Source organism: Dipodomys merriami, unplaced genomic scaffold (assembly GCF_024711535.1).
Source record: "Dipodomys merriami isolate MVZ:Mamm:240054 unplaced genomic scaffold, mDipMer1.0.p SCAF_912, whole genome shotgun sequence".
NCBI lineage: Eukaryota > Metazoa > Chordata > Mammalia > Rodentia > Heteromyidae > Dipodomys > Dipodomys merriami.
This window is the reverse complement of record NW_027206527.1, coordinates 59240-203418: the sequence shown is the minus strand read 5'-3', so window position 1 is coordinate 203418 and position 144179 is coordinate 59240. Positions and strand designations below refer to the sequence as shown.

General features: G+C 39.1%; 2 long non-coding RNA genes and 1 other non-coding gene across 4 annotated transcripts; all 3 read left to right on the top strand.

Moving 5' to 3' along the window:
- The first annotated feature begins 65303 nt into the window (after positions 1-65303).
- Positions 65304-70297, top strand: LOC138821410 (uncharacterized). Of its 2 annotated transcripts, none has more exons than XR_011370146.1 (3): positions 65304-65687; positions 69797-70097; positions 70205-70297. It is a non-coding gene; the product is annotated as an uncharacterized lncRNA (long non-coding RNA). The 2 variants fall into 2 exon arrangements; XR_011370147.1 differs by lacking the exon at positions 65304-65687 and adding an exon at positions 66744-66777.
- A 123-nt stretch (positions 70298-70420) lies between these two features.
- LOC138821411 (uncharacterized) lies at positions 70421-101803 on the top strand. The gene is made up of 3 exons (XR_011370148.1): positions 70421-70650; positions 96515-96602; positions 101351-101803. It is a non-coding gene; the product is annotated as an uncharacterized lncRNA (long non-coding RNA).
- Positions 101804-123335: 21532 nt separating this feature from the next.
- LOC138821414 (U6 spliceosomal RNA) lies at positions 123336-123442 on the top strand. The gene has a single exon (XR_011370153.1). It is a non-coding gene; the product is annotated as a U6 spliceosomal RNA (small nuclear RNA).
- The last annotated feature ends 20737 nt before the right edge of the window (positions 123443-144179 follow it).

Genomic DNA, 144179 nt, shown 5'->3' with positions numbered 1-144179 from the left:
AGACCTGAGCTGCTCCCAGGCCTGGAGTTCTCACCGTACACCTGGCCTCTCCCTCTCTCTGCCAGGCCCACCTGAGCTTCCCACCTACCTCACTTCCTGCCCCAGATCTTCCTGCTACCTGCTTATGGACAGGTGCCATGTGCTCCCTCTTGAGGGAAATATGACTTCTCTAATAAACCTTGTAATAACCTTTCTCCTGTGCCTGCTTGCCTCCACGTGGTCCCCTGGGATGTATGTGAAGCTCTTTCATTGATGGCCTTTCAATAGTGAAAGGTGCTGTGGCACCTTAAAAGTCAAGAGGAACAAAGTCTAGGTGAACAGATGAGGTGTGGTGTTAAAAGCTGCTCAGATTCAAGGTATATTTGAAGGTAGAAGTTAAAGGGCAGAGGTTAAAATGTGGAATCTAGGGCAACTCCAAAGCACCCAGAGTACGATGGTATCATTTGTTGTATTAGAGATGATTTGATGATATTTATTCATTCAAACATTTATTGTGATTATTTTGTGTCAGACACTATATTCAACCTGTAGTCAGAGATAACCCTCCAAAGAATTCTGAAGGCTGGCATTAGGCAGAGGAAGAACAATGTAGAGGAAATGACAAATTTAAGAAGTATGTGGGAGTCGGAGTTGGCAGGGTGTGGTGCCTCATGTTGAGAGTAAGAAGGATTCTAGGAGCACTTTAAAATTTCTGATGCAAGTGATAGATGGAATTGCTATTAACAAAGACATGGAATGTGTAACAGGAAATTAGTTTGTGGAGAGATGTTAATATAGACCTGTAGATTTGCGTGATGTCAGTGCCATCGATTTACCAACTTTAAAGTTTCCTCATAAACCTCTCTCTTAATGGCACATGCAAATCTCAAAGACAGTGACTAGAGACATTATTTCATTTGGAGTTAATAAATGGTGACTTTCAAATTCTTAAAAAGAAAGAAAGAAATTGGTTTGTGAAGAAAGTTATCATAACATCAGCAATGGCAGATCCTGAGTGAGTACTTACTGCTTCCGGTGTAATAGGCACTCCTCTTACTACTTAACATAAACAACCTCATTTCATAATTAAGACATTTATATTGATGGCACTATTATTGTCCCTGTTCTTGCATAAGCATTGCCTGGAACTTGGAGAAGTAACTTACTCAATGTCAACATCTTCAGGGATTAGGAGTGCTAGGCCTTGAATGTTTTCCTTATGCCAATGTTTGTAGCAGTTGGGTTTCAGAAGATTTGTGAATTTGGACTCTGAAGTTGAGATACAAGCTGGAGACAAATATTTGGAAATCATCAGCATAAAAATGATGCTCTGACTGCATACCATCAATGGATGCCTTCTTCCTATCTCACTGTTGTGCCTCTCCTATTGTATGATCCAGGATCATTTTCCATGTAAGCTATTTGCATTTGAATCCATGTCCCAAAGTCTGCTTCTAAGGAGCTAGACCTCAGAGAGAAACTGATGAAAAGGTAATAGAGGATGAGGAATAAAGGACACTAAAAGTTTTCTTAGGACTTAGTTAAGAAAGTAGGGAAATAAACAGGAAAATAATATCACAAGAGAATTCAGGACTACTTTTTAAGAAGGGAAAGAATTAGCAGGAAGGGAAACACTGAAGAGGTCCTGGAAAAGAATTTTCTCAAGAGTTTAGCAAACCAAAGGCAGCAGTAGACAACAAAAATAGAACTAACATAGAGGGGGAAAATCCAAGAGTCTAGGGAAGGAAAATAGTGGCCAGAAAGGCATGAACAGGTCAGACAGTCTTAATTCATCTAAGGTTTTGCTGACTTGATTAAAGATCACTTGAATAAGATTAGACCTCCTATCTCTGATTTACCTTTTCAAATTCTCTACACTTAATTTGATATACCACTGCTTTAATCTTGAGACTTCACCAATAAACTTTCTGTCTTCCTTTTCATTAAAATTAAGGAAATTATGAAGTTACTCACTTGAAGAATCTTTACAACTAGAAATATATTTTATACAAAGAAACTGAGTCCCTGATCCTCAGCACCACATAAGCAAAAAGAAAAAAGCCGGAAGTGTCTTTGTGGCTCAAGTGGTAGAGCGCTAGCCTTGAGAATAGGAGCAGAGGGACAGTGCCCAGGCTCAGAGTTCAAGCACCTCGACTGGACCCCCCCCCAAAAAAAAGAACCTGATTCCCTGAGGAGATCTCACTTTTCATGTTTGTGAAATCATGGTAGGAAACCGAGACAGTCTTCTCTACATTTAGGAACAAGCAAAAGCAAAGAGATTATCTGTAAAAAGGAAGTGTGTGGGTTGATATCAGAAACCCATTTTGAACTCATAAGCATTGTGACATCATAATCACTTTGTGACATCACATTGTCATTGTGATATTACTAAACTATTGTGGCATCAAAAACCTGTCCTGTACTCATAAATTTTGCAACATGCATCTGTTTTGGCATCTTAGGCCCTTTATGAGCTAATATTCTGGTATTAGCCTCATAATATTTCAAATATGACATGTGATATCAAAAATCCGCTGTGACATCTTGAACATTATGACATCAGAGTGCCAGATATCATGACCATTGTGTTACATTATGAAAATAAAAACCAGTTAGGACTTGAGAACATTTGAGACAACACATGCCTTTGGAGACACCATGGTACCTTAGTGAACACATATAATTGTGAATTAAAGAAAATTGAGACCCATCATGCCATTGTGACAGTACCAACCCTTTGTGACATTACAAATCCATTATGACCAGTATGGCCTCACCAATTAATTGTGACATCAAATCATTATCATGACATGATATTTTGACATCACACTGCCATTGTGATATCACTGTTCAATTGTGTTTTTACATAGTTTGACCTCATCATATATATACAATGGAATTCTATACCTCCATCAAAAAGAATGACTCGGCCCCATTTGTTATGAAATGGAAAGGCTTGGAATAATTTATATTAAGGGAAGTAAGACAGGCCCAAATAAACAGAGATCCCATGGTTTCCCTTATTTGCAATTACTAGTATTTGTCTAGAATAAGCAGAAAAGGTAAAAAAAAAAACTATGTACATATGACCATATAAGATGAAACTAGCGAAGTGAACCCCAAGATAAGGACACAAGTGGTTTTATCTTCCTTGCTGTTGTTTTTAATGTATTTATAATGTGCTGATAGTTTCTTATGAATATTTTATCCCATGGAATCTGCTGTTTTCAATGTTTCTGGTGCCCTGCATCTTGTATATACATTTTTCTAATTTAGGGAGGGAAAGGGAAATAACATAATGCTTAAATAAGGATACAAGTTGACCCATTGTAACAATGATATGTACAAGACACTATGTAGAAAAGGAACTTAGGGGAGATGGAAGAGTTGAGGAGGTGGGGAGGGAAGGGATGGTAGGGTAAAAACAAAGGAGGGGGTAACAATGTTCAATAAGAAATGTATTCATTACCTTACTCATGTAATTATAACCCCTCTATAGAGTATCTTTACAATAAAAATATATACAATAAAAGAAAATACAAAACAACAATTTATATAATTTCTTACTCTATTAAAATGATATAAAAATCCCGCAACGTGATCTCTCAGGGAAAGGGGGTAGGGGCTGATCGTTGCTGCCTTTAATACATGGGATTAGTAAAAGGTCACCTGAGACAATAGCCAGCACTTCTCACTTCCTCTTACCTGGTAAGATGGGGACTTGCCTGTCCCCTTACTGGCAGTAAACTTTTCCCTTGTTCTTCCAAAAAAAATGAGATTCCACCTCACCCCTGTTAGAATGGCTACAATCAAGAAATCTGGTGGCTGGGAAGGTGGCTCAGTGGTAGAGTGTTTGCCTTGCATGCATGAGACCCTGAGTTTGCCTTGCATGCATGAGACCCTGAGTTCAATTCCTCAGCACCACATAAGCAGAAAAAGTTGGAAGTGGTTCTGTGGCTCAAACGGTAGAGCGCTAGCCTTCAGCTGAAGACCTGAGGGACAGCACCCAGTCCAATGGTGCAGGCCACATGACCAACAAAATAAAAAAAAAATCTAATAATAACAGATGCTGTTGGGACTGTGTCCAAAAGGGAACTGTACTGCATTGTTGCTGGGAGTGGAAACTTCATATTGGAAAGCAGTATGAAGATCCCTCCACAGATCCACATAGAGCTCCCCTTTGACCCAGCATCCCACTTTTGAGCATTTACCCAAAGAATCAGAAACAAGGGCATAAGAAATCTACCAACACAACTATGTTTTATCACAGCATTATTCACAATAGTTAATATAAACAACCCAGCTGCCCCTCTGTAGATGGTTAAATAAAATGTCACAAAACTACAATTATATCTGTATTTTGACATCACATTGTCATTGTGACATCCTAGAAACATTGTGAATGCCTATTCTGTGATTCCATTCTCTCTCAAATGTGGCATGTTGGTTGATGTCAGAAACCCATTATGACTCCATTAGCTTTGTGACATCACAATCCCTTTGTCATATCACATTGTTATTGTGATATCAATAACCCACTCTGACATAACAAATCTGTCCTATCCTCATAATTTTTGTGTCATGCATTCATTGTGGTATCAGGAATTTTGTGTACTCATAATCTGTGTTTGAACTCATGATACTTCAAGTATGAAATGTGATATCCGAAATCAACAGTGACCTCAGACCACGGAGACATCACCCTACCAGATGTCAAGAACTCATTATCTATGTTTGACCTCATGACACTTCAAGTATGAAATGTGATATCAGAAATCAACAGTGCCCTCAGACCACGGAAACATCACACTGCCAGAGGTCCTGACCATTGTATCACATTGTGACATCACAAAACTTTTAGGACGTCACATTTGTCATAACATATGCCTTTGGAGATATCACAGTCCCTTTGTGAACTCATATACTCATTGTGAGTTAAAGACAATTGAGATCCAGAATGTAATTGTGACATTGCCAGAAAATTGTGATATACACCTATTTTAACCTCATCAATATGGCACCACCAACTAAATGTGACATGAAAACATTATTATGTCTTGATATAGTGACATCACATTGTATTGTGATACTACTGTCCTATCTTTTTTCAAAAACGTATAATAGGACCTCATAACATTTTAGTAAATTCATGACCCTTGGGACCTGAAGCAAATACAGTGTATAATCATTGTGAACTAGCAGCAATTGAATTTTGACATGTGAGTGTGATATTACAATCGTTGTGACATCACAAACCAAAAGTAACCTCATCACCATTGTGACATAACCAATTGGGACATGACATTGCCATTGTGACATCAAGATCACATTGTGAAATGACAAATCTATTATGACTTGTTAGAATCTTTAAAAAAATAAACACATGATCTTTGTGATATCCCACTTCCTTTGTGTACCCATATCCTCATTGTGAACTAACAGTTAAGATGTGCACATGAAAATGTAACATCACACACCCCTTGGGACATCAGGTCGATTGTCATCCCATTGTCTTTATGACACAAACTCATTGTGACATCACCAATCTACTGTAGGGAGCCGAGGCGAGACTCCGCCCACTCCCTGGCAGCTTTGAGGTAACCACCCCAGACGGTGCTTGGCGGGACGCCTGGGCTGTGCGCGTGCATGAGCCAGGTAGAGTCCCCAGCCAATCCCATGACACCTGGTGATGGTGAAAGGCAGGCGACCAACAATAGAAAGACCCGCATTCCGATTCTCCTATATAAGCGGCTGTGTTTCGGGTGCACGCTCTCTCGCGCCCAAGGTCTCCTACAACTAAAAGGCTCTCCAATAAAGCGTGATCTGAGAAGACTCCTGGTGTGGTGGTCGTTTTTCCTCGCTGGTCGAGTAGACGGTCGCTACAATCTACAATGACGATCATAGCCATTTGACATCACTTTGTCATGGTGATGTCCTAGACACATTGTGAATTCCTATTCTGTGACTTCAATCTATTTCAAAAGTGGCATGAATTTTGACATCAGAAACCCATTGTCACTTCATATCCAGTGTGACATCACATTGCCATTGTGATATCACTAACCCACTGTGACATCACAAATCTATCCTGTCCTCATATACTTTTGACCTGCTGCCATTGTTATATCTTAAACCTTTGTGAGCTCATAATCTGTTTTGTGACCTCATTATATACCAAGTATGACATGATATCAGAAACTGTGACCTCATGACCATTGTAACATCACACTGCTAGGTGTCATGAGTATAGTGTCAAATTGTGACATCCCACACCTGTAAGGACTTCATCACTTTTATGATAACACATGCCATTGGAGACTTCAAAGTCTCTTTTTGAACTCATATACTCATTGTGAATTAATGTAAATGAGGTCTGCCATTCCATTGTGACATTACCAACTGATTGTGATTTCACAAACATATTGTTACACCACCAGTATGACATAACCAATTGTGATATCAAAACATTATTATGGCATGATATTGTGACATCACATTGCCATTGTGATATCGCTGTCCCATTGGGTTTTCACAAATCAGTTGTGACTTCACAATAATTTAGAAAATGTATTGCCTTTGGGATTTCAAGCTTTAGCTGTGTACTCCTATCCTCATTGTGAGCTACTAGCATTTGAATTTGGGTGTGATTGGGATATTATGAACCCATTGTGACATCAATAATCCATTGTGACTTCATAACCACTGTGAAATCACAAACCCATTGTGATATCACGTTGCCATTGTTATATCACTAAAGTATTTTGACATCACAAACCTGTTAGGACTGAAGAACATTTGTAACAACACATGCCTTTGGAGATATCACAGTCCCCTTGTGATTTCATATACTCATTAAAAAAATGAAAATTGAGATCCGGCATGCTATTGTGACATCACCAACCCATTGTGACATCTCAAAACCATTGTGTCCTCATCACCAGTATGGCATCACCACCCAATTGTGACATCAAAACATTGTTAAGACATGATATTTTTACATCACATTGCCATTGTGATATCATTGTCCCATTGAGTTTTCATAATCTGATTAAGACTTCATAACATTTTAGAAAATTCATGACCTTTGGGATTTCAAGTTCCTCCTTAACTCATATCCTCATAGTGAAATAGTAGCAATTGATATTGGACATATTCTGATATTAAAAACTCTTTTTGATGTCACAAACCCAAGTTACCTCATTACCTCTGTGACATCACATTGCTATTGTGACATCATGATTACATTGTGACATCCCAAACTTATTTTGACCTCTTAACACCTTTGAAAAAACACATGGCATTTGTAACATCACAATTGCTTTGTGTACCCATATCATCATGAACTCAGGACAATTAAGAACAGACATGCCATTGTAACATCACAAACCCTCCATGACATTATCACCAGATATGACACTGTCATTATGACACCATCAGCTCATTGTGATATCACCAAACTACAATTACATCGTAGCATTATGACATCAGATTGACATTGTGATGCCATAGATACATTGGCAGTGCCTATTCTGTGATTTCATTCTAATTCAAATGCGGCATGTGTGTTGATAGCAGAAACCTATTGTGAACTCATAACCCTTGTCACAACACAATCCCCTTATGACATCACATTGCCATGGTGATATCACTAACCCACTTTGAGATCACCAACCTGTCCTGCCTCTGAAATTTTTTGGCATGCAGCCATTGTTATATCTGTGGCTCTTTGTGAGCTCATAATCTCTTTTTGATTTCAAAATATTTCAGGTGTGATGTGATATTACAAATCCACTGTGACATCATGACCACTGTGATATGATACTGCCAGACATGACTATTGTGCACATTGTGAAATCTAATATCGCTTAGGAATTCAGAACATTTGTGACACATGCTGTTGTAGATAACATAGTCCTTTTGTGATCTCATATATTCATTGTGAGTTAACGGCAATTGTGATTTGGCATGCCATTTTGACATTACCAACCCATTGTGACATCACAAAACTATTATTACCTCATTACTATTATTGAATCACAAAATAACTGTGACAAAAACATTATTATGATATGATAGTGTGACATCACATTGCCATTGTGATATAGTTGTCCCATTGTGTTTTAAAAAACCTCGTATGAACTCATAACATTTTACAAAACTCAATGGATTTGGAGCTTCAAGCTCCTTTGTGAACTCCTATTCTCATTTTGTACTAGAAGCAATTGAAATTGCAATTTTATTGTGATACTAGAAACTAGTTGTGACATCACAATCCCATTCTGACTTCATCAACACTCTGACAGTCCAAAACTATTATGACATCTGAGCACCTTTAAAAAAATGGCCTTTGTGACATCACAGTTCTTTTCAATACACATATCCTCATTGTGAACTCATGACAATTGAGATCAGAGATGCAATTGTAACACCACATACCCTTTGAGAAATCATCACCAGTGGTTCATCCCCTCATTGTGGTTTCAGAAAATATAATGACATCATAGCACTAAGACATCACATTGTCATTGTGACATCATCGTTATGTCATGATCATTGATGTCACAATTAGTTGGTGATGCCATACTGGTCATCAGGTCACAATAGGTTTGTGATGTCACAATGGTTTGGTGAGTCATAATGGCATTCTACATCCCAAATTGTTTTGTGATGTCACAGTGGTGATGATGTCACAATGGGTTTCTGATGTCACAATGAGTTTGTAATATCACAATATTTCCAATTTTAATTGATAGTAGTTTACAGTAAAAATAGACATTCACAGAAGGAGCTTGAAGTCCCAAATAGCAAGAATTTTCTAAAATGTTATGAGCTCATACTAGATTTTTGAAAACACAATGGGACAGTGATATCATGATGGCATAGTGATGTCACAATATCATTTCAAATAATGTTTGATGTCACAATTAGTTCAGAATGCCATACTAGTGTTAATGTCACAATACTTTTGTGTTGTCTCAGTGGGTTGATGATGTCAAAATGGAATGCTGGAACTCAATTCTCATTTGTTCAAAATGAGTATATGAGTTCACACAGGGACTGTGATGTCTCCAAAGTTATTTGTTGTCACAACATTGATGAAGTACTAAGAGGTTGGTGGTGTCACAATGTGATATTACGGTCATGACGTCTGGCAATATAATGACACAATGGTCATGTCACAGTGGATTTCTGATATCACATGTCATACCTTAAAAATTATGAGGTCGAAAACAATTTATGTGCTCACAAAGTGCCTCAGATATCAAAATGGTAACATGGTACAAAATTTATGAGGACAAAACATTTTTGTGAAGTCACAGTATGTTAGTAATATCATAATGGCAATGTGATGTGACAAATGGATTGTGATCTCACAATGGCTATGAGGTCACAATGGGTTTCTGATATCAACCCATATGACATATTTGAAATAGAAATCAATCCCAGAATAGGCATTCACAGTTTGTATATGATGCCACAGTGACAATGTAATGTCATAATGCTATGATGTCATTGTCATATTGTGATGTCAAATTGAGCTTATAGTGTCATAATGACAATGATATGTCACACTGGAGAGTTTATGATGTCACAATGGAATGTCTGGTCTAAACTGTCTTCAGCATCCAACATTCTTTCTTTGGCCTCCTCCATTCTTCTTTGAAGACATTTTACTTCACTTTCTATCACGCTTCTTATTGCTGTTCTTTCTTAATGGTGGCCAACTCCTTATTAAGGTTTTCTTTTAAGTCTTGAATAGATTGCCTTACCTTCTGGCATTGGTTGCCAGACTTTTCTTTCCACTCCTTAATCTGGGTCCTTATCTTTTCATTAGCTTCTTTCTCCCTCTGCTAGAGTTCCTTTATCTTTTTATTTCTGGAGGCCATGAAGTCATCTATTAGCTTCTGTATGGCTTCATCACACTCTCAGATAACCCTATTCAGGGTATTTAATTTTTCATTCAGCAGGTTTACCAGCCTTGCAGTTAATCTATCATGAACATTATCCTCTAGGTTATTCTGGGACTGTTCTGTAGCTTGTTTGTGTGGAGATAGTTTTGAGGTTTTTGATTGGCTATATTCCTTGTGTTTCTGCAGTTGGTTCTACCCATTTGGAGACAAGAATCACATTGGTATGACAGGAGGACAGTCTTTTTTTGGGGGAGGGGCGACCGGAGCCAACCCAGTGTCGTGTACATGTATAGATCTTAGGGTTTCAAAGTAATGTGTAAGTGTTTTCCTATTTAGCTCTCTTTTTATTTGCTTGGAGAGGGATATTGTGGTTTCAGGGTCAAGATTATGTATAGTTGTAACTTGTGACAACCTGGGTTTGGGTGATAAGTAGTCTGCTCCTTAGAGTTAACAAGATGGTCCCCTTGTACTCAAAATAGTCAATTGGAACCAATTTTTTGGTCAAATATAGAACCAACTGTAAGTTGGTTCATATATTAACTGTTAGGAATCAATGGGGTGGAGCAGATGGAGAATTGAAGGGTTAGGATTGGAGAGATATGATTTCAAGTTCAGAAGAGAACTTGGGTATAATGATAGTAGAGGGATAAGAGTAGCTTGGGGGAGGGGTATATGTATGTAGTACGATGAGAATAAAGACCTTGTCACCAAGTGTCAGAAGTGGAAAAGAATTTGAAGAAAGGTTATGTAGTGAGTAGCTTAGAGATCGAGATGAAGGTAAGAAAAAGAAGTGTATTTGGAAACTTGCTGAGATTAGAGAAAGATTTTTCAAATATTATTAGAGAGTCGCTTAATCTAAGTTAACTCCTGTAATTATTGTTTACACACGTAGAAGGAGGTCTTACTTTGTGTATAGAACTAGGCAGGGTAGCTCTGATGGAGTAGTAGTATAATGTGGAGAGAGAGGAAAAAGGGAGAGTTAGAAGAAAATAAAGAATAAAAATCTGACAAATTAGGAGATCAGAAAGTGGAAGAAGAAACCAAATAATAATGAAAAATAGAAGCTTTAAGAGAAATAGCAAATCCTAAATCACAATACACTTAAATAGTACACTTAAATAGCATGTAGAAATAAAAGCAAACAACAAAAGATCAGACATAAAACCTAACAAAACAGCAAAAACAAGAATAAAAACTAAAGAATTGTTTTTTGGGGAGTTCTTTAGGGGAGCTTTAGTCTCCCCATAGTTCTCAGAGCAGATTCCTGATAGCACCTTGTATGTCTTGCTGTAGTCAACTTTCCTTGTGGCTTGGTTGGGAGTAGATGGCCTTTTGATGGGAGAGGGTGCCTGTTATCTAGAGTCACACTCTCAGGTCTGGTGGCAGGGAGTTTTGGGGGTTTCAGGTTTGTAGACTGCTATCATAGGCCTGCAGCTGTGTCCCAGGCTTTTCAAGGTAGCCACACCAGCCTGATCCCTTCTTTTGGAAGTGGATTTGGGTCAGAGGGCTTTGGGATTCCACATGGAATTGCCACCCTCAGAGATTAGACCCAGTTGGGATACTCACGAGGTCTGTAGCTGGTGGTGTGCTGTGGCAGGAAAGACTTGGAAAAAATTATATTAAGTGAAGAAAGCCAGGCCCCAAAAAACATAGGGCTCATGATTTCCCTTGTTTGCAATAACTAGTATATGTCTGAGACAAGCAGGAAAGGTCAGATAAATTGATGTTATGTGAAAGGAACTCCAAGATAAGGATTCAAATATTTTTGCTTTCATGCAATTGTTTCTAACATATTTATAAGGTGATTTGTTTGTTGCTTGGTATGGCCTTCCCTCACGGTATAACGCCTGGTTTCACTGTATTTGATGGTTTAATTTGTGAAGGAGAAAGGAGAAAATTGTATTTAATGGTGAAAAAATAAAGCCATTCCCTCTTAACTTGTAGTGACCGCCTACTCGACCAGCGAGGAAAAACGACCACCACTCCAGGAGTCTTCTCAGATCACGCTTTATTGGAGAGCCTTTTAGTTGTAGGAGAGCTTGGGCGCGAGAGAGCGTGCACCCGAAATACAGCCGCTTATATAGGGAATTCGAACACGGGTCTTTTCTATTGTTGGTCGCCTGCCTTTTACCGTCACCAGGTGTCATGGGATTGGCTGGGGACACTACCTTGCTCGCGCACGCGCACAGCCCAGGCGTCCCGCCAAGCACCGTCTGGAGTGGTAATCCTCAAAACTGCAAGGGAGTGGGCGGAGTCTCGCCTCGGCTCCCTACAGTTCCCCCTTCTTTGTTTTATGGCAACAGGTAAGAGTAGAGGTTGGGCCTCTGTCTAAGACATTAATGAGAGGACCTTGCACTGGCCTTCGCCTGAGGGGCGCCTTCCCCAGTGATGACCAGGCCCGTCCGATGCCTTTTTTGCAGAGGTGGGATCTTGGGCATCAACCCACTTGCAACCCAGCATGCTCTTCTTGAGGAGATGAGAACCATCTCCTCAAGTGCAGTGCACTTGCCTTGCACCCTGTCCCAAATTGCAAACTGCATACCTGTCCCGGTGCAATGGGATCCCCTGATCCCTCGGGGTGCTAAGGCTATGCAGAATGGTAAGGCTTAACTGCCTCTTAGGGCCGACAGCCAAATCTGGGGTGAGGATCCACTCTCCAAAGCGGCTAATGCTTGCAAGATAACAACCTTGTCCCTTCTGGTTTGGGCTCGAAGGCGACAGACCAACCATAGGCAGACCACGCATCCTCCCAAGCAGCAGGCTAAAAACATTCCGACTCCCACCCGCTCTTTGACAAAGGACACCGCAGAGGCAATCCAGTCAGTAAATTGTGACAGCCCACAGCATCATCGGTTTAGCTATCACAGGGATTGCTATTAGCACTGTTGCTAACAGCAGGAAGATCAGCTGTATCAGGAGACGAGTGGATGGCATCTTCAAGATGGGGTTCTTCTGCAGTCTCCACTGGCCTGGTCAGTCTCGTTGGCACCCAGTGAGGTACTTCTTGACTCTGTGGAAAAACACAAACAGCTCCCCTGGATCTCGTTATTACCGGATCCGGTCCATACCATTTATTATTAATAATATCCTTCCACATAACCATGTCTTTAGTATCCATGGAGTCTCTTGTCATATGCCGATCTGCGGCAGACTGATCGTTGTCATTTAGAATTAAAAAATTAAGGGTAAAGAGCGCAAGAGAAAGTCTTTCCCTGGGGGACGCGGACTCAGCAACTCCCCCTTTTTGTTTTTGAAGCATTTCTTTTATGTTTTTATTAGCTCTTTTCACTATACCTTGTCCTTGAGGATTGTAGGGCAATCCAGTGGTGTGGGCAACCTGCATTTGTGCGCAAAAGGCACGAAAACCATGGGAAGTATAAGCAGGGCCATTATCCGTCTTGAGTCTAAGGGGCTTTCCCCAAGCTGCCCAAGCTTCTAAGCAGTGTATTCTGACGTGAGACACCTTTTCTCCTGCCAGAGGTGTGGCATGAATGACACCGGAAAAGGTGTCCACAGACACATGTAAATATTTTAACTTACCAAATTCCGTCAGATGAGTAACATCCATTTGTCATAGGGCATTTGGTCTCAACCCCCTGGGGTTTACCCCCACATGGGGAGGATGAAGAAAGGTAACACAAGATTTACAGGCTTTAACAATATCTCTTGCCACATGCCTGGACAAATTATATCTTTTCCTAAGGGTATTAGCAGGTACATGATACAATCTATGAAAGTCTTTTGCCAATTCTACAGGATCAGCAGCAACCAGAGCCATAGCCCGAGTTGCCTGGTCCACCAAATTATTACACCTTGCCATTGGGCCCGGTAACATAGAGTGGGCACGAATATGTCCAATATAAAAAGGATGTTTTCTGTTTAAGATAAGGGATTGAATCTGTAACAAAACATTAGAAATTGTACTGGCCTGCTTAATTGAAGCAGCAACTTCAAGAGAAGCAACGGCATTTACAACATATAATGAATCAGAAAATAAGTTAAAAGGTTGATCAAATCTTTTAAAAACTTCAAGCACAATTAAACATTCAACAGCCTGTGGGACATTCGGCCGAAAATTAAAGACTACCGGCTGTTTGTGTCCTTGAACAAAAAAGGCACCTTGTCCAGATTTTGATCCATCCGTAAAGATGGTCAGAGCATCAGCCAAGGGCTCCTTTGAAGTGACAACAGGAAAATACACTAAATTTTTGTTAACTATGGCAAGCAGAGGATGCTTAGGATAATGATTATCAATTACATTTGGAAATGAGCAAACAAGAATTGCCCACATATCCATTGTGGCTGCTAAAATTTCAACTTGCTCGCCATCCAGGAGCGGACCTTACATTCCAGCCTTTTAATAATCATGAAATAGGGCGAGGATTCTCTCTGGCTACTTCCTGCTGACAAGGGGCGTCGACAATAGGGGTAAAAGGCTGGAATTTGGTCTCCTCCCAGAGAAGGCAGTGAACAGCAGCTGTCCCTTGGTTGCGTGAGTCCTTAGATGAAATCTGGAGAAGTCTCATGAGCATTGAGGGGCTGGAAAAAAAAAAAAATACTAGAGAGCAAATAAATGGCAAGAGGAAGGACTTGGGGCTGAAAATGTTGGTAGAAATGTCCCTAGTTACTTCTGACATCTGGCGACTAGGTAGAGAATTCAGGTGACAAAGGCAAGAATATAAATCCCTGTTCAGTTAATAGGTAGACAGGTATAGACATTGGATGGGCAGGCTTCTTACTTCTACTGACCTCCCGGCTCAGGTTAATTTTGAAAGGGCAGGCACAAAGTAGCTGATGTGACATCATCTCCTCTTACTCCTTTCCACGTTCCCTTGTTCCCTAGACTGGCTGAGTCTAGGTGCTCGTTGCTGGGATGGCTTGTCCCAGTTGGTATTCAAGATTTGAACTCAAGGCCTGGGCACTGTCCCTGAGCGCTTCCGCTCAAGGCTAGCACTCTACCACACTGAGTTATAGTACCACTTGCAGAGTTTAGCTGGGAGATGGAGTCTTAGGGATTTTTTAGCCCGAGCTGGCTTTGAACTGAAATCTTTGCCACAAAAGCCCTTTATTATTTTCAATTAAAGCAACATGGAGATCAAGTAGAATAAGTAGAGCTTACCTGGTTCTTATCAAGAATTGACCAACAAATATTCTGAAATGACAAAACTCATTAGATGTGATGAAAATTTTAGCATAGATATGCCCAGTATTTTAGAACCATTTAGTCAGTAGTAGAATACACAACACAAAACAAAAAAGGAAAAACTTAAAACCTAAAATTTCAACTTGCTCACGGGTATATGGAATAATTAATTTATCTGGAATTTTTGCAAAATGCATTAAACAATACTTTATACCCAAAATTGCCTGTTTTTTTAATTTTTTTTTTTTTTTAATTTTTATTTTTTTTAATTTAATTTTATTTTATTTTTCTCAGATCAAAATTGCCTGTTTAGCCACTAATTCAGGAAAATATTGAACAGTTTTTGCTCCCACAGAATCATAGCATTAATAGTTAGCCTTTGAAGCAAGGCAGTGGTATAATTGGCCATCACCCCATAAGTCCTGACTGCCTCAACTAAATCCTTAAGCTGGAAGTAGGAAACCGGCTCAAGAATTCTCTCATTAGTAATGGGACTTTCAAAAACTGGAAAAGCGGCCGCTAACGGCGACCAGGTGCTGCCTTTTATAAAGTGACTCTTCCCTGCCGGCGGGCACGGCGGGGGGGCCGACGGGTGAGGGGCAGCTCCGTTTCCTCTCCCTGGCTGCTGCGGTACTCCCACCCCTAGGGGGCGCCACCCTCCATATTTGTCTGCCACGTGCTCCGCCGCAGCCTCTTCTAACTCTTCACTATCAGCTGGATCGAGCTGCTCTCCCTCCTCCTCTAACATTTCTTCCTCTGAGTCACTCACAAGATTACTATATTCTTGGTCCCGCCCTTCCACGTGTAGGGCTGAGAACCGGTTTGCTTTTAAAGAAGGGCACGGAGGTTTCCTTGAGACCCCCTCCCTAAAACCCTTCTCCTTTTGTGAGGGCTGCAGCCCCTCTCGCTTCAATTCTTTAGGATCCTTCTGTCTTTTTTCCCTTTTTCTTTTAGGCCTCTTTTCCTCCCCATTACTGTATACTGACTCTGATAGACTATCCTGATGCTGCGTTAGTACTTTGCGTCCTTCCTGGATTAAATCAAACCCTCCCTCCTCGAGGCAAGTGCGCACCATCAAAAAGACAAGCCACAAGGGAAGAAGCAATGCAAGCAACCAATAAATATCTAAATCTACAGTGAACAGCATACCGGGGGATGTTTACCAACGTCTCCTCTCCGCGTGTTGAGTTCTGGCTCCAATTCGGCCTCTCGCGCGGGTCCCGTCCCAGGTTCGTTCCCGGGTTTCAGCACCAGTTGTAGTGACCGCCTACTCGACCAGCGAGGAAAAACGACCACCACTCCAGGAGTCTTCTCAGATCACGCTTTATTGGAGAGCCTTTTAGTTGTAGGAGAGCTTGGGCGCGAGAGAGCGTGCACCCGAAATACAGCCGCTTATATAGGGAATTCGAACACGGGTCTTTTCTATTGTTGGTCGCCTGCCTTTTACCGTCACCAGGTGTCATGGGATTGGCTGGGGACACTACCTTGCTCGCGCACGCGCACAGCCCAGGCGTCCCGCCAAGCACCATCTGGAGTGGTAATCCTCAAAACTGCAAGGGAGTGGGCGGAGTCTCGCCTCGGCTCCCTACATTAACTCAGGAACAAGACAAGGATGTCCACTCTCTCCACTTCTCTTCAATCTAGTATTAGAATGCCTAGCTACAGCAATAAGACAAGATGCAAACATAAAGGAGTTCCAAATAGGAAAAGAAGAAATAAAAGTATCTCTCTTTGTAGATGACATAATCTTGTACTTAAAGAATCCCATAGACTCCACTCCCAAATTACTCAAGCTGATTCAAAACTTTAGCAAAGTAGCAGGGTATAAAATTAACCCCCCAAAATCAATGGCTTTTCTGCATGCCAACAATAAGAAAAGTGTGGCTGAAATTAGGAAAGCAACTCAATTTGTAATAGCCCCACAAAAAATAAAATGCCTAGGAATTAACTTAACCAAACAAGTGAAAGACCTCTATGATGAAAACTTTAAAAACTTGAAAAAGGAAATCAAAACAGAACTTAAAAAAATGGGAAAAACTCCCATGCTCCTGGATTGGAAAGATTAACATCGTGACAATGGCAATACTTCCCAAGGGTATCTACAAATTCAATGTGATACCTATCAAAATTCCAACCTCATTCTTCAAGGAAATAGAAGAGGCAATCCAAAAATTCATATGGAACAATAAAAGACCCCGAATAGCAAAAACACTCCTCAACAGAAAGAACACTGCTGGAGGAATATCAATACCAAATTTCAAACTCTACTATAAAGCCATAGTAATCAAAACAGCTTGGTACTGGCACAAGAACAGACCTCAGGACCAATGGAATAGAATTGAAAACCCAGAAATGAACTTACAGACCTATAGCCATCTAATCTTTGATAAGGGAGCTAAAAAAATAGAATGGAAGAAAGACAGCCTCTTCAGTAATTGGTGCTGGCAAAATTGGTTAACTACTTGTACAAAGTTAAGCTAGATCCTTATATATCACCCTGCACCAGAATCAACTCCAAATGGATCAAAGACCTTGAAGACAAAGCAGACACTCTGAAAACATTACAGGATGGAATAGCAGAAACCCTAGGTTTCCTTGGCGCAGGCCGAAATTTTCTTAATAGAGACCCGGAAACGAAGTGAATCAAAGAAAAGTTGGACCAATGGGATTGCATGAAGTTGCAGAGCTTCTGCATGGCAAAGGACATAGCTAGCAAGATCAATAGAAAGCCTAAGGATTGGGAGAAGATCTTCACTAGCCATACAAGGGACAAGGGTCTCATATCTAAAATATACATGGGACTCAAAAAATTAAATCCCCCTACAACAAATCCTCAAAGAAACAACTGCCCAATAAATAAGTGGGCTAAAGACTTAAAGAGAAACTTCTCTGAGGAAGAAAGAAGGATGGCCAATAGACACATGAAGAAATGCTCAACCTCCCTAGCCATAAAAGAAATGCAAATCAAAACCACATTAAGATACCACCTCACTCCAGTTAGAACAGCAAAAATCAAGAATTCTAACAACAACAGATGCTGGAGGGGATGTGGACAGAAAGGAACCTTACTTCATTGCTGGTGGGAATGTAAACTTGTTCAACCACTTTGGAAAGCAGTATGGAGGTTCCTCAAAAGACTTCACATAGATCTCCCCTATGATCCAGCAATCCCACTTTTGGGCATTTACCCAAATGTTTACAAACAAGACCACACTAAAGCTACCAGCACAACTATGTTTATTGCAGCATTATTTACCATAGCTAAGATATGGAACCAACCCAGATACCCCTCAGTAGATGAATGGATCAAGAAAATGTGGTATATATACACAATGGAATTCTATGCCTCCATCAGAAAGAATGGCATTGCCCCATTTTTTAGGAAATGGAAAGACTTGGAAAAAATTATATTAAGTGAAGTAAGCCAAGACCAAAGAAACAGGTCCCATGGTTTCCCTTATTTGCAATATCTCGTATATGTATGAATCAAGCAGAAAAGTTCAGATAAGGTGATGTTAGGAAAATGAACCCTAAGATATGTATTTAAAGTTTTTTTCATGCATTTGTTTCTAACGCATTTATGAGATTATTTCTTTGTTGCTTTGTATGTCCCTCCCCCACAGTATAACCCCTGCTTTCACTATTTGTTGTCGATATAATTTGTGCAATGGAAGGGGAAAAACAACTCCCTTAAATAAGGATACAGGTGGACCCATTGCAACAATGAGAAGTACAAGTTGTCATGTCGAAAACGAACTTTACAACTTCGGTGGGGGGTGAGGATTGGGTGGGGGAGATGCTGAGAAGGGATGGGGAAGGGACACACAAGACTATCTGCTAGTAGCAGATGGTGTGTACCCAGTCCCAGAGATAGACAAGTGCTTGAGGGGCAAAGGCAGAATTTCCTTCCATGGCCTATAGTCACATCACCTCCTTGTGTTAGGATCAAGATTAAGGAATGAATATTATGTTGTCCCTTTCCTATTTACATTTCCTTCTGGGCTACTCTGGTGCTGGTTGCACTCTGTAATGGAAATAGTTTTGACCATGGAGGCTCGATCAGAGGTGACAAAAGAGTTTTTATTGGAATGCTAGTGTTGTACAGGTGGCTAATTTCAAAGACCTGCAGCCAGCAAATACACAACACAGGAAACAGACAAGAGAGGAAACAAAGGACAAAAACAATATAACAATCCAATTCAGCTCCAATGGATTGCTGAATGAATTTGGATGCCATGTTGACCAGAGAACAGCCAGGAGACAGGAGACAGGACATGAACATGGAGACATATGACATGGTGTAATGGCACCTGAGCTGGTCCACACATGAATCGGGTCAGTACATGGGGAGAGTCAAGGAAACTCCTAGTCCCAGGCACTGAAATGACAGGCTTAAAAACCTACCAGCCAGATGTCCACCCAGAATTTAAAATTCTGCCTTTACCAGTCTACTGTCTTATTAGAAACTTTTATACGTTCTTTGTATTTTTCTTGTTCGATAATGTTTGTATTTTTTGGACTAAAAGATTTCAGTAGTTTTGTTGGATATGTATGGTGGAGGTTTATTCTTTTAATTGTACCATTCTGGAAGTATTTTCGTGCATTTGTCCTTTATCATTCACTTGTGAAAAATACCTTATCAAGGTACAGTAATCTTGGTGTATAAAATGCATTTTTTCAGTACTGTAAGGACTTCTTAAGGACTTCTACCATGCCCTGCTGGTATGTATGTATTATATTTAGGAGTCAACTGTTAGAGGAACAGGGGCACACCTAAGTGTTATGGGTTCCATTTCTCTCCTAATCTAGAGAATCTTCCATACAAAATTCACTTTTGACAGCTTGATCATTCAATAGCTTGCTATAGATGTGTAGATGTCATTGACAAAAATTTGATTAGTATTTTATGTTTTTGTATCTTGGTATATATTTTTATACTTGTGTACATAGAATTTTAAATACTGTCATTACTTATTAGAACAAGCATTTTAACTTGTTGGCATCCTCAACCATTTATTGAATCCACAAAACACTAATATTGACTATTTATATACTGTTGTCAACTTTTGACAAAACTTCTTTCACATGTCCTTATCCTTGCTTTCAGTTTAGTCAACCATATTTACATGTTTGATTAGACTTCCTTCAAGGTAACTATTTTCTTCTGTATAGAAGATATCACTAACCTAACTGCAATAAGTTGAGAAATTTTAAATGTACATATATATTTATATACATATAAGTATATATACATATAAGTATATATAAGTATATATGTTGAAAAAGTTCATATTCTCATTTGAATTTTGATGTTCCCAATATTGTTTCTTTCTTTGAACAATTCATCTTTACTTCCTTATATTAATTTCCTTAAATTGTGCACACATACATACATAGGAATGAATGCACAAACATGACAGAATAGAAACAAATGTACTTTAATACTTTTTAGTCCTCTGTTTTCTTTTCTAACCACTATCTCAATCTAAAAATATTGTGAAGGTAATAGTTATTACTGCCTTTTATCATAGTGGCCTTGGAACTGGGATTAAATGTAGAGTTTACTCACAATTCTTTCCTCATCCCCCAGGTTGGATGTCGCTCTGTTAAGAATGAATTCCTTAGAGTTGAATGTATCCCTTTGTCTGATTTACATGAATGAAAATACATTTCCCCCACCTAATATTTGAACTCTTGTTCTGGTTGATATTTCAGGAAGTGTTGTTCACTATTTTGGGTGTGTGAGCAGAGCTTGCTATAGAATCATATCTAAATGACACTTTGCTCCTGAAAGATGTTCTTAAATTGAAAATTTGTTAGCCTGACCTCCCATACAACCACATACCCTAAACAGATTGACACAAACCCAAGTTTTAATTTTATTTTTTTTAATTCCCTGGCTTGAACACAGGACTTGAGTGTTGTCCTTGAGCCTCTTTGTACTCAAAGCTAGCATTCTACTACTTGAAACAAGGCATCTCTTCTGGCTTTGAGTGGTTAATTGGAGGTTAATATCCCAAGGGGACTTTCCTACTTGTGCTGACTTTGAACCATGATAGATAGATCTCAGACTTCTGAGTAGTTAGGATTACAAGCGTGAGACACTGGTGCCCAGCAAAAAAAAAGTTTTTTCACACACATGGAAATTGTTACTCTGAGATAAAGACAACTGAATACTTGATGTCTCATGAAAGTCTATTCCATATTTAAGGGACAGGTTTGTACTGTGGTGCATGTGGAAGTGGGGATAAATCAAGCTCTCTCATGGCTTAAGTAAGTTTCTGAATCTCATTGTTAACAAATTCCCTTCATGTCCTTACCTATTCCTATTTACAAACATAAGTACAATATTTGCATTCCATACTGATTAGGGTAATATTTTAACATATTCATTGGCAGAGAAATAAGCATTCAGTCCATCAAAATCTTAAGATTTTAAAAACTCCTCAAAATTCTTTGCTTATTATGTAGGCTTAATTTCAAGAACTACAATTTGTTTTGGGCTTGGATTTTACTATTGAGATTTTTTTAAAAGCATGTTCTTTTACATAACTTGATTCTGGGATTTGATATATATGAGGTTCAATATGGAAGTTGGACCGCATTTACATATCCCTTCATTTGCCTCTTTAGGAAGTTCGAGATCCCAAACTACTCTTGTATGAAAGACTAAGTCTATAGCATTTACAGATTCATCAGGATTAAAATCTTCCCAGACTTGGACACTACTGGACTTCTACAAGATTCCATAGGTGAAAGTAGGACAAGTGAGGAGATACTTTAAAATGTCTAACTTGGTGCCCTTTCAGGTATTAGAAAGAATGAAAGGAGGCTGAGAAAACGCCATCGCCACTAAGATGCAGCCTGCACCAACAGCAGTTAAGCTGGGAAAGTTTGGCTTAGAACATTTATCAGACCTGAGCCTTGGCTCCTGTTCCCCAGTTTGCCTGACAGCTAATCATACACGTGTGCACGATGCCTCAGGTTGACCACCTCCACAGCCCTTGCAGGCTGGAAGCTGGCCTACAGCCAGGATTACAAGGAAAGCTAGCTGAACAGACGTTCAAGGAATTATTCTTTTTTCTGCAGTAGTTGAATTTATCTATGTGTACATGGCTGACAGTTTAGATGGACTATATAACTATAAACTATATAGTTATGGCCAGATTGGCTTTTCTGTGTTTGCTGACATTTCCTCCATGGCCCATCTACCAATGACATCCCCTCACAACTAAGGAACAGAAGACAAGAAAAATGGGATAGAAAAATTAAGAGGCATGCTAAAATAATTGATTGGTGTTTTCATGAGAACACATACTTTTGTTTTCTCTGAGGTGATCTAAATTGATATCATAACCAAATTATGAGATTAAAACTTCCTATGCTCATAAACAAAGTTGCATGTAGATATAGTTTTCTTTATATTTCAAAGACTGTTAGAAATAACTCAGTTGTGTTTGACTAATACATATTTTAAACCAAGTCTTCATTATCTTGTTATGAAATGGAAAACTAAACACAAGTATACAATGTTTCTTCCAGGTATAAATAATAAATGCCTCATAAATGACAGCAAAAAAAAAAAAAAGAAAAAAGATGAAAGGGAAAGGTATTTAGGAACATGTCAAATTTTGTGATATCAAAGAGTGCATTCAGCCAAGCTCTGGTGGCTCACTCTTGTAATCCTAGCTACTCAGGATGCTGAGACCTGAGGATCACAGTTAAATGCCAGCCCGGGGAAGACAGACCATGAGACTCTTAGCTCCAATAAATCACAAGAAAAACAAAAGTGGCACTGTGGCTCAAGCAGGAGAGTGCTAGCATGGAGCTAAAAAGCACAGGGACAGCCCAGTGTTCAAGCCCCACAACTGACAAAAAAGTATTCATTCAAAGATAATGGGATATCTATAATCTAATTAGCTTGGAAAAGGGAAAGGAAAAGTTACTGCAGATTTCAGGTTTATTTGGAGTTTTAAGCCTTATCAATAATTTCCTTTAAGAACTGGGAAGTTGAAAATGACTTTAGAATATGAAAATATGTTAAGCTGGGTGGTTCACATGTGTTAATCCTAGCTACTCAGCAAAATTTTCTATAATTAACAATGAAAATGCAGGAAATAATTTGTATTTCAAGTAGTAAATGCTAGCCTTGAAGCAAAAAAAAAATGAATGAAGCTCTCAGGTTGTGAAACTGAACTAGCGCACGCACATGCACACACACACTCACACACACACACACACAAACATGCATGCTCATGTGCAAGGTATGTTGAAGTAAATCAGTCTCAGAAAGAGAAATGGGGTCTGTGTCCCCAAAAGAAAAAAGTAAAACACACATATCCATTGTCATGTATATCTGATCAAGCTGCCTAAGTAGAGTACACATAGAAGTAAAATTTTATGGTGTAACCTCTTTGACCAACTAACAGTATCAAATGTGAACAGTACAAAGATGAATCATATATTGTCTCAGTGGGGTAGGTGTTAAAGAAGAATTGAAAAGAGGCAAAGGAATAGGGAGTAGATGGTTGAGAAAATACAATGTTAAGATTCAATGTACATATGTGAAAATGGAACTAGGAAAGAAAGGGGATGGGTGGGGTTTTTATAGATTGGAGGAGTTGACAGATACTGTAACAAAGACCAAGAAGCATTGTCCAAACCAGTTGATACATTGTACAACTGTTTAAGAAATTTATCCATGGGGCCTATAATCCTAATTATTCGGGAGTCTAAGAACTGAGGATTGTGCTTTGAAGGCAGTCATGGCAGAAAAGATCATGAGACTCATCTCCAACAAACTACTGAGAATAGTCTAGAAATGGTGCTGTGGATTAAGTTTTACAGGACTAACCTTCATCACAGAGAGATTCTGAAACAGCACTCAGATCTTGAATTAAAGTGATAGGACAAGCACAAAAAAAGAAAAAATAAACAAACAAAAAACAAAAAAATCTTAATTTTTATATTTTTGAAAATTACAAGAAAAATCTATGTTCCACCTACTTCAAGTAGTTATATAATATACATTATTACAGCGATTATGGTGGATAGAAATTTTCTCATTTATGTAGCATCCAGTGTTCATTCCCTTTAGCTTATTTTGGAGCTTTTGATTACGCCCTGAACAACAATAAGTTTCCTGTTTTCTATCGGATTGCTTGAGAGGACACACCAATAGCCACTGCTCTGGTATCGTTATTGTTTCACTTCAGCTGATTGGGACTGTTAATAATACAAGATGAGAATGGTTTGAGGATTCTTCATGAATTGAAAGAAGAGATGACTAAGAAATGAATTTGTGTAGCCTTTGCAATAAAAAGAACTCCTAAACAATGCCATTTCATAAATATTCAAAATTATGGAACGTTATATCCAGATTAATACATCTTCAGCAAATATCCTCATTATATATGGGAATAATGAATCCCTGTTTGACTAAACAGTGTGTTTTGAGCAATTTTTAATAAAAGGCAAAATTTGCATTGTGAACTCACATTGGGATTTAATGATGAGACGGAAGTATTTCATGCTAGATTGATTTCATGTACCTCATTTTTTGCACCATCACCCAGATATTTCTGGATTCAGAGATTTTCTTAAGATAGTTATTCCTTCCAAATACCCAGAAATTGTTTTTCCTTCCTGGGCTACGGTTTCTCTTTTTTGATTGTTCAGATTCTAAGTCTGACTAATGTTTGAGAAATGTCCTCCTGATTACTCCTTGGACTGGTTACCTAGGCATATTTTTGACATGACTATGTGTGGACACAGTTACAATATATACAATGCTGTTCATGCTGTGGCATAGGGTCTCCATGAGATGATTATTTATCGAACAATACAAACAATGGGAAACAGAAAAGGGAGAGTTCCTTTCCCTGCAAATATAAGGCCTTCTTTTTTGGATGGTACACACTTACAGAAAAGTCACTTCCTAGAGAGGTTTCTTAGTGTGTAAAATTAAAAACTTAAGGTATTTTTCCAAAACCTAACAAATTATAATTATTTAAATTTCTGTGAGGTACCCTAGATAGGGTTTCACGTGCTTAAAAACAGAACAGTTACAAGGACAAAATGTATTCGACCTTTCCATAATTCCTTTTAGTTACAAATAAGCTCAACATGCCCATAGGTTATATTTTGAAAAGTAAAAATTCACCCTTTTCCTATGAGTTTCATAAGTATAAACCAAGCACAACCTGCTAAAACTAATTGTCTATACTTTTCAAAAGTGATCTAGATTTGTTCTATGTATTAAAATTTTTACAAATCTCACACTGTAGGCATTAGTTATTGTAGAAAATACAGCTGTGAATGGTCTCATTCATGATTCTTTACATGGAATTGGCTTTTCTTGAAGAGAACCTTTTTTATTTCTTTGCTGAGTGACCAGGAATTCAAAAGTTTATTTAGATTATTCTCCCTAGAATTTCTTCTTTTTTTATTAATATGTCTTTTTGATTGTGAAAATACCATACAGAGGGGTTACAACTACATGAGCAAAGAAATGAATACATTTCTTATCAAGTATTGTTGACTCCTGCTTAGTTTCCCCTTACCATCCCTGCCCCCCATTTCCCCCCACCTCCCCGCTAAAGTTGTAAAGATTTTTTCCCACAGAACATCTTGTACATCTCATTGTTGCAATAGGTCCACCTCTATCCCTATCTAAACAATTTGTTTTTTCACTTCCCATCCACAAATTATACTTACATCAAATACAATAAAAACAGGGGTTGTACCATGAGGGAGGGACATAAAAAGCAACAAAGAAATCATATTATAAATACATTAGAAATAATAGCAAGAAAGAAAAACTGACTGAGATGCCCCTCAGTAGATGAATGGATCAAGAAAATATTACACACACACACACACACACACACACACACACACACACACACACACACACACAATGGATTTCTATGCCTCCATCAGAAAGATGACATTGCCCTATTTGTTAGGAAATGGAAAGACTTGGAAAAAAATATTTTAAGTGTATTAAGCCAGGCCCAAAGAAACATAAGTCCCATGGTTTCCCTTATTTACAATAACTAGTATATGTCTGAGAATAGCTGAAACAGTCAGACAGGTTGATGTTAGGTAAAATGAACCCCAAGATAAGGACTCCTAGAATTTCTTACATAACAATTCATCACTGGTCTGTGCTATTTTCAAATTATGAATCTGAAATTAAACACAATCAGATTTTCTGTTTTAACTCTGGGATGTACTTCAACATAAGATGGTGTAATTCTTTTAGCAGCACCCTTTCTGATGAACATACAATTTGACAATCCTGCTGGAGATCAAGTGATTTTGCATGAGAGAAGTAAGTTAGAGGCAGAGTGTGCCATTGTGAACCTTTGGAATTTTCCAGGTCTTCAACTTCAGGTGAAAGTAGGAAAGTTTTCTCTGTACACACTCCGTGGCATTAAGTGTCTTTATCTGAAGATATGATATAGTGGGCCATTGGAACTAGAAAATGTGTTGGATCTGACTCTAATGATGCAAAATTCACCCTTAGAAGTTATACTTGGTTTGTTTCTAGTAAATTACTCCTGTAATACAAGCAATTTAGATCACTGAGATAGTGATATGACTTAAAATCATTCCTAGCAGGGAAGCCTGTGAGATTCTTATTGCCAATTAATCACCAGAATCATGGAAATGGAGCTGTAGATCAAGTAAAACTCAATTACAAAGCCCAGTTCAAGCCTTAGTTTTGGCACACACACACACACACACACACACACACACACACACACACACACACACACACACACACACACACACACACATACACACACACAACCTTTATGTCCTATGTGCTTAGAAACAACCTAGTATTGCACATTTAAGTATTTTTAACTTAAGAAAATGTATTAATTGACTACTAGATAGAAGATGAAGTAAATAAATTAACAGGGGTAGACACTGGTGGGTCATGTTAGTTTAAAGCCCAACTGCACAGAAAGTTCTGTGAAACTCTTATCTCTATTAACTACCCCAAAGCTCAAGTAAGATTGGAGCTCAAGTGGTAGAGTGCTAACCTTGAGCAAAAAAAAGCTCAAGGAGAGGGTCCAGACACTGATATTAAGCCCGAGGATCACTAACCAACACCCTCCAATACAAAGGTAGTTTGTTTCTGAATGTTTGTTTAGAATGTTATCATAAAATATAAACTGCTTTTTCCCTAGCAGGTTTCTATGCTGTAACAAAGCATCAGAGGATCACTTTATGTATATTAAATATTTATTTTGCTGGCTTCTGTATAAGTTCCATTCACTGCTATTTGGGCATATTTGGTGAGAAGAATCAGTGAAGAACACTGTATGAGAATATTATCACAGCATGGCCACTGCATAAATACGAACAAAATGAGATTAGACTGGGGCTTCATGTAATTGTCTAAAAACAGAGACATGTGATTTACCCTACACTCTACTTTTAAAGCTTCAAATAGAATTCTTCCTTGGTCCTCATCATGTCTCTGATGAGTAGGATACTGTGAATAATGACATGAATTCAGGAAAATTGCATAGGGCTGGAGACTAGGATTTGTTTTCTCAGCACTAATCTCTACCATTTAAAAGTCTCTCACTTGTCAATAGTTCTTGGGTCTGGTTAGAGATCAAGGTTGTTATATGATGTGGAATCTATAACAGCATTGATGTAACTGTCTAGATTTATGCTTATAGAAATACTATGCTTATGGGAATGTGACTCAGTGGTAGAGTGCTTGCCTGGCATGCATGAGGCCCTGGGTTCACTCCTCAGTGCCACATAAACAAAAAAAATTAAAAACATTAAAAAAATAAATACTATGCTTAATAATGCTATTCTTTGAAACATTGGAATTTTTGGGTAAAATGCTGAATATTAACTGGCACATTCCAGATTTTTCTAAGCTTCCTCATTTTGTCTGCAGTGCAAGTTTTGATCCTGTATTTGGGGAATCACATCAGGAGGGAAAGGCTGCCTGTTGATTTGATTGTACCCCTTGCTGAGAGTATAGGATGGCTAGTCTGACAGGTAATTCCATGATTTAGGTAGAAATACATTCTCTCTCCCCAAAAATCCCTGCTCCTTTCAATGCAAAAGTTATGTATTAGAATTGTAGCATCAGTATTTCTTTCCTCACTTATTAATTTAATTGTAACTATAGATGATACTGCTCCATGAAAAAGAATCACAGAGTTTGAATTACTTGTAGGGTTATTTTTTCTACTCTGTTTTCTGTATGTTTATTCAACTACTCAGTAATGTAAGTACCTTTGATTGTATTAAATTCAAGTCCTTTTTATGAACAAGGTCTCCATCTTCTTCAAAATTACCATTAGACTATAAAGAAAACAGACATCTTTCACATGTCAATTTCCTAGTGCTTAGAAATGTTCTTGAACAGAGCAAGTGCTTTGTGTTGGTTTTAGCATAAGGAGCAGTCAAAAGTGTTGTGTATAGCATGACTTTAGAGCCTCAGAGCGTGATTTGATTCTCTGTCCCAATGCATTACAGGTGACTAGGAGTGACAAATTCAACAACTGAAAGCATGGGCTACATAACTAATTAATATTGAACAGAAGCATACGGGAATTTAAATTTCAGCTGCATAATTTTGGATGAATGATTTGAATAATACACACAACGCTGAGAATTATTATGGCAGTGCTTTGCATTCAGAAAAATTTTGTCAGGATATTACAAACGGCAAGACTTATGTGTGATAGTCACTGCCAGTAAAAATGTTACAATCCAACTGACAAAAGGAAAATGTAGGAATGAGTGTGGGAACAAGATGAAGACAAAGAAATAATACTGAGCATGTCAAGTAATACTTAGTATTATATGCTTTTATGCAAGTAAGCATTGACATGTTAGAATTATCTTTATTAAGGGACTTCATAATATCATTTTAAGTACTGAAATGGGAATAATGGTTCTGGCTTCTTAATCAGATATGGAATAGTGTGTGAAGTACCCAGATGACCAGTATTCCAACATAGTGAGAAACCAGTACCTTCTAAGAGCTACAAGTTTCCTGATTTATGGAGAGCCCTTCAGGATGGGCTTGGCCTGCATGGCTCTTTGTTTACATAAACTCACAGCAGTTGTCTTGGAGTCTTTGTGAAACATCAGAACAACCTCTCCCTGCAACATCCGGCTCATCTCCCTCATCTTCTTTTTTTCTCTGTCCCTTGCTCTTTATTGTTCATTGCAACACAATCACCTACATTCTCTTACAAACCATATTTGGAGTTGCATTCAGAGTAGCTGTTTCTGTTGTCTTAGCCAAAACAGTAACTGGGGTTCTGGCCTTCAAGATCAGTTATCTAATGAGAAGGATGAGATGGCTGCTGGTAACAGGGGCTCCTAACGGCATCATTCACATCTGCATTCTGATCCAGGTGATGACTTTCTGTGTACTCTAACTAGGGAATTCTCCCTTCATTGGCAGAGATGCACATTCAGCACAGGGACACATCATCCTCTTGTTTAACAAGGGCTTCCTTGTTGCTTTCTATTCTGTCTTGGGATACCTGGTTTTCCTGGCCCTGGCCAGCTTCACTGTGGCTTTCTTGGCCAGGAACCTTCCTGACAAGTCCAGTGAAGCCAAGTCCCTGACCATCAGCATGCTGGTCTTCTGCAGTCTCTGGATCACTTTCCTGCCTGTTTACCAAAATGCCAAAGAGAAAGTTATGGTGGCTACAGAGGTCTTCTCCATTTTGGTTTCCAGTGCAGGACTCTTAGGCTACGTCTTTGCCCTCAAGTGTTACATCATCTTGTAAAGGCCAGATAGAAATTTTCTGGCTGGCTTCTGGGGTAAAGGACAAACAGGGTGGAATATTTCCTCCATAATTAATAATTAACTTACACTAGAAGGTCTAGGATAAATCTACATTCCTTTTTTCATCTGATATTAGTTTATATATTTGGAATCACCTCAATGTGTGACTCTTCGTCCTTTCTCTAGTGATGGTCAATTACAAGTTTTAGCCAAAGCCATCTAAATTTGAAATTTATTTCATATAAATTTTAGTTCTTTTAAGTTAGTCTGCAATTATTCCAGCTTACCCACTAGTGTATTTTGTATGTTGACTTGTGTTCTAATTTTGCTTTCTTAATCATTTGCCTAAAATTTCCTTTTTGTGCCAGTCTTTAGGGTTTTAACTTTAAGCCTGTTATTATCCCTGAATCTTTTATGCTAATTTTAACACTTTATCTTTTGATCCACAACTTGACTTTTTGCTATATGGTGGTTAGCTGCAGGTAAGATTCTCATGGATTTTTGTGCTCATATTGGCCTCAAAATCTGACCCACAGTTCACACCTTCCTGCATAGCTAGGATTATGGATACTTTTGTATATTCATTTATTTTGTCATTCTTATACATCACTATGCTTCTTAATATTCAAATATATTTCATTAATATTTTCTACTTAACAACGTTCCATATTTCATACACTTATTAGTGTGTTTTCTATAATAGTTGTAGAGTTCTATTCATATATCTGCTTTTTGCCACATCTGTAAGTTTGTTTTGTTGGATCAATCTCTCCCCATCCTCTCTGTTTCCTTTCCTCCTTCATTCTCTTTTTTTAATTAATAAGCTTTTGTTATTTTGAAAATACTGTACAGAGGGTTTACAATTACATGAGCAAGGTAATGAGTACATTTCTTATCAAGCATTGTTGCCTCCTCCTTAATTTCCCCTTACCATCCCTGCCCTCCCAGCTCCTCCCTGACCCCAACTCCCGCCAAAGTTGCAAAGTTCGTTTTTTGACATAACGTCTTGTACATCTCATTGTTGCAGTGGGTCCACCTGTATCACTATTTAAACAATTTGTTTTTTCCCTTCCCCTCCCCAAATTATACCAACATCAAATACAGTGAAAACAGGGGTTATACCGTGGGGGAGGGAAATGCAAAGCAACAAAAAGGGGAGGGACATGCAAAGCAACAAAAAAATCTTATAAATATGTTAGAAACAATTGCAAGAAAGAAAAACAATTTGAGTCCTTAGCTTGGGTTCATTTCACCTAGCATCAACTCTTTTTCCTCTACTTTCTCTAAATTGCTTTAGAATTTCAAGAATGGATTTATATCATAAAAATACACTTTAAATGTGTATCATGATGCACTGGATGTGTGGAGTTCTGTTTCAGGAAAATATAGATTTACAATTGTTTGCTTATCCATGGCTGTATATATTTTAAACATATTCTTGTTTAATACCTTTAAAATATTATACATACAAAATTATATATGTATACTTTGTATGATACCAATAGATTCTACATCTCTTGATATTAAGTAAATATTCAATGTCCAATATTTTAATTGTATAAGAAATGCATTGTTCATTATTAAATGGACTAAATTTTCGGATTCTCTTCCAGATTTGACTATTTAAAACACATGGTCACCTAATGGCAGGTCTTCCTACCATCATCTATTGCTCATTGTGCATTTCCTCTGACAGTATTATTTATAATAAGTGAGTGATTGTGGACTAACAATGGACTTCTATTGCTTTACTATTTTGTCGGTTGTGGGACTGGAACTCTGGGCCTGGGTACTCTCCATGAACTTTTCAGATCATGGCTAGCATTCTACTACTTGAGCCACAGTGCCACTTTGGTTTTTTGGTGGTTTATTGGAGATTAGATTTTCAGGAATTTTTCTGTGTATGCTGGCTTTGAACCGCAATTCTCAGATCTTAGCCTCCTGACGAGCCAGTTTTGCCAGCAGCACCTGGCTGTTTTGAATTGGAATTGGCAATTGAATTGAAAATATAACTATGTATTGAATTGGAAATATAACTATATTGGCAAAAATCTTTATATTTCTTTTCCTTTGAAATGGAATACAACCTAGCAAATATTTCTATATCATTAGTAATTGTATAAAAAGATGGTTAAAATACTTCAGTTTCTATTGAAGTTCAGGTTTGTCTTCTCTGGATTTTAATAATTGCATCAATAGATTGGATTAATGTTGCTATGTAAAACATTAATTACTCATTCAGTAGCAAGCAATTAACTCTCATCCAAAAATGAGTTCCCCACATGAATTCCACTATGCAAACTTCAGAGTACATTTTGTCAATCAGGAAAAGAGCAGATTATCAAATCTGAGTTAGAAAAAAGAGACTAGCGATGATGATAAAGACATCCTGTCAATATTGTGCAAATATTATAGTCAATTGTAGAGAAGACACTGGTCTTGACATTGGTGATAGCAAGGCAATGAAAGAAGATATTCAAATGCTTACTACCCACTTAAATGAGGGGTAATGAGATGAACAGGGCATTCAAATTGGTAGCAAGTATCCCAGGGAAGTACATATTAAATATACACATAATATTTTATGCATGTATAGTGAGTATTCACTAGTGGGGCAGAGGTTTGGGTGGCATGAGTTCCTAAGAGCTCCACAGAATGATGTCTTCAGGCATTTGCTCTATTTAACTTCAGGTTAGGCACAAAAAGAGTGTATGCTGTTACTATCATAGTACAATGGTGTCAACTAGTTTGACTATTCAGTTCCTCCAGAAAAGATACAGAAATCCATCCTTTCATGGACACACACACACACACACACACACACACACACACACACACACACACTAATAGGAACACACATGTGCACACTCACATACACACAAATGTAAAGGAACTAAAAACTAGTCATTTTTTAGAGGCAGAGAATTAAGATCAAATGCTATATATATACAATTCAGGCTGATAATAGAACTAGAATTTTTCATGTGCACTAGTGGCTCACATGTAATCCTAGCTGTTCAGGAAGCTGAGATCTAAGAATCATGGTTCAAAGCCAGCCCTGGCAGGATATCCATGAGACACTTACCTACAATAGACCAATAGAGAATCAGAAGTGGAGCTGTTTCTGAAAGTGGTAGAGTGCTAGCCTTGACCAAAAAAGAGCACGGGACAGTGTATATGTCCTGAGTTAAAGACTCACCACAGAGAAGCAGTGTGTTTCTTCAGCTTAAATCTCTTAAAGTAATCATAGATAAATCTAATGTGTCTTGAACTGCTGAATGAAGAGAGAAAACAAATTTGAAAATACCCAGAAGGTTTGGTAGTATATTTATTAGACACTAAAAACAACAAGATATATACCAAAGGATAGTGATGCTGGAGGTTTGCCCTGGCTTTGAGCTGCACAACTTCTGATATTATTGCTTATAGATCCTTAATCTACTTGCTTGTTATTAGTTGATGTCAAAGAAAAAACTCTGTTAGGACCACTGAATAACTACAACTCTGTTAGCCAAGGTGTGTTATCACATTGGTTGCTTCTCATCCATTATTTTAGATTATGACCTCAATTCAAAGTATTTCCTATCAGATCAGTATCACATACTTCAGAACCAGGAATTTTAAGCCAGACACACAGTTGTTAAGAGAACTTGTACCTCTGTACAAAATCTGCTGTTCAAATGAAGACTACAACACATAAATATGTTTCATAGAGGATGGTTGGTGAAAGTGAATGGTACCATTATGGATTAGCCATTTATTCTTCAAGCAAAGAGATCAATGAAGTCTACATTTAAGTTGTGTTACCCAAATTTGAAGAAAACACAACAGAAGTTCTACTGACAAAATAAAAATACCAAGAAGCCATGAAAAATTGAATTAATGCCACAGCAGATAATTCATGAGGACTGAAAGTAAAAAGTGACACAGGATAGGACATCTTTCCTGGCATAAATCATTAATGCCTTAAAATGGAAGAACACCTCTGGGCACCAGTATATCATGCCTACTACTTATTAGGTTGAGATCTGAGGATCATAGCTCAAAGTTAGCTTGGGCAAGAAATTCCATGAGATTCTGCCCTCCAGTTAACCCACACACACAAAAAAAGAGCCAGAAGTGCTGTTGTGGCTCAAGTGTTAAAACACTAGACTTGAGCACAAAAGCTAAGGACAATGCCCAGGCCCTAAATTCAAGGCCTGTAACCTACACACATACACACACATACACACACACACACACACAAATTAGTAAAAGTGAAACCCACTCCCACAATCAGCAGGAAGGGGCTAATTTTTCCCTTAGTCTTCCCTTTTGATTAATGTAATAAGCCTTGTTTCCCATTAGGTTGCTAGTTATTTTTTCTGGCCTTCTTTTGATTAATAAAAGTGACACATATGGATGATTTTCTGCTTGAAAAGATACAAAACTCTTTGAAACAAGTAGCCAAGAAAAAGATCTTTACCCATCATACTTACAATCTAGAAGTAAATACGGTATGCTTACTTCTATTTGAGGACCATGGCACACTCTACTGGTGTTTCTTAATCAAGCTGTTTTGTGTAACACCTGAAAAATGTAGTTTCACCTCTTCTGCCTCAGTCCTTCTCCTTTAGTTGAAGGAAAAAGATAGAGTGGATTTTCTCTTCTTTCTCCAATGTGATAATCTGCCCCTCTAAAAGTATAACTGTAACACTGTCTTCTCAGATGCATGAGGTGAAAAGGCTTTGTAAAATGCAAAGAACTTTGGGAAGAAATTTGTTATACTGCACTGATAGGTACCATCTTGAAAATACATCGCACTTCCTTATCTCCCACATTTTAGTTATGGTCAATTTTCAGAAAGACTTTTCTAAGAACATTGCTTTTAGAGGTACTAATACCGTGGAATGTAAGAAAGAGTTGCATCACATTTGTACTAGAAAAAACAGTTTATTGACCAAGATCACTTCATTTGCTTGACTTTCTAATATATACTCTTTCAATTGTATATTCTCAAAGGTTGCAACACAGAGACTTAAACAACCCTATTTTTAAATAAAAAGCTGTACCATGTACTCACACTGATATACAGAGAAAATTCCTTGACTTCTGACACTGTGGAAAAGACAGTAAAGAGACCAGATTGAAACTGTAGAGTTTTGCCTATGTTCTGCTATAAAACAAACAGATTTCCCAAATGCCTAACCAACTCAGAAATTTCTGAAACAAAAGATTACTACACTTGAAAATAGTGAATCTGATATCTAAACTTTTGCCATTTTGTTATCCAAAACTCTATTCTAAAATGAAAATGATAGAATAAAATATGAAAATGCAATGTAAAGATAATTTCAGACACAACACTGATTAGACAACCCTTTTTCTCAACTGTCGCAAGTGTAATGAAAGGGATTATATGAACCATACCACTCAAATAATCCTTAAAACCAAGGGTAAAGAATGTAAGTATTTACATATCAACAAATAATTAGAGATCATCAAAAAGACCACAGAGAAATTATGTCTGTATAAAAATCACTTAATGAAGTCATTACTATAGTTGCTCAATGGGGCACTAGAGAAAGAGGCAATAAAAACACTCATGCAGATTGAAAAACAACTATAAAAAGTTCTTTCACATAAAAAGGGTGGAATTAAACAGTTTAGAGAAAAACATAAAATGATTAGACTATATTTCCAGATGTCACATTATAAGAATGGTTAAAGGGAATTATCTAGAGAATAGGACAAAACATGTTAAGAACTCTGATTACACAAATATGCAGTGTTAAGAATAATTACACAAATTTGGAACAAAAATTCAACTTTCTATGTTCAAATTAGGTCTCACAGAAAATGTTTTTGACATTATGGATATATCAACAATGAAGTTAAGAGTTTATAGATAATGCTACTATAAAGTGAGTGATTTCAATTGTTTATATTATGGATACCTTGGGTTGGGAACATGCTAAGATATGTACACTGCTAATGAACAGTAAAATGTAATCGGAAGACTATTTAGATGAGTTTAAATATATTTCAGTAAGTGGGAAATCACAAAAATGCACAAAAATATACTTTATTTCCTAAGGGGCAGAGAAAACCTATAAAGCAACAAATTAAATGAGTAGACAAAAAGCTTAAGAAGTTTATTTGCAAGGACCACACAAATAGAAAACTTACAGATATGCATACATTTATCAGTAGATAAATGATCAGTTTCAATAGCAATTATCAAATGCAATAATTAAAACAGCCACAGTGAATTGGATGACCAGGACCAACTTTTGTGGCTATACAAGAAAGTACATTTGAATAAAAAGTTACAAGATTTGGAATAGAAAATAATTTCTACAACGCCTAGAATCTTAGCTATTCATGAATAGCTCAGGGTCACAATTAAAATACAAATGGGACAAATATGTCCATGAGACTTTCTAGGATTCTTTAGCTAGGGTTGTGACTAAATAGAACAATGGCTTTGACAAAAAGCAGCTCATTTATGGAGCCCAGGCCTTGAGTTCAAGTCCAGGAACAGCACAAAATGAAAAAGAAAGGTATGGAGGAAGGGAGGGAGGAAGAAAATAGAAGGAAGAAAGGAATGAAGGAAGGAAGAAAGGAAGCAGGGAGGGAAGAAAAGATAGATCATTTCCAGATATCTATGTGGATGTTCAAAATTTGGGCTGGCTGTTATTCTTGGATGCTTTGCAGGCTCAGGGAATGGGATATCTGTGGGAATGACTTGCAGAATTACGGTAAAAAGGTGGGGAATCCATTGAGTTGTTTGCCAACCATTTGAATGAGGAACAGGGCTGTGGGAATCAGGCCTATGATCCTAGCACCTTCGAGTTTCTTCAGAAGGTGCCATGGGTGCTGGGTGTGGCTCAGTAATCCCAGCAGAAGCTCTGTCTGATTGAAAGGTATGTGTTGGAGAGTGGGGTCAGGTTAAATTCATGCCAAGGGACCAGAAATTAGTACCAGAATCTTGAAGCCTGCAGTCAGTGCCTGGCCCTGATGAGATTCAGAGATTCCTGCACACAAGGTCCATGTCTGGTGCACAAGGATGAGCATCAGGACCCCATCCATGCTCTAGCATCTAACCTTGCAAAGCCTTCTGAACAACCACTCCTTTGTCTTCTCAGCCCTGGAGAATCTACCAGTGCTATTATTCCCTACTCTTTATGGAGGGCTGTGCCCAGGGCCACTCAGAGGTGCTGAAGGCCATGGTGTAGGCCTGGCCCTTACTCTTCCTTCCCTTGAGGGATCTGGCAGAATCACCAAACCTGGAGACCTTCAAAGAGCTTGATCTACTACTGTCCTCAATGGGTTCGATCTCCTACTTGTCAAGAAGGAGCACCCCATTGGGTGGAAACAGCAAGTGCTGTTTGTGGCAATTTGTGGCAATTGTAACTTGAGATCAGGATTTAGAATTATCATTCCATGGTATGAATATCTTCTCTGGAAGTCCTGACTGAAAGGTCAACAGAGAGTTACCTTTCAGCTAGGACTGAAGAGCAACCTTTGATCCTCTCCATTGACCTGACTATCGAAGATGGCACCCAGGATGAATTCCAAACCTATCTCTGCTAGTGGGCCAGGAAGTGGAAAGAAGGCGTCCAACTGTGCTCGACCAAGCTTCAGATTCTGTCTGGCTCCTCTACAAAATCCGGAAGGCTCTGCATGAGGTGGGCCTTGACTCCATCACGGAGCTTGTGTTGAACAATTTCTGGTGTCCAGAAACCATGAGGAAATTTTCTCCTTCCCGGGGTCAGACAAAGAACCTTTGCCTATTCTTCTCCAAGATAAGTGGCAACTTCTACACTTCCAGCTTCAGTAATCTCTCATATTTCTGCAAATACATGGTGCATCTGGGGCAGCCTCAGCATCTCCAGGAGTTTCCTGTGCAGGACATCTTTGTCCTGTATGGATGGCTACCCTCCATCCTCAGGAACCCGACGACTTTGAACACCTTTACTTTGAGTTCATGTTCACTGAAGGAAGCCAATGTGAGGTCCTTGTGCCAGTGTCCCTGTGCCAGGCAGCTCAAGCACCTGTATCTGAGGAGTTTGTGCATGGGCTGTTTCAATCCTGAGTCCCAGCGAGCCCTGTTGGAGCAAGTGACCGGCACCATGGAGATCCTGGCCTTGGAGCACTGTGACATCACTGAACCCCAGCTCTTGAAAATCATGCTCTCCCTGAGCCAATGCTCCCAGCTGCATTTCCTCAGCTTCTATGGAAATTGCATCTCCACAGCCACCCTGAACAACCTACTGTACCACACAGCCAGGCGAGGCCATTTAAGTGAGGGCCCCACCTTGCCCCACTGGAGAGCTACTGCCCTCAACATTGGGGCCTAGGGAACCTTCACCCCTACAGATTTGCCCAGGTTCAGGCTCAGTTGGCACAGGTCTTGAGAGAGAGGGGGCCAAACCAGAAGGTCCAGATCTGTACCAATTTCTGTCATCACTGGCCAAAGGGCCAATTCTATAGCCTGGAGCCCCATGGCTACTAGCAGCTCACCCCCGAGGGTCTTCCTTTCCTTCTGCTCTGCTTATGTAGTCACATGCCTCTTCTGGAATCTCTTGTCGGCATCACAGAGGAACCCCAAGACACAAGTTCATTTTCCATGGAGCACACCCTGCATTCTTCAGTGCGGGTGGAAGAGACTGGGTGTCTTTTCCTGAACTTCCTAGCTATCAAACCCCTGGACTTCTCAGCCCAGTAGGCATCTACGTGTCCTGTGTACACAATATTAGGAAGCTGGAGTGGTCTCTGCCTGGTAAGAACTGGAACATGATCCTGTTCCTAAATGTTTGTAAGCAAACCTACAAGTGCTGGGGCAATCCCTCAAGATCTTTCATTTACTGTATCACTCCCTTAATAAAACAAAAGTAAAGGAAAAGCATGAATAGAATGGTGTCATTTCTAAGCACCAATGAATGAAACTATTTTTGGTGCTGAGAATCCTAGCTACTCTACTAGTCTGAGATCTGAGCATCATAGTTCAAAGCTAGCCTGGGCAAGAAAGTGTCTGAGATTCTCATTTCTAGTGAATCACCAAAAAATGCTGAAGTGGAGCTGTGGTTTAAGTAGTGGCATGCTGGTATTGTGCATTAATTCTCAAGGACAACTCCCAGGAAGTCAGTTCAAGACCCAGAATTGGTACAACCCAACTACCATCAAATATACCCATGATCAAGATATGGATCCAATTTTGGAGAAAATGGAGTGGATGGGGAAATTCAATATCAAATACCAAACGACATCCATGAAAACAATAGAACTTTTTTCCAAAGTGTTTTGTGATGAGCGTCCTAGTTACTCAGCTTGTCTAGGGTCTGAGGATCACAATTGAAATCCAGGCTGGGAAGGAAGGTCTGTGAGACTCTCTTCTCTATTCAATCAACAGATACACTCTTAGTTGTCCCATAGCTTAAATGTTCGAGTGCTTGCTTTGTACATAAAAGCTCATGGACACAATAATGGAATATAAAGTGTATGAACCCTACAAACATGTTTGTGAGATTAAGTATCAGTATCCCACAGTGATGTAAAACGTTTGAAATTTATGTATTCACTTAATCTGTATAAAGAAAAAAAAAAGGTAAAGGGTATCACTACAGACCCTGAATTTAAGCCCCAATGTTGACACAAAAACAAAAGCAAAATAATGCCATGATCACACTCAAATATAAATAGATCCAATCTTAGAGAAATTTATAAGTAATTTTCAAAGTCAAATGTTATAAGACATTACATGTAACAAAGTATTTCTGCTTCTACAGCATATTTTTGGATGATAATTTTCAGTATGTAAATGTGGTTTGTGGTTGATCAGACATGTCTTAAAACTTAAGGCTCACTTCAATTTGTTTTTCTATAAGGAGTATTAACTCTGTGTCCACCCAGGCATGCCAAAAATAAAGAGTGAAAATATATGACCTTCGGTATCCTTCCATGAAGAACTATAAAGTAAAGTATGTGACATCACCTTCCTCTGATGGTAACAGAGTTTCACTGGGTTTTTTTTGCTTCAAATCAAAATAAACTAATCAAAGCGTGGGGACATCTTCCTATGGAGCTACGAGGGAACTGAGAACACCCACACTTTGACCCATCATTGAATACCCATTATATGTACATAAAGTATTATATGTGTATATTTAATATGTACTACTCTGGGATATTTACTATCAGTTATGTGTGACCTGCTTATCTCATGACTCCTTATTGAAGTGGGTATTTATCCATTGAATGTCATTTTTTTTTTTTGGGTCCGGTCGTGAGGCCTGAACTCTGGGCCTGGGCGCTGTCCCTCAGCTCTTCAGCTCAAGGATAGGGCACTACCACTTGAGCCAAAGCGCCTCTTCCGGCTTTTTCTCTTATGTGGTGCTGAGGAATCGAACCCAGGGCCTCATACATTCAAGGCAAGCGCTCTACCACTGAGCCACCTTCCCAGCCCCTGAATGTCATATTTTTATTATTACTAATGTCAATACCAGAACTTCATCTCTACAATTGGCCGTACTATTTGCATAACCTTGACAGTTTGTGTAAAGAATCATCTCTTCTCTTTTTTTTTCTCAGATTTATAACTTTTTTTTTCCTTCCTGATGGCCTAAATGCACTTAGTTCTGCATAATGGATAGTTGGGGACCTCATATGTTGCGACGAGTGTTAATGTGCAATCAGTGTTTAATTCACCAATAATAATCCAATTGTATTGAAGAAATTATTAAAATAAAGAAGAAAGATAAAATGTGAACTTTCTAGAAACTACTGTATTTTGACCATCTCTTGATAAAATACTAATAATTTAGAAATATTTGCAAAGTAGTATGCCTTATGAAAGGATAATAAAGAGTAATATGGATTTTTGCCAATACTTCCAATTCAAAACTAAAGTCCATTGTTAGTATATAATCATTCTCTTAGTAGAAATTAAATATCATTGGACTCATTAATTGCATGTTGAAGGAAAACATTTATAGTACTCAGGTATACTAAAAAATAGATTTTCACATAAAGCAATACAAATGTCAGAAGAAAGAAAGGTACAATAAACCAAAGGACAGGGAAGAAAGGCATGCCATTATGTGACCAGAAATAGTCATGTCTTTCTTTAAACCCAATAGTTCAATCTGTTTCGAATAATGCATTTCTTATAAAATTAAAATAATAGAAATGTAACGATTAATTGTTATCACATCAATTGGAAACATAAAAAGAAAAAGTATTTATAGACAGATAAAATGTATATAATTTTAAGTCAGGTGACAGTTGCTCACCCATGTAATCCTAGCTACTCAGGAGACTGAGATCTGAAGATCACTTTCAAAGCCAGCCCAGGCAGGAAAGTCTGTGACTCTTATCTCCAATAAACCACTAGAAAACCAGAAGTGGTGCTCTGGCTTAAGTAGTAGAGTGCTTGCCTTGAGCTGAAGAGTGCAGGGACAGCATTCAGGCCCAGAGTTCAAGCCCAACAGACCGACAATAAAAACATATAATTTTGTATATATAATATTTTAAAGGCTATAAAAAAAGAATTACTTGAAAAATACATCCAGCCATGGGTAAACAACCTACTATGAATCTTTACTTTTTAGCTATTACTTCATAAAGCCAATACATTATGATATACAATTGAAGTGTATTCTTGTAGCTTATAAAATCCATTTTTGAAATTCTGAAACAACACAGAGAAAGCAGAGACAGAAGAGGATGAAGAAAAAGAATGAAAGGAAAGACAGTGGGAATGAAATTGGAGATGGGGAAGATGGATCTGACAAAATAGATTGAGGAATATGGAAAAAGGCAGATGTGTGAATGGAAATATATAATAATGAAGCAAAATACATTCAACTGAGTATATGAAAGCATGCACTTTTAAAAATGCATAATATGAATGAATTGTGACTAAGAAGAATAGTGATATAAAGGCAGGCAGAAACTATATTTTAAAAATTAGGAAAATATGTATAAACTAAGGTACATAGAAAGTTTTGATCTGGTGGTCAAGGTTAAAAGCTAAATTGGACAGGAAATCAAAAAGAATATTAATTCCAGTTAACTATCACAGAGCAAAAAGTAGAGTTCAATTGGTGAAACATTATCCTTATGCAATAAATAAATAAATAAATAAATAAATGGACTGTACCAGGCTTTAAGTTCAATTCCCAGACAGACTAGCAGCAAAAAAACAAATTTAGGCAAATGCTTAACAAAGCATAATTTGTAAACTAGAATCAATGAAAATACACTAGTGGAGATGATTAGATAAGTACTCAGTAAATAGAAATAACAAAAAAAAAAAATAGAATGATATTCAAATTTACCTGGCTTTGGTTACAACTTGTGACTCAACCATCACTAGAAAAATGAGTGCGAATCACTTATTCATGGAATTCATTACAACAATATAAACTAATATCTGATGGAAAAAAGAATGTAGACCATCTGCACATTTGGTCATCCATGTAAGTTCAATCTTAAGAGGACTTATTTTTCATAATATGTGTTTTGTCCCAGAAGCCATGCAGAAAATTTCTATCTGGCCTTAACAAAATGATGTAGCAGTTGGGGGCAAAGATGCCACCCAGCAACTCTTACTGGAATCCAAGATGGAGAAAACCTCTGTAGCCACCGTGACTTTCCTTTTGTCACTGAGGTAGACAGGCAGGAATGTGAACCGGATACTACAGAACACCAGCATGCTGAAGGTTAGGAACTTGGCTTCATTGAAGGTGCCAGACCAGAAAAAACATAATGAAGCTGGCCAGGGACAGGGGAGCCCAAGATCCCAAGCCACAGTAAAAAGTGGTGAGGGAACCCTTGTTACACAGGATGAGCACATGGCCACATTTAGAGTGTATATCTGTGTAAAAGTAGGAAGGTGAAGTCCCCAGTCAGAGTACACAGAGAGGTACCTAGATCAGAGTACAGATAGGAATGGTGACGTTAGGAGCCCCTGATAGCAGCAGCCACCTCATGTTTCTCCCTAGAGAAGTGACCTTGAAGGCCAGATCCACATTTACAGTTTTGGCCAAGACAGCAGAAATAGATACTGTGAATGCAACTCCAAACGTGGTTTGCTGTGGAATGCAGGTGATTGTGTTGGGACAGCCATTAAAGAGCAAAGGAAAGTGAGAACAGAAGATGAGGGAGATGAGCAGGATGTACCTGAGAGCCTGGTTACTAGCTTTTTTTTTAATTGTGAAAATACTGTACAGAGGGGTTGCAATTACATGGGCAAGATAATGAGAGATTACTAGCTTTGACAGTGGAGGTGTTCTGATGTTCACAAAGACTCCAAGGACAATTCCCTGTTAGTGTACATAAACAAATGGCCATGCAGGTCAAGGCCATTCCCAAGAGCTCTCCATAAGCCAGGAAACTTTCATCTCTTTAAGTCACTGGTTACTCTCTGCATTGGCATACTGGTGATCAGGACACTTTACACATTGCTCCATATCTAGTGAGGAAGTCAAATAACCAATAGTCACTTTTCACTACTTAAAAGAATATTGGGAATCCCTACATAGGGATAATACTAACATGTCAACACTTACTAGCAACAAAAGAAAATATTATCAATTATTCCTTGATACGTTCAGTACTATTTCTATTTCTTCTTCATGTTCCCACACTCTTGCCTACATTTTCCTTTTTCAGTTGAATCTTTTTTTTTTTTACATACTGTGACTATCACTCATAATATTTATTTCCATTTGTAAAAGCCTATGAAAAAATTTTTGCACATACTGGAGCATGTGGCTAATTATATCTGAAGAGTATGGTTCAAAGCCATCCCAGGCAGGAAAGTCCATGAGACGCTTATTTTTTTTTTTTTGGGGGGGGGGGCGGTCATGGGGCCTATACTCTGGGCCTGGGCGCTGTCCCTCAGCTCTTCAGCTCAAGGCTAGTGCTCTACCACTTGAGCCACAGCACCACTTCTGGCTTTTTTCTTTTTGCTTATGTGGTGCTGAGGAATAGAACCCAGGGCTTCATGCATGCAAGGCAAGCACTCTACCATTGAGCTACTTTCCTAGCCCATGAGATTCTTATTTCCAGTTAACCACCAGAAAACCAGAAGTGGTGTTTTAGCTCAAGTTGTAGAGTGTTTGCCATTAGCTGAAGCTTAGAGACAGCAGCCAAGCTCAGAGTTCAAGCCCCTTGACAGACCAAAATAAAAAGAATGTTTCTGCATGTTAAATGCTGCCATACTAATTCTCAGTCTTTTCTGTACTACTCAAACCACTAATCCAAAATTCTGGACAGAAATGTTTGGAATTCCTTGAATGTCTCTATGCAATATAAATAAGAACCCATTAGCTATTCCTTGCCGACATTATATTTGTCCATCTGACTCATCAATAAAGTGGTGGAGAACAAAAGCTGTACAATCATCCTCTGCAAAACACTGTTGCCTGCTTCTTCGACCAAACCCAACACAGAGTGCACACTCTGTTGAAAGAACATTTCTGGGCACTAGGAAATAAAGGTGTACAAGATGTCTGTTTTCTTTGCACCCTAAAGTGAACTTGAAGAAGATGGAGACCATGTACTTAAAAAGGCTTCGCACTTCATATGATAGACATTAAACTTACATTGCTAAGGAGTGGAATAATCATGTGTAAAATGAGTAGAAAAAAATAATCTTACAAGTAATTCAGAGCCTGTATTTTTTTATTTCAAGGAGCAGTGTCATCCAGTGTCACAATTAATTTACAAGGTGAAAGAAGGAAGTCTTTGAGTATGCAATTATTATACAACATTTGTGTTTCAGGGATTGGGTAACACAAGGGAGTAATCATAAATTTGTCCCTAAGTCATGCACTTACCTATTATTTATCTCTTTCTCTGAGCAAAGGGTACAATCAAAGCAACAGGTAATCTTTCCTTCCTGAGGGGATTTCCTGAATCCAGGACATATCTCACTGCAGACAGAGTGAGGAGGCTGAGAACAATAAGATATTTGTCAGTAAATGTATAGAATTTTACATAACACTAAAAAGTCCATTGATTTAAAGAATAGGATTATTAAGGATATAATTGTATGAACATAACTCTAATAATGCAGTTATAGATTCCACATCATATATCAAAAGTGTTATGTAGTATATACTTAGTCTCTATCTAGCCTGAACTACTGAGAAGTGTCTGACCTTTAAAAGACAGAGGATAATGATGGGAAAGTAGGTCCTGGTTGACAGCCTTCTAGAATTTCCTTGAATTCATAATATACTATGTAGTCTCCTTCTCATCTGTGACATGTTGAGTAACAAGGAGAAAGAATCCTCTTGATGCTTTAAAAGTATGCTATAAGATAAATCACAGGCCTCATCTTTATAGGGTTATATGAAGCCCAGGCCCTTCCAATATTCTTTTCATCTATCCAGTGCCATGCATTGAAAATCTGTTCATACAAGCTCTTTCACTGATTGCTCTCTCCACAGATCATTAAGTAGCAAGACAACAAACCATTGAATGGATTCTCCACAGAAGGGAGCAAAATAACTCTTTAAAAGAATTAAATGTTTCCTCTGATACTTTCTCTTAGCATAGAAACCAGCTAAGCAAAATACAATTTACATTTTATGATAACATTCTAAATAAACATTGAACAACACGCTTTTAACTTTTTATTTTTTGGGTGCTTAACCTAGAGATAAAAATCTGTATCTGGCCACTGTCCTTGAGGCTGTTTTGCTCAAGGTTACCACTCTACCACTGGAGCCATAGCTCCACTTGATCTTCTTGGTAGTTAATCAAGATAAGAGTCTCACAAAATTTTCTTCCCATTTTAGCTTTAAACTGATATGTAATCTTAGATCTGGGAGGATAGGATTACAATCATGAGTCCCCAGTGCTCAGCCCCATTAATTTATTCTGTTTCTTTTCTATCCAAGAGTCAATCAATAAAATTTCTTAAGTTTGAAATACTTAAATGTTAGTAAGCACAGACAGTATAAAGTCTGTGTGGTTTTTTTTTTTTTTTTCTGTGTGTGAGTGTATATGTGTGAGCCAGAACTATTGTTGAATTCAGTGCCTGGGCTTTGTATCTAAGCTTTGCTGCTTAAGGTTAGCACTGTATCACTTGATCCACTGCTCCACTTCCAGTTTTTTGGGTTTTTAAATAAAGATAACAGTCTCACAGACTTTCCTGCTAGGACTGATTTGAAACCATGATACTAAAATCTCTGACTTCTAAACATCTAGTATTATAGGAGTGACTTTTCTGGCCCCAACCAGGAATACATTTTAAGGGTGAAATCTGCTTATTTATATGAAATTATAATTAGATCCCACCCACCTTTGTAGTTCCTATGGCCCACTCTACCATATTTTATTATTCAAACAGGTGATGAACATGTAGTTTATGGGGAGAAAAATTGCCTACTTCCACTTGAGGTCAGAGCTTCTGGAAAATTCCAAATGTTCACAATGTCACACTCTTTTTCTAATTTCCTTTTCTCAATCAAAATCTCTTGTCCTCAAATAGATTCTGAAATTGTATTTTATTCACAAAATAGGTACACCTAAAAAAAGATACATCATCTTATGATGAAGTACATCCCAGACTTAAAACAAAAAATCTGAAATGAGAAAAGCTCCTGATTAAAATTTCAGATTCAGCATTCCAAAAAAGCAGAAAAACCTAATGAAGAAATAAAAAATTCTATGGGACAAAAAATCATCAAAATAATCTTTGGACATCCTGGTCACTCAGCAAAGAAATAGAAGGCTTTGTTTCAAGAGAAACCAGTTCCATTCAAATACTCAGAAATGAGACAATTCCCAATTTCCTCACTACAGTTTCACATAACTAAGTTTGTAAAAATCTATAGTTTCAGAATGGTAAAATTTTCATGCATAAAGTTGAATGAATTTAATTTACTTATAAAAATATGGATAATTCTGTTTAGCAGATTATCTTTACTAGTATTAAGAAACACATTAGGAAAAGGTGAATTTTTAATTTTCAAAACATTAGCTATGAGCATGTTGAGGTTATTTCAAACTAAAAGAATTTATGGAAAAATGGAATATATTTTGCACTTGTTACTGACCTGCTTTAAATCAACAGCACAAGCACACATGTGTAAGAGACCTCAATTACAAACAGTTATACAGTAAGAGACCTGTCTAGGAAATGACGTTCCTCACTGTACCATCCAAAACTTTAAGTCCTTATCTGTGCAGGTGAAGGCACTGAACCTTTTCTTTTTTCCGTTGTTTATAATACTGCTTGATGAAGAAGCGTGTCATGGAGGGCCTGGGCCACAGAATATACAGCATTCTATATACTGTAACTGTCTCCAGACATAGTCATGTCAAAAATGTGCCTAGGCAACCAAGCCAAAGAGGCATCATGAGGATAGTTCTCCCCATTACCAAATCAGAATCAGAACCTGAGCAAGTAAAGGAGAAACCACAGCCCACCAAGGAAAATGTCTCCTGGGTATTTGGAACGGTTAACTACTTTGACAAAATTTGTGAATCCAAAAACATCTGGGTGATGATGTAAAAAAAAATGACAGGTACATGTAATGAACTAAGCAGGAAATATTTTTCTTATGGTTAAATGCCATTCTACAACTTTTCCTTTTATTAAAATTTACTCAACACACACCATTAAATATATTAGGAATTCATCATGAACATATAGGATGAGGACATACGCTGATGATTTACTTATATGGTTATAAGGTGCCATGATTTTTAAATTATACATCACAGGTTTGTTATTGCCAGATCAAATTATTCTTGGCCATCTCTTCTTTCAATGCAGGAAGAATCCGCAAACCATTTTCATCTTGTAAGGTTAACAATCCTACCCAATTCCAGCTGAAGTGAAGTAGTAATAAGACCATGGCAGTTGCTACTGATGTGTTCTTTGGGGACATCTAATAGAGAGAAGGAAACTTTTTATGGTCACTCAGTACATGATCAAAAGGCCCAAAGGTAAACTAAAGTGAAGGAATAGAAGATGCTCCATGAATGAGAACATTTCTATCTATGACAATCCCAGTCATTATATATTTTATATAACCATGTGAAGAAAATGGAAGGCATGTTTTTCTTTTTTCTTTTTTTTTTGCTTCTTCTTTTTTTCTTTTTTTCTTGCCCATGAAATTGTAACCCCTCTTTATGGTATTTTCAAAATAAAAAAATAATAAAAAAAAACAACATTGAGATATCACCTCTTTTTATTATTTTTTTTTATTTTGAAAATACCATACAGAGGGGTTACAATTACATGGGTAAGATAGTGAGTACATTTCCTATGAAAAATTGCTGCCTCCTCCTTAGTTTCCCCATACCATCCCTTCTCCTCCCCACCCACTCACCCCCACACCCCCATACCACAACCACCCTACCCCCTCCCCACCCCCTCACCCCGCCAAAGTTGTAAAGTTCGTTTTTTGACATAACGTCTTGTACATCTCGTTGTTGTAATGGGTCTAGCTCTAACCCTGTTTAAACAATTTGTTTTTTCCCTTCCTCTCCACAAATTATATCAACATCAAATACAGTGAAAGCAGCGCTTATAAAGCATTGTTGCCTCCTCCTTTGTTTCCCCTTCCCATCCCTTCCCCTCTCCACCTCCCCATCCCCCCCCAATCCCACCACCACCACCACCACCACCACCACCTCCATTTGATAGGAAATTAAAAGAATTGGAAAAAATTATATTAAGTGAAGTAAGCCAGGCCCAACGAAACATAGGTCCTATGTTTTTCTTATTTGCAGTAACTAGTATATGTCTGAGACAAACAGAAACTCTTTAACAAATTGATGTTAGGCAAAATAAACCCCAACATAAGGATTCATTTGGGTTTTTTTTTTCTTTCTTATGATTGTTTCCATCATATTTATAAGATGCTTTCTTTGTTGCTGTGTATGTACCTCCCCCATGGTATAACCCCTGCTTTCACTGTATTTTACTTAGACATGTTTTTCCTTTAGTTTTTGAAAAGAAAAAATCAAACTTTTTAATTAAGTATAAAACAAATCAATTTGTACAATGTCTTTTGGTCTTTGTCACTGTCTTTGTCTTTGTCATATCAACTCTTCTGGTCTTTGTCACATCAACTCCTCTCATTTGTATCTACCACAGGTATTCCCTGACTTTAATAGTTCCATTTTCACATATGTACATTGAATATTAGGTTGTATTTGCCCAACCATATTCTTCTTTTTCCTTTGCACCTTTCCACATCCCCTTAAAACGCCCCAAGAAGATATGCTTCTGGTGCTCATTTTTTATATAGTCTGTTAATATTTCAGAAAGGTTAGATTGATATGTACTATAATTTATTCAGATTGATCATGTATATATGTAAGTGAATATATGTGGGCTCCATAACTTTATAATATTTCATGAGCATAATTTTTATCTAATATTACATATGAGAGAACACATACCTACTTTTACTTTCTTTTTTCCTGACAATTGTGGGGCCTGAACTTTGGGCCTGGGCACTGTCTCTCAGCTCTTCAGCTCAAGTCTACCACTCTACCACTTGAGCCATGGCACCATTTCCAGATCTTTCTGCTGAGCAATGGAATCCAGGGTCGCATGCTTGCAAAGCAAGCACTCTACCACTGAGCCACCTTTCCAGCCCCCTACTTTCACTTTCTGAGCCTGACTTTCTTCATTCAATATATCTTACACAGGAGCATATGTATATGTGTAGTAATACAGGGCTATAAACTCAGGGACTCATGTACTACTCCTTTCAAAGCTACCAATCAACAACTTGAACCACACATTAATTCCTGTTTAATTCTTGTTGATTCAGAATGTTTTCTGATTACTTGCACACTCTGCTGAACATATCTTTACACTTTCAAGTCATTTCCTGATTTTTTAAAGAAAATTAGTAAGGGTAAAACTTTTAAAAAATCCCTCTTGTCATATCTAACTTTTCTCTTTTCAAACCAAAGGGACTATCCTATTCCATTATATTTGAGTACTTACTCTTTGATATCACAAAATTTGATAGGTTCATAAATCCAATCTCCTCCTATCATACTCTCCTAACAGCTGAAATGGCCCTAAATTTGATATTTTTACTATCGCCTACCCTTCCTATTCTTATCTGTGAACCTGTAAAGGTTCAGAAATGTAACAATCTGGGCAGATATTCTTCCTGATGGTCCTGTAAGTGCTGCTATGGACTTTTTTCCCTCATATGATTGTGGTTTGGAATATTATAATTTCCCAAGAAGCAAATGAAGGGATCTTTAAATGCTGTTGAAATTCCATATTGAACATTATATATATATATATATATATATATATATATATATATATATATATATATATATATAATCCCAGAGTCAAGTTATGTAAAAGATTAGGATATTTGTTGTTCTCTTTAATAGCAACTACCACAAAAAACACACTAGTAGTTCATGAATGTCAACCTGAATAATGAACATAGAATTTCAAGACGAGTATTTCAAACTTAGGATGTTGAAGTATAAAATGCTTAATTTCTTGCCCATATATATGTTAAAATCTTACCCTAAATTGGGATCTAATGTGAATATAGTTTCATGTGTGAAAGACATGAAGGAAATTTGTCATGAATGAAATTTAAAAAGTTAGTTAAGGCCCAAGATAGTTTGCTTTATCTCTACTACCACATAAACCACAGCAATCATTTTCCATTAAATGTGGGGCTGGCTTTCATGAGACAACAAATATTCTATTGTTTTCATCTTTGGTAACTATCTCCACATATGAGAAAAGTTTTATTTCAGCCCACCTAGTTTGTGTAATGTGGTTATATTGCAGGTCAGAGTAACTAACAAATCTTCCATGTAAGAATGTTTTTCAGAAGCTAAGTGTCATTTAAGGAAGATTCTATAGCAAGTTATGTTCACAGACCCAACAGAGTAAAAAAAAACACTTGATGCAATATCAAGCAAAACAAGACCTTAACCATCAGGTGATGGAATTTTATTTCTTATTCATATAACAATAGTAAAGGGAGTCATCCAACTCCAAGATGCTTATTATGGAGAGAGTAACCTCCAACATGGGGATGAGAATGTCAGCAAGCTTTACATTGAAATCCAATTTCCAAGGCCACCGTGGCACAATGCAGTAATCACTTCCCAATATATTTAGGTTGAGATATTGGAAAGAATGACTATAAAAAAGTAAAGAGGATCAAAGTACTTTTCATTCTCTTTTGTCATGTTTATGTGTATAAAGTTATTCGTGTGTGCACATTCTAAAGAAATTAATGCAATGAAACCTTTCAAGTTAACAATTGAGGCAATATTAAAATATAAGTAATTCAAGAATTACTTACAGAATCCATAGAAGTTCAGGAAAATGGCAATTAAAGTTTCATACACAGTATAACCAAGCAATAGGGCAGATAATCAAGATACAGAAGAAAGGTGAGTAACATGTTAAGAGTTACTAAATAATTCTCAGTCTTAAATATCAATTTTATTGGACTTGACCCTACAATTAAATGACATAGATTGAGAAATTGGATCAAAATATAAAACACATCCACCTGCTGTCCCAACCAAAAAAATTATCAAATAGAAAGCAAACCCACAAAATATAGGGTGGAGTAGCAATCCTAATATCAGATGAAATAGACATCAAATTAAATTAATGAGAATAAACACAGCAGGACATTACATACTAATAAAGGGAACTCTTTCTCAGAGTGATATACCAATTCTAAATATCTATGTACCAAATGCTGGAGTACCCAATTTTATTAAACAATGCATCTTAATCTAACAATGCATATAGATCTAAACACATTGATAATTGGTAACATCAACACAACATTGTCATCTCTGGATCATCCAGGAAAAGCTCTGCAAAGAAAACTCATAAATATATGATTGTATGGACCACCTAGTTTTTCCAGATATCTAGTGAATATTTAAACAGGAGCATCAGAATATAAATTCCTCTCAACAACTCAATGAACACTCTAGCAAGTAGATCATATTTTAAGTCGCAAAACAAATCTTGCAAATTAAAAAAATATGATATTATTCCCCTGCATCCTGACATATCAAAATGGAATAAAATTACAGCTCAACACATAATGCTATGACAGAAAATTCTGTAAAGTGTGGATAATGAATAATATATCACAGAATGAAGAGATTAGAATGGGAATTCAAATATTTATTAAACAACATACATGAACCCATAAAATACATATCCTCTAGGACTCAATGAAGACAGTACTCAGAGGAATATTTATAACTCTGTGCTTACAAAAACAAGTTGGGGAAATCTCAAATCAGTAGTTTAATGATGAAAATCAAGGTTCTTGAAGAACAGGAATAAACCAAAAGCCAAAGTAAAAGGTTGAAACACTAAAAATTAAATCAAATAAAGTAGAGAAAAAAATACCATAAAACATTAACAAATATTGGTTCTTTTAAGAAAATTAATAAAACTGGCATACTCTTAGCAAATCTGATCCCCAAAAGAAGAGTATGTACACACATAAAGAAAATTAGAGGCAAAAATGGGAAAATCAAGAGAGATACAATCAAGCTTTAGAACATTAGAAGGGAATAATTTGTAAACATTTATCATGACAAATTGGAGAATCGGGAGGAATGGTGAAATTTCCAGAGAATGTTGATATATTCCAACTAACAAAATAGATTGGAACCAAGACAATAGACCCATAACAAGTAATGAAATTGAACTGGCAATAAAAGACCTCCCATCCAAGGAATGCCCAGAACCTGATGAATATATAGCTGAATTCTATAAGGCCTTCAAAGAGAACTCACTCCATTATTTCTTAAAAATCTTCAATGAAACAGAAAGGGAAAGATCACTACCAAAGTTCTTTTTTGAAACCAGCAAAACACTCATCCAAAAACCACATACACTCATCATGAAAGAGATCTGTAGACCCATTTCTTGGAGTAACATCAATGCAAAACTTCTAAATAAAATTCCAGCCAACCTAATTTAACAACTATCCAAAGAAGTTGTATTCTATGATCGAATTAGATTCAACACATCAACAGAAACAAGGACAGCAACTACAAAATCATATAAACAAAGTATTTGACAAGATTCAACACCTCTTTATGACAAATGCTCTGGGAGAAGCTTAGAAGCCATGGACCATTCCGAAATATAACCAATGCCACATATAACAAAATTATAGACCTCATTGTATTTTATGTAAAGTTAAAAACAATTCCTCTAAAATTAAGAACAAGCAAAAATGCCCACTCTCTCCATTCCTCTTCAATAGGGTAGTGGAATTCTTAGCAAGATCAAAAAAGACAGAGAAACTAGAAAGGGGACACAAATAGGGAAAGGAGAAGTAAAGCTATCCTTCTTTGCAGATGACATGATCCTGTATTTAAAGATGGCTATAAATTCTTACCACAAATTATTTGAACTGATGAAGAACTTTGGAAGAGTAGCAGGATTTAAATCAACCCACAAAAATGAATACTTTTGTGCTGTATGAACAATGTGAAACTCAAGACTGAAATCGGGAATTCAAATCGATTTACTATAGCCACAAAAGAATTTAAGATACCTAGGAATTAAATTAACAAAAGATGTACACAATATTTAAAGAAAAATTTAAAAATATGAAAAACTGCAGCAACTATAAGGTAATTGAATAACCTTCCATGGTCTTGATTGGGAAGGATTATCATCGTGAAAATGGTAGTAGTGCCTCAAGCTATCTACAAATTCAATGCAATACTAAGAAAAATCTTAAAAAACATTCTTCAATGATATAGAAGAAGCAATCTGAAAATTCTTGTAGAATAGTCAAAGACCAGAACAACAAAAACAGTCCTCAGCATGAAGACTGGTACTAGAAAAATATCAATACCCAACTTCAAACTCTGTGATAAAGTCATAGTAATAAACAGTTTGATAATAGTACAAGAATAGGGCAGAAAGCAGGGCAACAGCAGCTCATGCCTGTAATCCTAGCTACAGAGGAGGCTGAGATCTGAGGATCACGGTTCAAATCCAGCCCAGTCAGGAAAGTATGTGAGACTCTTATCTCCAGTAAACCACTAGAATACTGGAAGTGGCACTGTGGCTCAAGGGGTAGAGTGCTCGCCTTGAGCTGAAGAGCACTGGAACAGCACCCAGGCAAAGAGTTCAAGCCCCACAACTGCCAAAAAAAAGTACAGAGGTGAGGACCAATGGAATAGAAGACCATGAAATGAACCCACATACTTATAGCCACATAATATATCAGGAGAGAAAAAAAATAGGATAGAAGGAAGGCAGTATCTTCAACAAGTTGTTGAGAGAGAATTGTGTAAACATGTGCTGAAAACTTCAAAGAGATTAGAACAGAAATTATAGAGCCTTATATATCACCCTTCACCTAAATCAATTACACAAGAAACTAAGACCTGAGTGTAAGACCTGATACCCTGAAGAGGTGGGGAAACACCAAAGATCCTTGAAACAATTCAAAATGTCTGAAGTCAATATGCAGAATCACAACAAATCAAAGAAAGTCTGGATGCATGGGATTGCCTCAAAATGAAGAGTTTCTGCAATGCAAATGGCATAGCTAGCAAGATAAATTGAAAGCCCACAGATTGGGGGAAGATCTTTATTAAGTATGCATCAGATAAAGGCCTCATATCTAAAATATACTACTGGCGTATAAGATAAGGACTATATATATATATATATATATATATATATATATATATATATATACACATATATGTGTGTGTGTGTGTGTGTGTGTGTGTGTGTGTGTGTGTGTGTGTGTATAATAGGAGGTAAGGGAGTATCTGAAGCCTTTTAGTACAGAATTGGTGACACTGACTCAAATTGTTTGAAATAGCAGCCATCCCATCATAATCTGAAGTGACTTCTGGGATTAAGAAGATAGTTGAGTAAAGTGTAGTGCTTATAGCCCTAGAAAGAGAAGCTATATATGGAAGGAAACCAAATTCATTTCCTACTAGTAGATAGAAATGTACTGAACCATAGATGAAAGTACAAGTATGAAACTGAGCTTTTTACTGGTGCATAAGGATGGGTTGTCATGGTAGAGAATAAAAAGAACACTCATCTGTGCACCTAAACTTCCCTCAGGCATTGCCTATCCTGAGAACAAAACAGCAAATGGAAATAGATTAATGAGTTACTTAGGGCTTGTTCTCTTCACGCCTTGGAAACATCGCCTGTTACTGCGATCTTTGTCTAAAGTGTAGAGGGCCAAAACACCAGCAACATCCATGTGTGCTCAGTACTTCATTGTAGAAAAGCACATAATGCCAGCCAAGGACTAACAAAGAGTGGAACCTGGAGGAAAAGGAATGTGAAAGTCGAAAGGTACATCCCTGAAGTATCTGCTAAGCTGAAATCCTGGTTCAAACTGAGGCCCACAGTTTTAGGTATACACACACACACACACACACACACACACACACACATATATATGTGTGTATATATAGATATCTTTGCACATGTGCACATGAGTCCTTTTATTCACAAACATGTATAGTATAGTCCATCTTTCATGGGAAACTCTTGTGAATCCCCAGGAAGAATGTATTAAATTCTTCCCTGGAGCTCTGCGTCTGTGGCCTTGCATCCAGAAGAAAAACATAGGTTGGAAAGCACACTTGCAGGTTCTCCTTATTCATCTCGGGTGCTACAGTTTCTTCCAAGACCACAGACAGTGAGTCCCTAGTGTTGAAGTTAACTTTGATATGTTTACTCCAATATCTGTGTCTATTTGCCGAAAAGTCATTCAGAATGATGCAATTGAATTGCATCAGAGGATCCCATGTCAGGTGCATGGTGAAATGGACAGAAAAAAAATGTATTGTAGTGGGATATCAACCAAAGTTATTAGGGCATCAGACCCAATGGGTCAGTTCATAAATTCAATGTCCACAGAACATTGCTGATTGATCTAGGCAGGGTTCCATAAAATTTCCATTTGCACAGGCTTCCAAAAATGTACCTGCTTACTTCTCCCTGGAAGCAATGATGATGCTGAAACCAACAAAATGTTACTAAGGGCTCTAGAATTTATATCTAATATATTCTGATAAATTCACAGATTAGTACATCATAAAAATATCAGTAAGTTAGTCTCAATAAATCAAGATTGATGCCAAATTGAATGTCACATTTGCATTCTGAACTTTCACCTTTACACAGGTAATTTTTACTCAACCTGCTTTCACAATCTAGTTTTGTTTTTCAGGACATGTTTTTGAGAACATATGGTAATAGAAGACATCCTTCTCTACCATGAGCCTAAATCAATATCGGTACCGACTCTATGTTTTCTACTTGTCATAATATATTAGACACAAATACCATACAGAGACCTCAATGGCCCTTGAGAGCAGAGCTACTTCAGAGATGTGTACACACTCTGCAAATGTAGAAACCTTCCATGCACATGATGATGTACTTGCCCATAATCACATACTACGTATCAGAAAATGTGCATTGCTGTTTAAACAAATCAGCAAATGTACTATAGATTGTAGAAGGAAAAACTTTTATTTATTGTGAAAATATCATACAAAGGGGTTACAATTACATAATTTGCAATAACTAGTATATGTCTGAGACAAGCAGAAATGGTCAGATAAGTTGATTTTAGGAGAAATGAACCTCTAGATCAGGATTCAAATGGTTTTTCTTTCATGCTATTGTTTCTAACATATTCATAAGATGATTTCTTTGTTGCTTTGTATGTCCCTCTCCCAAAGTATAACCCATTTTCACTGTATTTGATGTAGGAAAAATTTTTAATGAGGTTTCCACTGGCCCTTTAATCTTGTATACTCCTTATATTATATAATTGTAAAACTTACTTTTTCATTCTTAGCAGCATATGTTAATTCTATAGAGGGTTTATTTATACACATACATGTACATATGCAATGAACCTCAATCTCATAAGGTAGTGGTATTGATTCATATCTTCAATCTATTTATCGTTTTTGTGGGTTTTTTGTCAGTTATGGGGCTTGAACTCTGAGTTTGGGTGCTGTCCCTGGACTCTTCAGCTCAAGAAGAGTGCTCTACAGATTGAGCCACAGTGCCACTTCTGATTTTCTAGTGGATTTTTGGAGATAAGTATCTCACAGGGGCTGGGAAGGTAGCTCAATGGTAGAGGGCTTGCCTTGCATGCATGAGGCCCTGGGTTCGATTCCTCAGCACCACATAAGCAAAAAGAAAAAAGCCAGAAGTGGAGCTGTGGCTCAAGTGGTAGAGCTCTAGCCTTGAGCTGAAGAGCTGAGGGACAGCGCCCAGGCCCAGAGTTCAGGTCCCACGACAGGACCCCCCCCCCCAAAAAAAAATAGAGTCTCACAGATTTTCCTGCTCAGGCTGGCTTTGAACCGCATTCCTCAGATCTCAGCCTCCTGAGTAGCTAAGATTACAGGCGTGAGCCACAAGCATCCAGCTATTTATAATTTGTGAGAAACTACATATATTTCCATAGTATGAAATGATATTCCTATGAATTGTGTATAAGTGATCACTTTACTTCATTTTGCCAGCATTTTTATTTGTGTTCTTGGTGATAGACATTGTCATTGAAGTGTGAAAAATTCAATGTCTTTGGCTTTGCATTTCCTTTATGCCAAGGATGTTGAGCATCTATTTTTGTATTTTAATTGGCCCCATATACTTCCAGATGTCAGGAATATCTTTAAATTTGCTTGCCAATGTGTTCATTAACATTACTTAAGAGTTTAGATTTCTAACCTTCCTTCATATTCTGATAATTAAGTTCTTGGCTGATGTTAAGCTAATCTATAAGCCATCTATTCACCCTAGTTACTGTTTATTGTGTTGTGCCACATTTTTAATTCAGTGTAACCCCATTTGTCAAATTTTGCTCTTATTTACTGATTTATTTGAAGTTTTAATCAGTAGCTTACTGTCTAAATAAGATGTTTCTTCTTTTATGTTGTCTGTAATGTAGTGTTTTATTTTACATTTTAGCTCTTCAATTTTTATGGGCTAGAAAAACAAGGACCATTCACAACTTAGGGCATACTGGAATACCTGGAGACAGTGTCCAGGAGAAGATGACTGGAATTGTGGTCAGAGAGAGAGAAGCTCTGTGAGTGGAAATATTTACTCACCACAAGTGCTGCCCTTGTGTACACATGTGGGGCCTTTGGAGCCAGAGCGATCCTGCTTGTCTCATCGACTAGAAGTCTCCCTGAAGCCAGCAGTTGTTTCAAGTACTCAGAAAGTAATCTTGTGAAATGATTCAAATATCCATTTGATGTTTTTAAGAATCAACGATATAGGGTTGGGAAGGTAGCTCAGTGGTAGAGCGCTTGCCTTGCATGCATGAGGCCCTGGGTTCGATTCCTCAGCACCACATAAAAAAGAAGACAAAACCCGGAAGTGGCACTGTGGCTCAAGTGGTAGAGCGCTAGCCTTGAGCTGAAGAGCTGAGGGACAGTGCCCAGGCCCAGAGCTCAGGCCCCACAACCGGACCAAAAAAAAAAAAAAAAAGAATCAATGATATATTAAATAAAGCTACAATTTACAAATTGTCCACATACACTAATAGGAATCATTATGCATTTCTGATCACAATAAGTAATGGAGGAAAGATTTTACCTGTTATAGGAATAACAGATATCTCCCTAGAGTAATTTTACATATCCCTAATGCCATAAGGGTATCATGGAGTAAATATAGACATTGTGACTTGGGTACAGATGAGTCTTTTACAAGGTATCCTACACTTAGACTTGTTGGAGTTGGTGAATTCTTCAAAATATGCAGCCTAACTCTGCCGACCATCTACTGGATGTTTGCCAACATCCACCTGGCACTGAACTATCTGTTCAAAATATGAGTGCCAATTCTAATAATGTGAAACTCTTGACCTGCAGGAAAAGCATTGGAAATAGAGCCTGAAAATGGAGTGCTCAGATCAGAGAAGCACCCTCACTGGTTACTTTCAGCACCACATTTTATGTGCCATGAAGATGCTGGCTTAGGCTGGCCCTTTAGTGTGTGCTGTTTACAGCTGTGGTATCTTCGGAATCTTTTTTTGTGCCTCTACTTTTGAATGAAAAAAATATTCTCTTAATCCAACTTCAACTATTTGCTGCATGAGAAAAAGAATTAATATTTATGAAGGGGGCACCTGATTCTATCTGAAAGGAGTTTCCCTAACCTATATATAGACAGAGCAAGGATAGCTTATAGCAGATTGTGAGACTTTAATCAAACAGGATTATTTGGAAAAGAGCTCGTTGTTCTAATACATTGCATAGATATGAACCACGTACAGTGTAACAGCATTCCCCCAGGCACTGGAAAACCCAAGCTCTGCTGCTCTCCAGGGAATGGACAGTTGGTCATTAACACTAGAAATCCTAAACAGGTTCAGTAGGTGTGAAGTCCTCATGGGCTCTAGACACAATGAAATTCTTCCCAACTCCAGTTTGAACTTCATACCTTAGGACCAACTCACAAAGTAAGTTTTTGTGTGATTGTTAGGCACTTTGAGACTTTTAGAATGTTTTTGACTCTTTTTGGAGCCCACTCTAGTGGCAACACTAACATTAGTTTAAGATCTAAAGCCAGAGCCAGCTGTAGCACCTTGTGTTGGCCTACAGACTGAAACTGTGCAATCAATATATTGTACTAATCATCCACAGTACCTGTTTGATTGGCAAAGCTGATTTTCGAATTTTTTGTATTATCTGAGACAAATCCAACATCAGTTCTGTCAGGAGAAGCTTACGAGATGAGTAAGGAGAGGCCTCACAACTTGTCTTGCTTTCTTTTTTTTTTAATTGTGAAAATACCATACAGAGGGGTTACAATTACATGGGCAAGGTAATGAGTATATTTCTTATCAAGCATTGTAGCCTCCTCCTTTGTTTCCCCTTTCCATTCCTTCCCATCCTCCACCTGCCCCCCCAATCCTCCCACCCGCCTACCCCCACCCCTGAGATGTATAAGTCGTTATGTCTTGCATGACAAATTCCCTTCATGTCCTTACTTATTCCTATTTACAAACATAAGTACAATATTTGCAATTTATCCTGATTGGAGATAATGTTTTAACATATTCATTGGCAGGGAAGTAAGCATTCAAACAATCAAAATCTTACGTTTTGAAAAACTCCCTAAATTTCTATGCTCATTATGCAGCTTGATTTTCAAGAACTATAATTCGTTTTGGGATTGGCTTTTTCTGTTGAAGAAATGAAAAAAAAAAACTATAACTTGACCTTGGGATTTGATATTTATGTGGTTCAATATGGAAGTTGGATAGCATTTAAAAATCCCTTCATTTGCCTCTTTAGGAAGTACGAGATCCTTAACCAGTCTTGTATGAGAAACTGTAAAACTGTGGCAGCATTTACAAGACCACCAGGATTAAAATCTGCCCAGATTGGGACACTACTGGACCTCTACAAGATTGCATAGGTGAAAGTGGGATGAGTGAAGTAATATCTTAAAATGTCTAAATTGGTGCCATTTCAGGTGTTAGAAAAGAATGAAAAGAGGCTGATAAAATGCCGTCGCCATGGAGACGCAGCCAGTATGGGCAGCCGCAGCCATTAACCCTCAAAAGCAAGGCTTAGAGCAATTTACCAGATCCCAATCTTGGCTCCTTGCCTCCAGTTACCCTGAAAGCGAACCATTCAGGAGTATGCAATACTCCTTGACTCAACCACTTCCACAGCCCTCATGGGCTGGACGCCGGGTTACAACCAGGTTTACAAGGGGAAGAAGCTAGCTGAACAGATGTTTCAAGGACTTATTCTTTTTTCTGCAAAAGTTGGATTTATCTATGCATAAATGGCCGAACAGTTTGGATGGACACTCTATATAGGTATGGCCGGATTTGCTTTTCCATGTTTGCTGATGCTTCCTCCATACTCATCTATCCACGACATCCCCTCAAATGGTTATCTGTTCAAGAATCAAGAACAGAAGACAAGAAAATTGGGGATAGAAAAATTAAGAGGTATGTTAAAAATAATTCATTGGGTTTTTACATTTGTTTTCTCTGAGATGAGCTAAGTTGACATCATACCCAAATCATGAGCCTAAAACTCCCTATGCTCTTAAACACAGATTTCTTTATATTTTAGTTTTCTTTATATTTCTTTTTTGTTATTGTTTTGTTTTCTACCCCTAGCTAATTGAGTGTTGATTAGTTACAAAATAGTCTCCTGTTGTTCACTTCTCATTTTGAAGAAGAAGCCAAAGCCAAGCCTGTCATAGTACCACTAGCCTGGCCCTTCTCCTAGCCATCTGTGAGCATTCATGAGTGACAGCCAGGTTCAGCACATTCTTGGCTTTGCTTCTGTCTTTTTTTGTACTTTTTTAATTCTAAAAATGCGGTATAGAGGGGTTACAGTTCATGAGCAAGGTAATGAGTACATTTCAGCTCCCCTATGAACCAGAAATCCCACTTTGGGGCATTTACCAAAGGATCACAAACAAGGCCATACTCAGGCTACCAGCACAACTATGATTATAACAGCAATATTTAATATAGCTAAGATATTGATCCAAACCATATGTCCTTCAATAGATGAATGGATCAAAAAATGTGATATATATATATATATATACACATATACCTGCATACGTACCATATATACATATATAAACATACATACAATGAAATTTTCTTTATATTCCAAAGGCAGTTAGAAATAACTCAGTTGTATTTGACTTACAAATATTTTAGACAAATATTTTAGACTTTTGGAAAACAAAAGTACAAGTATGCAATGTTTCTTCCAGGTACAAATAATAATAAATGCCACATAAATGACAGCCAAAAAGGAAAAAGTATGATAGGAAAAAGGTGTATTTAGGAACATAATTTTTGTGATATCAAAGACTATGCATTCAAAGATAATAGGCTATCTATAATCTAATTGGCATGAAAAAGGGAATGCAAAAGTTACAGTAGATTACTGGTTTATTTGGAGTTTTAAGCCCTATCAATAATTTCCTTTAAAAATTGGGAAGTTGAAAATGACTTTAGAGTGTGATAATATGTTGAACTGGGTGGTTCATACATAATAATACCAGTTACTAAGGAAAATTATCTCTAAGTACCCATCAAAATGCAGGAAGTAATTTGTAGTTTAAGTGGTAAAGTACTAGCCTTGAGGAAAAAAGCAAAAAGTGAATAAGGCTCTGCATTTGTCAACCTGAACTAGCATGTGTGTGTGTGTGTGCGCACACACACACACACACACACACACATACACATACACACACATGCATGGTCATGTGCAAGGGATGTTGAAAGACTCAGAAAGAGAAATTGAGTGTAAAACCTTTCATATGTAATATTAGATCTAAAATATGAACATGAAATTTGAAAAAAGTAAAACACATGACCATTAATTATATATGAGTTCAGACTATATAGTACAGAAAGCAGTAAAATTTTATGTTGTATTAATTTTTTTTGTGAAAGTATTGTACAGAGGGGTTACAATTACATGGGCAAGATAATGAGTACATTTCTTATCAAGCATTTTAGGCTCCTTCTTTTTGTCCCCTTCCCATCCCTTCCCATCCTCCCCCACCCCCCCTAATCCTCCCCTGCGAGCCCCCTCTGCACCAAAGTTTTAAAGTTCATTTTCGACATAATGACTCAATTGTATGTTGTAACCTCTCTGATGTAACAATATCATATGCGAACAGTAAAAAGATGAAGCTTATCTTGTCCTTGGGTAGGTGTTAAAGGAGACATGGAAAGAGGCAAAGGAATAGGGAGTAGATGGCTTGGAAAATACAACATAAGATTCAATGCACATATGTCTAAATGGAACTAGGAAAGAAAGGGGATGGGTGGGGTTTTTATAGATTAGAAGAGTCGATGGAAACTATGACAAAGTCTAAGAGGCATTGTAAAAACCAATTGATACATTGTACAACTGTTTTAAAAAACTATCCATGAGGCCTGTAATTCTAATTAGTGAGGAGGCTGTGAAATGAGGATTGTGGTTTGAAGCCAGCCATGGCAGAAAAGTTCATGAGACTCTTATCTCCAACAAACTACTCAGAGAAGGCTGGAAATACTGCTGTGGCTCAAGTTGTACAGGGCTAACCTTCAGCACAAAGAGGTTTTGGAACAGCACTTTGATCTTGATTTGAAGTGCCAAGACAGGCACAAAAACAAAACAAAACAAGATAAAACAAAAGAAAAAAAGAAACAAACCAAAAACAAAAAAGATCTTAATTTTTATATTTTTGAAAATTACAAGAAAAACCCATGTTCCACCTACTTCAAATAGTTAGATAATATACATTATATGGCTGTGATTATGATGGATGGAAATTTTCTCATTCATGTAGCATCTAATGTTCATTCGAGGCATGGTTTTTCATGCCTCCCAGGCTATGACTTGTGTAGGCTGAGGTTATGGGCTTGGAGCTGCAGATGCTGATACCCTTCTCAACCAGTGTTTCACCTCTTAACAGGGCAGTCATACCCAAGGGCTCCTTCAACTTCAGCTTCATGATCTCTTCGTGGTCCTGTGGGCCCAGTTGGGGGTGCCATCCTGGATACATGTGATTTGAAGTAAGTTCATCCTACTCATCCTCTATGCCAAAAGAGTCAAGTGTGAGAGGGTTTGCAGACATTTGAAGTAATGTACATACACGGTGCTCCAGTGGCCCCACATACCTACCCAGCATATGCCTGTGTATCCTAGGATTATTGGTCTGGAGCAGGGGATGCTTCCAACATATTCCCTAACTAGTGCTTCACCTGCTAAAGTGAATACATGATTGAGAGCCTCTTGTTTACCTTAAGGAAATCTAAATTCCTGATCTGTGCCAGGCCACAACAGATGCCATCCCACATGCCCCCCATTTCATTTTATGTTAGACCTCTCCTGCCACACTGTGGGAACCAAATCACTGGTGAGCAGTTGTGCATGTATGTACACACATTCTCACTAAGGCATGTACATAGTGTCAGATTTGACTGGTTGTGTACTATATATTATAGTACCCAAGTGAAAGAAGACTTGGAGATTCCTTGACTACAAGTTGTCCTGTTTTGCTATTTAGCTGTGTCCTGTATAGCCCAGGGTTGTGGGATTCGAAGTGGGCATGCGTCCACCCTCCACAACCAGTGCTCCTCCTCCTACAGGGAGAGCATGCCCAAATCCCTGTTCTTTCCCTCTTGGACTAACATCTTGCAGGTCCTTCTCTGAAGGCCCAGGTGACAGTGCCATTCCAGATGCCCTAGTTTCTATGCAAATAGGACCACTCTCCCTTTGTGGTAACTGAATATTTGTGTGGGGTTGAGTGAGTATATCATTGTGCTTGTGTATACACCAGTTTGTGGAACACAAGGACCTGTGGCAAGATTTTCCCACTTGGGTGCTGATGCCAGCCCAAGGGAAGAAAGGCTTAGAGAGTAGATCTTTCATGTCTCCCTTGCAGAGTATGGCCTGTGCTGCTTGGGATTACAGGGCTGGAGTTTGGCATGGTGCTGCACTTTCTAACCAGGGCTTATCCGGTTACAGGGAAGCCATACAAGGCGGCCAGTTTTTCTTCACTTTGGGACCTCTGGCTTCCTGGTATGAGTCAGCCCAGGTGCAGCTATATGTGCCTATGTCCTTCTCAGTAAGTGGTTCCACTCCCGGTTGGAACTGTGGGAATCCAGTTGTGATATGTGTTGTGCATGTGTGTATACACATTCACAGGAGGGCACAAATGTGGTGCCAGAGTGGCCTTGTTGTGCAATATATTGCATCCAGAAGAAGGGAAGCCATAGCTTGTCCTTTTTCCTTAGCTGGTTAATTTCAGTGTAGCCTTGGGAGGCCTTCAATTCAAAGTGATTCCATTCCCTCCTCTGTCCTGTGAAAATGAAATCATGGGTCAGGGATTTTGTGCATGTGTATACACATTTTCCCATGAAAGCACTTAACCTATTTTTAAATTGGATAGGTCCTAGGTGTTTTTGGACCCAAGAGAAAAAGGCTGGGGTTGGAGACTATAAAACATCCCTTTCACAGGCCTGTGGAGTCGGGCTTATACGCCTGGAACTTGGGGTGCTGCCTACCTTCCTAAATAGTGCTTACTACTGCTAAAGAGAGGTCATGCCTGGTAGCTTGCTCTTCACCATGTGGACAACTGTCTTGCTGGTCCCTTCTGATAGGCCTATGCCCCAGTACACACTTTCATAAGAGGGCACATACATGATGCCAGATAGGCCTGATTGTGGGCATATTGGGCCAGGCCCTGTGTCCATACCCCTGTAATGCCTTTGTAGCCTGGGGTTATTAACTTGGATCTGGGTATGTTGCTACCTCCCTAACTAGTCGTTTACCTTGTACAGTGACTTCATAGTGAGGACCTCTTCTTGATCATGTAAAGGAACTCTTTATTCATGATTTGTCAGCCTCAGAGACAGTACCATCTGAGATATATCCATTTTCATGTAAAGATTGCTCCCACCCTGCCATTCTATGGGAACCCATTCATGGAATGTGGACACATGATTGTGCCTATGTGGTGCCAGTTGGACTAAGGGTGGGCTCTAGAGGGCAGAAGAGATGGCACATTGGAGCTTGGAGTATGTCCACCACCCTTCCCAACTATAGCCTATATACTGGGATTATGAGTCCTGAGCAGGGGATACTGTTGCTCACCCCATCCAGTGCTTCCCCTTCCACAAAGAGGTCATGGCCATTAGCCTGTTTTTCTTAATCTTGCAAACCTCTAGCTTCATGATTTGTGTTGTCCTAGATGCAGGTACCATTTGCAGATGACCCCAATTCAAAGGAAGCTGTTCCTCTCCTGCCCTTGCCCTGTGGGAACTGAATTGCAAAACAAAAAAGAAAACATTACGAACTAGTAAGTAGTGGGGTACTTGAAGTTATTTCACAAATGAGGGTCCTTATTAAGGCTTCTTACCCCCTTTTTTCTTCCTTGAAAAATTTTCCAGTGTACTAAAAATCATCACAAATACTTATGACAGTGCATATTAAATGTGATGTCCTTCATATTATGTATGAACATTTTCTTCATGAATTTTAGTCAGTAGTGTTTGATAACTTTTACTCCTCTATATGCAGTTTGCATAATGATAAAGTTTGTATCCATATCCACATATATTCTTATATAATCCTTCTCCAATCATTTGGTATTGTCCAGTATATTTTTAACTTTTCCCTAGTCTGACAAGTGTGGTATCTCTTTATTGTTCCTGACAGAATATTTTTCATAAATCTTGCCACATCACATATGCCTTTTCTTGTGAATTGCATGCTCAGATATTTTATTCAATATCATGTATCCTATCTGTCATCTTCTTGATTGAAATGTTCCTTTGTTGAATACATACTATTTAAATGTCTTCAGTCTTAAGAGAGGATGTTTATATTTTTTTTGATGTTACTTACTCAACCAAGGTGTTGCTGTAATGTAAACTTATTGATATTTTCCTACCTTTGTATTCATTTCCTTGGGGAAAATCTCCATTCTTAAAATGCACTCTTATTTCATTCTTAAAGCTTTTAAGTGTTGCTTTCTACCTTTGTTTTTAGGAATTGTTTGCTATGGCTTTAAGTTAAGGTCTATTTTGTATCTTATTCCATATAAATAGCTAGCTATTCCAAATAGCTATTTATTGAATAGTCTAATGTCAAATCTCAGGATTCTACATAGGCTTGTTCTCAGTTCTCTACCCTATGTAATACTTTTTCTTCAGCTGTAATACCAGATTGTCTTGATTACTAGGCTTTAGTATAACAAATCCTCATTTTGAGTTATGGTGTGTCCCCAAAATTGTTCTTTCATATTCTTTGTGTCTTTTGATCTTTAGAAATCCTTCCTCTCCTCTGTTAGTGGGGACCAAACACCGAGTCTCTTGCATTTAAGGCAAGCACTCTACCACTCAGCAACTCAACTCATAACTTTGAGGAACAACAGTCACTGGGTCCAGGTGAGGTTTGGGGAAGTTTCCCTCTATAAGTAGGAACTCTTGACTTAGGGTCCTTGGTCACAGAATAAAAATTTGCAGAGTAGTCACCATGGTAAGAAAACTTGGCAATGTTTTATTGAGTTAGCAAGCAAACAAACAGATAAGCAGATAAACAGAAAGACAGAGGCACACTCAGAGTGTGAGTGCTCTTAACGGTAGACGCAAAGAGCTCTTTGACATCAGGGGCATTTATATAATAAAAGCAAGTCCTGTCATAAAGCCATATATATAGGTGTTTATCTTTGCTCTTAATCACTCTGGGGTTACACCATCTGAGTTCTTGGTTATTTGGTGATTCAGTCTTTAGTGTATTTCTTTTTATCGGGGGGAGGGTCCAGTCATGGGGCCTGAACTCTGGGCCTGGCCGCGGTCCCTCAGATCTTCAGCTCAAGGCTAGTGTTCTACCACTTGAGCCCCAGCGCCACTTCTGGCTTTTTTCTTTTTTCTTATGTGGTGTTGAGTAATCGAACCCATGGCCTCATGCATGCAAGGCAAGCACTCTAACACTGAGCCACCTTCGCAGCCCCTTTAGTGTATTTCTTACAGGAAAGAATGCATATATTTTTGCCATAGAACAGATGCTTATCCTTAAGATGATGAACGCACCCTGAGTTAGAAGCAAAGAAGATAGTGCATGTATGTTTCTAAATGTATTGTTTCTATCAGAGTTCCTAGATGTCATTTTCCAGGTCTCATTTTTCCTAAGCTATCCAGCCTGAAACTATAAAAAGTCCTGATAAGACTTCTCAGAAAATTGCATTCAATTTATAGATTGATTTGATAGAAAACAATACATTCTTTAGATATTGAGTATTCCCATGAATGATTTTTTTTTGGGTCCGGTCATGGGGCCTGAACTCTGGGCCTGGGCACTGTCCCTCAGCTCTTCAGCTCAAGGCTAGTGCTCTGCCACTTGAGCCACAGAGCTACTTCTGGCTTTTTTCTTTTTGTTTATGTGGTGCTGGGCAATCGAACCCAGGGCCTCAAGCATGCAAGACAAGCGCTCTACCACTGAGCCACCTTCTCAGCCCCCCATGCATGATTTTGACATAGCTGTATTTAGCTGTTTTTCAGTTATTTTTAATAATTAATGTTTGTTACATAGTATTATATATCTTTTGTAGGATATGCTTCTTGGTGTGTTTATGTTCGTTTGGTTTGGTTTGAACAACATGGGGAATTGAACTGGTGTATGGGAGGAAAGCATTCTACCACCTAAGCCACAATATAGCCATGTTAGTAACTATTGAAGCTACTTAAAATAATCATCCATCTTATAATTTGTTATTTTTACCTTTTTTTCATCCTGGGGTACTTGGTATAGGAGTCTGGTTTTTTTGTTTTGTGTGTGTGTGTGTGTGTGTGTGTGTGTGTGTGTGTGTGTGTGTGTGTGTGTGTGTGTATGCACATGCATTCATATAAGTGTATATGTGCCAATACTGGGGCTTGAATCCTCTTAACTTTTTCCAGCCAAGGTTAGCATTTACCATTTGAGCATGTATGCACCTTCAGTGTGGCTTTTCTGGTTAAATCCTACTCAGGAGGATACAAATGGCAGTTCAAAGCCAGCCTGGGCAGAAAAGTCCAGTAGTCCTATGAACTACTTTGAAAAACTACTATGAAAAACCTGGAAGTGGTACTATGGCTCAAAAATAGTGCTCAAGCTTTGAATTGAAGCCCTCAATCCTTAGGGCCAGCACATACAAAAATTAATGAACTTTGAATTGTCTAACCATGATGTATTTACACCATGATCTACAGATCTCAGCCTCTCAAGTAGGTAGCATTGTAGGTGTGATCCTGTAGTAATAATAAGTCATTTATTATTGTTACTAATGGATATTTTTTAAAGACATAAGTGTATGCTAGTGGCTCAAGTCTATAATCCTAGCCAGTCAAGAGGCTGAAGTTTAAGAATCTTTGTTCAAAGCTGACCCAAGGGAGAAAAATCTATGTGGCTTATCTCCAATTAACAATCAAAAAGTTGGAAACACAGCTGTAGCTTTAGTGGCATAGTAGTAACCTTAAGCAAAAATGCTTAGGGACAGTGCCCAGACCCCGAGTTCAAGTCCTAGAATCAGCCTCCAAAAGTAAAATAAATAGAACACAAAATAACTCCAGGTATGGCTAGTGATAGTATGCCTAGTTTGCATGAAATTCTGAATTTGATTGCCACCAGCAAGAAAAATACACAAACCAAGAAAAAATGTTTCCAAAGTCAGAGGGAATTTTTTACTGATCCTTACTAACAGACAATTTTTTTCTTACACAATTTCATTTAGAACGTTAGCCCAAGGCAGGTGCTAGTGGCTTGGCTCATGCCTGTAATATTAACTACTCAGGAACTTGAGAATTGAGGATAGTGGTTCTTGAGACTCTTCAATAAGCTACTCAAAAATAAGTGGAAGTGACCCTATGGCTCAAGTGATAGAGAGCTAGCCTTGAGCTCAAAGAAGCACAGGTACAGGGGCCAGGCCCAAAGTTCAAGCTTCATGGACAACAAAAATAAAAATAAAAATAAAAAGCCAAACAATAACTCCAGTAGAAGAGAAATGATTATGCAATGACTACTTTAGCAAGAATGCATTTCTCAGTTTAGAATGAGGTTTCACTTTGTATAACCTTATAAATATAAGATAATTAAATTTCAAGTAATTATTTAACTTCACTATCCACTAAGTTGGAGTGTTGAGCTATATGTTAAATAACGGTGAGTTATAGAAACATGAAAGACGAACTTGAGGCAATGATAAGGGGAGTTGAAGAAATCAATGTTGTTTTGAGAGCAACTCAGGTTGAAGCTGACCACCTAGGTAGGTCTTCAGGAGACTAAGGCTGTTTCTCATTTCTAAGATCCCTCTCCTTGGCTGGGCCCCTCCCATTGAGTTTAATCAAAGATTAGGTTAGGTGTGGGGAAAAGCAGCAGCTTGTATTGAAGGTTTTAAAAAAAATAAACCCTCTTTTTTGTGTTTAAATGTAGGAACTAGAGAAGTCGTTGGTTCACAGGACTCTGCATTTGAAAGAACTTCCAACTATGAAGGCCAACCTGAGCCACATATTCCAGAGAAGGACATGATGTTGGCACAGGAACAGATAGAATATTTGCAGAAGAATTTTATGTGGTGCTTAATTTATTAAGCCTTTCTTGTTTATGTTTGATGTAACCTGCTAGTAATAGATGTGAAATGAGTAAAGGATCTGTTGGCCACCTAAATTTGTTACTTCAGCAAAAGTATATCTGATCATGCTAAACCTTAGGTTTCTAAGAGGAAGAAAAAGATGTAAGTCCTTCAAGATGCTAACAAAACTGAATTCACAATCCATTAATTGGAGGGAAGGGCACTTTTTGTTGGCAATTTTAAATATCCAATTGCATTTTTCCATGCAGGTGACTATCAGCAAAGAGGAGATTGAAGGGGGCTCAGAAGGTGGCTCAGTGGTATAGTACTTGCTTCAGATGCATGAGTCCCAGGGTTCAATTCCTCACAGACACATAAACAGAAAAAGCCAAAAACTGGCACTGTGGCTCAATTGGTAGAGCGCTAGCCTTGAACTGAAGAATTGAAGGACAGTACCCAGGGTCAGAGTTCCAGCCCCACAACCGACAAAAAGAAAACTAAAAGAGGAGATTGAAGACACTCAGTTCATGGATCCTGTTGAATGAAGACTATAAGGAGCTGTGTGGATAGCTGGTACTGATGGAAAACAGTTCTACAGACAGCAGACAGCAGTATCATTGAAGAAAGGGTTGAGAAGTTTCAGAAGGTGAACCAGCAGTATGAAGGCAGGTGTAGTTACGACATCCTTCTCAATGCTGAGAATCTCATGCTATAGGTATGTTTTGTACAAGAGTTGAAGAGACTTTCGAACTACTTTTCATCTTTCTGAGGGAAAAGAGAAGATTGCTGAGAGATGAGAGGGGTGAGCCACTCATGGCTAAGCATATATTGAGAACAGGTGTTTTTCTGGGTTGGCAAGTCTGATAAGAGGAGGGGCTTATGTCTCTTGAAGTATCTTGGTGTCTCAGACCAGTGAAGGAGTCTAGTTATTATTGCCCAAGGGCAGAAGTCATCCCGAGTAAAGTTGGTGATTTCATGTGGTCACTAGGCCTCAGATGTAATGTAGCTTAGTAATATAACAGGAGTGATGTTCTTTGAGTTATTTGAAACTGAGTTATATTCTCTTGGGACTCCCAAGTAAATTACAATAGAAGCTACCCATGAGAGACATGAGAGAGACTGTTGCATTAAAAAGTAAGAACTAGATTTTGAATTTGATTATTGAGCTTTTCTTGACTTTCTAGACTTTCCTTTTGAAATTGCATTAACTCATTTGTACAATGAGAATTTTTCAATTACAAAAATCTTTAAAGAGCACCCTTATGTTTGTGGCTAAGGAAGAAATGGTTCTTTCCATTTTTTTTTTTTAGTCATGCAACTTGAACTCTGGGCCTGGGCATAGTCGCTGAGCAATTCAGCTCAAGAGTAGAACTGTACCACTTGAGACACAGTGCTACTTCCTGCATTTTCTATTTATGTTGAGAATGGAAGCCAGAGCCTCAAAAATAATTTATCCTGTAATTGTTTCATTTTTGGTTATTATTAATGTTTTTTCATTGTGAAAATTCCATACAGAGGGGTTACAATTACATGAGCAAGGTAATGAATACATTTCTTATCAAGCATTGTTACCTCCTCCTTTGTATCCCCTTACCATCTCTGCCCTCCCATTTCCCTTCCCCCCATCCCAACCCCCCACCAATATTGTAAAGTTCATTTTTCGACATAAGGTCTTGTACATCTCATTGTTGCAATGGGTCCACTTGTATCCCTATTTAAACAATTTCTTTTTTCCCTTCCACACCCCAAATTATAACAACAAAAAATATAGTGAAAAGAGGGGTTATAACGAGAGGGAGGGACATACAAAGCAACAAAGAAATCATCTTATAAATATGTTAGAAACAATCGCAAGAAAGAAAAATTATTTCACTAGTTCTCTAGGTGTTGATTTCGCCTAACATCAACTTTTTTGAACTTTTCCGCTTGACTCATACATATACTAGATATTGCAAATAAGGGAAACCATGGGACCTATGCTTCTTTGGGCCTGGCTTACTTCACTGAATATAATTTTTTCCAAGTTTTTCCATTTCCTAACAAATGGGGCAATGTCATTCTTTCTGATGGAGGCATAGAATTCCATTGTGTACATATACCACATTTTCTTGATCCATTCATCTACTGAGGGGCATCTGGGGTTGGTTCCATATCTTAGCTATGGTAAATAATGCTGCAATAAATATTGTTGTGCTGGTAGCTTTAGTGTGGTCTTGTTTGTAAACATTTGGGTAAATGCCCAAAAGTGGGATTGCTGGGTCATAGGGGAGATCTATGTGAAGTCTTTTGAGGAACCTCCATACTGCTTTCCAAAGTGGTTGAACAAGTTTACATTCCCACCAACAATGAAGTAAGGTTCCTTTCTGTATACATCCCCTACAGCATCTGTTGTTGTTAGAGTTCTTGATTTTTGCCGTTCTAACTGGGGTGAGGTGATATCTGAATGTTGTTTGAATTTGCATTTCTTTTATGGCTAGGGATGTTGAACATTTCTTCATGTGTCTTTTGGCCATCCTTCCTTCTTCTTCAGAGAAGTTTCTCTTTAAGTCTTTCTCCCACTTATTTATTGAGCAGTTGTTTCTTTGAGGATTTGTTGTTGGGGGATTTAATTTTTTGAGTTCCAAGTATATTTTAGATATGAGACCCTTGTCCGTTGTATAGCTAGTAAAGATCTTCTCCCAATCTGTGGGCTTTCTATTGATCTTGCTAGCTATGTCATTTGCCCTGCAGAAGCTCTGCAACTTTATGCAATACCATTTGTCCAACCTTTCTTTGATTTGTTGTGTTTCCGGGTCTCTATTCAAAAAATTTCGGCCTTCTGTGGGGTCAGAAAATACATACAAAAAATATTCTCAAACCACAATGAGAGCTTTGTTTGTAAAATGGGAAATCCATCCATAATAAATGAGCAATATGTACTGCCATCCAGGCCTGTTCATGAATTTGGGTGTACAAAGAGGATCTTCGTTTAACAGTATCTGTGTGATGATGTATTTGTTCTTGCTAGAATGCTGTTTAACTGGTAGAAGTCCTATGTTTTCACTAGGGATATTAATAATCATTAAATAAGGCTATGTAAATAATTATTGTTTTTATCTGTTTATCTCTACTGTCTTTCCCATCAAATACCGTAATAAGGGGATTATTTATATAGTGCTAACAAATCAGAGTCTGAAGATAGGCACATCTCTTACATATATTTGCCAAAGACAGCAAAAAGAATTTGCAGAATTAGAGAGCCTTCTGTACCTACATCATTTTCCATATACCTCATTGTATATATTGAGCAATTTAAAAGCTGCCTTTAGTAGTACTGTGAATACTCAATTTTAATAAACATTAAGTTGTCTTCTTAAAAAAAAAAAAATTTCGACCTGAGCCAAGGAGACCTAGGGTTTCTCCTATTCCATCCTGTAATGTTTTCAGAGTATCTGCTTTGACTTCAAGGTCTTTGATCCATTTGGAGTTGATTCTGGTGCAGGGTGATATATAAGGATCTAGCTTTAGTTTTCTACATGTAGTTAACCAATTTTGCCAGCACCATTTACTGAAGAGGCTGTCTTTCTTCCCTTCTATTGTTTTAGCTTCCTTATCGAAGATCAGATGGCTATAGGTCTGTAGGTTCATTTCTGGGTTTTCAATTCTATTCCATTGGTCCTGAGGTCTGTTCTTATGCCAATACCAAGCTGTTTTGATTACTATGGCTTTATAGTAGAGTTTGAAATTTGGTATTGATATTCCTCCAGCAGTGTTCTTTCCGTTGAGGAGCGTTTCTGCTATTCAGGGTCTTTTATTGTTCTATATGAATTTTTGGATTGCCTCTGCTATTTCCTTGAAGAATGAGGTTGGAATTTTGATAGGTATTGCGTTGAATTTGTAGATAGCCTTGGGAAGTATTGCCATTTTCACGATGTTAATCTTGCCAATCCAGGAGCATGGGAGGTTTTGCCATTTTTTAAGTTCTGTGTTGATTTCCTTTTTTAAGATTTTAAAGTTTTCATCATAGAGGTCTCTCACTTCTTTAGTTAAGTTAATTCCTAGGTATTTTATTTTTTGTGGGGCTATTACAAATGGAGTTGCTTTCCTAATTTCAGCCACACGTTTCTCCTTGTTGACATACAGAAAAGCCATTGATTTTGGGGGGTTAATTTTATAACCTGCTACATTGCAAAGTTTTGAATCAGCTTGAGTAATTTGGGAGTGGAGTCTATGGGATTCTTTAAATACAAGATCATGTCATCTGCAAAGAGGGAGAGTTTTATTTCTTCTTTCCCTATTTGGATCCCCTTTATGTCTGCATCTTGTCTTATTGCTGTAGCTAGGCATTCTATTACTAGATTGAAGAGAAGTGGAGAGAGTGGGCATCCTTGTCTTGTTCCTGAGTTAAGACAAAATGGCTTTAGTTTTCACCATTGAGTATAATGCTGGCTGTAGGTTTGTCATATATAGCCTTTATTGTATTGAGGAATGTTCCATGGATTCCTAATTTTTCCAAAACCTTCATCATAAAGGGGTGTTGGATCTTGTCGAATGCTTTTTCTGCATCTATTGAGATAACCATGTGGTTCTTATTCTTGCTCCTGTTGATGTGATGAATAATATTAATTGATTTGCGTATATTGAACTAGCTTTGCATCGCTGAAATGATTCCTGTTTGATCGTGGTGTATGATTTTTTGGATGAGTTGTTGAAGTCGATTGGCCAAAATTTTGTTGAGAAGTTTTGCATCAATGTTCATCAAAGAAATGGGTCTATAGTTCTCTTTCTTTGATGAGTCCCTGCCTGGTTTTGGGATGAGGGTTATGATGGCTTCATAGAATGTGTTGGGTAGTGAGCTTTCTCTTTCAATTTCATTGAAGAGTTGGAGGAGTATTGGTGTGAGCTCTGCTTTGAAGGCCTTGTAAAATTCCGCTGTAAAACCATCTGGTCCTGGACTTTTCTTAACTGGGAGATCTCTTATTGCTGTTTCTATTTCAATGCTTGATATGGGCCTGTTAAGATAGTTTAACTCATCTTGGTTTAGTTTTAGCATGTCAATATTTGCTAGGAAAAGGTCCATTTCTGTCAAGTTCTCAAACTTATTAGCATAAAGTTTTGAGAAGTATTCCCTTATAATGTTCTTAATCTTGGTTGTTTCCGTGGTGATATTTCCATTCTCATCTCTGAGTTTATTAATTTGGGTGTGTTCTCTTCTTTTTCTGATAAGATTTGCTAAGGGTCTGTCAATTTTGTTAAGTTTTTCGAAGAACCAACTCTTTGTTTTGTTGATTCTTTCTAGTTTTTTTGGATTCTAATTCATTTAATTCTGATTTAATTTTGATTATTTCTTTCCATCTACTGGATTGGGGTTTATCTTGCTGTTCTTTTTCAAGGAGGTTTAGATGTGTCATTAAATTGTTAGTTTCAGATCTCTCCAATTTGTTGATGTAGGAGCTCAGAGCTATAAACTTGCCTCTGAGTACTGCCTTTGCTGTGTCCCAGAGGAGCTGGTAATTTGTGTGTTCATTTTTGTTGAATAGCATGAACATTTGAATTTCCTTTCTAATCTCTTCCATGACCCACTCATGATTCAGCAGTTTGTTGTTCAGCCTCCGTGTGATGCTGGACTTTCTTTGGTGGATTTTGGTGTAGAGTTCTAATTTTATTCCATTGTGGTCAGAGAGGATGCAAGGTATAACTTCAATGTTTCTGAATTTAGACAAGTTTGCTTTGTGGCGTAAAATATGGTCTATTTTAGAAAATGTTCCATGTGCTGCTGAGAAAAACGTGTATTCTGATGCTGCTGGGTGAAATGTTTGGTAGATTTCTGTTAAGTCTTGTTGATCTATGCAGCTGTTTAGATCTGTGGTTTCTCTGTTGAGTTTTTGCCAAGTTGATCTACCTAGTAGGGAGAGTGGTGTGTTAAAACCCCCAACAATTAATGTCTTTGGATCTATATGGGATTTGAGGGAAAGTAGTGTTTCTTTGATAAATTTGGGTGCTCCATTGTTTGGCGAATAGATATTTTGAATTGTAATATCCTCCTGAAGGAGAGATCCTTTAATTAGTATGTAGCGACCTTCTTTATCTCTTCTCATGAATTTTAATTTGAAGTCTATTTTATCTGATATTAGGATTGCAACTCCCGCCTGTTTATGGGGGCATTTTGCTTGGTAGATTTTGTTCCAGCCTTTAACATTGAAAATGTGTTCTTTTTTACGGGCAAGATGTGACTCCTGCAGGCAGCAGAAAGAAGGGTCTTGTTTTTTAATCCAACTAGACAGTCTATGTCGCTTAATTGGAGAGTTCAGTCCGTTAACATTAAGAGATAAGACTGAGAGGTATTTGGGAGTTCCTGCCATGTTATCCACCTTCATGGGGGCTGTGAAAACTGGGTTCTTCCTATGGTTCTCGGATTCTCAGTTAGGGTGCAGTTTTTTGGCCTTTATTGAGGTCTTGTTGGTTTTCTATGTGTAGGACATCTTTAAGAATCTTTTGTAGGGCTGGTTTGGTGGAGATGTATTGTTTCAATTTTTCTTTGCCATGGAAGGTTTTTATTTGGCCTTCAGTTATGATGGAGAGTTTAGCTGGGTACAGTATTCTTGGTTAATAGTTGTTTGTTTTTAGGGCATGGCATACATCATTCCAGGCTCTTCTTGCTTTGATTGTCTCTGCTGAGAAATCTGAGGTGATTCTAATTGGTTTCCCTTTATAGGTGATTACCGTTTTCTCCCTGACAGCTTTAAGGATCTTTTCCTTGTTCTGAGTTGATCCTGTGTGGATTATAGTGTGACGGTATGATGTCCTATTCTGGTCTGGTCTATTTGGGGTTCTAAAAGTTTCTTGTATCTGAATAGGCCTATCTTTTTGTATGTTTGGGAAGTTCTCTGCTGGGATCCTGTTAAACAAATTTCCTAGACCATTAACTTCTGTTTCTAGATGCTCCTCTACACCCATTATTTAGATTAGGCCTTCTGATGGTGTCTTCCAGGTGTTGAATAGATCTATCATATTTCTTTGACTTGTCTTGGATGGTTGTATGTTCTTTCTCTATAATATCTAGGCTGTCTTCAATCCCTGAGATTCGATCTTCTGCATGGTCTAACCTGCTGTCAAGACTCTCTACTTTGTTTTTAATCTCTTTTCCTTCTAATTGGTCAGCTTTGATGGCTTCAAGTTCTTTGTCGAAGCTTTGTTTTAGGTCTTGTATGAATTTCTTTACTTCCTTAATTTGGTGTTCAGTGTTTGTTCTCAAATCACTTAGTTGATTGGTTATGGTTTCTTTGGACACCCATTCCTTCTGTTGGATTCCATTCAGCATTCCCTTTGTGATCTTCCTGACTTCCTTCAGCTCTTTGTTAATGGATTCCATGAATGCCTTTAGTGATCTTTGTGTATTCTCTACCTGGTCTCTCAATTCCTGTATTACTCTTTGATTAGCTTCTTCCCGTTCGTGGAATTCCTTCAGTTCTCTTTCCTCCCATTCATGGGATTCCTGCAGTTCTCTTTGAGTGTTCTCAGCCTGCTCATGCCATTCCTCCATTTCTCTTTGAGTATTCTCAATTTGTTCACACAAATCCTGTATCATTTTTTGAGTAGCTTCCTCACGCTTATGATATTCCTGTATAAATTTTTGGGATGCCTCCTCTCTCTCCCTATCACGCTCATACAGAGTCGTTTGTAAGTTGTCAAACTTCTCATTTATCATGTTTGCCAGCAGTGTTTGTAGAGCTATTTGGGAACTCTCCTCTGGATTATTCATTATCTGTTCTGAGCCCTCATTATCAAGATTGGGAATTGAGGTACCCAGATTTGCCATTTTTCTTGTGTTTTTCCGGCTTACTCTGCCCATTTGAGATGAAAATAGCACCAGTTTTGTACTAGAACACTATCTTAAGGCAACCATCAACCAACGTTTGCATTTTTACAGTCAATAGTCTACAGATACAATCTAGTTCAACAGATACATCTATTCAACATATGTTAATGGGCTTCAAACCGCAGAGAAGAATTTGGAAAACCAGAAATTATTAGGGTTAGGGAGAGATGTGGGTAAAAAATTGGAATAGATTGGTGTGGGGAGGCACAGGGAGAGTTAACTATGTCCTAATCCCAATGCAGGATATAGGTTGGGTAGGATGCAAGTAGAGAGAGAGAGAAAAATAAGAAAGGGAAAGGGAAATGAAAAGAGACCAGAAAAAAAAAAAGAAACGTAAAAATTAATATTATTATGGAGATCAAAAAACCATCTATTTAGAGAGGAATGTGAGTATATTAACAGAAGGGAAGGGACATAGAGGAGAAGTGAAAAACTCAAAAAAATGCTTAAAATATTATATCGGTATAAAGAGGTAGTACTGCTATTAAGGAACTTAAGTCTCAGAGGTTTTGAATTGAGTAATAAATTTGTGGATTAAGTGTGTACACAATGGGGGATAGGGTCTACTAGTTAAGTACGGGTTTATCTGAGGATGTGCAGGACAAGAGTTAAGTCACATAAAGAAGATCAAAAGAGAGGAAAAGGTGAGAGGGATAAGAAAGGGAGAAAAAAAGATCAGAAGTTCAGTAGAGCTAGACAAAAAACAAAAAGATAGTTAAGAAAGAAAAAAAAGAGAAAGAAGACAAGAAAAGAAAGGAAAATGCACATTCACGTATTCCTAAAATAAAAATTATAAGAGGAAAAAAAAGTTACTGGAAAACAATTATTTTTTCAAAAAAGGCAAAAATTAAAGATTAATAAAATTTTAAAAAAGGAAAAAAATTTATATATATATATATATATATATATATATATATATATATATATATATATATATATATATATATATATAAGGTACCAAAAAAAAAAAAAGAAAAGAAGAAGAAGAAGAAAAAAAAAAAGTTCTTTGATTTTTTTGGAGGGGGCAGGGTTGGGAAGAATCCTGTATCTCCCTTTTGTCTGTAACCAGCCTCTTGTTGGAGTCTCTGGTCAGCTTGAGGTCCTGTGGCTTGATTGGTTTCTTAAGTCAGTTTGTTCCAACAGGCAGAAAAATGCTCTGCTTTACCCAAGATTTTGAGATCCCCCTCCCAGGTTAGTTTAATGGGAGGGTGATCTGCTTTGAGAATCACAAAAGAGGGGGATGCAGTGGTGAGGCTAGTTTCTGGGTAGAGTTTAGGCCTTTCAACAATCAGTAGCTTTTCCCTGGGGCTATTTTGTGAAAAAACTCACAGAGCCCAGCCTGGAGCCATTCTTAGGGTTTCTGTTTTTCAATTGATTGTGGAGGCTGCTAGAGGGAGGGGCAGCCTCTGGCTCTGGTTACCCAGTGAGGCAAGGCACTCCAATGGCTGGCGCCTGAGCTGGTTGACTTTTCCCTGGATGGAGCTGAGTCTGGCAGGTTACTTCACCATTAAGTTCTTGTGACCTGCTAAATGACTCGTTTTATTCCATGGCCTGAGTTGGAGCTGGCAGATCCTCCGAACTTTGTCGGTATCCAAGATGGAGATCACTGGTGCTAAGGGGGGAGGGGTGGCCTTCCCTCCTCTGCTCCCTGAGAAAGAGTGAGGACGTCGAGCTTCTACTCACGCCAAGTCTTGGATCCTGGGTCGTCTCTGGTCTGCAAACTGCAGGATGAAGATGTCCGCTCCTTGTCGGTTCTTGCTGGTGTTTAGTAGAATCCACTCGCCCGCTGCGTCTGGCTCCTTCGTCCCGGACTCTCTGTGTGAGCGCTCAGGTATGGTCCCGGCTGTGGTCTCCGCCGCGACCCTGCCGCTGCCGCTGAGGCAGCAGCTGGCAAGCGCTCAGATGTGTCTTCTTTCCTTGGCTTCCCCTCTCTTGTCTAACTCTCTGTCCTGTGATGGCACACTTGGTGTGATTCTCTGGCTTAGGACTGTTCACTGGAACTCTAAAACTGCTTTCTATGTGAGAGCTTGTTCAGATTCCAGCTTCTCCTCCGCCATCTTCCCGGAACCCCCCTCTGCCTTGATGTTTTTTGTTTTCATTTCCTTTTGTGTTGTACCTGAGGCTTGATCTAAGGAACTGAGCACTTACCTTGAGCTTTTTGCTCAAGGCTCGTGCTCTACTACTTGAGACACAGCTCCATGTCTACATTTTTGTGGTTAATTGGGGATCAGAATCTCAGAGACTTTTCTACCTACACTGGCTCTGAACTGTAGACTTCCTTATATCTCAGCTATCATTACAGGCATGAGCCCGTAGCAGTGTGCTCCTGTTTTGATGGCCACAGTCACATGAAGCCCAATGTGGAATCTTCTCACTTGAGACAGCATCACAACACAAGATTCTCAGATTAGAGATGCTCAGCCTGCATCTTACTTCTTTACCCCATTGGTTTGTCTGTAGCACTCCATTTTGAATACCATAGTTCTGAAGAAGTCCATAAAAGCACTTCTCCTCCTTCTCAGGGAGGTATTCCTGGGGTTAAGATCTTTTTAAACTCAAGTTATTTTGTTGTTTGCTGGCTTAGCTTCCTGATGCAAACTTATGCCCCCAACCCCTACCCTTTGAAATAAGAAAGTGGGTTAGGGTAAAGTAGAGACAGGTGTTTACAATGGCTTTTGTGCTGTCATTCTGAAAGGTAGGGGAGGGAAGGTGTAAGATTTTTGGGAAGGTCACAGAACATCAGCACTGGAACCCACCAATGGGAAGTCCTCATTACCAAGCCTCTTCTCCAATCAGAGACCTCCAGGAAGGCAACCCTTTCCAGTTGTCTGGAAACTTTCTTGTCTCTGGGCAGTCACAAGGAGAAAATGTTGGTGTGAGGAAGGTGGAGCTCTACAGCTGTAGGAACCAAGTAGGCAAGTTAGTTGGAGGCATTGATTCTCATGACCCCATCTGAAGTCTTACATGCCATGAGGGTGCATATGCCTGCATGTATTCCCTCTGGGGGAAATAAGAGGGACTTCCCTTTCTCCATGTCAGGGCAAAGGCCTGATGCCCAGCTGCCAGACTCAGGTGAAAGTTTGCAGGAAGTGCCATTATTCTCCCCTGGTAATTCTATAGAACAATGCCCGGAGACTCTCTTTGTGTGTCTAAGGAAGCTCACCTGTGCCTTGCTTACTCTTTGCAACCTTTGATCACTGGAGCTACTTCACATTTGTTGACAAGGTTTAATTCTTCCTGCTTACTGACTTAAAATTACCTCTAATTGTCTGTGTTCGTATGAAATTGTGTAAAGTTAACTTTCTGCTCTTTGTCTGAAGATCTACTTTTAGGTCTGTATGCTGTAAATCAGCATGTGATATGTCAACAAACTTTGTCCATACCCACATATTGTGGTCCACTTTCTGCCTATTGATCATGCGTTCCCAGGTCTCACTGAGGAATTGGCAGCAATTTGGGTTATGTCTGTTTCCAGAACCAGACTAGCATCCCTTACTCCCTTTTTAATAAATCATGCAACGGCTTTGAAGGCAATGTGTTTGCAATAAGAATTGTTTGCAGAATGTTTGCCCTTCAAACTGATCATGCCCACACGCCCTGGCCATTGTCTATTGACCATTGACATTGGTCATTGTCCCAAATGTCTTTAATATGTTAAGTTTCCCACAGTTCCCCCTCAGTACCCAGCTAAGGAAGGTAATCCCATTACCACCATATTCTACCAATGAGATCAAACAAGCCAGGATTCAAAGCCAGGCCCTCACCACCAGCCTGCATGCCTTGCTCTAAGGGCATACACTTTGCTATTAAGAATAAACACTTGGTGTTTTCTGGTGAGCTGGGGTTCGTAGGTATACTCTTAGCTGCTCAGAAAGCTGAGATGTGAGGGATCATGGTTCAAATTCAGCCAAAGTAGTGTGATTTGTTTCCCTTTTATGTAGGTGGTTGTATTTTCCCACCTCCTGAGCAGATGTCAGGGACTGCATGAGACACCCAATTTGTGGCAGAGCAACCAGTCCCAGGACAGCACCACTGAAACAGATAGTGGGAACACCACACTTTTAGTTGTGACAGGATAGCAGTTGCTCTGTTTTTGCATTTGGCATAATTATCTTGTGTCGAGAGCAAAGGAAACATCATGATCTTGAAATATCACAAGTTAGTCTAAGCTGGTTCTGTTGAGTTGGTCTTCTGGTCCTGTAGCCATTCCCTTAAGTGTTTGGCAGGGCACCTGAAATGCTAGAATAACTGGGCTTCTGTGTGTGGAGTCCTCAGAGACTGTCGTGTATACATGGTCTCTGGTGGCCTCAACACATGGCAGCTCAAAGGTGGCAGTGACTAGACCTTCTTCAGACTCAAGCCATAATTCTGTGGCTTGCCCTCAGATGAGACAAGTGAGGCCCATCTAATTCAAGAAAAGGACCAGTGCCTGTGTGCTTGACTGGAAGCCACCAGTCAGACAGAAGCTGGGGGGTCCTTCAGAAGCTGAGGCTACTTCCAGTCACTGTTGGAGGCAGCGATTGGATGAGAAAGACACCAAGGGCCTTCAAGAAGGTTCTGAGGAATTCTATTCGTGGATTTCACATCTGTTGAACCAATAAAGTATGGGGGACAGAGCATTCCAAGGCAGAGCCCCCCTCCTGTGCTACCATAGAGCCTGGAAAATGGGATGCTATCCTGTCACCTCGGTGCCAGTGAACAGCAGGCTCCTGTCAGATCCAACCTATGGTGCGATTTGCAACTGTTCTTCCCTAAGTGCATTCTCTGGAGACCTCACTCTTCCACTTGTGTGGTGGTGTCATTCAGCGAGAGTATCTCAAAGTAAGTGTCTGCACCTGCAGAGAAGTCAGGGTTATCTTGCCTTGGCTCCTGAAAGAAAGGCCTTGATATCCTTCACCATCAGGAGAGGTCCCTTTCCAGACCCCTGAGGAACTTTGGGCTGTGCAGTGGCTTCCATTGATCCATGTCCAATTCTTCCCATGTCGCTCAGACCTCAAATGGTTTCAGAGAAGGTGTCACCATATTAGGGGGTGTAGTGACTATTTGCTTATCAAGCCTGTAGAGAAGGAGATTCCAACTCAGTATGTGCACACAGGATTGTGAATCCAATGGTCACTACACTTGTCATAGTGAATTGTCTGTTTGGAGGGACTGTTTTGAGTCTTCCCTGAGCACAGTCTTTCACCAGATACAAAGCATGTATCTGTTGTTGATTTCACGGTTTTGACTGCTATTTCACAATGATTCAGTGTAGGTTCCCTCCACAAAGCCAGGAAGCTGTCACGTTGTTATGTAAGTGAATGACCAAACCAGGCTCGTGGTTTCATAGGTGAGTCTGCCAGGTATTTGGTGAGAACAATTGCAGGTTCTCAGGTGAGGTGGGTTCTATATGTCATGATGCAGGTAGGGTTTGGGAAATGGGGTACTTGACGTGCAGATTTTATTGAGAATTGCTTAGAGATGGACTGTGAGAAAGTGAAGGGGCTCAGGGTCAGAGCAGTCACTATTGGGCAAATCATGAACATAGATGTGATGGGCATGTGTGTAGCCAGCCTACTTTGGGGTGGTTGTTAGGCATTCAAAATGCATAATACCCCTTAGCTGGCTAAGTATTTTAAAGTTAGAAGCACAGGATTTTATGTTTTGGGAGAAAATTGTAACACATGTATTGAACATTTTAAAAACCAAATTTAGGCTCTTAATTTTGTTTTTAATAAAAATTTCATCCCAGCTGCATGGAAGAGCTAAAATCAGGAGCATTGACCTTTCAGGATAGCATGGGGAAAAAATTGAAAAGCTGAGGATGGTGGCATGCATCTGTCATCGCAGTGTGGCATGACATGCAAGTAGGAGGATAACAGAATGTCTGGTCTTGGCATAAAGCATCACACAAAGGGATGTGGCAGGGCTACAGTGGTAGAGCATTTGATTATCAAGAATGAAACACTGAGTCAGATGCCAATAATGCCAAAAGTACACAAATTAAGAGAATGAATCTAAATAAACCCCTCATGCCCACTGAATGGCCTTCCTGAAATTCAAGGCCACCATTTCCTTCATCATTAGTGATTTTTGAAACACCACATGGGAATATTGGAAGGGCTGTCTGGGTTTTCCTGCTTCCTCTGCTGAGAAACCTGTCCATATTATGTTTTTAGATTAAGAACTACTATGAATTCTTTTTTTTTTTTTTTGGTATTCAGGTAAGGGGTAGGTTTACTCAAGATGGCACCAGGCCATTTTGGCCCTCCACAAGGCAGGGAAAGGCGTGGGAAAGGCCTGGGAAAGGCCTGGGAAAGAGTTGGGAAAGAATTGGGAAAGAGAACTGGGAAAGAGAGAGCTGGGAAAGAGAGAGAGTTGGGAAAGAGAGCATCTGGGCCTGGGTTAGGCCTTATCTGGGGTATGGGTGGAGAAAGGTGTGGCCACATCAAATTCAGATGTGACCTCAGTGAATGCAAATGTGACCTCTTCCAGGTGTTCCAGGCGCCTAGGTAATGCAGGTACTCAGTGGAGACTTTGCTCTCCATCCAGGAGCAGACCTTACATTCCAGTCTTTTAATAATCATGAAATGGGGCACGGATTCTCTCTGGCTACTTCCTGCTGACAAGGGGCATTGACATTAGGGATAAAAGTCTGAAATTTGGTCCCCTCCCAGAGAAGGCAGTGAGCAGCTGCTGTCCCTTGGTGGTGTGAATTCTTAGGTGAACTCTGGAGAGGTCTCATGACGCATTGAGGGGCTGGAAAAAAATACTAGAGAGCAAATAAATGGCAAGAGGAAGGACTTGGGGCTGAAAATGTTGGTCGAAATGTCCCTAGCTACTTATGACATCTGGCGACTAGGTAGAGGATAAGTCAAGTGACAAAGACAAGAATATAAATTCCTGTTCAGTTAATACGTAGACCGGTATAGACATTGGATGGGCAGGCTTCTTACTTCTATCGACCTCCCAACTGTGGTTAATTTTGAAAGGGCAGGCACAAAGCAGCTGTTTGACAACATCTCCTCTTACACCTATCCATGGTCCCTTGTTCCCCAGACTGGCTGAGTCTAGGTGCTCGTTGCTGGGATGGCTTGTCACAGTTGGTATTCAAGGAGGTTTGAACTCAAGGCCTGGGCACTATCCCTGAGCACTTCTGCTCAAGGCTAGTGCTCTATCACGTTGAGTTACAGTACCATTTCCAGTGTTTGGCTGGTTAGAGATAAGAGTCTTGAGCCATGCTTCCAACCTGTCTCTTTGCAGGTTAGTTGGGAGATGGAGTCTTAGGGATTTTTCAGCCCAGGCTGGCTTTGAACTGCAATCTTTGCCACAAAGGCCCTTTATTATTTCAAATAAGTCAACAAGGAGATCAAATAGAATAGAGAATAGAGCTTACCTGGTCCTTATCAAGAATTGACCAACAAATATTCTGCAATGACTAAACTTGTTAGATGTGATGAAAATTTTAGCACAGATAGGCCCAGTATTTTAAAACCACGTAGTCAGTAGTAGAATACTCAACATAAAACAAAAAAGGCAAAACTCAAAACCTGAATTTTTTTTAATTGTGAAAATACTGTACAGAGGGGTTACAATTACATGGGCAAGATACTGAGTACATTTCCTATCAAGCATTGACAATAGTGTGTATACATCTTTGGTAACAAAGCACATCAGATGGTTGGGCCTCACTTACCAGGGCCTGAAAAAGAGCAACTTATTAGCAAGACACCTTAGAATAGATGGATGGAGTAGTAAGCTTGGTGGAAGTTTAAGGGTCACAATGTGGCCAAGATGGCGAACTAAAGACGGTGAATTTCTGAAAGAATGCAAAGAAACCCTGAACAAATACATCAAGCCTACATTGGCTAGCCTTTGAGAGGGAACCTAGAGGAGGGGTTCCCCAGGACCCAGCCTGCATCACACTCTTCAGGGCACAAGCCAAAATGTTGTAGAAAAGAGAAGTGGAGAGATAGGGAAGGTGGACATGAATGGCAGAGAGAGAGCAAAGAGAGCCTGAAATTAAACTGACTTCGGACCATTTACCATTGAAGTAGCAAAAAGTGTGTACATCTGAGAATGACAAAAAATTAGGCTCTCTGGCTTTCCAGGGAGTGCAGGAGGCATTTCAAAGGGGTTTCACAGCACCCCAGAGCTCACCAGGCAGAAGCAGAATCCTGACTTCCCCAAGAGCCCTCTAGAGAAAAAAGGCCATGTCCCAAAACCAAGCATCCTCGGCTTCAGAGGTGAGCGGCCTTTCAGCTAAAGGCTGTAGGAGCTCTCTGGCATGGTGCCATGTCTGGACAGAGACTGAGCAACTGAGAATTGTAGAGAGTAATTTCACTCACCAGAGTAGAGAAGTGGTGTGGACGTGGATGTGAAGGCCAGTAATGGTATCGGTGTGATGTGTCCACAGCAGACAGACCAATTCGCAAAAGGCCATCAGAACTGTGGGTATTCCTCAGAGCAAAAAGGGAAAAACAAGCAAAAAAAGAAAAAAGAGGAAAAAAAACAGAGAGGAATCCCACCTATCCTGACTTTAAGCCCTTTATCCGAGTCACGACACCATTTATGTTAGATTTTTAAAAAGAGGTAGCTGAGTAAGAACAGCACCAAGCACTTGGTATTCAGGTAAGGGGTAGGTTTAGTCATTGTTCTGGCTGGCACCAGGCCATCTTGGCCCTCCACGCGGCTGGGAAAGGCCGGGGAAAGACCTGGGAAAGAGCTGGGAAAGAGAAGTGAGAAAGATCGCTGGGAAAGAGAGCTGGAAAAGAGAGAGAGCTGGGAAAGAGAGAGCTGGGAAAGACAGAGAGTTGGGAAAGGGAGAGCTGGGAAAGAGAGAGTTGGAAAAGTACTATGAATTCTTGAATCATTTCTAGGAAGAGGGATTATGGGAAAGTAGGGGTGAGGTTTCTACACAGCAAACATAGAGCCTCCATGATTTAAGGAGCCTTTCATTGGGTCTGGTACTCTTTAATTCTGTTGAAATACTTTCCCTTTTTCCTCTTGAAAAATAAGTTCCAAAATAGAGTTTATTTTAACTTCCATCACTAAAAGTTCTTCCTTTTACTCTATGGGCAGTTCACACATGACCAAAATATAAACCAGCTGGTTTTACTGCATCATATACCTCTGCTATGTATCAAATTTTTCATCCTAATCCTCAAATCATGTAATAATTTGCCTATTTATGACTGAATTGTAGTTCCTTTATTAATAAAAGCTAATGGGAAAGGATTGTGTATTTAGTTGATGAATAGACCTACATTTTATTTCCCTGAGATACTGTAGCAGAGTATTAAAAGGAATGTAATATATATATATATTATATAATTTATAATATATATAATATATAATATATAATATATATATATATATATATATATTTGGGGGGGTCCCATCGAGGGGCCTGAACCTGGGCCTGAGCACTGTCCCTCAGCTCTTCAGCTCAAAGCTAGTGCTCTACCACTTGAGCCACAGCGCCACTTCCAGCTTTTTTATTTTTGCTTATGGGATCCTGAGGAAATCTAACCCAGAGCCTCGGGCATGCAAGGCAAGCGCTCTACCACTGAGCCAACTTCCCAGCCAGGTATGTAATATTTTATTGATAAGTCTATCCCTTAAAATGAATATATTTTGGGGCTGGGAACATGGCTCAGTGGTAGAGCGCTTGCCTTGCATGCCTGAGGCCCTGGGTTTGATTCCTCAGCACCATATAAGCAAAAAGAAAAAAGCCAGAAGTGGCGTGGTGGCTCAAGTGGTAGAGTGCTAGCCTTGAGCTGAAGAGCTGAGGGACAGCGCCTAGGCCCAGAGTTCAGGCCCCACGACGGGACCCCCCTCAAAAAAAGTAATATATTTTAGGATGTCATTATTTTAATGTGAATTATGTAAATGTTGATAATATGCTGTTGGTTATACATTTAGTTTTCAAGAGTTTCACTTAATTGCTTTTTTTGCCCACATATAGTACAAGTCTATTTGCAATTGTTTTTTAATGGCACTAATAGTATAGTTTATATAGAGAAAATAGAGTTATTTTAGGACCCTATGATTGGTTATAGTATTAATAACACAATTAATTTGAAGTATCAATATTTCTCACCAATTACTGACTCTTAATGAGGTTGCGTGTGGAGTTTTGGAGTGCAAATGAGATGGTGGATGTATAGAGTTGTAAGGAAGTGTTTAGGGACCATTAAAAGGCATTGGGTGACCCCAAAGTGTAGGTCCCTGGTCTTCTGTGAGTAACTAGTTCTAGGAAGGTCTCAGGAGAGATCTGCATTGCTTGAGACACATTGTGCTCCTGATATGCATACCCCTGGCCCACCTAGATATGTCCTTTCTGGAGGCCTGGCTCTCTTGTGACTTTATCTATGAAGCACCCAGCCCTCATGGGGGATTTGATATTTCAGTAGCTCTTAAAGCCTAGGCAGAATAGAAGACAGAACTAACCTCTCCCAGTTCCCAGGTCTTGCTTTGAATGGATGGATGGAGAATAGGGGAGATATGAAGCTGTAGGTCAAGCAGGAGTGGCTCAGGTCATGTGCCAGAATCCCAGATGTTCCTTGTAATTGTAGAAGACTCCTATAGCTTCTACAGTGCAGTGCAGGGCAATGAATATTGGCATTGAAGGCAGGGCCAACATCAGGTACCAGATGTGTCTCCTATAAACATGTCCAGGCCTCAGCCTGCATTTCCTCCTCTGAGAAATTGGGATGGTTTTCTTTCCTGATGGTCTTGCTTTGTGTCTATGAGATCCACTTGGAAGTCTTGCTGAGAAGGTGATGCTGTGATTCCCTCATCTGGGCAAGGAAGGCAGGAGGAAGAGAAGAGAGTGTGAGAAACAGAATCCTTCTCTAAGCTTGTCCTAAGGAGGTCTGTCTATGTGGTAGATAGTGCTTCCAATCTGGCTTTGTGTCAGAGCCTCTGCTACCTGCCTCTGGCTTTACTGGATGGCACCCTTGGCTGCAGAGAGTATGGGCTCGGCTTGAATGTTCCTTGTCTCTTGTGTGTTGGTATACTAACCCGGCCTCCTGATTGATGGCTGAGAACCCTATCTCACTTGGGGGTAAACTTATCTCCAAGAAGCTCCAGACCAGTCACCCCTCTGGGCATTTGATTTACTAGGGAACTCAAGCCTGAGCATAGCATGCACACAGCTGCTGCATTAGGGTGCCTGACAATCTCATCAGCCCTTTAGTGCTCATTTGTGCATACTTGTGGATGTGGTGCCTGGAGCCTACAAGTCCAGCTTCCTTGTTACCCTGGAGCATTGAGGACTTCAGAGTGAGTACTCAGTGAGTACCTAATGGCGCCCAGTACAGAACTGCTCTGTGTACTCACAGTAGTAGACATAGTGCTCAATTACTGTAGGTGATTCATAAGTGAGTTAAGAGGGCACATGGAAGAAGGATTGGTTAGCTTGAGTTCATACCAAAAATAGATGAAAAATATTTAGGTCTTCACAGGAAGGTAATATTGGTTCTGAATATTGGGGGATGAGATCTTCTTTGGTGGTCTCTGGGAAGAGTCTGAGGCCCTGGCAAGCTGTGCACTATTCTATTTGGTTCCTTGGTGCCAAATTGCCTGTCTAATACTAAATGGTTCCTGTTAGCCCCAATCAGATCCTATTACACTAGTGCAATTTGAGTTCCAGCATCAAAAGCTCCTTGTTCAGTTAGCCGAGCTCTTTGAGTTAGTTACTAAATCTGTCTTTTGTGTGAAGCCTGCATGCTTGTCTTGGAAGAAAGTGCTGAAACATCAAATTATTTATGAAGCCTGTTTTCTTTGCTTACTCATAAAGGGATAAATAGCAGTTTTGGAGCCACAGTATTGGCCTGAAAGGAGGAACAATGGCTCATTGTCTTCTCTAGTTCTGAAGGATCATGGTTCCCATGGGGCTCTAAAACAGAGCTAGCTGTGGGTGTGATGGGTTTAATCAAAACTGCTACAAAGACTTTACAAATAGGGCACAAACTCTTGAGAGTGTTTGCATAGATATGAGTCTTTTTTGTATTCATATAAGTAAAACAGTAGTACATTCCTCAGAATAAATACAATTTGTGCATTGTAGAAAATGTGTGTAATAGAGATAAAGCATGATGAAAAACTAATTCCATATCTCAGCAGAAAGGATGGAACACTACCAACACCTTAATGTACAATGTTTTAAATGTCTCTAAGCATGTGTGTCTATCTTACCTTTAGCATATACCTACTAACACCTTTAAAAGAAGGGCATTAAAAGTGTATTTTCTTTTTATTTTCATCACAGCCACGGTCTCTCTCTGGTTCACCAGGTTTCCCATTGACTTGACAACTCTCCCAGAGTCTTAGCTGATCTGTTGTCATCACCTTCCCAATAAGAAATATTCTTAGCCTTATTAAGAGCACAAAACTTGTGGGGGTGAGGTTATCACAGGAGTTACAGCTCTGTGGCCCTTAGAGTAGGGTTTCTAAGTAGTCCCAGGACAGGAGATGGAATGGCTCTGTCACTTAGGAAATACCAGGTTTCTCTGAGTCCTTGGTGGAATGGTATTGGATAGGCCCCTTTATGGCTTGCCCTAAGTTTTTAGGACAGTCAGGACTGAGTTGTGCTATGTCTCCAGCTCTGTCACTTGTCACTTTGTGGGTCATTGAAGATGCTTTTCACTGCTTGCAGATGGCTCCAGTGATGTTTATAGAAACAGTTTCATCAGAACATGCAGTATTTGGGAAATAGCATGGGAAATGCTTGGCTCTGTGGACCTTCTTGTCAGTGTGGGGAAGTAAAAGTACACAACAAGGGACCAGAAAAAACTGTGTCTTCTCCTGATTTTAAGAAAACCTAGAGCCGGGTGCTGGTGGCTCACGCCTGTAATCCTAGCTACTCAGGAGGCTGAGATCTGAGGATCGCGGTTCAAAGCTAGCCCGGGCAGGAGAGACCACGAGACTCCTATCTCCAATAAAACCACCAGAAAACCGGAAGTGGCGCTGTAGCTCAAGTGGTAGAGTGCTCGCCTTGAGCTGAAAAGCTGAGGGACAGCGCCCAGGCCCAGAGTTCAAGCCCCACGACCGACCAAAAAAAAAAAAAAAAAAAGAAAACCTAGAGTTTTTTTTCTCTTTGCCTCTCATAATGAGTGTCAAAAAGTTCCAACTTGTTCCTGCTACAAAAGAATACTTGCTCAGTGTCCAGGTTCTCACATCCAGCCACTCCAGAAGGGGGAGATGAGTGTGTTCTTGAAGTCTGCCCAGGACTCCATTCTTAGTGGGAGTCCAAGACCCAGGTACCACCTGTTCATCTTGACAAGTTAAAGGCATGAGAGTCTGTGGCTCACCTCACCTCTCCCTTGAAGGATTTGAGCAGGAAATGTGAGGCTCAGCTAGTTTGCCAATAACTGGCATATACCCAGTGTCATAAAAAGGAACAGGATTTTCCCTGTGTCCTTTTACTTCTCTGATAGAAAAGAAGTAATGATTAATTTGTTTAATGTTGGTGATATTCAGCTATTGTGATACCAAGTGGTATATCTTTGAAGTTTGAGTCTGAAATGTTCCCTAAAGGCCCATGTGTTATAGACTTTGTGGCCACCCCATGATGAAGCTGGCAGAACATTTAGCTGTGTGCAGTGATCACCTCATAATTTTGTATTGTGCCTGTCATCCCATTAATTGGGAAGCATATTAAGATTATAGGGAGGCACGAGTCAAGTGTTAGAGTGGCCGTCCAGCAATTATAGAGCTCTGAGTTCAATCCCTAGGACTGCAAGCAACCATTCAGAAACACACCCCATGCTATGGTAGAGTCAACCTTTTTATTCCGCAGCTGAGGTGACCAGCTCCCAGTCTTGTCTACCTTCCTTCCTCCCTCCCTCCCTCTTTCCCCTTCCCTCCCTACCTCTCTTTCTTTCATTGCTTCCTTCTTCTCTCTCTTTCTCTCTCTCCCTATCTTCTTCCTTCCTTCCTTTCTTTCTTGTTTTTGACCTTATAGAAACTCTTGCCTTGTAATCTGTGTTTACTTCACGTTTGTCTTCTGAGTGTGAAGATAGTTTTTCTCCCAAATGCTACAGCAGGTAATCATTTAATATTTTATGTGTTTCCCATCTGCATATTTGTTTGCTTGTTTATCTTGTTTAGGTTTGAACTCAAGACTAGTTTGCCGGGCACATGCTCACACAGCCACTGGAGACACATCTCTACTCCTTTTTAGCTTCAGTTATATTTTATATAGGACCTCCTGTTTTTTGTCTTGACTAGGCAGAACCAACATCCTCCTGTCCACAACTTCCTGGGATTTGAGATGGGATACATGCACAATCATACCCAGTTTATTGAGATGATGTTTCAATTTTTTGTGCAAGATGGCCTCCAACTTTGATCATCTTGATCTCCACCTTCTGAGTAGCTGGGATTTGGGGGGACAGACGTGCACCATCCCATCCTTGGCTTTGAAAAACTTCTTCATTGTTTGTGGTCATTGTCTGTTTCTGGGGGCATTTTCCCCCACCGTGCCTATTTCTTAATGAACAGAGATGTTATTCATTTTGTTCTCTGGTTAGGTTCATGTAAGATGTCAGCAGACTTTTTTGTGTGTGGCAACCTTGGGGTAGAACTTAGGACCTGAGTACTGTCCCTGAACTTTTTTGTTCTAGGCTAGTACTCTACAACTTGAGCCATACCCCCACTTCTGGATTATTGGTGGTTAATTGAAGATAAGATTCTCATGGACTTTTTTTGTCAATGCTAGCTTTGAACCATGATCCTCACGTTTCAGCCACCTGAGTAACTAGGATTATATGCATGAACCATCAGTGTCCAGGTGTCAGCAGACATTTTTAAGGGGGAATGAACAAACGGGTAGTATTTCATTTTCACCTGTCTATAGGTGTTTAATATTGGTCTGATTTTTTTTTTTGCTTAGCTTTTCCTTGGGTGGAGTTAAAAGTTTCTGCTTTTCAACAAAGGATATTAATGTCTACTGAAGGAATAAGAGCTATATCTTAGAGAAACCATCCATATTCTTTTTGAATAAATGTTTATCTATGACAATCTGGGTATGCATATTTCCTGGCAGGTTTTAGAAGTCCAGAATCTTCAGCATTTCAGCTTCCCACAGACTCTTAATTATTTCATCCAGGTCTCCTGTTTCTAGGATTTCTAAAATTTTGAATTCTCTCCTTTATTAGAAATTACAAAATAGGTAATTCTGTTATGCATTTCCTTTGATTTTACTGGGACTTTAGAGTGGTCTTCGATAAATCACTTTCTGTGATCTAACAACATACTTCTGGTGATAAGCTGAAAGTATTACATTCATTTTTCCTAAAGATCTCATTCTTCTCTGTTCAAATTGTTGTCAGTCACTGATCAATGTTGCATATAAATTGAGGTCTCAAAAGCAAAATAATCCGTAGCCTTCAAAATGGATACAGTCCCGTAATTATGAAGGAACAACTATTTTCAGAGACCTCTTGTTATTAGAGATGTGCCTTATAAACCTACTGAGGGAATCTTTGGAGTGAATTTTGTAAGTTTCCTAAGGGCAGGATCATGTTCATACAATTCTGAGCACTTTCTGAGTGTTTTGTTATGTTGGCTTTTTGTCTTTCTTCTCTCAATGTCAAGTCTTAGCATGTAAGTACTCAGTAGTAGAGTTAATCAGGAGTACAGCAGACTTGGTTTACAAAGAGGTGACTCCCAGTCATTTGTTTGTACAACTTCCTTCTCATTGGACCCTCTACGGGCTCTTATTAAGACCTTCAATATTGGGAAAAGGGAGGAGGACTGAAAGGGGATAGGCTTGACTCAATTGTCAATAGGTGAGGACTTTTTATTGAGGAACACCGAGGGGCACAGACCTTCCTACAGTTTGGAGGTTGTGTTTAGGAGCTTGGCTATTCATCTGAGCAAGGAGGCAGAGATGAATGAAAGGGCCTAGTCTAGTGAATTGTGCCTTTCAAATGAGCTCACATGGGATGTTCACAGCTGGGTTCAGGCACATCAAACAAACATACCTGGGAATTTGTCTGGCATCTGTATGGACCTGGGACAATAGGGTGGGAGTCAATCCTTCACTCTACATCTGATACTGTTGCCTTTAGTAGTCCTGTGACAGAACACCTTTTGACACCTGAATTCTTTCCTGTTCTACTCACATTTTCTGTCTTATTGCTTAAAGACAAGCTATAAAATACTATTTCCTACTCCTGTGATTATTGAGCTTATGAATTGTCAATGAGCCCTTATACACACGGGATGAAGTAAATTTCTTCCCTGTGGCTTCTGGGCCCTGTTTGGCTAAGGTTAGCCTTTACATACACACACTCTCTCACACACACACACACACACACACACACACACACATGCACACATCTTCAGACTCTCATTGTTTCTAGGCTTTCTCCACGGTATTCATTGTCCCAATCAGAATTACTTAAATACTGAAAATTGGACCCTATTAATAATTATTCTGGGACAATGGCACAAGTTGGTTGGACTCAGAGAACAGGAACACATGATCATTTTAGGTATATCTCACTCTTGTTCCCTTTTCCCCTTGATCTCCATTCTTTTCTATTTAGTTCAGCTCAAGACTCTCTTGTCCTTAGTGGCTTATTGCTAGGAAGCTTCTCTGAATGAAGTCTGAGTTTACTAGGTCAAAATGATGAGGCTCCATGTCAGAAGCCATTTTGTTCTTCAGCTCAGTGTTTAACTACTGGGGTAACATTTTGGAGTGTGGGTTCTATAGCAGGCTGTGTCCTGGCTATTAGTAGCAAGAACTAGACCACAGAGGGCTCAATGTCACTAAATTGTCTGTGTTTGTTGTACATATATGTCTTACATTTGCCATTCTTTTTGGCTTTTCAAGTCCCCTATTCTTAGAGAAGATCAACATTTTAAAGCAGTATCTATTTAAGATAAAAGCCATTTTATTAATGTTAATGATTAACATATCTAGTCACTTAGCTATCTTCTTATATCTTTTACAAAAAACTGTTGAAGCTTCACACCTCTTGTTTAAACTTGTGTAAAGAGATTAAAGGATCAATATTAATACCTTAAGAAGTATTTGATAAGCTATAAAATAGTATCCATGTGTTAGTCCTTATGTTCTGTTTCAAATAGTGAAATTTAATTCTTGACCAATAATGCTATATATCAAGTTGTATAACACTCTCAAAGAAGCTCAGCACTTATATAAGGAATCTACTCTCAAACATAGATTTTTAAATTCTTTGTTTTATATTTCTAGATCTATGTTTTCATTGCTTATACCAATACCAGTTAAGTATGTTTTATGGTCATTCTTTTAACTCATGGTTTTGCATTTTGCTCTCTGGAAAGTGTTTGATGATAAAGATACACTTTAATTTTAACATCAACAAATCTGTGCCTGTTTCATTTTCTACACAATTGAAATGTCAGGTAAAGGCTTTTCAGGAAGGGATCATTTAGACTCTTGCCTGGCAAAGATATCAGCAGTGACAGTGGGCAGTGTTCCTAATGATGGCTACCATGGCAGATGTGGGTGGCAGCTCCAGCTGAGGTGTCTGCCCCTGGCACTGTGCAATCGGTAGCTTCTTGACACCAGTTCTGCAGATGTGGAGACTCATTCTTGGTGTTGTGCCTCTGCACCAAGAATATTCTTGGTGTGTTCTCTGGCTTTCCTGGATGTTTAGAGATGTTTACATACATATTATAAAAAAAAAAATTTAGCCTAGCAGAAGTAGAGAAAAATTATATAAGGAATATTTACCTATCAGCAGGCACATTTAAAAATTGTGCAAATTTTATTGTTTTATTTCTTATCCACTTTACTGTTGCTATTAAAGAATTTAATTAAATTTAATTAAAGAATTCACTCCTAACACTTCAGTATAAGTCTCCAAGAAATAAGGACGTTTCTTTATAACTTTACTATTCTTCATCTTTTCTATTAAGTTAATAGCAGTTCTTTAATATTGTCATTTAAGCCTGTATTTCCTCGATTTTCTAAAAAAAAAAAAACCAAACAAACCTCTGCCTTTTTGTGTGTGTGATATTGGAGACAGAACTCAGGGCCTTGTGCTCCTAGTGTTCCTCCACTTGAGTAATTCCTCCAAATGTGCTCATTTCTCAGCTGAGGTCCTGCAAACATTTCTGCCTAGGCTGGTCCCAAACATGTGGTTTGCACAGGAAGTAGAAATAGCCATGAGGAAAGACACATGTGGATGTGTAGTTGTATATATAGCTATTGAAGGTAAAATATTCTTACACAGAGGCATCCCCCTCTAAAGTCTAATCACCCAATGTAGACTTGTACATGGTATTTGTAAGCAAGTTTAGATGGGGAGAGAGATAGTGGTATGGAATAAATTTCTAGGAAGAAGTAATTCTGCAAAGGGCATGTTCAGGGAAGTGAACAACCTAAGAAAATTAGAGATTTGTGACAGTTTCTCAGCAATTGCAGACTGTGAAGGAAATGGCCCAGCAAGGTAAGTGTGCTTACAGAAGCTATAGGCCAAGCTACTTTGAACAATGACTGGTTTGGTTTGTCACCAGAATGTTCCTGCAGGGGTAAGAGTACTGGCTTATTTCAGATTGCTCAGCCTCAGGTCAGCCATGCTAGGCTCCTTGCTATCAGTATACTTGTTTCATTGTGTGCCATAAGAAAAACACTTTCTTTGATGCTTATCATGATCAGGACAATTGTGAGGGCCATAAGGTTTCAGACTATGACAATAAATGTATTCATTCATTCATTCATTCATTTTTGATGTTTCAGTGTTGTTCTGCCATAGGTCTTGCTGTGCCAGCCACAGTTGAGTCATACCTCCAAGCTTCCTACCAACACCTGAATGAAAGTATTATAGGTGTGTATCCATCTGTTTATTTTATCTTCTATGTTGTATGGTTTCCAACCTTGAATTGATTATTCAAAGAAACCGCCAAGACTGTATAATAAAAGAAAATAATTTCTTTGGATGCTTGTATATGAGAGGAACAGTCAGCAGCTATGTAAAAGAGCCTTGTGTCCTGAGATGGGTTGCATAGTGTTTATGACTTTGAAGTTATGCCTGTGTGTCCCTGTTTGTATGTCCTGAGGTTTGAACTGAGGTCCAAGGTGCTGTCCTGAATTTTCTTTTCAAAACTAGTTCTCCATTACTATAATCTTGCATTTGAAAATTAATGTTTGTTTGTCATAGGGCTTGAACTCTGGGTTGACATTGTCCCTCAGTTCTTCAGCTCAAAATTAGCATTCTGTCCCTTGAGCCACAGCACCTGTTTTCTGGTGGTTTAATGGAGATAAGAGTCACACGGACTTTCCTGCACAGACTGGCTTTGAACCGTGATCCTCAGTTCTCAGCCTTCTGAGTAGCTAGGATTACAGACATGAGCCACTGGCATCCAGCTGGAAATTACTGGGGTTTTTAAACATAGCAAATATTATTGACAAGTAAACAACTGTGGCCTCATCAGAAAGAAGCCCCTTTGCTTTCCACCATTGTCCCATTCCTATAATCTTACCTCAGAAGGATGAGAACTGGAGAATCATGGTTTGAAGAAACTCCTAAAAACAAGTCCACAAAACTCCATCTGTAGTTAACTAATCAAAGTACAGAATGGAGGCCTGATTCAGTTGGAAGAGTGTCAGCTGTGAGCAAGCAAACAAATCCTAAAGAACATGAGTTCATGTTCTTAGTTTAAGTGGTTGCAAAATATGTAGATGACATCCAGGCAGACAGTCAAATAAATAGAAGATGATAGATCACACTTTCTTGTTGCAAGTTGATCCCACAAGGTAAAACAGCTCATAATACTGGATAAAATATAACTTTTAAATTATGAATTGGATTTGAGATGATACCCAATGCATACAATTCTTGCAGCTCCAAAAATAGCTCTTTGCACCCCCACAAATACCAGTTTTTGAAATCAGAGCCTTGCCCTTTCTTGCCTTTGCTTCCTCATCTAGCCGAGCTCTCTCTCTCTCTCTCTCTCTCTCTCTCTCTCTCTCTCTCTCTCTCTCTCTCTCTCTCTCTCTCTCTCTCTCTCTCTCTCTCTCTCTCTCTCTCTCTCTCTCTCTCTCTCATATAACTCTCATTCCATGAGATTCAATTCCCTTGTCTTACAAAAAATTCAGCAATTTTCATTGTTCTGTTTCCATACATGAAAATAAGTTACATCAAGACTTAAAACCTTTAGCTTTGGGATATACCACTTGGGGTAGCTGGTGGCATACTCATCATTAGACATTTCCAGTCCTGAGAATGGTGGTTACATCTATTGGGAAAGCAGAGGAGGAGCACTGGAGGGCTGCTTAAGCATCTTGAAGACCAAAGAGTACCAGATGGTTAGAGGAAGCCTTGGTTCTCCATCAGGTACCGGAAGAGGGGTGCAGAAAAGTTCTGGTAACTGTTGATTTTGCTATTACCTGTCACAGAAACAGTACTCCAATTTTGATTCAGGTGACCACCCACAAATACACCATTGGTGTATTTTCCAGGCATGAAGTATAAAGCCAGCAAAGCATGAAATCCCTTGTAATGACTTATTTAACAAGAGTCCATGACTTTTTGAGAAGATTGGACCTGGGGCCTAAACCCAGGATATAGAGTGAAGGGAACAGAAAGGCACTGGGCAGAGCAGAGTGCCTGTGGCATCCCAAAATGGTTGATTAGAGTAACAGCAATTATTGTGCACTTCAGTCTAGTCTACATAGGTGGGTTTCAATACTGTAGTTGGATCCACTTACAACGAATGGGACAATGGTTGGAGGCAAAGGGGCTTCTTCCCAATGGGGCCACATTTGTTCATGATATTTGTCAAGAATAGTTTTGCCATTTTTTAAAGCAGTAATTTTCAGCTGGGTGCTAGTGGCTCATGCCTGTAATCTTAGCTACTCAGGAGGCTGAGAACTGAGGATCATGGTTCAAAGCCAGGGTGGGCAGGAAAGATCATAAGATTTTTAAGACTTTTTTATGTATCTAATCAAGCCTATTTCCTATTTCACCCTGACAAAAGCAATGTGAAATGTGTAAAAAATATCAGGTTCAAACAAAAATCAATCCAGCAAGATACATTTGCAGTTTTAAAAGTTACAAGAAAAGTAGTGCCTTGTGGTAAAGTTTCTTACTCAACAATTTCGAATGTCTCAGTGTCTGTGTATAAAAAGATTATGGCAAGGCACGAGTGGCTCATGTCTTTAATCTTAACTATGAAGGAGGCTATGATCAGAGGATTTAGATTCAGTCAGCCTGGAAAGGAAAATCTGATAATCTTTTCTACAGTTAACCAGCAAAAAGCCAGAAGTGGAGATGTGGTTCAAGTGGGTAGAGTGCAAATCTTGAGGGAAAAAGTCAATAGATAACCTTAGGCCTTGTGTTTTTGCATTCGAGTCTCTGTACACACACACACACACACACACACACACACACACACACACACACACACACACACACACACACACACATTATGGAAATTTGGCAGTGTGTAAAAATGTGAAAGGAAAATAATTTTCAGAAATTCACATGTATGTTTTCAAGATGACTTACTTTCCTCTTGATGAAAGCAATAGCAATATGATTATGCCCATTTTAAATGTCTCTGGATTTAGTTATCATAGTCCTTTAATAGTTCAGGAGTTTATCACTAGGCTTAATATAAGAACTCCTGTCTTTATAGAATTAAAATAATTTTCTTTATATTGTCAAGTGTGCTGGACATTACAAACAATTCTATACCATTTTAATAGATTTTTTTTTGCATTTTGTAAACTGAATATGTCTTTTCTTTTGAATGACTCATGAGAAAGAGGTGGTGCCTCTTTGAATTTGCTTCTTTCAATATTGAACTCGGACATAGCTAAGCATTTCCAATCTCTCTTCTAAAACTCACCTTAAGACTCACCATTGAAAATTAATTAACTTTAAGATTTCTTGCCATTTAAGTTGCAGACTTTGATTCTGCAAATCTCAGGTGTCAGCTCTTGCAGTGTCATGTAGTTCTTGTGAGACTGTTTATTTTCCTGGTGTGTATAATTTGTCAGATGTACTCAGCTTACAGTCCCATTATAAGTTTCAAATACATAGAAAATAAATCTGACTTTAATATTCTGATAAAACATTTAGCTCCTTCATGTACACGTTCTATATCCATGAATTCAACTCACTTTTGATCACAATGATTTAAGAGAGTGATTTGATCTGTCAGGAAACTGTACATGCATTTCTTTTTCTCAGGGTTTCCTAAACAATAAAAATACTACTTGTGAAGCATTTATATAATATGGAGCATTTTAACTTCTTTAGATATGGGAGGATATGGATGGGTTCTGAATTGATAATCTGTGTATTTTGGCACTTTTAAAATATAAAAAAAGAAAGGAAGAGTGGGGTGGAAGGAGGGGAGGCCCATCTTGGAGCCAGTTACTAGATATAGGGTCAACCAAAGGAGATCACCTGCTTTCTTGAGGTGGGCTGGGTCTGTAGGGTTTGTCCATTACACAATGGAGGCTTCTCTGCTTCAGAATTCCAGGAATTCCATTGGATGGCCACCAGGAAGCAGGAAGTATGGGTTCCTCAGGGCATTCCACTTAGGCTGTCCTGAATAATCCTGTCCAATTCAGGAAGAATCACAAAATGAGTGTGTTGTGTTCAAATAATTTTGGGAAGCGTCGGGTTAAGCAGGAGTAAGTGCTTCCTCAATGTCAAACACTTCAAAATGTTAACATGCTGATTTTTGTCATGAAGCTAAAACATAACCTCTTTGCCAGTCAGAGGCTTCAAAGCTATACATGCCCATTGGTGGTTTGCCAGAAGGAACTTGACTACCCTCTAGCGTTGCTGCTGAGAATTATCCATACAGGAATTACCTTTCATACAGAAATTACCTGTATGAAAGGTAATAGCCAGAGGGCAAGGGGGTGGGGATGGCGGCGTGGGAAAAAAGTCCAGTCTTTATTCTTTTCCTGGGCATGTGGTCAAGCCTGACACTTGCTCCAGTTCCAGAGCAGGTTTGAATGCAAGAATCACTACCTAATTCCTGAAAAGTAGGAGTTGGTAGGAGGAGAAACACAGTGGAAAAGGGCATCATATTTAGTCTACACCTTGATTTATACCTGCATTAAGCACCAGCTGCATCCCTTACAGCTGCACCCTTCTTTCCACTCCTTTTTTTAGATTGGCATTGGTTGACAAGGTGGTATAGTAGTTGAGGATCCAGCCTCTGGGCTTGAAAACTGGCCCTACTGTTTATTATTCTGTGTGCATAGAGGAGGTTCCTTGGCTTCTCAATGATTTGTAAAATGAAATCAGCTCTCATCAAGCTGCTGCACACATGAAATGCACTAACGGTTTTTCCATTTGAATGAAGCCACTCAGCAAAATTCCTCATATATATATATATATATATATATATATATCTTATATATTTATAGATATAGTATGTATTACATACATTATGTATGATATACACATATTATAAATAGTACAAAACACGTACGTAATCACAACAAGAACAGCCAAGGCACAGCTTCTCCCCCAAAAAATGTATAAGAAGGCAGGGACAGACAAACACCTCTCAGTTCTAACTCACAATTTTAATGGTTTTAACTCTCCAGTTAAGCATCATAGATTGTCCAGTTGGATCAAAAAGCAATATCCTTCTATCTGCTTTCTTCAAAAGACACAACTTACCCACAAAAATGAACATTCTGAAAGTGAAAGGCTGGAATAAAATATATCAAGCAAATGGCCGCCATAAAGAGATGGGAGTTACTATACTAATGTCAGATAAAATAGACTTTAAATTAAAATCAATGAGAACTGACAAAGAAGGTCACTGCATTCTAATTAAGGGAACTCTCCTTCAGGTGGATATTATGATTTAAAACATCTACTCACCAAATAATGGAGCACCAGAAGAAGTGCTACTTTCTCTCAAATCTCACATAGATCCAAAGACATTAATTGTGGGGGACTTTAATACACTACTATCCCCACTAAATAGATCCACCCAGCAAAAAGTCACCAGAGAAACTTCGGATCTTAAAATTTGCATAGATCAACTAGTCTTAACCCACATCTACCAAATATTTGACCCAGCCCCATCAGATTACACCTTTTTCTCAGTAGCACATGGAACATTCTCCAAATTAGACCATATTCTAGGCCACAAAGAAAATCTGTCTAAATTCAGAAACATTGAAATTATACCCTGCATTCTCTCAGACCAGAAGGGAAAAAAATTAGAATTCAATACCAAAAGCCACCAAAGTAAATACTGTAACACATAGAGGCTGAACAACACAATTTTGAACCACCAGTGGGTCATGGAAGATATTAGAAAGGAAAATCAAATGTTCATGATATTCAACAAAAATGTTCACACAAATTACCAGCTCCTCTAGGACACAGCAAAGGCAGTACTCACAGGCAAGTTTATAGCTCTGAGTTTGCACATTATCAAATTGGAAAGATCTGAAACCAACAATTTAATGAGGCAACTAAAGCTTTTTGAAAAAAAGAACAACAAGCCAAACCCCAATCCAGTAGATGGAAGCAAATAAAATTAAATCCGAATTAAATGAATTAGAGTCCAAAAAAAAACTATAGAAAGAATTAACAAAACAAAGAGATGGCTCTTCAAAAAAATAAAATTGACAGACCCTTAACAAATCCTATGGAATGGAAAAAAGAGAACACACCCACATAAACAAACTCAAGAGAGTACAATGGAAATATAACTACAGAAACAGCCAAGATTCATAATATATAAGGGGATACTTCTCAAACCTTTATACTAATAAGTTTGAGAATCTAAAAGATACGGACTAGTTTCTAGCAAATATTGACATGCCCAAACTTAACCAAGATGATTTAAAACCACAGACCCATATGAAGCATCGAAATAGAGCAGCAATAAGAGACCTCCCACCCAAGAAAAGTCCAGGACTGGATGGATTTACAGCTCAATTCTACAAGGCCTTCAAAGCAAAACTCACACCAATACTTCTCCATCTCTTTAATGAAATGCAGAGCAAAAATTCACTATCACACTCTTTTTATGAAACCAGCATAACCCTCATCCCCAAACCAGGCAGGGACTCATCAAAAAAGAGAATTATAGACCTATTTTTTGATGATTATTGACAGAAAACTTCTCAACAAAATGTTGGCCAATCGACTTCAACAAGTCATGAAAAGAATCATACACCATTATCAAACAGGATTCATTTCAGGGATGCAAAGCTGGTTCAATATATGCAAAACAATATAATTCATCACATTAACAAGAGCAAGGATGAGAACAACATAGTTATCTCAATAGATGCAAAAAAAGAAACATTTGACAAGATCCAACACCCCTTTATGATGAAGGCTTTCGAAAACTAGGAATCCATGGAACATTCATCAATATAATAAAGGCTATATATGACAAACCTGCAGCCAGCATTATACTTAATGGTGAAAAGTTAAAGCCATTTCCTCTAAATTCAGGAATGAGACAAGGGTGTCCACTCTCCCCACTCCTCTTTAAACTAGTATTAGAATGCCTAGCTACAGCAGTAAGAGAAGAGCACGGCTGAAATTAGGAAAGCACCCCCTTTTGTAATAGTTCCACAAAAAATAAAATACTAGGAGTGAACTTAACAAAAGAGTCACCTTCACAGGAACTCTATGACAAAATCTTTAAAACCTGAGAAAGGAAATTAAAGCAGAACTAAGCAAAGGGAAAAACCTCCCATGCTCCTGGATTGGGAGGATTAACATCGTGAAAATGACAATACTGTCAAAGGCTAAGTATAAATTAAATGAGATACCTATGAATATTCCAACCTCATTCTCCAATGAAATAGAACAGGCAATCCAAAAATTCATATGGAACAATAAAAGACCCCGATGTCAGTATAATTTGTGGAGGGGAAGGGGAAAAACAAGTCATTTAAATAAGGATACAGGTGGACCCGTTGCAACAATGAGAAGTACACATTCTCATGTCGAAAACGAACTTTACAACTTTGGTGGTGGGGGAGGTTTGGGTGGGGGGGGGCGGGGGAGGCTGGGAAGGGATAGGAAGGGTAAAAAAAGGAGGAGGCTACAACGCTTGATAAGAAATGTACTCACTATCTTGCCCATGTAATGGTAATCCCTCTGTACAGTATTTTCACAATAAAAAAATAAAAATATAAAAAAAGAATAAAAGACCCCGAATAGCAAAAAAAAAATCCTGAGTAGAAAGAGCAGTGCTGGAGGAAGATCAATACCAAAATTCAAACTCAACTACCATAGAAAACTCTCCTCTACTCAAACTCTACTCTACTCAAATTCTACTCTACCATAGAAATCCAAACAGCTTGTACTGGCACAAGAACCGACCTGAGGACCAATGGAATAGGACTGAAGACCCAGAAATGATCCCACCGACCTATAGCCACCTAATTTTCAGTAATTGAGCTAAAGAACTATATTGGAAAAAAGATAACCTTCTCAGTAAATGGTGTTTGCAAAATTGGTTAAACACTTGTAGAAAACTAAAACTAGATCCATATATATCACCCGCACCAGAATCAACTCCAAAATGGATCTAATATCTCAAAATAAAAGCAGACTCCCTGAAAACATTACTGAAAGGAATAGGAGAAACTTTAGGGTTCCTTGGCACAGGAACCCTAATAGAGATCCAGAAGCACAACAAATCAAAAAAAGTTTGGACAAATGGGATAGCATGAAACTGCAGAGCTTCTGCAAGGCAAAGGACATAACTAGCAAGATCAACAGAAAGCCCAAGGACTGGGAGAATATTTTCACTAGCCATACAAAGGACAAGGATCTCATATCTGAAATATACATAGAACTCAAAAAACTAAATCCCCCAACAACAAATCCTCAAAGAAACAACTGTCTGATTAACAAATGGGCTACAGACATAAAGAGAGACTTCTCTGAAGAGGAAATACGAATGGCCAATAGACATCAAGAAATACTCAACCTCTCTAGCCATTCAAGAAATGCCAATCAAGACAACGCTAAGATTCCATCCACCCCAGCTAGAATGACTATAATCAAGAAGTCTTGTAATAACAGGGAACCCTACTGCATTGATGGTGGGAGTGTAAACTTGTTCAACCACTCTGGAAAGTAGTATGGAGGTTCCTCAAAAGATTCCACATACAGCTCCCTTATGACCCAGTAATCCCACTTTTGGGCATTAACCCAAACGATCAAAGACAAGGTCATACCAAAGCTACCAGCACAGCCATGTTTATTGCAGCATTAATCACCATAGATATGGAACCAACACAGATGCCCTTCAGTAGATGAATTGATCAAGAAAAAAAGAATGATATTGCCCCATTTGTTAGGAAATAGAAAGACTTGGGAAAAATTATATTAAGTGAAGTAAGCCAGGCCCAAAGAAACATAGGTCCCATTGTTTCCCTTATTTGCAATATCTAGTATATGTCTGTGTCAATAAGAAAAGGTCAGACAAGTTGATATTAGGGAAATGAACCCCAAAATAAGTATTCAAATGTTTTTTAAAATGTGATTGTTTCTAACATATTTATAAGATGATTTCTTTGTTGCTTTGTATGTACCTCCCTCACGCTATAAACCCTGCTTTCACTGTATTTGATGTTGGTTTAATTTGTAGAGGGTAAGGGGAAAAATAAATCGTTTAACTAGGGATACAGGTAGACCCATTGCAACAATGAGATGTACAAGTCATTATGTCGAAAAACGAATTTTAAAATTTCGGTCAGGGGTGGGGGCAGGATCTGGTATGGGGGTTGGTGGGGTATGGGAAGGGATGGGAAGGGTAAACAAAGGAGGAGGCAACAATGCTTGATAAGAAATGTACTCATTATCTTGTCCAAGTAATTGTAACACCTCTGTATGGCATTTTCACAATAAAAATGTGATATATCTCTATCTATATATCTATCTATCTATAGATATAGATCTATCTATCTCTATCTATCTATCTATCTATCTATCTAGATAGATAGATACATAGATACATAGATATTTACATAGATATATATAGATAGATACATACATACATATAGATAGATATAATTATATAAAATGTTATTCTATGTCTCCGTCAGAAAGAATAACATTGCCTCTTTCATTAGGAAATGGAAAGACTTGAAAAAAATTGTATTAACTGAAGTAAGCTAGGCCCAAAGAAATATACATCCCAAGGTTTCCCTTATTTGCAGTGACTAGTACATATCTAGGACAAGCAGAGAAAATCGAAGGCTATATACATAAGACCACATGAGATAATGTTAAGCAAAATGAACCCTAAGATGGGGTCAAGAGGTTTGTTTTCCTTTCTTGCAAGTGTTATTAATGTACTTACAATGCACTATGTGATTCTTTAGTTTCTATTGTACGTCCTTTCCCGATGGTATAACCTCTGTTTCCACTGGATTTTATGCTGGTGTTCTGCACCTTGTATAAACATTTTTGTAATTTGGGGAGGGGAAGGGATATTACAGAACCGCTTAAAATGGGGATGCAGGCTGACCCATTGTGACAATGAGATGTATAGGACACTATACTGAAAATGAACATTACAAGGTCAGGGTGGGGGGGCTGGATGAGTTGGGAAGGCGGGGAGGGAAGTAATAGTAGGGGGAAAATAAAGGAGGAGGTAACAATGCTTACTATGAAAAGTGCTCATTACCCTACTCATGTAACTGTAACCCTTCTGTACCCTACTCATGTAACTGTAACCCTTCTGTACATTTTTACAATAAAAAATTTAGAAAAATAAATAGTAGAAAATATGTTTATATATTATATAACATATATTTTATTATACTAGTTATATATTATAAAATATATGTATTAAAATGTTTCAGATCTACTATATATTTTACATATATATATAATATATACACATTTTATACAGATTTATTTATATACTTTATATACGCTTTATACATATATATGTAGAACTTTGGGAAGCACAGTGCCAACTGTCTGCCAGGAAACCATGCTGTGTAAAGGTCAAGCCCTCCTTTGCCATTTTTAGTGGACATTAGCACAGGTTCTTGCAAGTTTGTGTACAAAATTTCCTGGTGTTGGCTTTGGTGGATTCTGGGTATTTACAGGCTGACTTCTCCCACAATCTCCTAACCTCACATACCCACTCAAGTTGTCTGGAATTGAAAAGCTGAAAATCACTTGATTTCCTTAACTAGGGTAAAATACAAATCTATTGCCTCAGTTCACGTGGTGCATCATGCACGTAACAATGAAATGGATTTGTTGCTGTCCTCCCTGATCCTGATAGGTTACCTGGGGGAACTGGAGAAAAGCTGGATGGGATCAGGCAGGGAGGGGCATGGGAGGAGCAATGGCTGCCCACGTTGTGTTAGACACATCCCTGAAGAGCTCTGCTAGAGCCTCCAAGCAGACAGAAGGAGCAAAAGGAGCAAGCTAAAGGTGAGGTTAAGACGAACATGGGTAGCTGAGGTTGGTTCCAGTGGGACCCCATAGGGCAAGGGATACCTCCTAAATTGTCTAGTGTCCTTCTGTCCTTGGGTTTTGGGGGATCTGCTCCCAGTGTGTGCTCCACCACGGGCAAGAGGCCTGCCCCAACTTCTCTCTGCTCTTCTGCCCCTATTATAATTGAGTGGCTCAGACCTGTAGGGACTCACGCTACTCTGCCTAAAGCTCCTACTTGTCTACTCCTAATCCCAGGCATATTCTTTCTGGCCTTCTTTATTATTTGTTATCTCTAAAGAGAACCATGCTTTTTCCTCTAGGGGATAGCCATTCCTCTCTGCCCAATCAGTGGCAGGCTTTTTCCATCTGTCTGCTCACTAAGTGGAAAGGCCTGGTCTACGCAAAACGGAAACCATTTCCCTCCATGTTGCCTGCCTAGGAACCCAGTGAACACTACAGGCCTCTGCTGGACTGAATGAGGCAGGTGGAATGAAGGAGGCACCAGAGACACAAAGCTGGCACTCCTGGATTGTGTTCAGTGTAACCAGCCCCCACACTGGATGATGATTGGCCATCCATAGGGAATAGACACACAGAGCAAATCATTTCTCAATTAGGCAAATCATCTGGAAGCGGTTTTTCATTGTGTGTAATGTAATGATTTTTCACGTAATAATGTAATGATTGCTTATTCAAGTCAGTTTGGGCCTTAATTATAACATAAATTTCTGATTAATTACCAGCAGGGATACTCATCAGGTTATACAGCATTATCCCCTTCAACATTACCTTTGCTTGTAGATATTTTTGTACTTATGCCACCTGTGATTGGCAAGGTGTGTGCAGGTGAACTGATGGTTAACAGTCCATCGAGGTCCCACCTCTACAGGATACACCAAGCATTACCCTTCTGCAGACCAAATCTATAGATCACACCTATCTCTGGTATGAAGTGAGCTTCAGAGAAACAGTGGAGCCTTTTAGCAAGGCTGCTGCCAGCAAGGAAGAGCTAACAAAGCAGGCCTACTGCAGGCTCAGCATTGGCTATAATCTGGGATCCTGGATCTTGGGAGAGCTTTGTCCAATTCTCCAGGGAACTATGTCTTCCTAGTAGTCATTCGCTTGTAGCATAGCTCACCATGTTTTTAATTGAATGTCCAAAGAATGTGGCCATGAGTCTGGAGTCTGGAACTTGGTATGTTCCATGAAGAAAGGCTAGGGATCCGCGCCAGTGGACTTCCCAGATGTTGGCTTTCTGCTTCCCTTCCCTCCCCTGCCCTGTGCTGCCCTGACCTTTTCTTTCTCTTCCTTCCACTCCCTTTCTTTACTGTTCCCTTCTTTTTCTTCTTCTCCCTCTCTCCTCCCTTCCCATCTTCTCCTCTACCCCTAAACAGAAAATCAAAATTCACTAAATAATGATACCTCCTGCCCTTTCCCCAGCCCTTGACAGTTACCATTTCACTTTCTAAGAATTTTTCAATGCTAGTTACCATATGTGAGTGAAATCATACAGTAACTCAAGCTTAGTACATTGACAAAGTATCCTCAAGGCTTGTCTGTTTCAGACCTACATGACACAAGTGATGCACACATGACCCATAGGACTATGTATACATTGTGTGTGAGTATGAATTTGTATATGTGTGGCTCATTCATGGTTCATACATGGTTGTGTGTCAGTATTTATATGCGTTTGTGTGTATAAATTATTATTATGCACACATACATACCATGTGAGTGAATGCATCACCATGATTGTGGTTCGGTTATATATTCCTGTGTTTTCACATACATGTCATTATTTATGCATATTCATAGATGTATATGCAAACATGTTTGTTGTTCCAACTGAAGATTGTCAGTTAATCTTTCCTGCTGTCTCCTGCACATTGTTGGCTGCATTAATGTTTCTGCATTAGTCATAGCATTGCTGGAACAGGGACTAATTAGCTTGCTCACTTTGGGTGAAATAAATATCTCAATGTGCAGAAACTCTTAAGAAATGTAATGTTCAAACTTTGAAAGGTACTTTGCACTAAAATGTAATAAAGCACAGAAGTGCAAAGGCAAATCACTTGAGAAATGATTTTTGAAGCTTTCTGGGAGAGGGTGAGTGTCTGAATCTCCCTCCAAGTTAACAGTGCACTCTTGGGCTGTCTCTCCTAACGACATTAGTACAAAACACACACACATGCCATCTTGGTCATTTATATCACAGTATCTTGAAATGTTTTTAGTTAGAAAATGCTTCTGTGTCTTTGGCTGAAGAACCAGAATGCTGAAAACCTATTTTATTAATTAACTAAGTTCCATAGTTCACATTTTCCTTGATTCTTTTCCACTCCAGCACCCATCTAGGTGACTACATTATGTTCAGCATCGTGCTTTCTTGATTTGACAGTCTCCTAGACTTTCCTTGCTTTTGGTAACTTTGACAGTTCGGAGGCATATTTGTCATGGGTTTTATAGCACTGCCCTCAATTAGAATTTATCCAATATTCTTGTTACAATCTGATTGAGTTTGTGTGTTGGGTAAAAAAGTCACAGCAATACTTATTTTCAGCATCCATTGTATCATGAACCCAGGGAGTCGGCGTGGTGGGGCATAACTGTAATCCCACTACTCAAGGTGCAGAGCTAGGAGGGATTCTTCTATATGTAGATAGGTTTTTCTCCCTCATTACTTAGCTATTCCATTACTTATTTCTTTGTATTTATACCTATGTATTGGAAATGCTGTGGGTTATAACCTGACATTGCTGTCTTTTTTATTTATCACTAGAAAATTCTGTCTATTGGTCAGTAGCAAGTCTGTGTATTGGGTCCTGTGTCCCACTGACTTCCTGGAGTTTTCTATTATTTTGCTAAGATCGTGTGTGTGTGTGTGTGTGTGTGTGTGTGTGTGTGTTTGTGTGTTTTGTCCCAGCCCTAGACCTAGTCATTTCTACAAGGAGTCTGGCTCTCCCCCATTAAAAAAACAGTTTGTGAAACTGTAATATGGATTTTATATGTTCTCATTGATGCCAGAAGTTATTGATTCTATTTAACTGAGACATAATTTCTATATCTTTAGGTCTATGCCTTTTTAAAATTATCATTATAATGGTGATGTACAGAAAAGCTACAGATGTATAAGTCAGGTAATGAATACATTTTTTGGACAATATCTCCCCTTCCCTTACTTTCTCTGTTTTTCTCTCCCATCTCACCAACAAATTGTATAGTTCATTTTCAACATAGTGTTCAGTGAATTTGTATGACTACTGAATTTGTATGACTTTTGTATGACATATTTTGCAAGTTGTGGGGTTTGAACTCAGGGCCTGGGCACTGTCCCTGAGTTTCTTTGTGTTCAAGGCTAGCATTCTACCACCTAATCCATAGTGCCACTTCTGGCCTTCTCTGAGTAGTTTATTGGAGAGCCTCATGGACTTGCTTGCCTGGGCTGGCTTCTTACTGTGGCCCTCACATCTCAGCCTCCTGATTAGCTAGGAGTACAGGTATGAGCCTTTGGCACCCAGCATCTATGACTGATTTTTAATGCTGGAATGGTGCTCTCTCTCTCTCTCTCTCTCTCTCTCTCTCTCTCTCTCTCTCTCTCTCTCTCTCTCTCTCTCTCTCTCTCTCTCTCTCTCTCTCTCTCTCTCTCTCTCCCACCCACAGACACACACACACACACACACACACACACACACACACACACACACACACACAGAGATTTCCTATGATGTAGATACTTCAGGGAAACGTATTCTAAAAATCTTTTTTTAAAATTGTGAACACACTGTACAGAGGAGTTACAATTACATGGGCAAGATAATGAATACATTTCTTATCAAGCATTGCAGTCTCCTCCTTTGTTTACCCTTCACATCCCTTCCCAGTCTCCCTCTGCCCCCCACCCAATCCTCCCCCCCACCAAAGTTATAAAGTTCGTTTTCAACATGACCACTTGTACTTCTCATTGTTGCAACGGGTCCACCTGTATCCTTAAACGACTTGTTTTTATAAGGATGTGGGCAAAGAAGAATTGAGAAGCTGTAACCATCCTGGCTGGGCTTATGGGAGAAAATACGAGATTCATGAAATGGAAAATCCTGGGAAATTTAGAGCTAGGAAGAGTGAAGCTGGCCAAACAAGGTGGCTTCCTACTGAATTTTGTAGTATTTATTTTTCCCAGTGGTTGGCAAGGGAGGGCCTCATCATCAGGGGCACTAGAGACTTTGATTCCACTCATTTATGAATGGGACATTATACATGAATCAGACGTTTTAGTCTTAAACAAATGAAGTCATGGCCCTCTGTGGCTGCATTATATTTGAAAAGCGGATTATTTGAAAACACAATCTGTGTAATTACAGAATAATAAATTATTAACTGAGAGGACTTTTTTACGGCTCTTGGTGATGTATCCTGCTATTTTTGCAATATTTTGTATGAGCATTCTAAGGTACTGTATGATTGATCTTCTTTCGAGAGTTTTCCTTCCCTCTTTCCAACTTCCTAACTTCCTAACTTTCTTCTCTTGTACTTGTTTTTGTGCCTTGAGCTGAAGAGCTGAAGGACAGTGCTCAGGCCCAGAGTTCAAGCCCCACAACCGACAAAAAGAAAAGTTTTCTGGAGAAGGATCTAAGCCTGGAGTCACAACTCTGTCAGCACGCACTGACCTCTGTCACTTGCTGACACCAGAGTGACAGGAAGCAAACAAGTATAAATTCCTCACTTAGTGCAAGCTTCAGGATCTTCATGTTCCCCTGTGCTCCCCTGCTTGCTTACATTCTGTTTTTGCCCATTTATTTACAAGTCTTGACCCAATTCTTCGTAATGGTATCTGGCAAGTCTCACATTTGGTAAGTAGGTGTTCAATCCCCATTTCTCCTGGAAGGTGCATGCCTTTGTTTAAATCTCGGAGTATTTCATTGTTCCAGTGTCTCACCTCTATGAGAAGTTCAATGGAATAGTTGTGGGGATTTTTTCTTTTCTGTTTTTTGTAAGGCATGGGGCTTGAGCTCTGGGTCTGGGCACTGTTCCCGAGCTCTTTTTGTTCAAGATTAGCACTCTACCACTTAAGCCAAAGTGCCACTTCTGTTTTTTTTCTGAGTAGTTTATTGGAGATAAGAGTCTTACCAACTATCCTGCTTGTGTTGATTTTGAACTATGATCCTCAGATCTCAGTCCCTTGAGTAGCTAGGATTATAGATGTGAGCCCTGCAACCTGCTGAAGAAGTTTTTGACTTGCAATTTGTCTGGACATTTTTGTGCACATTTGGTTTGATGTTATTTGTGGTTTTCTTCTGGCTGGAAATTTTATGCAAATATTTCACTTACTTGTGTGAGAATTGCTTTGACACATTTATTAATCACAGAATAGGGTCTGGGAAAGCAAATTCCCAGCCCTAAGCTGTGTTTTCTTGTTTCTCCATGGTTCTCTAATAATTTACCTGCACATGGTCTCTCCAGAGTGACTTTCACTCTTGTGCTGTGAGTCTTCTGTCCGCAAGATGCTTCTCACATGAAGTGCACTCTCTCCTAGTCCATGAATGTTAGCACACAGCTCCCTGTGTAAAGGCACATTGAACAACACCCTCACAGGCCTGTGACTACCTGTGTACCATTCAGAACTGCAAGGTCCATATCTTTCTAATCCAATAGACCTATTCCAGAATCGACTAAATAGCTGAAAAAGATTTAATAAACAGAATCATCAAAATTTGGCAAGAATAAACAAAAACATCACATTGCATTAGTGTAATTGGCTGGTGTGTCTGTCTCCACTACAAATTTATGAGCTACAGCCAGGATTTATACTGCACATTGGGGTGTAGCAGAATCCAATGTTTATCATTTTATAAGGACAGAAATCAAAAGATGAAACATAGAATGTCATGTGCTACTTCAGGAGAGGAAAAGAGAGAAAAGATGAATAGAAGATAGAATCACAAGGAGAAGAGCCCAGAGTCAGTATATCATCAGTCCCAGTCAACTAAGGAATGATGATTTATTGGGAGACCTGGCAGAGTTCTGCAAAAGCCGTTCTTTTTTATTATTTTAATAAGTTCTATTGTGAAAATACTGTACAGAGAGGTTACAGTTACATGAGCAAGTTAATGAGTACATTTCTTATCAAGAATTGTTGCCTCCTCCTTTTTTCCCCCTACCATCCTTTCCCTCCCACTTCCACAACTATACTCACCACTCCACCTCTGACTCCCCTCCACCTCACCCCATAAACACCTGCTGAAATTGTAAAGTTCGTATTTCAACAGTGTCTTCTACATCTCATTGTTGCAATGGGTCAACCTGTATCCCTATTTAAACATTTTGTTTTTTCCCTTCCCATTCTGAAATTATACCAGCATTAAACACAGTGAAAACAGGGGTTATACAGTGGGGAAGGGACATACAAAGCAACAAAAAACATCAGATGGTACCTTATAAATATATTAGAAAAAATAGAAAGAAAGAAAAAAATTACTTGTGTCCCTATCTTGGGGTTCATTTCGCTTAACATCATCTTAACTGGTAATATGTATATAGCTTTTGACCTTTTCTACATGTCCCAGACATATACTAGTTATTGCAAATAACTAGGTAGTGGGACCTATGTTTCTTTGGGTCTGGCATACTTCACTTATTATAATTTTTTCTGTCTTTCCATTTCCTAAAAAATGGGGCAATGCCATTCGTTCTGATTTAGGTATAGAATTCCCTTATATATGTATATATATATGCATATATATGCATATATATACATACATATATGTATATTGTGTGTGTTTGTGTATCACATTTTCTTGATCCATTTATTTACTGAGGGGCATCTGGGTAGGTTCCATATCTTAGCCATGGTAAATAATGCTGTAATAAACAGTAGTGCTGGTAGATTTAGTATGGTGTTGTTTGTGATCATTTGGGTAAATGCCCAAAATTGAGATTTCTGGGTCATAGGGGAGATCTATGTGCAGTCTTTTGAGGAACCTCCATACTATTTTCCAAAGTGATTGAACAAGTTTATACTCCCACCAACAATACAGTAGGGTTCCCTTTTGGCCACATCTCCTCCAGCATCAGTTGTTATTAGAGTTCTTGATTATAGCCATTCCAACTGGGGTGAGGTGGTATCTCAATGTTATTTTGATATGCATTTCTTTTATGGCTAGAGAGGTTGAGCATTTCTTCATTTGTCTATTGGCCATTCTTCTTCACATAATAACAAAAGCACAAATAAACACAAAAATGAAGGATCCACACTTAAAACTGGTACCAATTTTAAAACAAAACTAGACAACAACCAAAGGCTGAGTTGGGGACTAACGGGTCCCCAGTACATCCCTACCAGAACTCTGTGCTGTTCTCATTCAGCAAGCTGAATCCAGAGTCTGCTGAATGAGCCTGCCATGCTCACCCAGAACTTCCCAACCTCAGAAAACATAGAACAGAAAACACACCAAAGTAAACTAGACAGACAAGTGGCCACAAAGACAAAATCAATTCTCAGTGAATGAGACGACATCCCACCACCATTCACTTACCAGGGGACTTGAACCCCACTCCCCTCCACTCACCTCTGGAGGATTTTTTTTTAGATTCTTGCAAACATTGACCTAGGGGCCTTCCAAAGTGGAGGAGAATTCCCAGTCATCTTGGGGCAAGGGAAAAATGTCCCTAGCAGTGGTCCCCTAAGACTGACAGATTCTCCCCCATGCTCAGACCCCCTGAGCCAAGGCCTGAGGCTGAGATCTAACTGGGGCCACTTGCAGGTGGTCAGTGGCAGTTTCATCATTGACAAAAAAGCAAGTTACCAAAGCAGAACCAGCAGTTTTTGTTTTTGTTTTAAACGAAGTAGGACAAAGTCTAGGGGTGTCTCGGGAGTAGACTCACTTTGCCCCATATTTTTCCTGTAAAATAAATCCAATTACAAATATGGCAAGCAAAAGCAAAAGCACAATGAGACACAGACAGACATGATTATACACAGAATGAGGAGGGATACCCAAACCAAAAGTTACTTTTTAAGCAAGCTCCCATCCAACTAGGACTGCTAGGACTGGTGGAATTGAGGGGTCCAGGCGTCCCTGGACCTCCTCAGCCGTAGCGGACTCTGCTGCGTCCAGCCTCACCCTACTTTTGGCCTCACTCTGGCGCCTTCTCTACCTAGGTTGCCCGCATTTACCTCGAGGCTTTTCTCGGAACTTCTCTCCAACATCCAAGTGCTCACACACTGTCCTACCAGTCAAGGACTTCAATCCCCCTCAGGTTGGAGTGGCTAAGAGCTCTATACTGGACAAGCCCCCATTAAATGTAGTAGGAAGACCCCCTACTCAGGGCAGGCAAGCCCACCTAATCTTCCGGAGTGACAGACTCCACCACAACAAAGTTGTTAATAAGGAAGAAACTTTATTGAGGTTCCTACATTCCTACACTGACCAGCCAGGGCCTCAGCACAGGCTCAGGAGCTGATACTGTGACCCCGAGCGGCCCCCATTCTTTGGTTTTTAAAGACAAAATCCCTAAGGTCAAGCCTGGTCAAGCACAGGTGACCAATGGTATCGTAACACACACAAAGGATTATATGGTCATACCAGACCACACACAGTTGGGTAATAGGTCGAGTTTACTGTAAGCATGTGCAAAAGGCAGGGTTTACCATAAAGCATGTGGTGTCACCAGTTGATGCCAGATTGTAACCTATCTGTTTTATGGGTCAGTCCTTAACTGAACAATCAAGGTGGGTTAGGTTGTTAAGGGGAGAGGGACCTAGAGGCATTCTTTCCATTCCAAGAACTGGGCTAGTTGGAGCCAAGGTCAAGTTAACCTTGTTTAGAGGGTTTTTTTTCTCTAAAATCCCTAAAACAAAGGCAAAGCCAGGAAAGAAGCTGTACCAGCTCGAGTCTCCTCTCAGGGCATACTTCAGTATATATGTGAGAATAAAAGTAGAAAACTTGAAGGGATAGGTGGGGTTGGCGTAAGGGAAGGAAGAAAAGTGGAAAGTTTGACAATGATCCAGATGTGTTGTACATTGAAGTGTACATACACTCTATTCAACATACATACATACATACATACATACACTCTATTCAACACTGACATGATGAAGCAAAACCCTTTTGGACTACTAGCTGAAGATTAAAAATGTTTTGTTTTAATATTAACAGACCAGAAGCATAAACCTTTAAAGATAAATAAGAGGAGAGCATTGACATATTGGTGAGGATGTGCTCTTTTCAATACAAAATTTAATAAGTGTCAAGTCTGCTGCAAATGTAAATTTTATTTGCCAATTCTTTTTGCAAATTGCTTAAAATATAAAGAACCAAATTCCAATATCCCTTCACTTCCAAAAAAATCTTATAGATCTTTACATTTCTCAGTTGTTTCTAAATATCTTAATGTAATGCACTATTGGAACTAATTTCATTCCACATTTTAATTTAAATTTAAAATCATTAAAGTCTTTTAAAAGCCTCTCACTCCGGCACAGGTATGGATAAAGAACTGATGTGGTCAGAAGCAGAATTATTCAGAAGACTGTAAATGGATGCTTACCTAGTTTCCTCTCTGCTGGATCATAGAATACAAACTGTCCTAATTGAAAAAAGTTAGCCTTCCCAGGTTTTCTGCATATAAATACTCCATCAACATTTTGTTATTAGAGGATTATTCATGATTAGCTATATGTTGATTGATAATGACTGAGCATGAGAGAAAGGTGAGGGAAAACCATCTACACTTCAGTGAGGTTCTGACTTGTGTTTCACAAAGTGTTATGAAAGCTCTCCATGAGAAATCTAGCAGCTGCATTTCTAAAAAGTCCTTGTGTGCTTACACTTTCTGATACTGTCTCAATTCAAGTACTTCTCCTTGGAGTTCCATACTATTCAATGATGCTGTATGAGCTCCTTGTTTTGCAGACCGGTCTTGGTGATAAAATTTGTGCTTTTCAAAATTGCTCTCCCTATTCCATCCACAAAATGTGGACAAAAATTATCTGAAAAAAATTGTATCTGTTGATAGTGCATATACTTTTATTTTTCATTACAAACATAGAATGTAGTAAAAATTTTCATAGCAATTACTCTGCACTAGTTTGTGGGCAGATTCTAATGTAAATAATATGCTGTGTTCACGTAGAGAATTTGACTATCCAAATTTTAATATGCCTGTGGTCCTAAAACCAATACCCTACTGATATTGAGTGACAAATACAACTTCCTATAAGTATAGAAGTTTTCATTGTATCTTTTTAATATATATTTTTATTGTAAAGATACTGTATGGAGGGGATACAGTTACATTAGTAAGGTAATGAGTACATTTCTTTATTTTTCCTCTATTGTCGTTCATGGGGCTTGAACTCTGGGCCAGAACGCTGTCCTCAGCTCTTCAGCTCAAGGATAGCACTCTACCACTTGAGCTACAATGCCACTTCCTGTTTTTTTGGTGGTTTATTGGAGATAAGAATTTCTCAGGGACTGGGAAGGTGGCTCAGTGGTAGAGTGCTTGCCTTGCATGCATGAGGCCCTGGGTTCGATTCCTCAGCACCACATAAGCAAAAAGAAAAAAGCCAGAATTTCTCGGATTTCCTGCCCGGTCTGGTTTTAAATCCCGATCCTCAGATCTCAGCCTCCTGAGTAGCTAGGATTAGAGGCCTGAGCCACCTGTGCCCAGCATGAGTACATTTCTTATTGAGCACCCTCTCCTTTGTTTTCCCCCTACCATCCCTTCTCTTCACACCTCCCCAACTTATCCCTCCACCCCCTCTTTGATAGAGTGTCTTGTATATATCATTGTTACAATGGGTCAACCTGTATCCTTTCCTCACATCTTAAATGAAGAAATGCTGGCTTGATTTATGCTGATTCTACTTGTGTAGACACATGTAAAATCACTCACCAAGTCCAAGAGCACATCATTTTTTGTCAGTTGGTATAGTTGTGTTCTACACATTTATTGACAGGTTACAAATTATTCTCAAACTTTAATACATTAAAAATACTTTCTTCTTTTCTTATTTTCTTGGCCAGGAAATCAGCCAGACCTCAGTCAGCATTTCTCTCATAGGACTTTTCACATGGGTTGGTTAAATGTTGATCTGAGGTCCAGTCTTCTGAGGACTCACTCATCTGCTTAGGAATTGATGCTGTCTGTTGGAAAAGAGCTCAAGGAAGGATGCCATTTAGAGCCTTATAACTTTATTTTTTTATTGTGAGAATACTGTACAGAGGAGTTACAATTACATGGGCAATATAACGAGTACATTTCTTATCAAGCATTGTTGGCTCCTCTTTCTTTCCCCTTCCCATCCCTTCCCATCTTCCTCCTACACCCGGTCATCCCTCGACCCACCAAAGTTGTAAAGTTCATTTTTCGACAAAACAACATTGAGATTCCACCTCACCCCAGTTAGAATGGTTATAATAAAGAACTCTAATAACAACAGATGCTGGAGGGGATGTGGACAGAAGTGAATCTTTCTACATTGTTGGTGGGAGTGTAAACTTGTTCAAACACTTTGGAAAGCAGTATGGAGGTTCCTCAAAAGACTCCACATAGAGCTCCCCTATGACCCAGCAATCCCACTTTTGAGCATTTACCCAAATGATCACAAACAAGACCATACTAAAACTACCAGCACAACTATGTTTATTGCAGCATTATTTACCATAGCTAAGATAGGGAACCAACCCAGATACCCCTCAGTAGATGAATGGATCAAGAAAATATGGTATATATACACAATGGAATTCTATGCCTCCATCAGAAAGAATGGCATCGCCCCATTTGTTAGGAAATGGTAAGACTTGGAAAAAAATTATATTAAGTGAAGTAAGCCAGGCCCAAAGAAACATAGGTCCCATGGTTTCCCTTATTTGCAATAACTAGTATATGTCTGAGTCAAGCAGAAAAGGTCAGATAAGTTGATGTTAGGGGAATGAATCCCAAGATAAGTATTCAAATGTTTTTTTGCCTTTCATGAAATTGTTTTTAACATTTTTATAAGATGATTTCTATGTTGCTTTGTATGTTCCTCCCCCACGGTATAACCCCTGCTTTCACTGTATTGATGTAGGTATAATTTGTGGAGGGGAAGGGAAAAAACAAATCGTTTAACTTGGGATATAGGTGGACCCATTCCAACAATGAGATATATAACTTTATTCTTTACAAGGGTATTTTCCTGCTACTTTGGTTGTTGAGAGTGTCTATAAGAGCAAGCATTCTGTAGGGAGCTGGGAGACACCATATGTTCTTTACTTACTGATTCCTAAGTGACTTGTACTGCATTTTGCAAGTCGAATCTGTCAAAACCTACCAGTTTTAAGAGATAAGAGGAGTGGTAAAAGAACTCATGGAGACAAATACATTTTCAACATATTTTGTTCCAAGCATTCCATCTAAGGCATAGTCAACAACTAGTGAAACTTGTGTTGGCTGTAAATATGTGTCTTTCTCCATGTGTGCATGTATACATGTGTATATGTATGTGTGAATTTGTGTGTATAGTAACATACATGTGTACATATATAAGGGCATATACACACATATATGCATATATAAATAAATATACATATGCAAATATATGTACATATATATAAATCAGTGTTCAGTGATTTAATCAATAGTTCCCAGCACATTGTCATTCTCTCAAAGTATACATGATAAACTGCTCTGAGGAGCTGTGCTCTATGATGGGTATCCTTTGTTCTCACTTGCCCCATTACCTTGTTTTTCATCCCTGTGAACAACTTCGGTCTACTTACCATAGGATAGCTTTGTTTTCATTACATGTAGTTACTTACTGATAATCAAAGAAAAAGGTTGTTTGTAAAAGAAAAAGAACTTTTACGTCACAAGTTAAAATATCTTATCTATCCCAATGATTCCTATGAGATAAAATTTATAATAGAAGAAAAGTAAAAAGGAATTCCTAGATCTGTTGTTTTGCCATTTAGAATGGCAAAGAATAAAATCACATCACTCTTATAATTCTTAAAAAATGCAAGGGAAACTGTTGGTCCCTATCATGTTCCCACAAAACCAGTGAATTCTGAAGGATAATAGACCAGCAGAAATTCTAAGTAGCAGACATGGAGCATGAAAGAGAAAGACCATGAATGGAAAGGGTGAACGAGAGAAGTACAATAATACTGAAAGTACATAACAGATAAACAAGTGCTGTATGAGAATATTGATACTGCTATCTTTAGACTTTACATGTACATTTGAAAGTATTTGATGTATGATAACCAATCAACATAAAATATAAAATGATTTTGATAAAAAATAAAAATGATGAGTCCCTGCCTGGTTTTAGGATGAGGGTTATGATGGCTTCATAGAATGTGTTCGGTAGTGAACTTTCTCTTTCAATTTCATTGAACAGTTGGAGGAGTATTGGTGTGAGCTCTGCTTTGAAGGCCTTGTAGAATTCTGCTGTAAAACCATCTGGTCCTAGACTTTTCTTAGATGAGAGGTCTCTTATTGCTGTTTCTATTTTCAATGCTTGATATGGGCCTGGAAAGACTTGGAAAAAATTATATTAAGTGAAGTAAGCCAAGCCCAAAGAAACATAGGACCCATGGTTTCCCTCATTTGCAATAGTTAGTATATGTAATGTATAAGTCAAGCAGAAAAGGTCAGATAAGGTGATGTTAGGAAAATGAACCCTAAGATATGTATTTAAATGTTTTTTTTTCTTTCATACATTTGTTTCTAACTCATTTATATGATTATTTCTTTGTTGCTTTGTATGTCCCTCCCCCACAGTATAACCCATGCTTTCACTGTATTTGATGTTGGTATAATTTGTGGAGGGGAAGGGGAAAAACAAGTCATTTAAATAAGGATACAGGTGGACCCATTGCAACAATGAGAAGTACAAGTTGTCATGTTGAAAACGAACTTTACAACTTTGATGGGGGGGGTGGGGGGGAGGATTCGATGGGGGGGAGGCTTGGAAGGGATGGGAAGGGGAAATAAAGGAGGAGGCTACAATGCTTGATAAGAAATGTACTCATTATCTTGCCCATGTAACTGTAACCCCTCTGTACAGTTTTTTCACAATAAAAAAATAAAAAATAAATGAAAATAAAAATGACTCAGAAGAAATTATAAGTGCAAATACAATCTTCCCAGAAGAAATCTCTCAGAGACTTTGAGAAATCTCTCATGATTTTGAAGAGGATAAAGTGGCTGAAGTTAGTATAAATTTAGAAGTATGACAATTCACAAAAATATAAAAAGATATTCATATATTTCATTATATAACTCAAAGCAGAAAGCAAATGTTGTTTAGATGATTTTTTAAAACACAGTCTTTCAGGAGCTGGGAAGGTGGCTCAATGGTAGAGTGTTTGTCTTGCATGCATGAGGCCCTGGGTTTGGTTCCTCAACACTACAGAAGTAGAAAAAGATGAAGGCTCAAATGGTAGTGCTAGCCTTGAGCTGAGGGACAGCACCCAGACCCCAGAATTCATGCCCCATGACCAACAAAATAAAAATCAACAAAACAATGCTGGGTGCCGGTGGCTCGACTGTAATCCTAGCTATGCAGGAGGCTGAGTTCTGAGAATCACAGTTGAAAGCCAGTCCGGGCAGGAAAGTCCGTGAGACTTTATCTCTAATAAACCACTAGAAAACCAGAAGTGGTGCCATGGCTCAAGGTCTAGAGTGCCACCCTAGAGCTGAAGAGTGCAGGGACAGCACTCCGGCCCAGAGTTAAAGCCTCACGACTGACAAAAACAAAAAACACAAAAACAGTCTCTCAGTTTTGTGGTCTCAACTCTGTAATACCGCCGCTTCCGACGAGGGCTAAGATTTTGGGTGTGGACATTTATCATCCCTCCTGATTCAGACTGTACTTGATGATTTATTTAATAAATATTTTGTTCTTAATTTTCTTCTTTGTAAACTCACATGCACCTATAAAAAATCTTTGGCCATCCCAGTAAGCTTCTCAAAGTACCTCCTGATGACGACTTATAAAAAGTTGTATTATATTACAAAAAGGGAAACAATGCAACAAATAAAGAAAACCAAAAGTTAAATATTAATGATTAATAAAATAAAAAACCAAACAATTACCAGTGTACTATTTTCTCATATTCCTGTGCATTTAAAACTGGCTAAGATTATGATGTTCAAAAAGAGGATTTTGTTTTGGTTTTTATTTTGGGTCCAGTCGTGGGCCTGAACTCTGAGCCTGGGCGCTGCCCCTCAGCTCTTCAGCTCAAGGCTAGCGCTCTACCACTTGAGCCACATCACCACTTCCGGCTTGTTGTTTGCTTATGGGTGCTGAGGAATCGAACCCAGGGCCTCAAGCATGCAAGGCAAGCGCTTTACCACTGAGCCACCTTCCCAGCCCCTCAAAAAGAGTTTTATAGGCTATGAGTAGTCTTTAAAATTACCACTAAGATTACTTTTTATGGCTCATCTCATCATTTATATATGGCTTATATCATCATTTGTTCCTCACTAACATGTTAAGTAAGGAAGCCCTAAAAATTTAAAGAAACTATATGGTTAACAAAGTCTTAACTCTTCACTCTGCTTCTTTACTCAAAGACTTTGCAATTTCTTATTGGTAATGTTTGTATAAACTCTGAAAGGTACATAATTAGTACCATATGTCTGCTACCATAAGCCTTAAATACTTTATAGAAAAGTTTATGACCAGCCAAACAGTCCTAATTTTGGCATATATATGCAAATTCCCAAAATTAAATACATTTAAAACTTAACAAACCTTAACACTTGCTGCAGTGTTCATTATGACAGGTGCCTTGTATAGAATAAATGAATTTCTCCTCTTATACATCTCTTGAACAACAAATATCTGGAATTATTTTGTTTTTGACATGCCAATCTTGACTTTATTCTTAAATGTGTGCTTATGTAAGAAATACATGGTTTTAACAGTTTGTTGTATTGCTAAAAAAGAAGAAGAAGAAGAAGAAGAAGAAGAAGAAGAAGAAGAAGAAGAAGAAGAAGAAGAAGAAGAAGAAGAAGAAGAAGAAGAAGAAGAAGAAGAAGAAGAAGAAATACATGGTTCTAAAATTTCACAAGAATTCTTTTGAACTTACTTTTTTTTTGAATTGTCTAGTTTAAGAAAATCAATTACACTTTATATATAAAAAATGTTCTGTGCTCAATTAGGCAGCAAATACGCTAAAATTGGAACAATACAGAGAAGATTAGCATGGCCCCTGAGCAAGGTTGACATGCAAATTAGTGAAATGTTCCATATTTTTGCAACAACAGATGCTGGAGAGTATGTGGCCACAGGGAACTCTACTGCATTCTTGGTGGGTATGTAAACTTGTTCAACCACTTTGGAAAGCAGTATGGAGGCTCTTCAAAAGACTCCATATAAAGCTTTCCTATGACCCAGCAATCCCACTTTTGGGCATTTACCCAAATGATCACAAACAAGACCATACTAAAACTACCAGCACAGCTATGTTTACTGCAGCATTATTTACAATAGCTGATATAGAGCCAACCCTGATGCCCCTCAGTAGATGAATGGATCAAGAAAATATGGGTGTACATACACAACAGAATTCTATGCCTCCATCAGAAAGAATGGTATCACCCAATTTGTTAGGAATTGGAAAGTCTTGGAAAAATTTTATTAAGTGAAGTAAGCCAAGTCCAAAGAAACATAGGTCCCGTGGTTTCCCTTATTTTCAATAACTAATATATGTCTGGGATAAGCAGAATAATTCAAAAGCTATGTGCATATGAGCAGATAAGATGATATTAAGGGAAATGAACCCAAAGACAGGGACACAAGTATGTTTTTTCTTTCTTGTTATTGTTTCTAATGTACTTATGATGTGCAATATGATTTTTTTTGTTTCTGTATATGTTCCTCCCGCACGCTATAACCCCTGTTTTCATTGTATTTGAAGTTGGTACACCTACATCCTGTGTATACGTTTCTCTAATTTGACGAGGAGAAGGGAAATACAAAATGGTTAAATAGGGATACAGGTTAACCCATTGTATCAATGAGATGCACAAGACACTCTGCTGAAAAATGAACTTTACAATTTAGGCAGGGGAAGGGGGAAGGGGAGCGTATTTGTGGAGGTGGGAGGGAAGGGATGGTGGGAAGAGGGAACAATGCTTGTTAGGAAATGTACTCATTATTTGCTCTCATAAATGAGACACCTCTGTACAGTTTTTTTATAATAAAAATCATATGAAAATGTTCTTATGTCGTGGTAGTGTAAAAATATCAGGGACAGAATAATGAAGGAATGTTGTAGACTGAGGTGAAGTCCATATGAAAATGTGCAAAACTGATAAAACGTAAAAGTATCAGAGCAGTATATTGTGTTTTACATCATTTAGGTTACATTGAAAAAATATGGAAGACCTAGAAGAATGAATTTTCTTTTTGATATCCTATCATAATTCCTTAGCAGGATGAACTCTTTCCTCATTGTTGTAAAGGCATCATCAGATGAGAGGAACTGAATTTTTTTGTTGGCTTCCTTACATTTATTTGTCAGTTTGAAATCTGAACTACTAGTTTATGTCTGAGACAAGAAGAAAAGGTCAGATAAGTTGATGCTAGGTGATATGAACCCCAAGATAAGTAGTCAAACGTTGTTTTTTCTTTCTTGCAATTGTATCTAACATATTTATAAGATCATTTCTTTGTTGCTTTGTATGTCCCTCCCCCATGGTATAATCCCTGCTTTCATTGTATTTGATGTTGGTATAATTTGTGGAGGGGAAGGGCAAAAACAAACCGTTTAAATAGTGATATAGGTGGACCCATTACAACAATGAGATGGACAAATTGTTATGTTGAAAAACGAACTTTACAACTTTGGCAGGATGGCGGGGGGCGGGGGGCAGTTGAGGGATGGGAAGAGGAAACAAAGGAGGTAGCAGCAATGCTTGATAAGAAATGTACTAATTGCCTTGCCAATGTAATTGTAACCCCTCTGTACAGTATTTTCACAATAAATTTTTTTTAAAAAAAGAACCTAAGGGAAATTAGACACACAGGCTTTGGAAAGTGTAAAGTCGGCTCCTGGATGGCAAGCAGACTCCACCCTCCTTGCAGCAAATTTTCTACCCAGTACTTGCGTTATCTAGGCATGCAGCAAATTTTCTACCCAGTACTTGCGTTATCTAGGCAACTGGCACACATGGAAGAGGTCACATCTGCATCTGCTGAGGTCACATCTGAATTTGATGTGGCCACAACTTTCTCCGCCCATACCTTAGATAAGGCCTAGCCCAGGCCCAGATGCCCTTTCTCTGCTCTTTTCTAGCTCTTTCTCAGCTCTTTCCTTCTCTTCTCTTTCCCAGGTCTCTTCTATTTCCTAGCTCTCTCTTTCCCACCTTTCCCAGGTGCTCTCTTTTCTAGCTATTTTCTCTCTTATTCCCAGCTCTTCAAGCTCTCTTTCCCAGTCCTTTCCCCACCACGCTGAGGACCAAGATGGCCTGGTGTCAGCCGGAATGATGAATAAACCTACCCCTTACCTGAACACCACGTACATACTGCTGTACTTCCTTAGCTACCTCTTTTTAAAATCCTAACAGAAAGTGACCATTTAGGATGAATGATATTTGATTTTACAATCAGAAAAATATTTTAAAAATTATATAGATATAAAATACTCCAAAAGATTTATTCTATGAATCTACCCCTTAGAACAAATGATAAGAAGGTGGTTAATGTATTTTAGGATAATATATATATATTCACATACCTATTTATGTTCACATAAATTTCACTTAAACAACAATCAAATGACTATATTTCTACCTTCTAGTTGGAATATACTTAAATCTCTAAAAATGACTATGATGCTGCTATAAAGAGCAATTTCCCAATTGTCCTCCATAGAGGGCATCCACAACGTATTTTGTGATAGGGCCAAAGCCTGAGTCAAGAAACTTCCCAATGGTGTCCAGTGGGTAAACTGTTTTGATTTGGTTTAAAGAAAACAAAAAAGAAACATTATTAATACCTTGCTCTTTTGTGAGGTGGAGACCATCTATGAGAGAGAGTTCCTACCTTGCTCTTCAAAACAGTTGTAATGAAAAAGGAAGGGACAAGACTGTGAACTTACGATGCACAGACTTGAGTGTCATGCACTGAGAGTCAAGGCGGCCCATTAGTCGAGAAACAAGGAGTTGCAAGTCTAACCCACAAGACACGGCAACATCAGGCAGGCCATAGGCAGTGACAGTGAATTTGTAGCCCTATTCATTATTACTGCTGTCAGAATGAAAGAGGACCATCTTAAACGTCACGTTCTAGAGACAAACAAAAGTCATGTGGTCAACAAGATGGAAGGAGGCAACAACTCAGCAGTGAAGTATGTTCTTTGTGACTCAAAAAAAATCTTAAAAGCAGTCTCCATTTCTACAAGTTCAAAATTATTAAGGGAGAAATGTACAGAGATGATACCAAAACACAAAACTCACAACTACAGGTAGAAAGCAGAATTAGTAGAAAACTGCTGTTCAGCTTTCTAAAACTCCAGTGACTATCTGCTCAACCAGTGATCACTGGCTCAGTTCTTTGTTCTCAACCAAGACCCTTGATAGGAGAGAGAAGTAAACAGTCTGAAGCAGGCTGCAGCCCAGATATTAAACAGATCTGTCAACTGGGCTCCTAGCTTTCACCATGGTTCAAGTCTTTCTCTTGGATCCACTGGCCCTTCTGAACTCAGAAATTAACAGCTCTTTAATTTACTCTGGACAACCCTGGGTATTAGCCAATTTCCTATGAAGAGCCAGATAGTTAAATTTTTAGCTTTTGTGGGCTACATAATCTCTACTGCAACTGTTCCTCTCTACAAGTAGAGTATCAAAGCAACTGTCAGAAATATGTGTGTGGTTACATTCTAGAAATGTGACTGTATTAAGGTTTGTACTTAGAGCTTTGAGTCTTTTTCAGCTATTTTGCTCATGGCTGTCATTCTACCATTCAAGCCATGTCTCCACTCTGGTTTTTTGCTGGTTGAGATGGGGGTCTCAGATTTGTCTACCTAGGCTAGCTTTAAATCTTATTCCTCAAATATCAACCTGTTGAGTAGCTAGGATTTTGAACAATATGAACATGAGCCACCAGAGCCTAGCTAGTCCTTTCCAAACACCATACCTTTATTGCTCTAAAATTGGAAAAAGGACAAGAATTGCTACAGACATACTTATTTACCTTGTTTGGGAAATATGACTTACTTTTGGCCACTTATAAGTACCAACTTTTGTGCCAAAGTGTGTCTTCCCACCTCTAGAGTCTGTAAATTCCAGATAATCATACCTGTGAAGGCATAATCTCTATTATATTCTTTCTCTTGTTTTTGATCCACTATTGCTTGGAAGAAAAAACGTGAGTCTTAGCACTTTTCGGTTTCACACATCTCATCAAATTCCACTTAAAAATAGGTTGCCCCTGGGCTAACAAAAACAGATACTTCATGGCAGTTTTTTCATATTTATGGGCAGATTTTTTGGTCCATGTATGTAGTACCACAGGCTGTTCCTGCTGCCAGGTCTCAACATCCAGCTAGGCAGACAAATGAGTAAGAGAAAATTCCAGATATTACTACACAACCAACTGTCACAATAGACTATCAGTGCTGTAGATCACAGGCTTTGACAGCCCTGATGAAATTTTACACAGGCTAATCTGATTTCCTGTCTATGCAGAGATCAATAGACATCTATCACTCAGCAGAAATGCATTAGGATTATACTTTAGGGACTCATGCTTTTATCTTTTAGCGGTGACAGAACTATTTTTAAAAATAAGTACTGGTATGAATTCCACTGGAGAAAAACACTGAATTAAAAGATTAAGAGCTCACATTTTTACTTAGGACCTTGGCATGTCTAAGACCACTCTTTTTTTCCTCTTAAATATAAAGAAAGTTTTCTTTTTAGCTCATGATTCTAATCCTAGTTACCCAGGAGGATGAGATCTGAGGATTGCAGTTTGAAGTCAGCTTTGTCAGGAAAGTCTTATCTGTAATTAAAAGCCAGAAATTGCTCAAGTGGTAGAATGCTAGTCTTGAGAAAAAGGAGCTAAGGGATAGTGCCCAGAACCAGAATTCAACCCCCAATATTGGCAAAAAAAAAAAAAAAACCCGATTAGGATTGGATGCTTTGGCTCAAGTGGTAGAGCATTGGCTTTGAGCTGAAGAGCTCAGGAACAGTGCCCAGGCTCAGTTTAAGCCCGACAACCAACAAAAACATCAGGGTTGGAGGCATGGTTTAGTTGGTTGGTAGAGCACTACCCAATGAGCCAAAGCAACAGGTACTAAGTTTGAGTTCCAGTCTTACACCAAAAAACAAAATGAGAAATAAAAAAGATCTGCTAAATGTATATGCCCTTTCTACTACCATCAGGAAGTTATGAAACTCAAAAAGACTGTGAACAAATGTTATATAATAAAAATTAAGTATGGGAGATAATTCTTTTAAACACTAAACCTTCTTATTTTTCTTTCCATGTATATTTTCTCTTTTAGACTTCATTTTGTGTGTGTGTGTGCCTGTCATGGGGCTTGAACTCAGGGTCTTGGTGCTCTCCCTGAGCTTTTTCATTCAAGACTAGCACTCCACCACTTGAGCCACAGCTCAAGCCTACCCCTCCTCATCTGCCCCCCTCCACCAACTAGTTATTTGGAAATAAGAGTCTCACAGGCTTTCCTACCTACACTGGCTTCAAATTGAGATCCTCAGATCTCAACACCTGAGTAGTTAGTATTACATGTATGAGCTACAAGCACCTGGCTAGACAAATCTTTCAGACTTTATTTACATAGATTTTATGTAACTTAATATAACCTAAAATGATTAGATAAATTATACAGCTTTTCGGCCTCCTTTCTAGTGCTAATGACAAATCAAGATGATATTTACTATCCTTGTTGGCAAAAATACCAATAAAGCGTCTAGAGGCAACTTATTTGTATATATCTGTAGTCCAGTATGTTTTATATGGTAGAGTCATATCTCTCTGAAGAGAGGACACAATACAGGTTCAGGGCCAACTGAAGTTATCTTGCTCAGTCCTCCTTCAGGGTCATTGCAGAGCTTCTTCAACAGCTCTGTTAAGGTAGTGAACTCTCTCAAGAGAGTACATTGTGAAATGTCCAAAGAACAGAAGTCTAGGAGGAAGATGAGCTAAAGGAAGATGAAGGATGTACTCAGTATTCACTGCACATGCTGGTATTTCCACCAGCCCCCTCCCTGCTTATTGAAAATAGCCACTTCTCCTTACCAGTTGACGAGCTGCCATGGAAAACACTGAATTACACAATTTTTCTTTTTTTTGAGGGGGGGTCTGGTCGTGGGGTCTGAACTCTGGGCCTGGGCGCTGTCCCTCAGCTCTTCAGCTCAAGGCTAGCGCTCTACCACTTGAGCCACAGTGCCACTTCTGGCTTTTTTCTTTTTGCTTATGTGGTGCTGAGGAATCAAACCCAGGGCCTCATGCATGCAAGGCAAGTGCTCTACCACTGAGCCACCTTTTCAGCCCTACACAGTTTTTCTACTATGTTTTTTCCACTATACTGTGACAAAAGGGATTCTAAAATCACTCTCATGCTTACCAGAAACTGTCCCACATCTATCAAAACATAAAGTAGTTAATATTTTATATGGTAAGAACATCATTTACCACATTATTATCAAGTGCAAACTAGGGAAGGCTATAGAAGCTGACTACCAAAGCAGGGAGAGGGAACAGCAGATCACAAGACCATTAAGCATCATCCAAATGAACAATGTCAATTTAATTACCTCTGAAAGGGAAAAGCTGTGAAAACTGCAGTAGTTGGTACGAGTGACAGTTAACTTTAAGGTGAGTTTTTGGGTTGCTTTTCAATGAAGTGGAGATATCACTCTAAGTTATATCTGATCCCAGCACTCAGAAGGCTGAGGAAGAACTGAGAATTCAAGTGCAGTCTGGGTAGACAGCAAGTTCAAGGCCAGTATGGGCTACACAGTGAAAACTTATCTAAAAAGAAGTGGTGCTGCCTGTAGTCCTAGCTACTTGGGAGGACTACAGTTTAAGGTCAGCCTAGACAAGAAGTTTGAGAGAACTCATCTTGAGCAACCTCATTTCAACCAATAAAAATCTGAACGTGTGATTATATAGTTGTAGTTCCAGATATTTGGGAAGTACAAATAGGAAATTTGCCATCCAAGCTGGCCCAGACATAAATGTAATACCCTATTACTCTATTTGGAAAATAAGTAAAAAGGGGGGTGTGGCTGATTCAGGAGTTCTGGATTGTAATGATTTTTCTGTCACTAGAGGGCAGTGTTGAGTTTCCTAATGCAGGAATTACCAGGGCAAAATTGTGAGATCCTATAGAGAGCTCATCAGAACTAGATCCTAATTTTGCCTCCACTAATTGCTCATTGCTGCTTTGCATCATTTTGAACTAAGTCTTTCTATGTAAAATGTGGTTCATATTTATACATAGTTACAGGCAACAACAACAACAAAAGACCTATGAAAGTCTCTTCAAATGGGAACCTAGATGGCCTTATTGAGTAGGGGATAATAAAGCAAGGTTTTGTTATTATCTAGGGAAATAGAGGGCAAGCATGGTTAACATTGAGATTGTGTAATATGAATTCGGCTTCCATCAATGTCTAAGTTTGATCTTTCATGATAAAGGCTGGCTTATGTTCCTCTTCCATATTACATGTTCCATGGTCATCATTCTCTCATCCTGACTGCTCAGGGATGTTTTCTTTGTTCCAAACCACATGAGAGTCAGTTCATTAACATGAACTCCTTACAATGACACAGATCTTGAATTTTTCTACCTTTCTATCATCAATATCTAATTCTAAAATAGAATGAGTATGTGGTGTTTTGCTTGTTTTTGTTATTTAGTTTAGGCTGGACACCAGTGGCTCACACCTGTAATCCTAGCTACTCAGGAGGCTGAGATCTGAGAATCATAATTCAAAGCCAGCCAGGGCAGGAAAGTCCATGAGACTCTTATCTCCAATTAGCCATCAGAAAAGCCAGAAATGACTTTGCTTTTGCTGTGGTTCAAGTGGTGGATCATTAACTTTGAGTAAGAAAGCTTAAGGACAGAACCCAGGCCCTGAGTTCTAGCCATAGGATTGGCACACACACAAAACAGTGTTCAATGTTTTCAGAAGTGGTGAGGTGTGACTCAAAGTAGTAGAAAGCTAGCTAGTAGAAGCTCAGGGATAGCACCCAGTTCAACAACAAATATCACACATATACATTGAAGCCAGCTCAAGATTTTTGTCTTTAGCTTTATTAGTATATAACTGTCTCTTCTAGTGCATAGACAGTAAGATCTCTGCTTAGTGTCTTCAGCTTCACAGATGTTTTAGTCTGTGAACCCTGGGGCTTCCCACTGTGTGACATTCACATGCAGAGGGAAGGCCTCCCTTTCCTGCAGCTTCCTGTATGTTATGTTCCAGCAGCTTCTGTCACCTTCTTGCAGCTCAGGCAGGCTCTTCCCCCAACCCCTCCAACCCCTTGGACTCCACCCCCCTACTCCAGCCTTATCCTCTCAGGTCTCCTGCCTGGGACTGCCTGAATTATGTACAGTCAGAGTCCTGCAGATTAAGTGATGCCTTGGGTAGGATTATATCCAGAAAAGTTCCTTCTCCCATAGTCCAACTAATTCTCTCTTAAAAAATCATTTTGGCCATTTCTAAGGTCTTCATAAGTCCTTTATGGCTGAATGCTGATGGCTCACACCTATAATCCTAGCTACTCAGAAGGCTGAGGTCTAAGGATCTTGATTCAAAGCCAAATCAGGCAGGAAAGTCTATGAGACTTTTCTCTCCAGTTAACCACCAAAAAGCTGGAAATAGAGCTCTGTGAGAGAACCAACTTTGATTGAAGAAAGTGAAAAAGTTAAGAGACAATGCCCAGGTTCAAGTCCAGGTATGGGAACAAAAATTAAAATCTTTTATCCTCTATTTGGCTCAGTGTTTAAATACTGTCTGTGGGAAGGGTAAGTTTGTTAGAATCTTTATTATAAAGATTAGAACATCACTCAGTTGGTATTCCTAGGTTGTAAAATGAGCTGAACTAAACAGAAATAGTGGCTTAAAGATACCATGCCTCTTTAGATTTTATCTAAACCTTCTAGCACCTTTTTGTAAATTTGAAAAGATACGTAGAAAAATAATGTCAGTAGTCTATTTTCTTCAACTCAACTGATTGCAAGTGTTACTATTTCTACAAATTACCAGTACAACATTAAGATGCTTTTCATTATTTTTACATTAAACCTGCAGTACGGATAATGGATTTTCAGCAGCCTAATTTAGGTGCTAAATCTTCAACAGTTTAAAAGAAATAATGTACTATCAAAACCATAGTTAAGTTCAATAAAAATCTTTAGAATGGTTCTATTTTAGTTGGGCTTCAACACAGGGCCTAGGTATTGTCCCTTAGCTCTTTCACTCAAGGCTAATGTTCTACCACTTTGGACACACAGCTCTACTTCTGGTTTTCTGGTTAATTGGGGATAAGAGTTGTATGGACTTTCCTGTTCGGACTGGTTGTGAACCACAATCCTCAGATATAATCCTCCTGGGTAGCTAGGACTACTAATAGGCATGATAAACTAGCTCCTGGCATGTTTAAAACTTTTAAGGTAAATCAACAGAAAATAAAATAAAATTCAGTCACATGTTAAATGTCCCCAGGTGCTTGTGACTATTGGCTACCGTATTGGACAAACTAGGCTTGGATGACAAGAAAGGATTTTTTTTATTTTTATTTTTGCTAAGCAAAGGAGCTTTTCTAGAAGATTTGACGTATAATGTTACAGAAATTAAATCTAATATGCCTGTAATCACTTTTAGGAAATGCAAGAAATAAATTATGTCTTTAAATATTTTAATATCTATGGGGCAAAAAAAGTTCCCTATGTGGGAGGCTGAGTATGGGAGGATTGTGATTTGAGGACAACTTGGGCAGAAGCTGGATGTGGTGGCACACAGCTGATGATAGCTAAAAGTAGGCATATCTGTCTATGGATCATGCCAAGGTGGAAAGTGAGACCCAAGGCTTCACTGCAACCAGTCAGAAATCTGGGCAGGCAGGTTGGGTAGTATCATGCCAGTCTAGGAAATACAAAGCCCTGAGTTCAAACTCTATTATGGAAAAAACAAATATTCCCCCATTTTACAAAAATCTTTTGCTAACAGCAAAGCCAAATTAGTTTGCATAATGTACATCATTTGTGTGCAGAATATGTCAACAAATTACTGTTGTTTTAATAAAACACATGTTCCTCCTTCTATGAATTTGCCTTTTTGGGATTCACATTTAATAATATCCTGGCTATAAAAGCCCACTGTAAAAGTGTTCCTTTTGTAATTGTTGACTGAATAATTAGAATGATGATGTTGACTGTTTAAAAAATGAACTTTTGGTATTGTGGTTATAATTGCCTTCACTCCTGAGACAGAAGAGTGCTTGAATTGACTGAGGTGAAATTCCAGCTTGGTGAAATAACTCTCATAAATGGTGTTTGACTGTGGGAACTAACATGTAGTTACAATTCAAATTTAAATAGATAAAATGTTTTCTTTTTCCAATTTGAAAAAGGACCATAGGGGTACTATCTGTTCCTGAATCAAAATAGGAAACCCAAGGAGGACTTTCTGCTTTCTACCACTCAGGATGTGTGGGAGGAATTCTTAGTAACTATAGCAGAGGAGGGGATCATGACTGGGAAGATTTTTTTTAAGAGGGGAATCTGTGCATGTGTAAGATTGGCATCCCATAATGTAAGTATGAATGAGATGCGACCTGTGTGCATGAGGCCCTAGTAGGACTTTATTGCCCAAAGGTCAAGCTAAAGGCACAAGAGGTTCCACTACACACATACCTCAATTTCCATTAGAACTGGCCTAGAATTGTAACCACTCCCTGACCACAAAGGAAGTGGCATGGGAGGTACTGGGAAAGAGGAAGAGCTCAAGGTGTTTAGGCAGCCATGACTAGGAGAGGGGTGTTGACCTGTGCATTCTTTCTCCTCCTCTTCCTCGTCCTTGTCCTCGTCCTCGTCCTCGTCCTCGTCCTCGTCCTCGTCCTCGTCCTCGTCCTCGTCCTCGTCCTCCTCCTCCTCCTCCTCCTCCTCCTCCTCCTCCTCCTCCTCCTCCTCCTCCTCCTCCTCCTCCTCCTCCTCTTCTTCTTCTTCTTCTTCTTCTTCTTCTTCTTCTTCTTCTTCTTCTTCTTCTTCTTCTTCTTCTTCTTCTTCTTCTTCTTCTTCTTCTTCTTCTTCTTCTTCTTCTTCTTCTTCTTTCTTTTTCTTCTTCTTCTTCTCTCCTTTCCCCCTTCCCTTCCCTGAAAGTATTCCAGCCACCCCATATTTGGGAAGTAAGTCTAAATTTATTGATAATGCTAAGTTTTGTGTCTGTATATGCTTTGTAAAATAAAACAAAAAAAGTCTTATGCATTGCTTGTCAAAAGATGTGTTTTTTCTCTTTGAAAGACTTAACTCTGAGCTGTCTCAGGACAGCACAATTTCAGACGTCTACACTCCTGTGCATCTGTTGGTCTGCAGAGGTGACAATAAAGACTCCTATAATTTGGCTTATTAATTGTGGCATCTTTTGTTTTGTTACTGATTGGGTTACAACACTCAGAGCTCAGCCTCCTAAGTAGCTATGATTACAGGTGGGAGCTACTGCCTTTCTGTTCACATGAAATAAGCATGCAACTGTTTCAAGTCAAGTACACTGATGGGAGAGATTGGGAGAAAAAATCTGGGGTTTACAGGGTGGCTATCAGATGAATGATTCTAAATCACAGAGTGGAGACTGATTTATATGTAATCAATTTGGATTTGCTTCCCCATCTTTAAGTGTAAGAACCAGCCAGACAGTTCATGTCTCTACAACTATCTGAATTCAGTTCTGAGTCTCAATTTTTTAGTTGCCAAGTGTTGGGGTCTCCCTCTCCTTGTCTCAAGAGGTAACACTGATCAAAACATATTGTATTCACTTATTAAATGGAAGCTCCTATGTATAACTACCTAAAGATAATTCTTTAAAAAGAAAATTTTTTAAAAGAGGAAAAAACTTTAGCAATGTGACTTAAGTAGTTAAAAAGGAAAATTTAAAAGGCCATACAAGGTGGCCAAAGCAGGAACTTGTAACAGGATGTAACTAATATAACGAGATAGGACTTAATTAAAATAGCTTTTTATTTCAAAGGTTATACAAAGTTGTATGAGAGAAAGAAACCAAATTTTGACCAAAGATTGTAACTCGTTTTTTGTCCTAGGACTTGAACTCAGGGCCTGGGAATTGTCCCTTCCTCAAGACTAGCATTCTAGTACTTTGAACCACAAGTCAACTCCTGGTTTGGGGGTGGGTAATTGTACATAAAAGTCTCACAGACTTTCCTGCCAGGGCTGGTCTCAACCTATGATCAGATCTCAGCCTCCCGAATAGCCAGGATTACAGATGTGAAGTACCAGCACATAGCTTGAAGACTGTACTTCTTATACCCCTTTCCCCAGTTATGTATTCAAAGCTACTGATCCTGTCTATATCTCTGAAGAAGGGCTGAAGTGCTGTCTTCCCCCTTGTCTACAAGATAATAAATTTCCTTTCTCTCACCTTCACTGTGTGTCTTTATTTGTTTTATAAGGACAAGAGGCTGGAGCTGGTGTGTGGAATAGCTGGAAATTGGACCTAGGGTCTCCTATGCAGTAGCACACCAGCAATTCCTTCTACCATCAAGCTGTAACTTGAATGATATACCTGAGGGACAACCACATATGTCAAATGTCAGGTTTCTGAATGGAAGATTGTTTTGAATTTTCTTTTGCAGGTTTTGTTTGTGGAGATGGCTGTAGTGGCATGCATGACCAGTTAAATTTCCAAGAGGACAAATGGGTAAGAGTGAATGGGGGTGGGGGGACAAGGAAGAGATGTAGGTGCTGCACAATTGCGCCTGCAAAGCTCTGCCATGGTTGCAAACATTCAGGCTTGGCAGCCAGATAGGCTTGTACCCGTAGCTGACTGGGTATATCTGCTTCCCGTTCTTCTCACCTGAGTGCTACTGATTCCAGCTTTGACAGCTACACTCTACTCAACCTGAGGAGTAAGATGAATCTCTACTTATGGCACTCTGTGAAAGTTTGGAGAACCAGACCTCAGTTGTTTGGCACGGGACCACTGTCCATCCAGGCCTATGGATGGCACTGGCTATATCAGGCTCTAATTAGTCCACAGTTGTGTTCAGCCGAATGACCTCTGCCGGGAACACTCAGAATGCGGTTCTGAGTTATTGCAACATAGGAACATTTCACTGCTTTCCAGGCTTCTTAGGAAGAATTCCAGAAACTTGCAGCCGGCAGGCCTCTGGGTGTCTTGGGTGAACATCTCCTTGTAATTCCTCCATGGTTTCTTCTACCCCCGTGAAGTTTGGCAAGGGTACGTAGTTTGCATTGCTGCACAATTGCGCCTGCAGAGCTCTGCCATGGTTGCAAACATTCAGGCTTGGCAGCCAGATAGGCTTGTCCCTGTAAGACACTGCCAGCGGACTGGGTATATCTGCTTCCCATTCTTCTCACCTGAGTGCTACTTATTCCAGCTTTGACGGCTACACTCTACTCAACCTGAGGAGTAAGGTGAACCTCTACTTATGGCACTCTGTGAAAGTTTGGAGAACCAGACCTCAGTTGTTTGGCACGCGTCCACTGTCCATCCAGGCTTATGGACGGCACTGGCTATATCAGGCTCTAATTAGTCCACGGTTGTGTTCAGCCGAATGACCTCTGCCGGAAACACTCAGAATGAGGTTCTGAGTTATTGCAACAGAGGAGCGTTTCACTGCTTTCCAGGCTTTTCAGGAAGAATTGCAGAATCTTGCTGCCAGCAGGCCTCCGGATGTCCCGGGTGAACATCTCCTTGTAAATCCTCCGTGGCTTCTTCTCACTGGATTCTATTTTATGGGAATAGTTTGCAAGATACATAGAAGCCACATCTTGAGAGGTCAAATTGGGAATCTTTTTTTTTTCTTTTGGTCAGGTGTGGGGCTTGAACTCTGGACCTGACCACTGTCCCTCAGCACTTCAGCTTAAGATGAGTGCTCTACCACTTGAGCCACAGTGACAGTGTCATGGAATTTCCTGCCTGGGCTAGCTTTGAACTGTGATCCTCAGATCTCTATCTCCTTAGTAGCTAGGATTATAGGTGTGAGCCACCAGCGATTGGCTGGGAGTTTTAGTAAAATGTCGGTGACTACAGGTAGACTCCTGTCCCAAAGACCTGCAGCCCAGAACAGAGCTTGCACAAAGCTTTTAAAGGCAAAAACCATGTTGTGGGTGGGGACAAAGCTCACCACAAGCTAACCATATAGGATAACAATCAGGGGTGAGCATTCTCTACAGCAAAACTTTCCTGGGACTAAACAGGATGACATGTATGAAATCCAAAAAATGTCCTGTCTCACCTCTAGGCTTTTCAAGGTTCCCGTAACAAGTTCTCTTTTGGTTGTTGTTGTTGTCAGTCATGGGTGCTGTCCCTTGAGCTTTTTTGCTCAAGGGTAGCACTCGACCTCTTTTGTTTTTTTTTGGTCGGGTCATGTGGCCTGAACTCTGGGCCTGGGCGCTGTCCCTCAGCTCTTCAGCTCAAGGCTAGTGCTCTACCACTTGAGCCACAGCGCCACTTCTGGCTTTTTTCTTTTTGCTTATGTGGTGCTGAGGAATCGAATCCAGGGCCTCATGCATGCAAGGCAAGTGCTCTACCACTGAGCCACCTTCCCTGTCCCCACTCTACCTCTTTGATTCAGTTTTTCTGATTGTTAATTCGAGGTTATAAATCTCACAGACTTGGGGGCTGGGAAAGTGGCTCAGTGGTAGAGCGCTTGCCTTGCATGCATGAAGCCCTGGGTTTGATTCCTCAGCACCACATAAGCAAAAAGAAAAAAGCCTGAAGTGTCGCTGTGGCTCAAGTGGTAGAGCATTAGCCTTGAGCTGAAGAGCTGAGGGACAGCGCCCAGGCCCAGAGTTCAGGCCCCACAACCGGACCCCCCAAAAAAAAAGTCTCACAGACTTTCCTGTCCAGTCTGGCTTTGAACCACAGTCCCCAGATCTCAGCCTCTTGAGTAGCTCCATGTACAGGTGTGAGTCACCAGTGCCCAGCTTGTATATAACTCTTGAGTGTGTTTTGTCATCTGCTTGTCACTGTATGCTCAGATAAGCCATCAAAATTGAGAACAATAGCATTAGGTGTGCTCAGAAAAAGAGCCTGTTCTCCTGTGAGTGATTTCATGACTTTCCCCAGGGGTGGCCAGACCTGTACTCAGTCCACAGAGACACCATGGCCTTCTTCTGATGGACTCTAAAGCATGAAGGGGGAGCCCCATCACCAGCTGCACTTTGTGGACATTATTACCCATGTGTCCAGAGTCACATAGGATACCCTGCTCCATGGGAAAGAAAGGGAGGGAAACTCCAACACTTGGCAACTAGAAAATTGAGACTCAGAACTGCATTTCGTGGGATATAGAGCAATGAACTGCTTGGCTATTTCTTACACTTAGAGATGGGAACAAAATCCATATTGATTACACTCAAACTAGTTTCTACTCTGTAGTTCAGAATCATTCATCTGATAGCCACACTGCAAGCCCCCAGATTTCTTCTCCCAATTCTCCCTTCAGAGGCCTTGATTGGAAACAGTTCCGTGCATATTTGATGTGAACAGAAAGGCAGTGGCTCCCACCTGTAATCCTAGCTACTCAGTAGGCTGAGGTCTAAGTATACTGGTTTGAAGCCAGCCCAGATAGAAAAGTCTATGGGATTCTTATCTCCAACTTATGAGCAAAAAGCTAAAAATAGAGTTTACTCAAGTGGTAAAATGCTAGCCTTGGGGCAAAAATCTAAGGGACAGCCAGCCCTTGGAGTTTAGTCCCTGTACTAGAATAAAAAGAAAAGGAAGGAAGGACAGGGAGGAAGGAAGGAAGTAAAGAAGAGGGAGGAAGAAGGAAAAAGAAAAAGGGAGGGAGAAAAGAAGAGGGGGTTAGAGGGAGAGAAGGAGGGAAGGAAACCTAGTCTCATATGTATCACTATGGTTCTATCTCTAGCCAAGTAATTGCTTCGTTCAGAGACCTGGAGGAAGTTAATACTCTTTAAAGGTCCTGGGAATGTAAACTCTTTCACCTTTACAAATGCATTTCCATTCTGCTGAAGAGAAAGGGTCTGTGCAGGAGCTCTGGGGTAGATGGAATGGATGCAGTCCTTCTCTGCAAACATCATTTCTACTTTGAGGTTCACTGGAGACCTCAGTAATTACAGCCATTTAAAGTGAGTTGGCAAAGAGGGAAATCCAATAACACAACTGCCATGAGAAATTAATCTACATGTTAATACTTTCACATCCCAGACTCCTCTGGGCCCAGGGTTTGAAAGAACTGTAGCCGACTGCAATGTTAGCAGAGGGAATTGCTAGTCAAGGGCACCCTGAGAAGAGATGAAGATCTTGTTCCTGATAGGATGGAATTCAATTAGAAACTGGTCACACCCCACCCAAGTTTTTCAAAGCAAACCAGTCTATGGCCTTTCCCTGATGCCTATGCCCAACGTCCAACAGAGACAGACATGTGGCATTTTCTGTTTCTTTTTGGAGTCCAAGGTTGGGAAAAGCATGTACTCAGATAGGACAATGGGAGAACTGAGCGTCCACATCAGGATACCCATATATATATATATACCAAAAACTAATGGACAACAAATCAAAAGAGCTGCTTTTGCTAGTACTCTGCTGCTGCTTCTGTTCTGTTCTGTTCTGTTGCTCTAGCTACTGAGCCAGTATGGTGGAGTGGGGATTTTGCTGATTGACTGTCTCCCTTTTCATGGACCCTGTTGATTGGTTGTCTCTCCTACAGACCATGGTTGGAAACTTCCATGCATGGGGAATATCTTGGGAGCATCTTCCACTTAGTCCATTTCTTGCTCTTGGTGCACCTGGTCATTTTCTCCTGGCTATTGTGATTTCTCTGTCCACCATGTTTCCTTAAATGGGGTCTCCAAACTGACTTCCATCTGACAGCTATAGAAACACATGTTCCTCAATTGGGAATGTCTTCCTAAGTCTACCTGTCCATCAGTGGGAACCAGTGAACTGGTTAGCTCTGTGAGTGAGTCGAAGGCATCTGTACTCAAATACTCATGGCAATGAGAGGAGTTGTTACCATTTGGGAGTGAATTTCATACATGCAATTGCAAAACCCTGTATTCCCTAACTTCAAGAAACATGTTTAAGCATGATTGCAAATGAGAAACAGTTGTAATGAAAATCAAATTCAAGAACATATGTTGCTTTTTTACTTAAATGTTATTTTATTTAAAGATAAAAGTGAAGCAGGTGTTAGTACAATGTCAAGGACACTGAAGACACAGTTCTTCAAAAAATAGCCATCTCATTCCTGTCATCCTAGCTAAACAAGAGGCTGAGATCTAAGGATCATGGTTCAAAACCAGCTACAGCAGGGAAATCTATAATGTTCCTATCTCCAATCAACCAGGAAAGAGCTGGAAGTGATTCAAGTGACAGAGTACTAGCCTTGAATAAAAAATGCTAAGAGATAGCACCCGGCCCTGAGTTCAAATCTTAGTACCAGCAAAAAAGAAAAGAATAGAAATGGAGAGAGGGATTGGAGAAAGGAGAAGGAGAGTGGGGAAGGAGGAAGGGAGAAAAAAAAAGAGAGGAGCTTTGTTGTGTTTGAGTGATATGTACCTAAAATGACACATGATAGGAAAGTAGCCCTGAGAAAGGAAGGGAAGGAAAGGGGAGGGGTGTAATAAAGAGTTTTGTGGGACTGGGAAAGTGACTCAGTGTAAGAGTTCTTGCCTTGCATGCATGAAAACCTGAGTTCTATTCCCCAGCACCACTTAAGCAAAAAGAAAAAGCCGGAAGTGGCACTGTGGCTGAAGTGTTAGAGTGCTAGCCTTGGGCTGAAGAGCTGAGGGACAGCACCCAGGCACAGAGTTCAGGCCCCACGACCAGACCAAAAAAAAAAAAAGAGTTTTGCTGTATTTGAGCCATGTAAATGACCTAATAATGACCTGGTCAAGGGCCCTTGAAATGGGACAGGAAAAGCAAATGCTTTGTTCTCTGCAGTAGTTTCAGAGCTGATAAGCAGCTAGCTGGACCCATAGCTATTCTATGAGGTCATAAAAGGACTATAGGCCAGGTGTTTGGTGGCTCATGCCTGTAATCCTACCTACTCTGAAGGCTGAGATCTAAGGATCAAAGCCAGCTTGCACAGGAAAGTCCTTAAGACTCTTATCTCCAATAAACTGCTCAGAAAAATCCAGGAGTTGTGCTGTGGCTCAAGTGGCAGAGCACTAGCCTTGAGCATAAAGAAGCTTAGGGACAGGCCCCAGGTCCTGAGTTCAAGCCCCGGGACTGGAAAAAATAAGACCATACACAGTGGCAACTTTTCTCAAAGGGGGGCAATAACATCCTAAACAACCTTGCCTGGGAACAGGGGATAGAATTGGGTGGGCCCAATTGTATGTTTCTAGAAAATTCTGACACATGATAAACTCAAAGTAAGAGCAATTGCTATTTCAAGAGGTAAATATGCAAGGTATCATAAACATCAAGAAATTCTCATAGAAGTTTTTTAACCTTAGACTTAAAGCTACAAGGCCAGTTCTAGCCACGTGAATATTGACAGCCTAGAACACTGACTTTTCTTACCTGCTGTTTCCTTCATAGCCAGAGAGGGCCAATTATGTCACCACCTTCAGCCCAGCAACAAACAATACCTGCTAGTGCTTTCACCCCACCAGTGGCCACCACTAGAGCTGCAGCAGATCCTTATCTTGCTGTGTTATTGCCTGGAGAACTCAAGGAATAAAATCCACAGACAGCAAGGAGTAAGTGTTAAAAGTATTCAATTTATGCATGTGAGAAGAGGAAAGAGAAAATGTTCTTGCTGGGTGAGAGGGGTCATGATAGGGGTTTGCCAACTAACTGGTTTAATCTATGGTGGGTTCTTTTCTTTTAATCTATATAGGTGTCATTTAACTTTTATGCTAATGAGATGCTTGGAAGGTGACTTGCTCATTGGTCACAACCCGTGATATTTTTAATTTGTCATTCCCTTTTAGCTATTAGGGCATGGAATTACCTAAAGACATTTAAGTCTATCCTAACTTCATTTTATCCAACCTATCTGGGTCAAAGGGAAGTTAGAATGCTTGGGAAGTTTTCTCAAATCATCCACTATCTCTCTGTCTCTGTCTCTGTCTCTCTCTCTCTCTGTACCTCTCTCTCTGTCTCCCTCCCTCTCTCTCTCTCTCTCTCTCTCTCTCTCTCTCTCTCTCTCTCTCTCTCTCTCTCTCTCTCTCTCTCTCTCTCTCTCTCTCTCTCTCCTTTATATTTATTTATTATTTTGTTGGTTGTGGGGCCTAACTCTGGGCCTGGGTGCTATCTCTCAGCTCTACAGCTCAAGAGTAGCACCCTACCACTTGAGCCACAGCACCACTTCTGGCCTTTTCTGCTTATGGGTGTTGAGGAATCAAACCCAGGGTCTCATTCATGCAAGGCAAGCACTCTACCACTAAGCCACCTTCCCAGCCCTATTTTTCTATGTTTTAAGAGAAATCTTGCAGGCTTATTCCTGATTTCTTCTGCCTGACTAATCTACCTATTCCAAGATATCTCTTTCTTTCTTTCTTTTTCTTTTTCTTTTTTGTCAGTCCTGGGGCTTGAACTCAGGGCCTCAGGGTTGTCCTTGAGCTCTTTTGTTCAATATGAGTGCTCTACCACTTAGAGCGACAGTGCCACTTCCAGTTTTCTGGTGGTTAAATGGACATAAGTGTCTCACAGAACTGAGCTGGCTTGGAGCATTGATCCTTAGATCTCAATTTCCTGAGTAGCTATGATTACAGGCTCCCAATACTACAGTTCTTTACATCCACAGCACTTGTGTGAATGTAACATACTACATACAGTATAGTCTATGTGCTTTCTATTCCTGGGCGTAAGGCCTGCTAATGGATTCACTACCTGTGGAAATGACCTACGGTAGACTTTTTTGATTGAATGTTAGGCCCATTTCTCACAAATCCATTTTCTTCCCTTCTTTTTTCAAATATGTAAGCAGCACCAAGTTTTTATTTTCTCACATGTTGCTCATCCAGTACGGGCCTTGTAGTTGCCTCCTCTAGTCACCTTCTCCTTTCCCCAGTACATCTGAACATCACCCCTGAAAGCTATAAGGGCTGGAAGGAGCAGCTGGCTCCTCCTTTATATTTGAGCTTAAGTGAATAAGAATGATCCCATCTCTGATCAGTCAATTCCAGGCGAGGCCTAATGTGGAAGAAAGAGCCTTCCTCCTGGATTTATTTATTTATCTATCTTTAAGAGGTTTCAATTCAACACATCAGTTTAGAAGCGCAGGGCATCTTTTTTTAAAAAAAATGGTTTTTGGGTTTGAACTCAGAGCCTAGTTGCTGTCCCTGAGCTTCTTTACTCAAGGCTAGCCCTCTGCCACTTTGAGCTACAGCTCCTCTGCTGGTTTTCTTGTAGTTATTTGGAGATAAACTCATGGAATTTCCTGCTCAGGTCAGTTTGGAACCTTTATTCTCAAATCTCAGCCTCCTGAGTAGCTAGGATTATGGGCAAAAGTCACCAGCTATCAGCTGTACATTGCAGCTTGATCCACGCCATTCCTTCCATCATTCTTCCCATCTCTCCCAACCCCACCCAAGTTACCTACTTCCATTTTTACATATGTACATTGAATATGATGATTGCATTCTCCCACCCTTCCTCTCTCCATCCGTCCACATCATACCACCTCATCCACCTACCCCCCACCTCAATTTCTAGCTTCCTGTTATCCATTTTGTTAGACTATTAGTTTTTCAAAGAATTCTCTCCTGCATATACCACGTTATTTCCGTTAATGATATACCATATAATTTAGTTAATACATTTGTAGTATGTATCTATGTATGT